The following is a 103,504-nucleotide window of genomic DNA, read 5'->3' on the forward strand; positions in this document are numbered from 1 at the left end:
CGGATTCAAATATTTGACCTTTATTTTATTTGACCTTTATTTAACCAGGTAAAATCAATTAAAAAACAATTCTCATTTACAATGATAACCTGGCTAAGAAGCAGTAGCACCGTCCACATAAGTGACACAAACATGGCTAAAAACAACATAGGTAAATAAATAAACTTTGTTCTTTGTAAAAATGGAAGAGAGAGAGAGAGAGAGAGAGAGAGAGAGAAGTGATGGCTAGTCAGCAAGTAAAGTCGTCAACTATGACTTGTTGCTACTTTTGTTTGAATGTGTTGAGAGAGGTGAGAGCTGTTAGTTTGTGTGTGTTTTGTAGTGAGTTCCAGTCATTTGCAGCTGCAAAATGAAAGGCGTTATGACCAACCACAGTACAGAGTTTTGGAATGATGAGCCTAACGAAGTCACTAGATCTCAAACGGCGATTGCTGTCAGAAATGTGCAGAAGATTTAAGCGGTATACCGAGGGGTCGTTCCCGAAATGTATTTGTAGCCAGTGTTGCAGTCATCTGGTATGAAGGGAGGGCCAATCCACCAATCTGTAAAGATCACAGTGGCAGGTGGTGAAGGGTGCACATGTGACAAACCGGATTGCTGAGTGGTGGAGTGTGTCCAGTTTTCTGAGGGTGGTCTTTGATGCCATTTTATAAATTATATTTAAACTACTACGAGATGGATTGACATTTTGTACAGACAGGCATGCTCTCCAGGCAAAGTATTCGAATGCCTTTGGTGATGCTCTGGCGTTTTCTCTGGCACCATTGTGAGGTTGTTAGCATGCTGAAATTAGCATTCAGCTCGACTGCCGCTGTGCCCAAAGACAGCCTCACACATCCGCTACCATGGCTGCATACTATTAGTCTTGTTTTAGACACTGTCTATTATTGATGAGAGTGAGCGGGGGTGGAAGCACTGGGGAGGGACTTATGTATTATTATTTTGGTGGGACCTACAACTTTAACCTGCATAAAGTCACATTGGCCGGAATAAGTGGATGGAGCCAATGTACCCAGTGAGCATGGTTACTGTACCAACCGGTATTATTTTGGCTGTTGCTTCCAATTTATTTGTGAAAACGGTCATTAATATGCATGCGTCGCTAATGTTGGCTGTGTGCGCACTGTGATGTGTGTAATGTGGGATGTGTTGTTGGTTTTGTGTGGTGGGAGGGGTGGCTGTCATGCACTCATATTCTCCTGAAGTGCACACACAGCTTATGCCATGATATGATAACTTCTAAGGAGAATGTGCATTTTGGTGATAACTCTATCTCCCTCCATGCGAATTGCTTGATGCATTGGCTGGAATAAGTTAGGGTCTCATTTTTTTTCATACGTAAATCGTTATAGGTAACTTTTGTAGTACTCTAGGACAGTTGGGCCAATTGTTTGCTTTTTCCCCAACGAGGAAAGTGGGGTCAGAGGAACAAGGCATGAAAGCCATGGTTCACTATTGAATGTTATGGTTGGAGAAGGTCAGTCTTTGCTTTGTATTTTCTCCAATCCGATCTAACTTTGGTGAGAACATGTGGTTATTTATGGTGGAGGATGGCTCGTGCTTTTCCCCCAGTCTCTCAGGCAGGCTCAAAGAAAAATACTTGTTGCTCCGGGAACGGTCAGAATAATTAATTTTCTTCTTTTTTCAAGTGTTTCTTGGTGAAAAAATAATCAGTCCCTTAATGCAAATTTTGCTAGAGATGTCAACTTTTCCTTTAACATTAACCTCATATCAGTGTCTGTTGAAAATATAATTCCACAGCTACATAAATTGGAATTACATGTGCTCTGGTCTGGATATTAACTTTCACTCACTGACTGTCCCTTTCACAGGAAAACTCATAAATTCTCTTTGAGCCACACAAATTAAATCCTTACATTAGGTACCAGACTGCAGCGAGCAGTGTGCAGGATTATCTGTGGTGAAAGGGCAGAGGTTATAATTAACTTCCTTTAAAATAAGTCTAAGATCTCCAGTGTCAGAACAAAGAAGAGCATTAGAGCAGTGATTGTGCCAACAGAGAAAAAAACAATGGTGGCTTCATTTTTTTTGGTCACAGTGAACAATAGGTCCAATTAATTGACTGATTATAAGTGTCCTGGTTTCCCCTATCCCAATTAGAGGCTTAGACAACTTGTCTGTGTGTGCAGCGAATCAGGGAGCAGCGGCCAGTTTTCAAGGCAGGTACCAAGAGCTGAAATTACCCATGAGTCTCAGGAGGGAGGCCCTCTCATTAAGCTTTAAGACTCAACTCTTCTATGCCAGTGACCTCAGAAAACTTGTTGAGAGTTTTTAAGGGGTATAGCAAATGCAAAGTCTCAGCCATAGTTAACTAAATCTGACAGGTTCAGATTAATTTTGTGTTAATTAACCTCGTAGGACAATACTGCCTGTTAGATAAAGACACAAAACTCAGATCAAAGTAAGTAAGATCAAATCAGATTTTTCTCTTATTTTACTCCCCAAATGGTTCTAGCTTCATTACCTTCCTTCGGGGTGGCGATCCTTATGATTTGATGAAAGCTATGTAGCAGCAAATGTTTTGGGGAATAAACATGATGGGAAAAAGCTGTGTGACCTGATTTAAATTTACCTCAATGAACTTGATGAATAAGCTTGTGTCTCTGCTGGCCTGCAGCCCACTCTGTGTGCTCCATGTGAACTTAAATTAGTGAGGGGAGTAAGGGCAAAATATTTAAATGTAATTGCATGTGTAATATATGGGGATACGTAAGGTCACTCACTCATTTATGTGTCCAGAAACATAACTGTGTTTGTTGTTTGGTCATTGTTTTATGTGCACCAGATGTTGTGATTATGTAAGTGTTGTGAGTGTTTTTGAATTTTTTAGCTCAGTAAGCTGATTTTACCCCTGAGCAGTGTTAGTCCCCTATGAGGTTAAATTAAAACCTGTAAATGTAAAAATCTTAAGAAACGTGTTCACTGTGTCATATTACTTTACTTGCTTCAGATTGACCCTCAAATAAAATAACAGGGATATACTTCACTTATATTTTTATTTCCCTGGCCCTACCAAGTCAGATGTTTTTCAACATGAGTAATTGAACAAGCCTCCCAAAATGAGAAACCAGACTGTAATCTGAGATGTCTGCAAGATATTCATCTATGTGTATTCCCAATGGCAATATATGGACAAACTACTTTATGAGTTTACTGTACAGGCACAACATATTAAATATTTGTTTTCACATAAAGGTTCTTCAAAAAATATCTTTTATTAAAGTATCTTCCTACTGAAATTATTTGTTTTCAAGGTATGTGAACGGGATAGACACGCACATTGCTAATACTAAAGCCCCATACTAGCTTAGGTCAACTAGTTTAGAGCCTGCAATAAAACATTGCTGTTTGTATCTTCTAATTCTTATTTTCACGTAGTTGTTTGTCACAAATGTTTGCTAATTAAAGCTTTCTCTTTGAAAAACTCTCTCTCAGTCACATTTGTGGGTACAAATGTATTTCATCTAAAACATATAGAACAACATATACATCACTGCAGTTATTGTATTCCATTGTGTTTACATTTACATATATATATGTATATATATATATATATATATATATATATATATATATATATATATATATATATAATAAAATATATATTATTTTATTTTTAGTTTATTCCATTTGGTGTCTGTAAAGTGTGTGGCGCTACTATGACAACACATTTCACATTGGGAAATAATAAAGTACATATCTATCTATCTATCTATCTATCTATCTATCTATCTATCTATCTATCTATCTATCTATCTATCTATCTATCTATCTAGCTATCTATCTAGCTATCTATGTTATTGTTTGTCCTTGTACAATGTTCAATATGAAAATATGGCATACATATTATTAAGATATGATGTCTTTGAAGATGATGTAGAGTAAATTAACAGGGAAAAATATATCAAAGTAAGGTTTGTGTAATTCATGTTCACAAGTTTCTGGTTTGTCGAGAGGTAACAGACTTGCACAAAAATAAAGTGTCCCATTAACGGGCCATGTTTTATTTAGTTGTTGTCAAGGACACAAACCTTTTCAGTGAATGTAGCTATTTGTGTGTATATGGGTTGTGACCTATTTGTCCTTTTGGCAAAGCACATTTGCCTCCATCTCTAAAATGGTTCCCGCAGCTCGGTAAGTGCAAGTTGAATGGTTTGGAAGTGTGTTGAATAATGTATACAGTTTGAAATCCAAGGCCATAAAGTAACATACAAGTTATCAATAAGAAAAGAGTAGAAGAGAAAGGAGGCTGCTCAAAGATATGGATGAAGACACAGAGGAATGGAAAGATTATGTTTATTTCCATGTTTTTCTATGTACTGTAGAGAGGACTTTGAGCTCCTTGCAGCCGCTGGTGCTTTATGAGGTTGTGCTGGTGATGAGAGTGCATGAGGTGCGTGAGGCCACTTGTTATGCTTGGGTCGACAGGTCACCAGTGTTCCTAGTGGCATTCTTCTACTATATGATCACCAGTCCAGCCTAACACATCCGGCCCACACACTTCGTCAGACACACTAGCCAATGGCATCCAGTTATGTTTTGCTCCAAGCATCTTATATTTGGAGATTTCCTAAAAGCTTGCAGGCTTTGCCTCCCCTCTGTAAACAGGAAATAGAAACACACTTTGCTCTCTCACTGCCGTCACTCCATCCAGAGCAAATATTTTATAGTTAAAGGGAACTTTCATCTAAATCCAACCAAAATAACAGACATCCAGGTATATATATATATATATATATATATATATATATATATATATATATATATATATATATATGTATATATATATATATCCACTCCCACCAGAAATATTGCTAAGTCTTTCTGCAGAAGCTACAATGTTTAACAGTGAGTGCAGTGCCCCGTTTCCAATTCAACATGGCACTACTCGCTGCTCACTTGAGTTTCTTGTTTTGACGCGTTTCAAATTAAACACAATGTTCCGTCATAAAGTCCATGTTTATTCTTTTGCAAACTGAAAATAATAATCTCCTCGGCATAACTAGGTGCCGGTATTCAAATCATAAACCAAAATTTTAACCAATGTTGCACCAATGTTCCAGTCTCATCAAACATATCAAGCGTGCTCCTCAAAACGGTCCAAAAACTGTTTGCCTTTCTAAACTGAGCAACACCTGAACCCAATCTTTGCCCTTATTATATCAGTGGTGGGAGGTCAACATAACAAGAAACATGCAAAATGGCCCTTACAGTGAGAACATTGTGAAGTTGTTCTGGAGACATTGTTCAATGTGACTGTTTCTGCCTGTGGCTTTTTTTGCTTCATCCACATTTCTCACTTTTTTTTTTGAAAGAATGAAACATGTCTCAGGGCTTTCTGGTGAAATTACTGCTTGATGTATCATTGGAAGCTTTTCTTGAGCAGAATGTAATGTGAAATTATTTTTAGTGCCTGACATTAAGTCTAGTCAAAGTAACTTAGACTAGCTGTCTTAAGGGGCTCTATGACACCTACATTTAGAGCAGTAAACGGCCCGTCTTTTGACCACTAGTAAGACTCACAAACTTACAAAACAAGGATTTAAACAGTGGCTTCATTTATGGCGGGTTTGAGAGCTGTGGATATGGTCTGGCAGAAAATCTAGTGTGGGCCCCGTAGACCGCTTTGAGAAAAGACAAAAACAGATCTAGAATGACACTCAAGATAATTTATTAGTGTTTATCTCAGTAATTAAATCTTAAAGATTTCATTAATACAACTGGTTGAACTGACCATTAACAGCTCCACTCAGGATCAATCATTTGCCAAAAAACCCAAAGTATGCTTGTGAAAAGGTGAAATTACCAGTTTAAAAAAACAAAAACACTTTAAATTTCTACTTTGGACTTTTTAAATATAATTCAGTTCAGCCTGAGAAGTTTCACAGCCAGCACCTAAAGCTTAGTATTTTAAGTGCTTTCACTTCACTCAATGACCTTTCAATGCATATACCTCACTTCTTTAGTGACCTTGGATTACATTACACCCTTTCCAATAAAAAAGTGTGATATCTGGCTTCCTCTATGTTTTATTAGTGCCATATCTCTAAAGAGCAAAGATGTGTACGAATGTCTGAAAACACACCCATGTATTTAAGTATTGACAGTTTTTTCTTCTTTCTTTCATGAGGCTGCTTTTCATCCAAGGGAGAGGACAGATTATTTCGGCGGTTGTTCAGGAGGTACAACCAGTTCATCCGACCAGTGGAGAATGTATCAGATCCAGTCACAGTGGAGTTTGAGGTGTCCATGTCTCAACTGGTCAAAGTGGTGAGAAAATAAACATCTGTAAACAAACAAATCATATGTTGTATAAAAGCATCCTTTTCTCTTAGTGACTACTTTGCTCTTTTTTTTAGGATGAGGTGAATCAGATCATGGAAACCAATCTGTGGCTGAGACATGTGAGTGAGTTTTATCTTTTATGTAATGCCATTAGCGATGACACATTATTTTTTATTTATGTTAACTTTTGGGTGTCTTCTAGGTCTGGAACGACTACAAACTGAAATGGGCCCCTGTTGAGTACGACGGGATTGAGTTCATACGTGTTCCTTCCAATAAAATTTGGAGGCCGGACATCGTTTTGTATAACAAGTAAGTTTTAGTGTACAAATGCAAAAGAAGAGTTCCATGTTTAGCATGTTTATGATGAGAAATACAACTGTGTAGAGTTAGCCCTCTAACTATTTCATTATTCCCTTCCTACATGCTAATGCTATTTATCAATGCTCTCCATTTTTTTGTGTGTGAAATAGCCTTTAACTGACCTGTTGTTTACATGTCTCAGTGCTGTCGGTGACTTCCTTGTGGAAGACAAGACCAAGGCTCTGCTGAAGTTCGATGGCACCATCACCTGGGTTCCTCCAGCTATTTTCAAATCCTCCTGCCCCATGGATATCACCTACTTTCCCTTTGACTACCAGAACTGCTCCATGAAGTTTGGCTCCTGGACGTATGACAAAGCCAAGATTGACCTTGTGCTGATTGGCTCGAAGGTGAGAGGGAGTCTCTGAGGCATAGGGGGAGAGAAAGGGGGGAGGGATCCTGGCCATGTACTCTTTGATTCTACACCGCAATATTGTATTTTTTTTGTGGAAACTCATTGAGATATTACCAGGAAGGTTTCAGTACCAAGGCACAAATACCCATGTATGTGCTCATATCATATATTTAGAAAACATCCATTAAATGCCTTCGTTTCAATGCCAAAAAAGAGTGAGGTGTCACAATTTACTAAAGACGACCTTTGAACATTTAAACTATTCACTGATTTTGTCTTTTTAAACAGACTTGCTTTCAATTTTCACACACAAAAACTTTTGTTATTTTCAAATGTATATTACCCTCAAATATTCACTTCACATTTGCATTTCTTCAGGTGAACTTGAAAGACTTCTGGGAGAGTGGAGAGTGGGAGATCATTGACGCACCAGGATACAAGCATGACATCAAGTACAACTGCTGCGAGGAGATCTACCCAGACATCACCTACTCCTTCTACATCCGCCGCCTGCCTCTCTTCTACACCATCAACCTGATAATCCCCTGCCTCCTTATCTCCTTCCTCACAGTGCTGGTCTTCTACCTCCCGTCTGACTGCGGCGAGAAGGTCACCCTCTGTATCTCCGTCCTCCTTTCCCTCACTGTGTTCCTGCTGGTCATCACTGAGACCATCCCTTCGACGTCACTTGTCATCCCTCTGATCGGCGAGTACCTCCTCTTCACCATGATTTTTGTCACGCTCAGCATCGTCATCACGGTGTTTGTGCTGAATGTCCACTACCGCACCCCAATGACTCACACCATGCCGGAGTGGGTGAGGTCTGTGTTCCTTGGGGTGCTGCCCAGGGTGATGCTGATGAGGCGGCCCATCGACCAGGGCTGCTCCTCCCCTGGCAGTATTACAAGAGGGACAGGAAGAGGAGGAAGGAGTGCAGGAAACAAAAAGAGAAAGAACAGCATAGGAGGAGGAAGTGGCACAGGAAGTGTAAGCATTGGAGGTATAACTGGGGGTGTCGCGATTCCACCGCTGGATGTCGGGGCAGGGGGGGGAGGAGGAGGGGCCGCCTCCGCCGGTGGCTCCATGAACTGTGTGGAGTACGGTGAGTTGAACCGGGACATGAACAGGAGGTGCCCCTACAGAGGCAAAGAGGTACCGACTCCTGTCCCTCCCTCGATGGTGCCACCGCCTCCACCTCCTCCTCCTCCGCCTCCTCCTCCACCTCCCCCTCCCCTCTCACAGGCACCCCCGACCCAGGGACCCCAGGAGTCAGAGGTGCCCAAGGCGCCCAGGGTGCTGCGGCCGTTGACGGCTCCTTCGGCTGTCAACGCTGTTGTTGCCTTCTCCGTGGTGTCGCCAGAGATCAAGCAAGCCATCGAGAGCGTCAGGTACATCGCAGAGAACATGAGGACTCGCAACAAAGCCAAAGAGGTACAAGAGCAAGTTTGAGCTGTCTTGATAATGAAATAGATGTTTTGATGTGTTCGGCATGATATTCGGTCAGAGTTTACAATGCCAGTGTTGTCAAATTACATCATATCAAGTAAAACAACATATTTAAGTTTATATTTTTACTGCACACAAACAACAAATTGCTTAACTTTGAACATTAGGTTTAGACATTTTTGCTATATCTTGAATATTAAGGAAAAAGTTATTCATTTCACCTTCACGGTGGAATTTGATCATTTTCTGCAACGAGAGCAGTCCTGAATTGAAACATTGACATTAACATATATACAACTGATAGAGACGTAGATTACTTTAAACTACTATACGAGGTGTCATAACTCAACTCTGAGGCAAAAAACAAATGATTACACACAACTGTAGTGGGGAAATCGTATTGAATGTATGTATTTAAAGGGTTAAGTATAGTGACTGACTGTTAAATGATCAGTAGAGCAGTGTGAAGGGACGTGTGTGAGATGATTTAAGTATAATCAAAACAGAACAAAACCTATTTGGAGTTTGCGAGGTAACTTAAGGGTTAACTCTCGGTGTTGAGTTCCACAACGGAGGTTCTTACGGTGTTTATGAAAATACTTTCGCGTTATTCTTTCAGCTCAAACCCCGGCAGTGTCACGTCAGCTTCTTGAGCTGTGTGTTGCAGTGAGACATGTCAGAGTCGTGTCTGACAGTCACTGACTGGATGCAGTGTTACTTTGCTCAGGTTACTTTAATACGCTGTGGGTGATAACAAGTTATGGAAGCAAATCGTCTTACTGCTTAGCATTATGTTGTTAAATATATAGTTTTGATTTGCTCCCAAGTCAGCTTCGCCAGGGTTGCAGCTGAAGGAATACGATTTAAATATTCTCATTCACGCCACTTAATTTAACAGGATTAAACACCTGTATTTATACTCAGCTCTGCTCTTCCAGTGAGCATTTTTTCGTTGACAAAATGTTTAAGCAGTGATATAATAGATCTGTTAATTTACGCATTCACACAGTAGGCAATTTATTGTTAGCTGTCCTTCATTTATTTGGCAGTTTAAACTGCCTTAATCCCAGCCTGAATTAGATGTTTAACTTCTGCTTATTTGTCTAATATTAAGGTTTTCGCTTTATTTGCAAAATGTGCCGCTCTCCTGACAGCAGACTCATCCATGTTTGGTCTCGGTCATGAGCTGAAAACACACTTATGTGAACATGCTCATAACCAGATCGAGAAACCATGGGTTGATTTACCGAGTTTATAACCAAATTCATGGAACTTTCAAGTGGGAACGCGGTCGTTAGGTTTAGTGAAGCCAGATTACAAAAAGATACCCTGGGTATGTTGAATAAATAAATGATTGATTTGGTGGGGACCAGAGTTTTGTCCCCAGACGTGTGTGCACAGAGTCCCCACAATGTACACAGCACACAAATAACATGCAACAACAAAGCAATACTGTACATCTGTATTCTCTGCAGCGTGTGAATAGTCTACCTAGCTTAGTAAAAGGTGGGGAAAGCCTGAGCTATAATGGGAGAGGAAAGCTGCTTGTTTGTTGCAGATGGAGGGCTTTGTGTGCGCCTCCTGCACCCTCTGGATGGCCCTGATATGTTTGTTGCTTCAGCTCCATCTTTTCATAACACAGCTAGGGTATTTTTTTGAAGCATGCAGAATAGCACACAATGGCATTATGGTCAATGCAGACATGATCCTATTGTCCACACCTGACTGATCAATGGATGCTCTATACTAAATGTATACAAACAAACACACACACACACACACACACACACACACACACACACACACACACACACACACACACACACACACACACACACACACACACAGACACCACATCCCTTATAGGTATTCAGCTGTAATGTTAACAAAGACTTCACATTTTGCAATAACCACTAAGCAGTTTAGTTTGCTGGGAGCATTTTTGGAAGAAACGTGCTATAGTAGGAATAGTAGGAATTCATGTGTTATGTATTTATGATACACATCACAATGTCCTTCCTTTTCTTAGGTGGAGGACGACTGGAAGTACGTAGCCATGGTCATCGACAGGATCTTCCTCTGGGTTTTTGTGACAGTGTGTGTGTTGGGAACATTGGGACTCTTCCTCCAGCCACTTATCAGCTTCTTTATGTGAGAAACTTGTCTTTGTCCAGTCTCCTTCCCTCTCTTTTTGTCTACTTCTGTCTGTCTCTGTACCCCATTTAAATTACTTTGGGAATTATCCCTCCTGCAGCTCTTTCACATTAAACACAGAACTGTCTCCTTTCTCTTTTTCTGGTAGTGCGTCTCTCATCTGTGTCTCATGCTTTTCTCTGGGACTCCATCATATAGCTCTCAGCTGTCTCGTCCCTCATTGGATTTCCCCTGATTTCCCCATCTCATCTTTGATTATCAAGTCTGCTTTCCTTTCCTTTCTCTTTCCCGTCTTTATCCTCTCCTGTGCCATGTTTTGACCTGCCACTGCCTACAGCTTATCTCTTAACAGCTGTCTCCTGTCTCCCATTATGTTTATTCTTTTTTGCATTTCCATTCTGTGTGTTTTATTGAAAATATCCATTCAGTCATTGTTATTGTACAGTGTGTTTAACAATGTGTTTAACAGTGTCAGGTAATTATTATAATACTTGCAATTTGAAGAACCTCTGAACATTCAAATGGCTAAGAAAGAATAAGCTGAATACCTTTATGAGTTTTGCAGTAGGACTTTGTCATTGTGCAATAAAGACAACAACCGTTTGAGAAAAGAGTGACAGTGTGTTTGACTATAACGTCTCAGTTAAAAACACACACTGACAGCTGGTAATAATATGTATGATGTTGTTCTGATAGCTGCCTTTAGCTTTTGCTATTGTCAGAATGTGTTTCTCTGTAGATATGTTTGTAAGATACAAAAGAGTTATGCATGGCTCCTGAGAAGGAACACTGGCTACGGCTGCACCCACATGTGCTCACGTTACATATATTTACGCATTGCACATGAATTCACAACTGCACTACAACGTACGACGCAGAAACTTTGAATTGCACAACATAGATTGAATTTGTAAAAATACTTTCAAAGCCAAACTGTCTCATGTTATTTAATAATAAAGAAGGTGCTGGACTCAAACTCTGTCTTAACTTTTCACTTTGTCTGTGACGGTTTCCTCTGGTGCGTCACTTTCTTGCGATACTGAAGTCATGTGTCACAGATGTAAACGGCCTCTTGCTGAAATTGGCCCTAAGAGGGTGGAGAACGTGATTGGATGAAAAGAAAAAAAGGTTTAATGTATAAAATACAAGAAGAAGAATCCCAGAAGGAACATTTTTCATGTCAAGTATGAAGTAAAACGGACCCTTTCAACATGCAATAGCGAAGCTATTATGCAAATGAACGGAACAATATTGCAATTGTTTTCTTAGTGTAATGTCTTGTAGTCTGTACGGCACTATAGCAAACAATTAATGGAAAAACATTCGCACTCTGATTCAATTTAATGCTTCCTGATGTTCAACAGAGAAGGTCTCATCAAATGCATAATGAATAGATGTGTATACTTTAACACTGAGGCAATTTAACCCTTGTATTAAAAAATTGGATTTTTAATGGGTTTACCTTCAGCAGTAGACAAACATATTTGTAATAACCTGTTATTTTGTTGAACTGTTGTTGTTGAGCTTCAATCACATTGAATACTATCTGCAAATACATCCCAAAAGAACATTAATTTTGCATGGCTGTTCAAATATGGATTCCTTTCACTTCTGTAAGTGTTGGTTCAAGCAAACAGCTTAAAATTTAAAGATCTGTCATTGATAGATGGATGATTCTGGTGCCGGTTTTCAAATTCTAAAACAGACTTGATGATTGTTGTTTAATATGTAAGATAAAAACCTGTGATCTTGAGTGGAAGTTTTAGCATGGACCGGGTCAACAGTGATACATTTTGTATTTTCACTTTGTGACTGGAATCTCCTCTGAGAAAATGTGTGGAAGGAGAGTCAGTCGAAAGGAACTGATGGAATATTGCTCAGTCACCCACAGAATATACCTTTGAGCAAGACATTTCCCTACCAGCTTCTGCAGCTGGGTCGCAGGAGTACACTTTGAGAAGGAAGGTGGTCAGGATTTTGAATTAGGTCTAGCTCATTGAGTTTTTAGCTGCTGGTCACTAACAGTCAAAAGCGTTAGATATTGAGGAGTGCACAAGATCAGAAGATCAGAGAAATGAATTCCTCAGTCTTCATTTCTTTATATAAGACAAAGAAAGAACACACTGCACCCATTTGTAAATAAATAATATATTCTAATTAAATGCATTTGTATTATTAATTACTATGCTACTTTTCGGATTGTTTGCTTTTCAGATCTGTTATTTTTTTGTAAAGGTATCTTAATTGTGAAACACTTTAAATGTGAGTTTATATTAGTTTGGGACTGTTTCTGTTGCCTCCAAACAGCTCTGAACAAGGCGACTATGAGCTCACATGCACAGAAGGAGGGAGAGAATGAATTCTCCGCTCAGGTCGACGTCACTCCACGATACCTTGATGCACTGAATATTCTATTTAGCCCCTTTAAACCTTTAAAGCAATGTTTTTCGAAACAAAAAAGGCAAAATTAAATAAATGTTTTTTGGGGTGGCCGGGTGGCATTTGCATTAAGATGCCGACCATGGACCACAATGTCCTGTCTCTGGTCAGCAGCATTTGTTACTTGTTGTTTCCCATCTGAAGAGATAACTTTAAAATCCACAAAAAGCACCAAGCGCTGACTCTGATCCATTTGCATCACTTTTTCTTTTGTCGTTTCTGAAACTAAATGCGCTCATTGAACCCGTACATCAAGCTCAATGTCACCAAAGGGCAAAAGAATGACATATCTGTCTACTGTCAGCTCTCCTCTTTATCTATAACAGACTTACTACTAGTATTGATAGTTTGGGATATTACAACCAATAACTATTGTTCTAGAACACTTTTTTTTTTAAAACTATTTTCCCAGGAGGTTCAGGGTGAGCTGTATAGTCTGCTGTGCTTCTTGAGGAAACAGTTTGACACAGTCCCACTGATGTGCGTTGCGTGAAGTGACCAGCACTGTGTCTCCGAAGCAAAAGCACAGCAAAAGCATTTTTCCTTTGAAGCTTCCTGCTTCCTCTGACTTTTCCCTCCTTCCTTCTCCACACACACACACACAAACACACACACACACACACACACACACACACACACACACACACACACACACATTGAAAGTTCAGGAAAACACAGTTTGTTCCTCATCCAGCCCAATTGGAGTATGACTGCTTTGAATTGATCCACCTTGTGGCTCCCAACATCCACTCACACTTAATCCTTACTTGCGAGTACTGAATTAGCGTGTGCACGTTTCTGTGTGTGTGTGTGTGTGTGTGTGTGTGTGTGTGTGTGTGTGTGTGTGTGTGTGTGTGTGTGTTCAAAAGCGGAAGAGGAAGATTACACTTGTCACCTGTGGAAGTGAGCGTGGGAAACAGAAAGAGAGAGAGAGAGAGAGAGAGAGAGAGAGAGAGAGAGAGAGAGAGAGAGAGAGAGAGAGTGACTTGAGTGTGCATATTATTCAAATCCATATTTGCCACTCAGCAGCATATATCTCACTACATGGGTATTATGGGATGGCTGAGTTAAAAATATCAAAATGCAGCAACAGCAGTGTTACAACAGCCGCACAAAGTATCCTATCAGTCCCAGTCTGCTGCTTGACAGGGTCAAGGCTCACATCCGTGACTGGCTGCCAGAAAATGAAGAGATCAGCCAAAGAACCAGCTACTCCAGCTATATATTGGACAGTATTTGTATGTGATCCGTGGAATTTTCTCCATCCAATTTATTGGGCTGCCCTTCCAACTTTTAACAGGAAATGAGACAACACTTGTTAAAAAATTTGATCGACACTAACGTTTAAAATCCTCCTAAAGTAAGACATTTTTGGAGGCCAGTTATACAAAAGTTTGAGATAGACACACCAATCAGCTGTGCTAGAGAGCTTCAGCCATTTTAATCTAAATATGTAATGGAGTGAGCTTGCTATTTGAAAGCTGTACATCTTTCTTGAATGATTGGACTCCAAGTACTGTGAGGCAGTCAGAGCACAGCAAAGCTCTGGGTGCTAAACTGAGGCATAATACATTATTAAGCCAGCCACATCAATGAATATTTTACATGAGTCTTCACTGAAGACGTTGACTGTTTGCATTCGGCTTCTGGATAACAGGACTCCAAGATGACGGACTTGTCACAGCCCATGTGCCTGTTGGATCTCATTTCATTAGCTTTTTGTGATCAAACTTTTTGAAAAAAGTGAATGATAGTTGTGTTACATGGCTTACTTGTTTTACTTATTTTTTGGGGTTTTGAAATAAAACAGCTTATTCCTGCTTGTCTCTCTTCATACTTGTCCTTTTTTCTCTGTCTCCTGCTGTCTTTCTTCAGTAGTTCTGTGAACCCTATCTACCAAAAAGCAAGGCTGCAATGAAGGTTAATTCTCCAGTGGGACACTGGAGCATGCTGGGAAAACTTTGGGTGGGGTTGAAAGGTGACATGGGGGCATACTGCAGGAGGGTGGATAGTGAATTAGGGTAGTCTCTTGTGCCGTCAAGAGCAGAACGGTATGTGCCGGCAGCCAGTCGACCGTGGATAAGTAAAAGAGACTCTCCTCTAAATAATTCATTCCAATCGGAGCCTTCTGAACACACACATAATGCAGGGTCCTCTCATACACATAACTGGTTGCTTCTTGAAGTAGAAGACTGCACCACACACTCACACACGCTCACAAAGAGCAAGCATCTAATTTTACTCTCAGATGAATATTCATAGATGAAGAAACATTGTCTTAGAATTTGGAAAGAGCATTTTGGTCGAACAACAGAAAATGCTTCTGGCACTTTTTGGGGGGTTTGAGAGCAAACATCACAAAAAATATATTAACTTTTAGATAAATATATGCTTGTAACTTAATTATAAGGCATATGAATTTATCTGGTGCAAGCTATTTTCTTCTTATTGTCATCTTTACATGACCTGTATTGCTTGAAAAGGAGAGGTTGACAGCAGAGCACATAAATATTATATATATTTTGACCTTTTGATAAAAACAATGTAAGGGAAACACTGCCCCTCTTCATCATCCTAAAATAGCTGCATGCGATATTCCTCCTGTGGGGGTTTCTGATGTATTGCTCACAGTGACATGTTGGCATTTAGCGGTGCATGGTTTTCATATGTGGGATACAGGTACATTTCAAATATAACGGTAGGAGGAAATGCAACTTAGATCTTTACTATCTAACCTGCTTTTTATGACAATGGCTCCATCAATAAAGTGTTCTAACTCAAGAATGGTTCTGTGAAAAGAACAGATTGTTGAGATTGATCAATAGAAAGCATCACAGACACATGCTGTTCACCCTGCTGCTGTCTGAAAAGAGACACAGAAGTATCAGCTGCCATACCACCAGACTTCGAAACAGCGTATTTCCTCTGGCTGTGGGACTCCTCAACTTATCCTTCACCTGCCTTACATAACATGTTTTTCAATATCAAAATGAGACTTCAATCTGTTTTTATTGAACAACCCTGTTGTACAATAACAAATACAACCTTCTTTTACTTTTACAGTACAGAGTCTTTGTCGGTTGTCCATCATCCTCACAGTGATTTATGCTATGCTAAGCTAACTGACTGCTGGTCTTAGAGAGAGATATTCTTCTCAACATAGCAAATAAGCATATTCTCCAAAATGTCAATGTGTTCCAAGATCCTGGTGCTGTATGGCAGAGGTTCTCACAATAATCAGGTTGATGTTTGCGACCCCCAGGTGTTGTCCAGTGTGCTCCAGGCAATATCCAGCTTGAAATCCCTTGTCAAAATCTTATGCGCACACACACTCAATGAAATCTATTCTGAGGCAAATTGTGTCACTGGTACAATCATGTAAAAAAAACAAAAACATTCCCCATTCTGAAATATGTTATTTTATTAATAATATGCTATTTTTTTCCACAACCTTTAGGAAATTACAGCTCTTTCAAGGATTACGACGCAGCTCTATAGGCAGAGGATCAGCAGCTTGGACAGCGACAGCAGAGATCAGCTCTGCAACTCAAACAGGAGCTGCAACAGAGCAGATCCCTTAAATCTCACATCCCCAGTGAGCGCTGTAACACAACTGCTGCCCATAACGGTATTAAAAAAGAAGCAGGGAGGCTGTTACACAACATCACTGGCCAGAACATATCTAACTCAGACCTTTTCTTGAATCACCAGAGAGACATATGTAACACCAAAAACCCTATCATAGATTTATAATATTACACTTTTACACATTTGCTTTAACACATTTCACAAAATGATTCAGCTTTGACTAAAGCTGATGGTCCAGGTCCTCCCAAAATTGCTGACATTTTACATGATGCTCATTCCAAAATATGGTTGAAGGGTGGTGAAGGTAGTTCATATACATACCAAAGTTATTTTTGTTATGAAAAAAATAGTAACAATGTCAGTAAAATGTCTAAAGACCATTCTCAAACCTCTCAATAAAATCAACTCCTCTTCTGTCCATCCATTTTCTCAGCTCAGTATGTAGCAACAGTTTTAGCAAAATATATCATAGCTAATTATATTACTTGTGGTGGTATTTTCACATTTAAACATAGGAAATAAAAACGACGATGTACCGGTACTAATTATACAATATTTTTTTTAGAGCGCTTGGATGCTGGTTGAACAGGTGGATATTTAAAGGCTTGTCCCAACCTGTTGGATCTTGGCATGATTTTGTGTAGGAAAAAGCAAGGATTCAAGGTTAATGTAAAGCTGCTGGAAAGAACACATTCAGCAATTTGGATGAGGAAACAAATCCAAGGTTGACATGAATCCAGTAATGTTACTCTTGCTTTTCTGAACCTCATGATTAGACTGAGCAGTTAGACTCATATTTGATTGTTTCTGCTGAGTTTGCTGTTACAATTTGGTGTCATTCAACTATGCATATGCGCTTCACATTGGATGTTAGGAACCGGTTGGGAATCAGGGTGTGGATGTAAATACAATGTGAAATCTTCTACAAGGAGCTCAGTGGAGTCAAGACTAGTCTGAAGGCATCGCCGAGGCTGTATGTGAATGTGACACACTGCATATGTAGATGCGTGACAGAAGGGGCCTTATTATCCGTCCGTCTTGTCCAGAGGCAATTGAAGGTTACACAACATTTCTGTTACTTGAGATGAGAAATGGAGACGGTTTTCTCCTCGGACAGCAAGCACTGTGAACTCCTCATGGGCACTGACACACGGAGACAGACACCGAGAGACGAAACGCATACCCAGTCGTCCTCTTTGTTGACACCCTGGGGTGCAAAGCCCTGAGCAGCAATCACATCACCGGATCACATGTACATGCACATACAGATACACTGAGCAGCTCACAAATACACATAATGCTGTACTGTACGCAGGCTGATGAACCAAACACAGACATGAATATGAAAATGCAGAGGTCTACAAATACATTGACAAACACAAGTGAACAGTCATGATTTTGTGTGCACTACGCAAGCACATGATCACACACATACATAGAGACACTCATGCATATGTGAACAAATACAGATGAGACATGCACACAAAGCACAGCTGACTCACATCTGATGGCAACATCTTTGGTGTGCCAGAGTTCAATTACTCTGTTTCAACTGGTTTTGAACTAAACTTTACTGACAGAGACACACACACACACACACACACACACACACACACACACACACACACACACACACACACACACACACACACACACACACACACACACAGTGAATATATACATTAGATGCCAAAGGCCACAATTACATATGTACATTAACATGGAGAGCTATCAGAAGTGACTGTTGAATGACAAATTGTCATGTTGATTGAAACAGATTATTAACAGATGTTTAGCTTCAGGTATTTGGTAATAAACCAAAGTATTGGACAGAGTGAAACTTTCGGTGGCAATTGTGCAGGAGAAAATGTTAGTTGCAGACATTTCTCAATATTGACTCTCGTGATGACGCTGAAAAGTCAGAAGATAAAAAGAGCAAGGAGTAGGATATTGAATCTTTGTATGGAATTTCATGAAAAACCTTTCATTATTTACAAAGGAAATTCATTCAAAATCCAAACTGTCCTCCTCATAGTGGCATCGCCAGAAAACGGTTATACCTAAAAACACTATATTGGTATATTTTATGCCCGAAAAAGAAAAAGAACTGCTTTAGCTTGATTTCATAATTTGTTAAGCCTCAAGTTAAATCAACGACACAGCATTATTATTTTAAATGGCTGTTGCACATCGCTATTGCCCCTCAGTCATTCCTACAGTCTATTATCTGAAGGAGGCAGTGTAACTCTGTCCGACAGGGATACGTTTCAAACAATCAGTGGCCTTTTCTTGTCATTGCGTCAGTCAGATGAAGACAAAAGGAAAATAAGAGTGAGACGTATCATGTTAGAAGTCAATAAATATTTTGTGTGTGAGTGTCTGCTGAATGAGACGGCTCAGTTTGCGGCTACCCGGCTGGAACTGACATTTAAACTCTCTTATGATTAACATTTGATTTGACACTGAAAGTCATCCATCCCAGAATGCACTGCTCTAATCCCTACTTTCCCTTTTTCCCCCATTTAATTCTCACTTTGGTGACTTTTGATAAAACTCCCAGCGACTTTCCTCCTCTCATCCAACCAAAATCTTTATTGCTCTGCAGTTCTTTGGTATTTTATTACGATTAAAATATTTAAAAAAAGGAACTCTTGCATCATCGATTTGAAGGATTTTAAGATCAGATCACTTAAAAGTTTGACTAATTTAGAAAAAGTAACTTCCATTAAAAGCTGCATTGGCTGCCATCGATGAACCAAAGCTTACAAGGTTATCAGGGTTCCACTCAAAGTGCTGCTGCTGGCTTCAGTTGGCTAATAGTATTAGCATGTTTGAGCCCACTGACTTTGTGTTTTTCTTTGAAGCTTGTGAGGTTTGATTCCCCTTGTGGAATGGCTTTTCTGCCTTTATCACCATTTTTCAATCCTCAAAAAACAAACTGATTAAGAATAAACCCACAAGCCATAAGAGACATTTATGTTGTGTTTCCTCTCATTTACTAATTATTTCTGCATCAAGTAAATTATGCAAACTTTAATTATGAGCTCAACAACCAGCTGAGAAAACAAAAACAACGCATGGCAAACACTCTCATTCACTCACTCACTCACTCACTCACTCACTCACTCACTCACTCACTCACTCACTCACACACACACACACACACACACACACACACACACACACACACCATGCAGCTGCCCACAGTCGTCTGTGAAGGCACCAGCAGGTTTCCAGCCCGCGAGAATTTATGTTTCCAAATGATTAGAGGCGGACGGGACGATCTCAGAGGCAGCAGCTGCCCGCCTCACAGCTCCAAGTGGAGCAGAAAATCAGGATAATTTCGTTGTGATAATCATCCTCCCGTCATCCCCGTCACTTCACTCCACAGAAGCGGAGGGAGAGAGACTGTGTGACATTCAGAGTGAGAGAGCGATGATAAAATACACACACAAAAAATGTGTGCTTCATGCCTGGTTAACTTTAAAATGTATGCATAATGTGTGCGAGTGTGTTGAAGTGTGTTCGTTTACAATTTGAGTGTTAAATGTTTATTTTTCTGTACTTGTGAGGAACAAGCCTGCATTCACTCATTCATCCTTCTCCCTTACTGTCATTTCAACCAAATCACAAAATCCAGCTATGCACAGGTTGTGCTTTTATTTGTTAGGTTTTAAGACAACAGTTACACAAGTTTCTGCTTGTATTTGAAACATATTGTGTTATTCACTTATAATCCACAGACTCACCTGACTGTTTTTGATGGAACTGGAAAAAGAAAGTCCAAAACAAACATTTACATGCTAAGTAGGCCTTATAAAATGCAAGTTATCAATATTTTATCGCCACTCATGGCTTCATGAGATGTGGTTAAACAAAAGGGTAGAAAAACATACTTTGCTTCAACTGACCCCAATGCACTGAGTAAAGACACATCAAATGGCAACACGTGGTGACTGCTGTTGACGTACTTTGTTACAGCAGAATATTCTTTTGTAGAACTAGAATGCTTGAGATGAGGCTGTTAAAGAAACATCTTCATTCTTAAAGACATGATCGTTTATGCAAATTCAAAGAGGAAGATTTTTAAGTCATGATCCTAAACCTGTGAAACGTCCATGCTGTTACCCATGTCTGCTGTGTCTCTTTGAACAGGTGTGTGTTTGCTTGCAGGTTCATCACTAAAAGCAATATTTCGAACAGTTATTTATTTTATAGACAAAGACACCTATAGTTTATCCACAGCTTATTTCTCACTTGTATTGCTGCTTTCTTTTCAGAAGTCAGTTGCACAATTCTTCATCAAATGTAGTCGCTCTCAGCTGTGATTTATATGATTTGTGTGGGGATGTAAATGAGTTTACGTTGCTGTCAGTGCTCTTTTCCTGTATTTTTCTTTTTCTTTGTGTGAATCAGACCTGTTTGAGTGCTATAACTACAGTGTCACTCATGTCATATTTTTTGTGTGTGTTTATTAAAGGGAAAAAGGACTAGAATGACAAGAAATTTAAAAAAAACAGGATCACAGTGTTATATAATTGTGATGCAGCATTTGGTCGCTCAACTTGCCACGCTGACAACAACACCTCACACATTGATCCATTCTGGTCTTTGGTGACGTTCCCATGAGTCGGTGCTCTGTGGTCTCAATACACTCTGACAATTTGCTCTGTCTATAGGTATGATTTAAACATACACAGACGAAGAAATGCACCTTGGGATGAACAATGCCCTTACGGCTGACTGAGTGTCTGCCACTGACAGAATGTGTGCTGCTGAGCTGCTTCGTTGACAGGACACGATAGGCCGCACAACAGGGAAACACGCACGTGTGTGTGTGTGTGTGTGTGTGTGTGTGTGTGTGTGTGTGTGTGTGTGTGTGTGTGTGTGTGTGTGTGTGTGTGTGTTTCTTCTCTATGGGCAAATATAAAGAGAATAGTGTTTTATGTTTAAGTTCTGCGAAATGTTTGAGTTATGTCAAGTGAGTAATTTTCTTTTGACTGAAGCATCTAAGTACTTGTGCTTTAGTGGATCTACTAAATATCAATAAAGCAACTTTAATAAAATAATAATGCCATGGAGAAAATTACGCTGGAAAAATTCTTTAACGCAATAACATTCTATGAATTTAAGGACAATGCAGTATCATATAGGCCACAATCAGTCACAACGAATATGAGTCTTACCCAAGTAGTCCTGTTGAATGAATATCATGATTGATGGCGTGGTAAATTAATATGCACGAACCATGAACCTGATACTGTACGAAGAAAAATGAGTTCCAATTGAAATATAATAGTCTTTTATCTTTCCATTTCATGGCTGCTCTGCAATTTCTAAATCACAGATTAAGTTGTAGCTAGAGGGAATCTTTAAATGGCAGAAAAGGCCTCCCCTCTTCATGTCGCCTGTATGATGTCCAGTGTTAGTGTTCCTGTTAGCGCTCTCCAGCGGAGGAGCCGGGACAGTGACATGAGATATACGCAGCTGATCTCACTTCATCTGCCGGTGAGGATGTGAGCTATTACTTTATTACGAGGGGACGGAATAAGGTAGTCGCCACAACAATTACACTATCCCAATTCTACTCCGAAAAAGGAAACGATGCAAACGTTACAACAGTCATGATATGTGGGCGAATTCCTCCAAGACTGTGAAGTCTTGTGAAGTGGGCACTTTTTAATAATCATAATATTGGTATAGACATTATACCACAAATAGCCATTCCTAAGCAGAACAGCAATAGCACAGAGATACAAGATAACACGTTTCAGATCGGCTTTTAAAACTCCACGCCTAAGCCCCACCCGAGTATCCCTCCTCCTCCTCTTCCTCTTCCTCCTCCCCCTCCTCCTCTTTCTCCTCCTCATCCGCTAACCGCCGCTCCTCGTGACTCCTCAACCAGAATCACACGCACACCGGCCACATGCACCCTCACACCGGATCCCGGCTCTATACGTGAAACTGTAGCAGAGGGAGGGCTTGTTTTGCCGCATGATGTTGATCACAACTAATGGAAACCTCGGTGCCTTAGTCACCGCGGTGTGTGCACTGTAGTCCTCCTCTCCAGCTGAGCAGCCGGTAGTAACGGGAGGCGGTGGGAGCGCTCGGTCGGACGGCATCATGAAGTTGACGGTGCTCCTCCTCCTCCTCTTCCTCCTCTGCCCGCTGTCCCTCGCCGACATCAACGGTAAGGAAACTCTGATGTGCTTTTCCAGATATGTTTAGTGGATTCAGATGCTTTAGGGGATTCAGAATCGTTATGTTTTGAGAGATAGGCCATGCCATGTCTGATAAACATGCAAAATTAGCTTCGCAACCCAAAAAGTAAGACCTCAGTCATCGCGTGTACCCAAAAGTAGGTTGCTGGTGCTTTGCCGCAGTTTGTTACAGAATCCGCGTTAATTTACTTACTTTGCCAGAATCTCATTCATGTTATTTGTTATTTATTCTTTAAGAAAACACGTCCTCCCTTTCTTTTTCTTCTTTAAAAAAATAAAAAATAAATCTAAATTCCACAAAATAAGCAAAAATATACTATTTGGAACTAAAAAAAAGAAATCACGTGTTATCAGAGTAATGTCCACTGACAGAACAAAGGCCGGTCTCGGCTCTGTTGTGCTGAAGCTGATCATCAGACAAACATACTGCAGGTGTCAGATGTCAGAGTCCAGCTCCCAGCACCTCTCTCACTGAGTCCTTGGAAGCAGACAGAGGTGATACAGCAAAACTAAAATACCCTCTGGTGTCACGTTTGCGGATACTTGTATTCACTCATTGGTCCAGATAAAGTCAGACAGATGTGAAGCCAGATGAGAAACCAGCCGCAGGTCAACACTCCTCCCCTCCACCTCAGCTCGTGCACTTGACGTCCCTCGTGTGTCTGACATTATAGTTGCCTCTTGTCAACATTACTGTCTCTGTCCCTCCAGAGACATTGCATTGCCTCAGGCTGACTGATGTGCTGAGTGCCTAACTTATATTGTCTCTAACCCCTCCTCCTCCATTTGTGACGACACACAGTTGGATCTTTCATTTCTCCCTTGTATTGTGATATATCTACCATACCTGACCATACACAACGAGACAGTTGTGATTACTGTGATTTGGCAGTGGAATTTTTACAGCAAATTGTCTTTTTTAAAAATCTTGTTCAATACACTTTTGTTTGCTAAGATTCACACAAAGAAACACATTTAAGGATTTACTGAGTTAAATGAACTGCAGACAGTTTCCAATCTCGATAGTGTATCCATATCAGTTTAAACAGGGTTACTGTCCATGGTGCTGAAATATACTTACAAAGTATATGTGGAAGTGAGGAAGAAGACATTCAAAGTATCAATGTCAATGTCAGCCAATAGTTTACTCTCGTACCTCTGACCCACTTTAAAGACAGAAGCATCACTCTTATGTTTTTCGGGTGTTTTAAAAAAAGAAACACGAAAAAAATAGTCGACAGCAGGGATTATAAAATGTTTGGTGCATGCTCAACACTCAAAATAAAAGGAGAGATTTTTGTTTTCTTTTGCTTTCCTTTGTCTGTTTGTTTTTTGTCAATGAGAGGACTCTTTTTTCTTCATTCACCAATTACCACAAAGCCTTAGTTAATTAATGAACAGCTTGAAATACACATTCCTCCTCTTTGTTTCAGCTCCAAGTCAGTTTGTGTCCTTGGCGGAGATGGAGGACGCCCTCCTGAGGAACCTTTTCCAAGGCTACCAGCGGTGGGTCAGGCCCATCCAGCACGTCAACGACACTGTGAGGGTACGCTTTGGACTCAAGATCTCCCAGCTGGTCGATGTGGTGAGAACACACCTGCAATCCTAAACACACATCCATGCCCTTCTGTTTTCATGATGATAAAGATTTGTAGTTTGGATCCCACTAGTGGATGTAAACTACAAGCACACATTGAGGTTTCCACGAAACCCTCTGAGTTTATTTTAACGTTCCAATGGCGCAGAAACTTTTTAGAGTAAATAGGTCAATCCCATAGAAATGTAATAATGTCACAAATGTCATAATTTGTAAAATATTTTGCTGAATTTAAGCATGTTACAACTTTAATGATTAGATGTTCAATATAAATGTGACATACATATATGCGATATATACATAGCATTGGATTCAAAAACCAAAAGTTTGGAATCTATTTGTGAGAAATGTTGTTAAGTTAAGGTCTTGAACTCAACACTCCAAAACAAATAGCTTAATTTAATTGTATATTTAAGAAGTCAAATGAAAAAAAACAAAACCCACAATTAATGTACACTAGATGTCAATTTTATATGTGTAGTCAAAGCCTGATAGCTTTTTCCTATATGTACCATAAACCTCATAGTCTCAAATCCATAAAAAAAAAAACACATACATTATTCACTGGGTGACATTGTCCTTTATTACCATGATCCATGTGCACTCTTGTTTATTTGGAGTCAATCCCAAATAAACTGTCCAGTTGTTAGATTCAACTTGCTAGTGCAATAAATCTGCAAATAGTCTCCAGCAATGAACAATTTACTCCTTTTTAGCGTGTGTTTGTGACAAAATATAATCATTCATTTCGCCTTTAATTTGAAGTATTTATTTATTTTTTAAGGAAAGAATATTTGTGTATTTCAATTTTTTTTTTAAATTCATGCCGTCCTTAGGAATCAGTGGGTGTGGGACTGAGAGCCAAAGACATAATGGTGAAGCCGAGAAGTACTTTGAGTTGACACCAACAAAAACGTTAAACATTTCCAGAATATCCGTCAAAAGAATAGAACGAGACATAAACATGTATCAAAAAGAACAAAGGTTGTTTTTTTCTCGCGTGCAGAGCTGCGTCTGTGGTGCTGAAACCAAACAGGCCACTGGCAGCTTGACAGTGTGGCGCTTTCTGTGGTCCTGAAATAGATCAGGAACACTCTTCATATCTACAACCACACAGTCTCAGTCTCTGGAGTGTTCCTTTAATATTTCAGCGGCTGGCTGTGATAGGCTGCGATGGTTTAGGTGTCCAAGAAGAGAAAATGGAGGACTCTAATGGAGGAGCCGCTCTTCTTGCCTTAAAATATTAATCTCAACCAGTTTAGATTTAACTCTTCACCCTTTCACACTAACACATGGGCTGGTCAAAGACAATCAGTGATGAATTAAACAAAGCCCCCCTATAGCACTGCCGCAGAAAGGAAAGACTTAGGTGAATTATTTGTTTTGGGAAAAAGAGCGCAAACCAGAGAGACAGCAGCATCGCTGCACTCTTCTATGTCCGCCCCGTTGTCTCTGGGCTGCTACTGGCTTTGTATTAGGTTATGGTTCACCTCTGCTGTATGCGATCATGAAACCATTCAACTCAGTCTGACAGCTGTGGCCTGGTCTGGATACAACTGAACAGCTACATCTTTGTGCATCTCGCTACTGTTTATTCCTCTCATGTCTTTTGCTCTCACTCTCCCCTTTGTTTTTCCAACTCACCTCCAGGGATGTGAAAATAAACCTGTGTTAACCACTATCACATATCTATTCCTGTCTTTATCTACTACGTCCTGCTGCATTTTTATTGCTTCAGCTTCAGGGTTCACTGCACCCACCTCCGGTTTTATGTTTATTTTTCTTGTTTACTAAGGAAGTGGCAGAGACAGGTAAATGAGATTGTGTCTGATTACATGGCAACGGAAAAAGATGATTTCGTTAACTTTCAAACAAGCTTTATATCTCGTTGGCTAATCAAATCTAATGTTGTGATGGAAGCACACAGATCACATTTCAGATGAAACCCCAAGAGATATTCTGACTTTTATCTTGAAAAAGAAGAAACATATTCATGTGAACATAAATGGTAGATTATCTCACACTACCACTGTCTGCATGTTTGTATTGTATGTTGATGGATACTGTATCTGAAAATTGTTTAACTCAAGTAGGAAATATCGGAACTTCATTCCCAGCCACCTTTACTTTTTGTACATTTTGGTCGGTTTAGCGAAGACTTGACAATAAGGTTGTGACAGAAGGTTTTAATCCCATGTTTTGAATTTTGGTGATGCGTAAACACTTTTGTTTGAATTTGGATCATGTGCCATAACCCACACTATAATATCTTTCTGCTGGGGTCTTTCTCACATTTTCCAACATTACTGTTGACTTTGTCTGTTTTAGGATGAGAAGAACCAGCTAATGACGACCAACGTTTGGCTGTGGCAGGTGAGCAAGTCATAGAAACCAAGTGAGGCAAAATTCTTCCCATCAATTCATAGCCACGGGTCAAGGAAAAGACACAAGCTAATAGTTACACAATAGTACAATAATTTTATAAGAAGGAACAGGATAGCATTGATATGGATTATCTAGTGTTAATTACAATCTACATTTTGTAAACTAAGTTAAAGCTGTTCATGACCAACACCAATTATTTCTGTTCTGTCTGATAACTTTGTTTTGTTCGTTTTGTATTCAAGCATCAATAGCATTAACTTGACAGAACTGAATTTGATTAAAATACATTGATTTGTCTTTGTAAAAACAAGCAATTTAAAAAGGAGTTGTTTGTTGTTTTGTGTATAACATAATTCCAGGGACAATATTCAAAGATCTTTCATAAACTTTGATGCCTATAAATGTAAATGCAAACCTAAACTCAGTATTGTTTAGTCCGATACTGCATCCTGTGTCCTGTGTTTTTGTTGACCAGGAGTGGACTGATTACAAGCTGCGATGGAATCCAGACAAATACGGAGGTATCACTTCCATCAAAGTCCCCTCTGAAAATATTTGGCTTCCAGACATCGTCCTGTATGAGAAGTAAGACAGCTTTAATGTGGCAACTGAATGAACATTACCTACATGTGAAACTTAAATAACTAAATGCTTCTTGTTCCACGTTCCTTCAGTGCTGATGGGCGGTTTGAAGGATCCCTGATGACCAAAGCTATTGTCAAGTTTAATGGCGTCATCACCTGGACGCCACCTGCTAGTTACAAATCCGCCTGCACTATGGACGTCACCTTCTTCCCTTTTGACCGGCAGAACTGCACCATGAAGTTTGGCTCCTGGACATATGATGGAAACATGGTGGACCTGGTCCTATTAGACAACCAGGTAGATAGGAAGGACTTCTTTGATAATGGGGAGTGGCAAATCCTAAATGCTACTGGAGCCAGAGGGAACAGGAAAGACGACATGTATTCGTACCCATTCCTCACATATTCCTTCATTCTGAAGAGGCTGCCATTGTTCTACACACTCTTCCTCATCTTTCCATGTTTGGGTTTGTCCTTTCTGACTGTCTTGGTGTTTTATCTTCCCTCGGACGAAGGGGAGAAGCTGTCACTCTCCACCTCTGTGCTTGTGTCGCTCACTGTGTTCCTACTGGTCATAGAGGAAATCATTCCCTCTTCCTCCAAGGTGATCCCGCTCATTGGAGAGTACTTGCTGTTCATCATGATCTTTGTCACACTCTCAATCATTGTCACTGTCTTTGTCATCAATGTGCACCATCGCTCCTCAGCCACCTACCACCCCATGTCGCCGTGGGTTCGTAATCTCTTCCTCCAGAAGCTACCGAGGTTGCTCTGCATGCGTGGACACACCGACCGCTACCACTACCCAGAGCTGGCTCCCGAAAGCCCAGAGCTGAAACCTCGCTCTGGAGGTCGGAAAGGAGGCCAGAGGGCAAACAGCGCAGCCCACGGACAGACAACTTCTGAAGGGAAAGAAGACGAGGCCTGGGCGACCATGTTGGATAAGGCTGTGTACTCAGTGCGCTACATCAGCAGACATATCCGCAAGGAGCACTTCATCCGCGAGGTTGGTTTAGCTCTATCAAGAAAGATTAAGCTAATCATTAGAATGGCTCTAAGGACTCAGTGTATACATTTGTTTCTGTCGTACTATCTGACATTTCCTCTATTTTATAGGTGGTGCAAGACTGGAAGTTTGTGGCTCAGGTGCTAGACAGGATCTTCCTGTGGGCGTTTCTCACCGTCGCAATACTGGGTACTGTCCTCATCTTCACTCCAGCTCTGTACATGTTCTTTAAAATCCCTCCTCCAATTGCAAGTGAGAATCCATCTTCAAACTAGACAATAAATTCCCTTTCACATGCAACTGAGTATCAACTTTTGGGAATCTATGAAACATGTGTCACCACTGAGCAAGAGGAAGTCACTTCAGGTGTTTTGTAAAGGAGAACTTTGACTCTTTGATGGTTTAGGTACCTTCTCTAGATCCATTGTGTGAAAATGTTCTCTATGTCATTAAGTCATTGTATGTGAACTTTGTCTTGACATTATACCACATTTCAAATTATTATTAAGAAGACAATCTTAGTGGAGATGAATGCAGCCTGTATTGCTTTTTAGCCAAAGTCATACAAATTGAAATTCAACACATTTGGATTTGGTGGATCATGGTGGATTTAAGTAACATTCAGCTATCATTAGATTACACATAGTGGTCATTTTAGACCGCTATCTGTATTAGGTATTCAAGCTAAAATGAAATTATGAAAAAAGAAAGATTCACAACAAATTTCATAATTGACTAAAATGATTTACATCAAAGACGACTTCCTCTCTATGGTCTTATGTTTCTAATCGACATTGCCTTTTATTAGATGTATGTAGGCCACCATCTGAATTTCTCAATGTCAAACTATCACTTCAACAGTATGTTCATTTTATACGCCACTAATGTGTTACTTACTTTAACTTATTTTTACTAGTATATTGTAAGAAAAATAAATGATTTATTCAACAACCTTTGAACTACCTTACACATTAATTAGAGATGCAACTACTTGTTATATGTTTGCAGAATCTTTGGAGACGTTGGGGGAATAAATACATTAAGAGCTCTGATTTGTGACTTTTTTCTGTTGTGTTTCTCATCCTTCTCTCCCGTTATGGTCACTACAGTAATTAAAACCATTTTGAGATTGTCCGGTCACACAGTTGTCATAGAAAAAGGAAAGTAATAAAAATATAAAGATGAAAAGGGTGAAGTGACTGCTACCAGGTGGTAATGTCAGGGAGCTGGAGAAAACATCCTCTTTGGAGAAAAGACACCTAAGGCAAAGTACAAACATAATTATTTTTCTCCCAGAACTGAAACCAATTATGTTTTCCTCCTCCCATTATATCCAATCTGATTTCCAGCACAACATGCAAGATTTGATAAATATGGATTTGTTTTTTCTTTTAATTCAATTCAATTAGCTTTATTGGCATGAACGTTGCAACATAATTATAATTCCAGAGTTTAAAACGTTGTCACTTTCATGCAAATATTTTATTATTGGACAATGACAACAATCCCAAGGGAATAACATTTGTTTTTCCATTATTAAAAAGCACCATTTTACTTTTTTTGATTCTGTCTTTTGAAGAAAATGTTTTATTCTACTAAGTCACCAAGTCAAGTCAGAAAGTGGCACGGCTCAATAGCAACAAGAGGTAACTCTGTCTAAATCAAAAAAATAAAAATGCTATTATTATAACTATTATGATTATGATATTCTTCTTCTTCTTCTTCTTCTTCTTCTTCTTCTTCTTCTTCTTCTTCTTCTTATTATTATCAAGTAATCAACTCAGTGGCACTGTGCTAAAGTGGGAAGAACATGGCTCTAAGACTCCTGACTTGACTGGCAAATGAAAACACTGTGCAGTAAGGCACGATGAGGCCTAACGACAGCTGCTCCTGCTCCTGCTCATGTCGGACCAAAGATACTTTGTGATAGAAATGCCTCTTTAATGGCGACAAGGGTTTTGACTTTTGCTTTAACTGACTATAAATCCAGGTCAAACAGGATTATTCTATGTATTCACATCACTCATCGCAGTGTTACCTGTTCCCGAGCGCTGTAACCCAGCTGGTTCTGGAAGTGTTGCAGATCCCAGTATCCTGACTGGCTCTTCAGCCTCATCACTTTGCCTCCGCCTCCTTCCTGAAGTACAAGTCACAGTTTACATTTAATAATATAAAATATAAAACATAACAATGAAAGTTTAAAGTCAACACATTTTTGAAGAAGCTGATGAGAAAAAATAGAAGAAATTTGTGAATATGTTTAATTGTCAATAATATTTGTAGATAATCCCAAACCCAAATCCCTAGTAAAATAATCAGATTACTAGCTCAGTCTTAACAGGGCCCTACATTTCCCATAGGGGATCAATAAAGTAATAATCTATCTATCTAAATATAAATCATAATGTTTCTGATAAGAAATACATTCTAAATAATAATGAACATTTCAGAACATATTCAATTTTTTTGAAAAGCAACAACTTCCTGTGTGTGTAAACATGTGTATGTAAAAGATGTGTAAACTTTCGCCAAGTAGTAAAATGTGAGATTCACCAGAAATGTGCCGAGATGTAACACCACGCCACACACACACACACACACACACACACACACACACACACACACACACACACACACACACACACACACACACACACACACACACACACACACACACAGAGAAACAGGTTAAGCTAAACCCACTTTTGATTTTAAAACCCAGTAAAATACATAACTTTGCAGTCAACATATGCGCTAAATGTGCTTTAAAAAATTGGAATAATAATAATACTCTATGCGTGTTTATGAATAGTTTAGTGTACATCAACATTTCTTCCACTGGGTGGTGTCATAACCACAGTTCACGTTTTCTACTCCAGGCGTTTACCCAATGTGTGAGACACATGGAGATTGTTTCGTTGCTTCTCAAAATCTTTTGAAAGTTGTATTTAAAAAAATAGAGAAAAGTTAACAGACTTAACACAAATTAAAGGTATTATTTAAAAGTTTAAAATGTATGTGATACAAATATCCATGAACAAAATATGCATGCATATGTAGGGTTACCTCAGGGAAGGGAATTTATAAAGCCTGGTATTTCAGTCAATAGAGGCTTGCAGGAATATCAAAGCAGATCCCTAGAGTATTAATTTGGGTTTCTTCTTTTGAAGGTGCTGCATTAAAAGTTCCCATCCTTTAAAATATAGCTGGAGGCTTTGTGTGATGTAGAATCTACCTTTGCTCAAACCAGACACAGCTACATATAAATGACCTAAAAGCAGAGGGGAGAAGAATTGATGCAGAGAGACAATAACCAAAGGTCCCACAGAATACATTTCATGAATGATTTAAACGCCTTATATTTATGAATATAAGTGTAAGTATGTGTATAAAAACCTGTGAGGAGACTTCATTGCATCGTTCTATGGGAATACAGACTTGTCTTTGATCACATGATGTTTACATGCACACCTCTTGTTTCCTCTGTGTGTTTTGTGTGTGTGTGTGTGTGTGTGTGTGTGTGTGTGTGTGTGTGTGTGTGATTCTCTGTGTCTTCCTCACCATTGTGTGTACTGCTGATCTTCTCCCCAGTAAACTCCTTAATGAGTGTGAGATGTCTGACCTTTCTTTGACATCCCATAATGAACGGAGTCGCCACCTCGGCAGTGTGATAAACGGCATGCTGGCAGCAGGACAAATGAGGAGCAACTGTTTTTTGGGAGGAGCAAGATGCACTTTATCACACTTTATTCACAGATAACTTTACAACTATATATATTAAAGAAGAGAAAGCTTCACATTCATTGAAGATCATTTTTCATTTGTCACTTGTGCAGTATGCACAGACACACACACACACACACACACACACACACACACACACACACACACACACACAGAAACCCAAACGTGCACACATACACAGACCTTAGATAGCTCTGGGACCCTTGTGCTTTCTGCCAGAGCATAAGCTTTGCATCTTACACACATCAAAGGTAGCGACTCAGACAAAACTAAAACTCATCTGACCCCATTCCATCACACACGCACGCACGCACACACACACACACACACACACACACACACACACACACACGCACACACACACACACACACACACATGCACACATGCACCCTGCTGGGAGAGAGGAATATTTCAAATATTTAATTTGGGAAAGGAGGAGAGAAAAGTGTTTATCAAGATAAAGGATTAAAAATTTCATACAAACGTTTATATTTTGCCATTTTTATTTATCTGTTCTAACTTTTGTTTGTGTGGTGTTCACACAGTATGTCAACATATAAGTAAAACCATGTAGCGCTGTCTCTGTTGTCGGCAATTATGTAATCACTAGGTTTGTTTTATAAGTAGTAGAAGAAGACAGGATGGACGTAGAGGGACAGCGAGAGACTGAAAAGAAGCAATGGTAGCGCCACAACATTTAAATCCATTAGCAGAACAGTTCTCATTTATAAAAGATAGAGAATTAACAGTTCCCTTTGGTCTTTCTTATCTGTTCTACTTTTTTCTTTCCTGCTCACTTCCAAGTGGTGAAATGTGTATTTAAAAAAGCCAAAATATGATGCAGATTCCCTCTGTCCTTAATTGGAGTTGTAGTCTACAGCTCAGTATCGAGAATTTAAGAATCTACATTGTGAATTTAGATTTACAACAGTTAGTGATTGGACTTTTTTTTTAGAACGAAATCGTCAAGTATTTTACTTTCTCTAAAATCTGATGTTAAAACAAATAGTTTGCTGGCACCTGCAGACGACCCTCTGAGGTGCGTCTGAGAAGTGCTCTGTCTTTGCTTTTTTTTTGTTGAGAGGTCTGATCTCAGTCGATCTCTTCTGTTTGAGTTTTGATTGAAAGAGATCAGAGGCTCTGCCATCTACATTGCTGTGTGTGTTTGTGTATTCTTTCTCTGTTGTGTGACAGCATGTGTTAGTCAGTGTTTTCAGCCCGTCCCTGCTAATAGAAAGGAGGGACGACACACAGGAGTCAATTTATATTTATGGTGAAACAGATTCACAAACTCACACACAACTTGTGTGCAAATTGTCTGCATCAAACATGTGATTCACAGTACAATGGGACATTTCTGTTCAGCCTATCCTTATTGTAAACGAAAAGTAAGCTTATCCCTCTCAATAACATGTCATGTTTGTTTTCAACGTCCGTTTCAAATTTATGTAAGCTACCTTTGAATGCAATGTGATGATTACATTATGTATTTTTCTGAAGTGGAATTTTTTTTGGGGCTATTTTTTCATTTTATTTTAATGTTTTTTTTCTATTGATACCCTTTACATCTTCAAGCATACTGCTGTCGACAGAGAACAGAGACGATGGTGATTTCAGCACTGTGGACAGCTCATAGATTTAGTAGAGTTATTGATTGTTTTTAACAAAGCCTTTAGCTTTTATTTCCAAGCTGATTTCCAAGCTGGCTTGATATGGTTTCCTTGCTAAAATGAGGACGAGTTTAATTGCTCTGGCTTCTGACTTCACACGACTATTGCCCAGTGAGAGCAAGTACAAGGATGAAGGTTGTGATCAGAGGTTTCACTGAGCCCATGTTGGCCCACCAACACATACATATATGGCATTCTACAAATAGCATCTAGCAGCATAAATCACCTTTGATGGAGCTTCATGAGATGCAGACATGCAGGGTATAAAAATTGCAAGAACTGGTCTAATACTACTGGCACAGGATTGCTTCGTAGATGATACGCCCCTGTTCCATTGAGAAGGAGAGAAAGGGACTCATGAGGGGTAACGCTGCACATTTGTGCAAATGTTCTCTGCGCCTGTCGGATCCTATTCCTGACTGAAATTATTTATGGACTGAAATAAATGGGTCATTTGATTATGAGCCACGCTGGCACAAAAGGTGACAAAATGCATTGGATGAATCTTTTCGTAAAACCGGGAAGTGGAAAATTGCATCATCACTTTCATAAATTGATAGTCTCCAACTGTTGGAGAGGGGGAATGGGGTGTTGATGTGCGCCTATCAAGGGCCGAACATATGGCCTGGTTGTGACCAATGCTGAGAAAAACTGAGTGAAGTTTGGTCTTTTTTGTGTGTATTGTGACTCGAAGCCTTATCTTTGATGAAACCAGCATTAATTGATTTTTGGCCCTCGGGGCAGCTCATCAAGCTGTAAACACAATGTTGAAATGTGGCTGCTTGTTCAAACATCCAGTAGAAACAGAGCAACATTATCATTTGACGTTGTTTCTTTGTTGTAATGAATGTAAAAGTCTGATGCTTTTTTGTTCTGTTTTCCTAATGCACTATATTCCCCACTTAATCACTAACACTTCACAATGGGTTTAACAGATCTTTAGAGCTGACAACATCTGCCTGCTGTTGCTGAACAATACTGATGGGAGCAGCAAAACTGAAATAAGATAGGGATGTATGGCTGTAACCAAAACAATGCTTTGAAAGACAATAAAAAATCCCTATTGAGCGGCAAGGTGATAAATATCTGTTCCTCACAAGCAACCCCTGTGTATCCTAATCTGATCTATTGTTATATGACTATTGATTCAAGCAGAAATACCTTCACAGTGATTTCAAATATTGTTTTAATCAACTTTAAATCACAGAAAGCAGAAAACCTCTCCATGGCCCTTCTCTATATTAAACAAACTTGCAAGCACATGCTGTCCTTCTGGCTCAGGCATAAATAAACAAAGCATCTAATACTAATAATAAGACGTTTTCGTTTTAAGTGATGCACTGACTCAATAAATAGTCACAGAGCAGGTTGACAACAGGACAAATTGAGAATTCAAGAGAGAATTCAAATGTGAGTAAAGCAACACACGCACGCACGCAGAAACACGCGCACACACACACACACACACACCCACACACACCCACACACACACCCACACACACACACACACACACACACACACACACACACACACACACACAACTGACTTTGTAAAGTTAGCCTCGAGAGTTTTTCTAACGTCTCTTGTCAATGGACATATTAACAGTTTAAGTAACTGATATGCAAATATCACACCGAAAAAAACATAAAAATAAGGATTCAGTTAGGAAGAAATTCAAAACAAGCAAGGGGGAGTCTTAATAAATCCGCAATTGAATATTCTTCTGTCACTCTTTAGACGTGACCGTTTCTAACAGATGTTAGGCTACACGACTTTACAGTACTTACAGTCACCGCTTGTTTTACCTGTGAAGTTGTAGCAGCCATATTTATGGCTACTCGCTCAGACGCGCGTCCCCGTGCAGCGCTGTGTGAGGGAATGTGCTTGTGACGCGGCGTGAACGCGCCAATCTCAACTCCATACTCCATCTGGTCCGTCAGTATTGTCTATCTCACACACTCCGTCTCCCTCCTCTTCGTCTTTTCACAGCCTCATGTTCCCACCACCGCCAAGCCGGAGCTGATTCCCTGTCTCGCCGACACTGAGAGCTCGCTGCCGGGGGCCGGCGGAGTCCACAGCGCGGTGCCAGGATGAAGTTTTGGGGACCATGTTCGGTTGGATTTTATATTTGCTTGGCCATGCTTTTCAAAGGTAGGTTTGAGGAAAAGTGTTTACGTTTTTTTTTTTAGTTTGTTTCTCTTTTAAGACAATTCCTTCAGTTAGGGCACGAGCCTCAGATTAAGATGACGAAGACATTCATTATTTGAACAAAAAACAAACAAAGTCGTCGGGTTTAGCATGTGTTTTACATAATCTCGAGGTGACTCTAAATTGATGGTCTCTATCCGTTGTTCCTTAATGGACTGATTGGCTTTGGTGTGGGCTTTGTTGGAAAAATGTTCTACAATTAAGGATTTTTTTTTGTTGCTTTAGAAACAACTCCAAAAGACTAAACACTGATTGAAACGTAAACCTGATGTAGATTGAAGGCAATCAATGAAATCTTCTTTTTTTCTCACATGAAACAAAACGAGTGCAGATTTCCTGTTGGGATAGCAATACAACTTTCTTATTTCATTTAAAGTTAACAAGCCCCAAAAAATACGATAATTAGTTGTTTTTTTTGACTGCAGACGTTTTTCTTTCACTGCTTTCTGAATTTTTGCATGACAAACGTGAATGGATCATACAAATTCCACCTCTTTCTGCATGCACCCTAAATCTATTTCAGCTTTGGTCTCTTTACAAAGGTACACTTAAACATTTGTCAAAGGGTGATTCATTATTTTTTTTTAAAACATTGCGCATGCCAGTGTTCACGTCTGATCGTTGTTGTGCAATTAGATGTGCATGCATGACTGTAATTCTCTCCTAAGCCCCATCACAGCAGCATCATCAGCTGTAACATCTGGGTTGTTTACTAGTTGGTCTGTGAAACAGCGGCTCTGCTGAAGATATGTCTTCAAACCCTCTTTGCATGTTAATGTGCAAAACGTATTTGTGTGTGCACAACATGTGTCAACATCAAAGCTGCAACCTTCCACTTTCTTCAGATCTTGGTAAGAATCCAGTCAGTGGTCAAGGTGTTGGGAAAGGGGGGGAGAAATGGCTTAAGGGAGAGATAAAAGGACATATTACATGCTCACCCATGACAGGAGGCCAACACTGCCTCTCATGGACAGTGTTGCTGTCTCATGGTGGGACAAGATGTTCAGTTTACTTTTAAAGTTGTGAAGGTGCTGCAAAATACATATAAAGCTGCTACGCAAGTCATATAATTTAGTACTGAGTCTACAAATCATAGTTTTTTTTAAAAAATTTATTCATCTCTAACCATTCACAAAGGGTGAGAAAGTTTCAGTCTTTTGTCAACATATATGATGGGGTGATGTATTTATGTATTGCATTTTGCTTTACAAAGTGAGGAACACAATGTTTAATCTTGATCTGTTATTGGATGTTAGTTACTCAATAGCCAAAACCTAGGTATCGGTATTGGTCAGGTTGGTGCGTATTGAGCAGCTTTAAATTCACTTTAATTGAAAGAATGTGCTGCACGAACTATGGAAATGATGGGTATATGGTGTGTTTTTGTTTTTTTAACAGTTAATGTCATGCCAAGTCACATGAGCCTTTGGGCATGGGGATTAAAGAACCAGTTAGCCGCTTGTAAGCAGAGCACGTTCACATTCACTGTACCATTGATAAGCAGCTTTAATCTGTCGAGGGAAACACAAGACAATATCCAAAAGAGGCAAGATATGGCAGTTTAGTTCTCTTGAAATAGAAACATGACTTTGCGATGTCCTGGTCTGCAAACAGCTGTGTGGAAAGAGGATGGAGTGAATTACACTCAGGTTTACTGATCTATATGTAAAAGACAAAACAGCCTCGTATTCAGGTGCAGAAAAAAATACACTAAATACTGTGCACCCTCAAATTAATTCATTTCTTGACCCTCACTTCTAAGCTTGAAGAGTCCCGGCACAGATGTTGTAATAATATCTGCTTGACTTTTCATCGCAACGCCTCATCTCCCTCGGCTTCCGCTGTCTCTTTCATTTATTCTCTTTTTCTGTTGCAGACACGGTCAGCAATACTTACTACTTCCCCAGACTCTTAAGATCTTTAATCACAAAGTTTATGTTAAATTATCTTTTTATGCCCTTGTTCAGCATTTCAGTCATGTGTTAAAGTATGATAAGTGCCACTGCTTATTCACTGACACTGCTAAAAGGGTTGTTTCGGCTCAAAAATGTAATTAAAACTGTGTAACAGGATACCCTACCTACAGTGCCAGTTCCGGATCAAGTTTGAGGCTTTCTTTTAGTTCTAGAAAGATATGCAAGGTGTAGAAGTATAGATGTAGCCACGCCCTCAGCGTTGCAACACAACGAAGGTTTTAGCTCCTGGATTAGGATTAAACGTCTAGTGGTTTGAAAGCTCTGAGCCTTCAACCATAGATTATAAATCTCATGTATGAATCCATCCAACCAAAACTCCATTAACACCCAACACAATACGCGCTGATCTTGGCTCTCCACTGTAGATTGTCACATGATGCGAGGAAATGTTGTGCTAATGGATTGACCCATGACTCGTCATTTGCTTTAAGCAACATACACCCACCCACACACACCCACACACACACACACACACACACACACACACACACACACACACACACACACACGCACACAAAGTGGTAATGAGCATGTGTATGTGCACATTGAGACCCATTTACTTATAGGGAAATCCACAAAGAGACACAGAGTCGCACAAAGACAAACACATTACTTGTCAAGTGCAGACAGGCTGGGTTGTAAACGCTGATGTCAAATTTTTAGGATTACTTTAATCCCGGTGGTCTTCTTTACTCTCGTCTGACTTTGTTCACTCTTCCCCTCGTGTCTCATTGACACCCCATTTGCTCTTCATTATTACTGATTTCGTACATTACTTCTTGACAATGACATGCTGCCCTTCTCTAGCCTTTTTGTCTATTAGCGGTTGCAGGTTTCAGATTTGAAACTTTTTATATTGCCAACTAGACTTGTATTAAAGATAAAGCAGCTTGGCATGAACAAAGCAAATGAACGCCCACAGTAAATTATACCCTAATCATATATGAAAGGGCAGAACATAATTGATTGACATGTTTGATATATTAAAACTGTCTTAAATTACTATATTATCATCATATATGTTCATACATGAACAATTTAATGTTAACACTTAATGACGATGCAAGTTTGAGCTCTTGTGTAATTCCAAATCTTGATCAAATCTTACAAGACAGAAAACTTGTCTGAAGTTTTCTGTCTGTTAGTTGATTCAAATCAAAGCATCTTTAGAAAGCTGTGTAACATGATTAAATGGACTTTCTTTATGGCTCTCCAGTGTTTCAGAGCATTTCAAGGACCAATGGATGCCCAGCTTTCCCCTTACCTCCATTTAGTTTTTTAGTTTCTCTCCCCTGCCCTTCCGTTACAATCTGTCTCCCTAATTTTTCTGCCTCCTCTTATCAACTCTCATCATCTCTCATCTGTCTGACTCTCTCTCCATCTCTTACCATCTCTCTGTCTGTGTTATTAAACAGGTTAGGCAATGAGCTAGCCACCTGGCTTAAGAGGCAGGTTTAAAGCTGCTGAACATCTGGATACTTCACTGCTGACCTCCCCTGACTCTTTCCCTTGCCAAATGATTGATAGTGAAATAACGAGGTCTTAGACCATTGCAAATGAAGAAGTGACCTTAATTTGAATTGATGTAGACATGGTTAGTTTGAGAGGCAGACCTGCGTGTAAGCGCCACACGTGTGAATGCATTCATTAAATCCATATATAGTAACAATGGAGCCAATGCAAGTATCCTCTTATTCACAATCATGTATATTAGACAATGCACACACACACACACACACACACACACACGCACGCACGCACGCACGCACGCACACACACACACACACACACACACACACACACACACACACACACACACACACACACACACACACACACACACACACACACACACCACTTTGTTGAGTCCATTTATTATTTTCCCCTTGAGATTCTTAGAGTTTATTGACAGTTATCAAGGTCTTAGCCATAATCTAAAGGATTCATACATACATGGTTTCTTTTAACCCGCCTTTTTTTAGGCCTCTGCTCTAAAACTGCATACCCAAACTAAAAAGGGTGTATCTCTGGAACCACTAATAATTTTGGTTGAGATGTGTAAATATCAGTTTATATCTTTCTGGTTAAGAGTAAATGAAGATGACAGGAAAAAATGAAAAGTTTTCCGCCTACAAAAATACCACTTTCAGGTTGACTTTGATAACGTGAAGCAGAACAGAGTTAGAGAGGGTTTTGTTCCAAAGATTGAGGCAAATTTGGGCCCATTTGGGCTATTTGAATGCTGTTTTAATTTTGTCATGTACCCAACAATATATTTCACTTGTACGTTACCTGTGGTGTTCAATACATCCAAATACAGCAACTTGGGACTTTTATTTTCTCAGTATCTGCTGCTATTTTTAATAAATAAATAAAAATACAAAATTAAATCAGGATCAAATTACGTCTGGTAATGGCCCACCTTTTGTCTTTTTCAACAAATTGTACAGAAACACATTTTTCTGTCAATCATGTTTTCAAACCCCAAGTTCATAACTTTTGTTCTACTGTGTGTATTGTTCAAGCTTCCAGGTGTACATTACATTTGGCAGATGTAACTGCTTCAGACAAACAAACTGTCCTGTGAGAGTTTAGCTCTAATGATCTGGCTCCTTCCACATCAATATTGTATTGTGAATGTGCAGTCTTATTCATTTTTCACTTTCTCTTTCTGTTTCTCCCATACATTCTCACACTAACACAAACACAATATATTTGCATGAGAATGGCTGTGGCTGTGTAGCATTTGGCGTGGTGTTGACTGTCCAGGCCCTCAGGGAGTGGTGGTCTGTCAGTGGTTTCTTTGTGCACTGCAATTCAACCTCCAGGTTCATAACGCTAGTCCCTCTGTCCCAGAGCATTCTGGGATCAGAGCCCTGTTATTTTCCCTACCGGATAGGAGACTTGGCTCTTTATATTAATTTTTAAGATTTTGCAAACATGTTTACCACGTTTACCAAACAAGATTACTCTAAAAAATATAGGGTTTGTTTCACAATGCATTCCTTCCATGTTAGTACTGAGGCAAGCCTCAAAAGAATGAACTTGCCGTCGGCATGTAAACTTATGTTGAACTGAACTCTTCTTTTAAGGTACACTGTGTAGGATTTGATGGTTTCTATCAGTGTAGTTGCATATTACAACCAAATGAAAAGCCCTCTTCTCACTCCTCCCTTTCCAAGACCGCGGTAACGTGAGCCCCCGAGTGCTAAATCGTGTTAAATTATGTTCTGCCTCGCTCAGAGGCCATCCTTAACCCTTACAGCACATTTTAGGTCATTTTAGGTCTGGCGGTACCATGGTTTGGCGGCACACGTCACCGAGCTTTAACAAGCGTGTTGGAAAACTTTGGTGGCCTTCAGGTAACACAAATGACTGATCCATTTATTTGTCCTTTCTGGGCTACTGTAGAAACACGGCAGTGCAATATGGCAGACTGCGTGAAATGGACCACTCCCTTTGTAGATAAGAAGGTCCTCTTCGCTAACCCAAACACAATCATTATTTAGTTTAAGGTGGTTATATATCAACAAAAACAAAGCTATGAATATAATAATTTATTTCTGCCAATTAAACCCCCAAAATGCTACAAACTTCCTTTAGTCGTACCATCCCGACCCTTTTGTCACCACAGCTGTGGTGTTCTCATTGTTTTCACATAATCACATAATTAGAAAATTCAAGTATCACGAGAGGTCCAATGTTAATAATCCAAAAAACATGAAAATTGCCATTAATTAATCAAACTAATAGTTTCAGAATTTTCCGATCAGTAATTTTACTAGGCCCTGTTTTATTTATTGGACGTTTGGTGACATAATGTTTTGGGGTTTCCCAAAAAGCATAATAGTGCTAAAATCACATCTGACTTGATAATAGATTATCTAATCTACATAAGTACAGTATTATGGCAGAAAGAGATGAGGGAGCAAAGGGACATACTTTCTTTCATCCTACCAGTTAAAAGTCTGTTTGTGTGTGTGTGTGTGTGTGTGTGTTGGACAGCGGCTCAACCTGGACGGGTTTAGCTGAGCTCATCAGGGGCACTAAAGCACCCTGATGTAAGAGAGGGTCATAGTGCTCGACCTAAAATAGCTTTCCCGATTATTTTTTTTGTGTGTGTGTGTGTGTGTGTTTGTGAGGTGTGTGTGTGTTTGTGAGGTGTGTATGTATGTTTGAAAGTAAAAGGGAGAGCCGGTCCCTCAGGCCGCCTGTGTTTGGATAGCCTGTGTCTGTTGAGTGTATTTGGAAGCCTCATCTGAACGCATTGACCCAGTAAAAATATTCAGATGGGACAGAATCGCCTAGCTGAATTTCCTTGGTGTGTGTGTGTGTGTGCGTGTGTGTGCGTGTGTGTGTGTGTGTGTGTGTGTGTGTGTGTGTGTGTGTGTGTGCGAGAGAGAGAGAGAGAGAGAGAGAGAGAGAGACAGATAGTGTGTGAGAGAGAATAATTGGATGCTTTTCAGATGCCGCCTCGAACAAACACCTATATTTGTGTGGCTTCACAGTTCTCACGGTCCTTCAGTTGTGGATCAAAGTTTACCTTCTTTCTCTTTGTGGGGCCTCACTTGCCCTCACCTTGAGTGACTTTCTCCCAAAATCCAACCATTTGTTTGCACGTGACGCTAACTACTGATTATGACCATGAATTCATTTCCAGCTCTTTGTTAGTTTCCTCAAAAACCTAATCGGCTCTGAAAGGCGCTCATTCATTGCAAACAAGAACAAAAGCTGAGAAAAAAGTAAATTCAGGACAAGACCGAGCAACTGAAAAGGAGGAATTGAGGTAACAAGAGAGGGACATATATAGAGAGGTGGATCAAAAGAGGGGATATTACAAGATTTGGAAAGGTTTGTAAAGGGATAAAGGTACTGATAGAGGGAGAGAGGTTCAATCAAAATAAAACATGACTATTGTGTGGTAGAATAGTGAGGATTGGGATATTGCAAAGATTGGAGTGTATTTTACATGAGAAGAAAAGAGAATGTAAAGAATTGGGATTAGAGGTGGAACAGGGAGGGAGAGCAAGGGAGGATTGTGCTTCTGATTTCCCACTTTAATAATTATTTGTATTCACACATTACATTAAAAATTGTTAAATTCACCTATCTCACTGCATTTTGTTTCTATGAATGCACACATATCCCTTTCCAACCATCCACATTTTTCAAAGCTAATGTTGAGAGATCTGACTGCACAATTGAACAAAGTAGACACAAGGTGAATAAACATAACTAATTTTACTTGCAACCATTAAGTTCAAAAATCCCAAACCAGTTGTATAAGCAGAAACTTAAGCTTTTAGGGGAGCTTTGAGTCTTGAGCCAGATCTTTTCAGGAACATTTAAATGTACGGTACGTTCAACAAACAGTGAGGTACATTATGTACCTCACTGTTTGTTGAGTTTGCTCTGTTGGAAATAGCAGTTGGATAAAAACTCTTTATTTAAGGTTCACTTACTTGTAGCATTTCTTCTGGAGCTTTCATCTTTTGATGAAGACTAAACAGCGTTTGAAAGCTCTGGGAAAAAATAGAAGTTTGACCTTGAGTTGATTGTGAATAGATGGAATTAACTTTCACGCTCAGTGGACTTTTTCAGCATGAAATATAATGCTGGCATACAACTGTCTTGGATACAATAGCAGTCTTAAGCAGTCGTCCACTCCTCTTCCCAGCTTTTACATTTTGACAGATCCACAATGTGACTGAAATTGTGTTTTCCTCTTACCTTGCTCACACTATGGAAATGCTTCTTTTTAGCTGATGCTCAGCAAGATTATCCTTTATTTTCTATTCATGGTGGCAGCCGTCCCTTCATGACTGAATAGAGGGCGTTGTTGTCTATACCAGCTTTTTAAACCATTTCTCTGTCTTGACGGTTGTCAATTCTTAATGTGTGCCTCATAATCCTATACAAAATAATGGGTGTCATTCCAAAAGCCACAACATAGTTTCTGTCCTTATATTTGAATCGCTCTAAAACTTCACATCAGGGGCTGGAGCCTCTCCCAGTCTGGACTGAGTGGAAGGGAGGGTGACACATTCCTGGACACTTTGTTTCACCCCCACACAGCACGAGTGCATAGAGATGTGCAGACCACATTTACATTTCTGTGAGTCCTACATTTTTCATTTCCTCTTGATTCTCTCTCACAAGAATGTGCGAGACAGCTTTCACATCCAATAATGTTCTAATAAATGTTGATTTCGAGAAAACATACTCCAAAAGGAAATTAACTTGGTCTCAAAGGAGACAGACCTTGTGAATGAGTGAAACGTATTAATATTTTGTGGGGTTCTACGGAGCTAACCTAAAATGTTCCCTTGGGTGCCGATGCCCTTGGGGTCCTTTATGTGTCCAGAAGCAGTCTGGCTCTGCTTGCTATGTTATAACAAATTGTATGTGCAGCCAGGCTGGAGCTCAACCACCACGAGTAAAATATGATTTGAGTGAAGACTAATCTTTATCTGTAAGTAAATGCTAGGTTCAAACAGAAGGAATACAAATGCATTTAAAATGAAAATGACCATATGTGTATGAAGCTTTGAAGCTTTTAACTATTTCTTCTAACCCTAAAATTGTCTTTTACTGATGCGCTTCGATTGTTTACTGATAAGGAGGGCAATGTGTTTATTATTTGTCGCTGTCCATTTACAGGGTGCTGAATTAATGGTGCCGTTACATTTTGTGTAGGAAAACAAGGGGCATGTATGGGATCCTTGGCCGTCGGACCATCTGCCTCCGTCGTCGACTTAACTAAAGAGAAGGAGCACTGCTGTGTGACCTGTGTGGAACAAGTAGAGAGTATGCATGGACCCGACTCTGTGGACGTCTCTTATTATCCAAATAATAGAATACTACTAAGCCTTTGACTTTAATTTAGAGATTTGTTGATCTAATGGCGCGACCCCTTTCTGCTGCCTCAAGATAGCCACATGCCAACAATGTGCCTGACCACACACCATTTTAAGACCAACAAGGGGTTGTATTCAAGATCAAATGTTTTTTTCTTTCTCAAGGGAAAACCAGACGATTTTAGTTTTCAATGACACCACTAAACTAGCCATTAATACTTTAAGAGTTTGCGTCCCTGATCTCCAAATGACCCAGGAGCTTCTCATGATAAGAGTTTGACTTAAGTGTATTGAGACATTTATAAATAATGATGGTTTTCATGACTTTGACCTGATGAAATATTCATTTTCTTCAGTTGATTATCAATAGCATCTTTATTTAACACACACACACACACACACACACACACACACACACACACACACAATTGATCAGGAAACGCTGAATTTATTGTCTTTATCAAGGAAGTAAGATTAATAGTAGTAATGTTTATGTATGCACATGACTGACACTAAAAAGTCAAACGGATTACATTACAGTGACATCGAATGAAAACTAGGGATTCAGTTTAATGTCAAAAAGGACCCTGGGTCATTAGAATGTGTTTTCCTTGGTCGTCCTATTTTAAATATAATATAATTTATATTTATCTTTTTTTTAATCTTATATACTGCTTCATTGGTAAAACAGTCATTCTTGTTCTCACTTACATTTTGTGCAACTTATGCACTTCATCATCATCATCATCAATCAGATCTGTTACACTGTGCTATGTAAGAGGCCTCAATCCATCTGAAACAAAACATATATTTTTTATTTTTTTAAAGATAAGATTAGGATAAATAAAGCTTTTATGAAAACTGTTTTCTTTCATCTGGTCTTAGAAACACTTATTTATTGTGCTCTTTAAATATAAGGCCAAGGATGCTGAAGAGAGAGATAAATAAAGGAAGTGCTGAACAAATGGTAAATCTTGAAGCTCCTCCTACTCTCCCCCACACTCTCTTTCCCTCCCTCTGCTGGAGTTTGTTTGATGAAGCCTCTCTCTGGCTTTTGGAAATGTCTTCTTGCCAGCTTCTCATATCAGCTTCATTAGTGTGATGAATACAAAAAAAGAGAAAACTGATACATGTAAGCCTTCATCCCCGGCGTATGCCGCACAAGTTTGTTTTGGATTTAAGTTGGCACAGTGGTTTATTGTATTTGATTATCTAATTCCGTCTGAATACGGTTTTATGAGACGAGCAGCAATGAAGCGTTTTCAATTCTTTTCCACTGACTTTATTAGTTTTGTTGTGTATGTTTGGACCTCAGTTCACAAGAGTAATAAAAAACAGGAGAGACACCGGCAGGATAGCAGCTGAAGATGAGCCAGTAGTTAAATTTGAGTACACGTGTGAATGCAAATTATATTAATAGACAGATTCATGACTTTGTGGTGCTGTGTTTGATTTATTGAGAGAGATTGTGTTTTCGCAGAAGCCATCAGCCGTTAGAAAAATTGTATGAGTGACCAAACAAACATGCTTACAGACAGAGACAGAACAACGATACACTGCAAAGATGTATCTGTATCCATGTCTGAGTGTGCAGTTTAAATGTGTCTTCAGGGAAGCCATGACACCGTCAATCCAACTTCCACATGAGGTATTGGAAGATGGATTGACGGATCAAGCGAGAGGATAGTACAGTCTGATGTATTAAGCAGTATGTGTGTCCTTCTGCGGCGCTGAGCAGCGTCTCGTAGCTTCTCTGTCTCTGACCTCAGGCTCAGTCCTGCCATAACTCTCCTCATTACAGCCATAATGGGCCAATCAACACGGTCCTCTTCACAGCTTTAAAGGGCTTTAAGAGCACGCTCCTCTACTTCTCTGTAACACTTTCTCTATATTTATCATCCACACTACATATTCTGTCTTTGTTCTTTCTTTTTTTCCGTTTAAGTCATTTTTCTGTGTGGAAAATTATCACTCTCTGTTCGTCAGTGTGACCTCTTAAGCACATTTTATATCAAGGACATGTTGTGTATACACTGAGAGGATGTTTATGTTAAAGTGTTTGGAACAATATAAGCCAGTATTGCAGAAATATGTTTTTAAGAGTTTGTTCACTAAAGTGTGTACTCATGGAAGAAAAGTATCCAGCTTGTTGGCCCTAAAACCCTTTAAATCCCATTTGATGGTGTCACAAAATACAGCATTCAGCTCAAAAGAAGGCTGTTCATCTCAAATATTGACTTTTTTCGCACTGATAAATGTAGTAGACCATACAATGACTATATTCACACTGCATGGCATTAGACAGTTTAGACATTGTGGTCACTATGCTACCAGTCTTAAATATTTATTCTGAATTGACCTCAATGTGCAGACATGCCATTACACAAATCCCCTCTCTCATTGTTGGACATTTTGAAAGGTCTTTGCTTCGACGCTGCAGCCCTCAATGATTAAAACAGATCTCTGTCACATATAAGGACAAATGATTATTCTTTTTTTACTTGCAGTGTGAACACATTAAAAGGAACACTGAACTGAAGAGTAGTCAGGACAGAATATGAGACTACTGCAAATGACTTGTTAGTATGAAGGATTTTTGTATCAGGATGTTTTTTGTCGCACTTCTGTCTTTTTTTTGTAAATTGCACTATAGTGAGATCACTGACTCCAAGGTCATTAACAGTGTGGTCTGATTGTGTTTGTGTATGTGCATGTAGGTGTTTGTGTGTCTCTGTCTCCGGTTGTTTTGGGACAAATGTGAAATGTTTCAAATGTGTGTGCAAGGTGAGGTACAGAGGATCAATGATGGTTATAAGAGTCAGCCAACAAACGCATCATTTTAATCACCCTGGACGTTAAAACCACATCCACTTCCTGCCTTGTCACTCTTGTGTGTGTCTGTGTGTGGTTGTGTGTGTGTTACATTACAGTCTGTAGATGCTAATGTTAGCGCATGTTTAAATCTACAGTATTCATTATTCATCAAATCTTTCAGCTCACCAGCAGACCTACCTCACAGTGTTCATACCAAGATTACAGTAATAACTGTAGTACTCAGCGACATATTAGCACAATGAATGAACTGAAGAGTACGAGTATGTGGCAGTGTGTTTGGAACTCAGATAAATTATAATCTGTCTGCAGGCCGGTGCCAGCAAAGGAAGGGTAAAAGGTTAGGAAGGCCATTAAAGCTACTTTCTGGATTAGAATTCAGCAACAGTACACAAGCATAATGTGCAGGAAAGGGATAACTCAAGCCAAAACACTAATAGCATTTTTTTTTTTTTATCCTGCGTACAAGATTTACAGTTTAAATTTAAATAAGAAGACTACACCCCCTGAGTCTGTAAATCAAGGCATGACCTTCAGAAACTGTAGTCAATGGAGGGGTGTACCTTCAAGTCTGAAATATGTGGTAACTGCTCGTGGTTAAGTGTGACACAATAATGTCAAAGAACCTTTCACACAAACTTTCACCTAAGGTCATGAATTAATTTTTATGCACAAATCTTGGTGCTTATTCTTTACAAACTTTCAATGCAGATGCTTTGTATTCAAACTAATCCTCAGACAAGTCATGTTTCTTTTGTTTCCTACAGGATCCCTGCAGGGAGAACATCAAAGGAAGTTGTACAAGGAGCTGCTGGCTAACTACAACCGACTGGAGAGACCTGTGGTCAATGACTCAGCCGCCATTCTCGTGGAGCTGGGGCTCACACTGCTGCAGATCATAGACGTGGTGAGGGAGACAGCATTCATTTTCTGGTGTGTGAGTGTGTGTGCGTGTGTGTGTGTGAGTGTGTGCGAGTGTGTGTGTGTGTGTGTGTGTGTGTGTGTGTGTGTGTGGCGTGGTGTTACATCTCGGCAGTAAAGAATGTAGGAAGTGTGACCACATATGAAGCTTGTGTTTTGTTGGGTGTACAGTGTGTAGTTTAATGGAAAGCTGAAGTGGAATTGTACCACTACGTTGTCATTTACATTTTAGTTAATTATCTGAGTGTCACACATAGAGAGACTTTACATGATAGCAACTGTAAAAAAAAAGAGAAAAAACTAGATTAAACCCCCACATCATAATCATTGCAGTCAAGAATCCTACAGAAAGTGAGAAAAAATGCTTGAAAAGAAAAAAACAGCATTTAAATATCATTTTAAACTGAGACGGTTTGATGCGTATATCAAGCAGTGGGTTCCCTCAGTAATGCACCCCGCGGCAAGCCTGTGCTTATGAAACGGTGTTATATGTTGGCAGTAATGTACTTCTGCTGTCTGATTTCTACTCCATAAAGGGACACATTAATTCAGACCACACACTGAATACGTTTTTTTTAATGTTCCTACGTGTTCCTGGGCAAACTTTGAACCTGGAAGTCTACAATCTGCAACTTTACAATTTACTGACACATGGCTTGACCAGATTTTATATCGATATTTACTTTTTCCTTTTGATGGCAAATTTTTAATTGATGAATACAAACTAGTTGGCTGCTTCTTTTTCTTGCATCTGACATTCACACATATATGTTCTGACAACTTGTAATTGTCTTAATTCCTCTTCTAACACAATCTTTCATTGTTTGTAATCTTAACTCATTGAGGCAAAGCTGGATGAGCATAGTTGTTTATTTGTTGTGCTGCTGTACTGAAGCAGTGTGCGGTTAGGGCATTGTTCAGGCTGGCAGTAACCCTGCATGAAATAGCGCATGGCGAGCAGTAGAGCCCATCGATGCGACGGGAGTGCCAACACATAGGACTCCTGCAAAGTCAACGAAAAGGATGTGCCGCCCAATCAAACCTGTGCATGCAGCGTTTCCAGGTAGATGATTTAGTAGCATGAATGCCACACAGGATGTGCTGTTTACCTCCCAATCATCGGGATTAAAGGTAAACTAGTTGTCACCATGCCAACTCTCTTGAGTTGTAGAACTATCTTGAGTATGCAGTGTGTTAAACACTCCCTAACACACACACACAAACACACACACACACACACACACACACACACACACACACACACACCAACACAGTGTTGTTTTAACACAGTTGTTTTCAGATGCACACTTTTCAGTCTGTGTTTTTAAACCTAAAGATTAGTTGCAGAGAGAGGCATTGGCGTTGCTTATTTACTCTCCCCTCCATATGTTCGCCTGTTGTCTCGACTGTAGATATGAAGTGTCAAACTCTTCCTCAGGGCTACTTCCCTGACAATGTTTTGTCTACCTGAGTTTGACAGCCCGACATATTCCCACATCCGCCCTCTCGCCTGTGAACCAGAAATCAATCGAGGTCTACCATCTTCATTGACTTCAAATTGTTGAACTTCCGCTCAGAGACGCAGGAGGTCTTCAAATGAATTCTCGACTCATTAACCACCGGAGAGAACCACAAACTTGCCAGACACTTTACAGACTGCATGTAGCCTGTCGACAGAGAGAAAACACTTTGAAGAAATGTTATCATCAAATGTAATTTGTGAGTGTCATCATGTTTTTATCAGATTCTCTAGAGCGTCTAATGGAGGCAACTCAAGTGGACAATTAACCTAATTTACAAGCTGTAGTTATGTAGCCATTATAGTATTAAGAGGAGGTTGGAGCACAAGCCATCGGCATGTCCCCAAGAGCGGAGGGGAGAATATGGGAGAGAGTAAAATGACAGATTTGTACTGTTTCACTGACAGTTTGAGCAAGGCAAAGGTTAACTATAGATGTCTGGAACATAGCAATGATGCTCATTAAACGTTGCCAGATGGACTGAATTTCTGTAAATTAAGACACATAAAACACCTTTCAGCCCATCTCTTGGATAATAGTGTGTTTTCTTCCCGGTCGCCTCCAGACAAGCTGCTAATTTGATGCTCAGAGTTTAGATGCAATTTGTATCAATCTGAAAGTAGCTTGTGTGGGGTTGACGTGCTGAGACCCATAGGTGTGCTTGTAAACTTCAACATTACTGTTCAGCTCTTATGGGAACACCAATGTTCCTTTAATTAATTTATTCATCGGCTATAAAGTAAACAATGTTGACTGACTGGTCCCTGTGAGTTTTTAGGTCAGTTTCGAGGTGGTCCTTCATACATTTGTCCATACAGAGACTCATACAACACATACTCACTCATACAGTCACGAAAAGGGTATTAATGAACAGACATCAGTAATAATGTTGAGACGTTATAGATTCAACACCTATCAGATCAACACACGCATCTATAGATACTTTGCTCAAGACGAGTAGATATGCAAGACTATTTGGTGGGAGAAATCATATTTTACTTGAAGGAGATTAAAACAAGTCTGTGTGTTGAATGTATAGCATTATTTACATATAATGCTGCAGGCATTCTGCAGCTCTGACCTTGAATAGGTGCGTGAAGGTAATACTATCAGCTTATACATTGTACACAACTCATTATATTCTCATTATGTCAACAAATTGCAAAGGAAATGTCTGAAGAGACACACATTTCCAATTATTACTTTCAGCTGTGACTTTTATTCGATCATCTGGGTCATCTGCTTTCAGAAGACTCGTCATAGAAGGGTTTGCCATATGTGCCCATACGTTTAACTGCAACTTTAGAAAAAGGAAAAAGAGAGAGAGAAATATAAATGGGAACCAGATGCTTTGTGTTGAAAAAAGGACAATTGTCTGATCCCTTTCAGACTTCCTTTCTACCAAGCAGGCGTTCCTGTTTTCCCACTCTGCACATCAAGCTGAAATTCTGAGGTTTGCAGAAATACTAATTTCGCCTTGCAGCTAGAATATTAGCAACATAACTTTTCCAAAGTACACTTTGAAAAAAAACTCAGATTTTTTCCACCTTATTTAGCTTGACAATCTTTATCTTCGCAGAAATGACTTATTGTCAATAGTAACATTTAATAATGATATTATTATTATTATTATTATTATTATTATTATTATTATTATTATTATTATTATTCATTAATTGTACGGTTATGTCTTGGCTAAACGATCGGCAGCATACAAAACATACAGACTTAAAATATAAAAAAAATAGTATAGTTGCTTTTACATTTTTGAATCCCTGGGGATTTCTTTGCCATTCTTCCCCTTTATGCATACTACTTTTTGATAATACATAACCAGACAATAACCACGTAATTCATAACATTTGAAGAGCGTTAATGTTTTCCCTGCACCTAAATAATTAAATAAACAGTGAGTCAAGAAAAGAAACACTGAGAACATTTCTTTCTGTGAACATGATTAGTATTTTTTTTGTATTTGACTGGTATTTTATAGTCCATCACTATGATTCAAATCCACTGGGACCTACTTTATTTTAGTTTTAAAATGGTTGAGTAATGTGTCAGATGAGTCCAGAGTAAAACTATTCAACGGACCTAAACTTGCTAACATAAGAACAACTTTTACACAGTTTTACAGAAACTGGTTTGTTCTTCTTTGAATATGCAAAGCAACTGTGCTAATGACAAAGCTTTTTTTCCACTATATTAAATATGGATTGGCCTAGTTTTCTTTTCTGAAACAAAAGAAACAACATATTCTCTCTTGCTCTTCTTCTCTTTTCTGTTTCTGTTTTCAGGATGAGAAGAACCAAGTGCTGATGACCAACTCCTGGCTGCAGCTGGTGAGTCAAAGTTTAAGAAGGGCACGTCATCATCAATTTAATGTGCTTTAATTAGATTTCTAGTTTTATTACGCTATTACTGTGTTTTTCAGATTACTAGTGCCACTACATTAAGTGCTTGTTGATGACATTGAATTTTAACCATGCATGTCCAGAGATACAATTAATTTACTGGATTGATTCTTTGAACACCGTCTAAAAGTGTGGTTCATAATCTATTAGTCACTTTACATCCAGTATTACTAGGCACTAGCTCATCTATCCAAGTATTTTCACGTGTGTGTGTGTATGTGTGTGTGTGTGTGTGTGTGTGTGTGTGTGTGTGTGTGTGTGTGTGTGTGTGTGTGTGTGTGTGTGTGTGTGTGTGCATGCGTTTGAGAGATGCAGTGCTTTGTGTGTGTCCATGTTCATTGTCATCCTCAAAATGAGGAAAGCAGAGGTGGAAGAAGAGGAAGACTGCAGCATATTTAAGTGGCAGTGAACTTGATCGTTAGTGGTCTGAGAGTCCACTGTCAGGGATGGTTGTCCTGTGGGCATTAGCCCACTGTTAAGTGCAGAAGAAATATTTGGGAAGACGGGCTGGCCTGAAATAAATAACAAGATTTTGAAAAGCTGAGAGAAGAACCATCCCTTATGTGTCATCCAACGTTGTTGCATTTTGTAGACTAATAATGTAGCAAGTTGGCTGTCAATGGTAATAGACTGCTACATTATTTAAGCCTTCCGGTGTGACTGCAGGAAAAAACCCTTTTCTTTCCATTTCTTGTGAACTTCAGAGTGGCTGTTAATTTCGGAAAACTAAGATTGCAAAAATCAATTGTATCCCTCAATTTTCATTTTGCTTCTTGGTGAGATACCGAAAATCTTATTTCTATTGAATGTGCAAGTATCTATCTTGTAAAAGTTCAATAAGATTAGTTTAACTAGCCATTTGGACGTAATGTTTTTTTTTGCAGAGCATGAGAGTTATTGCACCCATTTCAAAAAGGTTTTATGTCTAGTGACTAACTTCTTTAGTCTCTCTCTATCTCAGTACTGGACAGACATCTACCTGAGCTGGAATCCAGAAAACTACCCCGGTGTTCAGAACCTGCGATTCCCTTCAGACCAGATCTGGACCCCTGACATCCTCCTTTACAACAGGTCAGAGCTACTTTCTCCTGCTCATCGCCACCTTCCTTACAGCAGCAACATGTTTATAATAATAATGAATCAAATGCCAATGTGAAAACAATGTTACAATGAAAGAGGTAAATCTCAGTGATGAACCTGCAGAAACGGATATCCTGAATCAGCAGCTTCAATTGGCTTCATGCAGCTTTATTGTGAATTTCAGCTCATTATTTAATGATTGGTAGTAACTTTACTATTTTCCTTACTTCACATCACTCTTATATGTTTTCAGATGCATAGGGGAGCTGTTTATAGTGAAAAAGCTCTTATAACCCCCTCTTTACTGCGTGCTAAACAACAAACAGCAGTCAGACACAGTTATTGAATAGATGGTGAACATAGTGGACGTTTAGCAGCTAAAGAGGAAATATGTCCTGTAAGAGTCTTTAGAGGCCCAAAACAGAGGTAAACGCGAGTGAATATAGGTGTTGTGTTCACCAGGGGAATACAACATGACTCTGTTAAGGTCTGCAACTGTTTGTCAACAACTTTGTCATATCAACTTATAAGGTGATGAAATGTTTCCATGAAGCAAATTCATTTTCCACTGCTCCCAGGTGGCCAAAGAAATGAGGTATTGCAGGTTTTTTAAATGAAGAGTTGGAAAAGTTATCTTTTTTGAGTTTAACATAAATACATTTTTGTTTAGTTGTCAAATTTGATAAAATAAGCATTGTAATCCACCAGTCAGTGCAGCAGATGAACTCACGTGTCAGAGATGGCATGTTTTCTTTCCATGTTTATTTTTGGGTAAGTGTGTTGGAGTGATTGAAATATCAGTTTAATCCTTCTGATGTGCCGCTATTTTATTAAAATCTGTCTTTAATCTCCACAAACTAAAGCCGTATCAGGGTTACTTTAAGCCAATGTGATAAACAAACACACCCAATCAAACACAAAAACTCGGTGACACAAGCAACAGAGAAAAATAATAAATAATTAATACTTTCTCAAACACTGCAAAAGCACAAAATCCTATCGTGTACTTACACTTAATATGAGACTCAATCAACAAGTAACATTTCAGTGAGATAAAGATACTTATTTTTTGGAAAATACACAACACAACCCTTCCGAATAGTCGTAAAATATAGTTAATTTCCAAAATCTCTTTATCTTGAAAGGTCTAAATAATAGTGCAAATTTCTCGGCTATGGGGCTAATAAAGGAAGATCTTATTTCTCAGATTTCAAGAATTCTTATATATTTCAGTTGTTGCATTGGTTTTGATTAATTTTAGGAAAAAACACTTTGTATTTATTGTTGTCTTATTTTAGAAGTGGCATTGTTTTCCCTTTAAATAGCTTTTCTTTAAGAAAGACAAAAGGTGTATTACGAGATAAACCATTTTGAAAATGAATTTGTTTAATTGAAATATAACTTATACAAAGTCATGTTTTACTTCTTCCATTATAAAACATCAACAGAACATTTACTGTCGCTAAGTCTTGATGCTCCTCGATGATTTGATTTGGACTTCCTTAACGATCAAGAAACTACTGTCATGAAATTAATGCTAATAACAAGCTATTGATGTCTAAAATGCTGCATTACATTGAATCATATTTAACTGTTTTCAAGAATTACGGCAACATACAGGCTTAAAAACAACATTTTAATACATTAAATTGAAAGAGCTCATTGCATTGTTTGATTCAGTCCAAGCTGTATCCACAGTTCTTCACGCTTCTTTGTAAGGCTTCCCAAGTCAATTAGAAATGTAGGCCAGTTGTTTTTCTTCAAAACAACTAATTGCATTGCGTCTGCATGCTTGAGTGAGAGACGAATGAGTCTGAGACTGAGGGGGGAGTGATGCTAAGAGATGGATTCAATCGCACAGAATGATTTAATTACATAGACACAGTGTGTGAGGAAGCTTGATAGATTTGAACACGTGAAGTGAGGTTTAGAGAGAAAATCAGCATCACAGTGGGTCTTCATACATGTAACACTTTGTGGAGGGAGAGAAGAGCCTCAGATGTTCCTCCTCAGCATATTCCCCTCAATACACACTCTCAAACACATACACACACACACATGACAGAGAATACGAGGACAAAACAAAGGTTTGGCGGCATTAACCCAAATTTTAAAAGCTCAGCTTTCCGACCTGCCAGGATTACCCATCCTAAGCTCCCTGCTCCCTCTGCCTCTCCACTTCCCTCTCTACCTCCGTCATGCATCCCGTCTTACCATCTCTCTTCTCATCTCATTTTTTGTGTCTCCCTCTGTCTCTCTTTCATAACTCACTGTCTCACTATAATTCACTGGATTCAATCAACTCTTTCTCTACATTTTTCTTTTTTTTTTTTATTGTTGCCAGCCTTCAGCGACTGCTCTTTATAAATCATCCCAGCTTCCTGTCTCTGTCTGTCATGGTGTCAGCATGTTACACTGACACCTGCCTTCTCTTGCGCTGCTTGTCACTCTGCTTCCTGCTAAAAGCATGCATGAAAACAATAACCCTGTTTCCTGCAGTGGAGAAAAAATAAGTGAGGCCTGGTTTTGTGAACATAGCAGATGACTTTGACATTGCAGACTGGAGTTTATGTCCCGCCTCCCACATGTTGTCAGGTTTAGGCTTTGGAGGACTTTCAATCAGGATAGACTTGTTTTAGAGTTTAACAATATGTTTTTACAATTGCATATATTTGAATAGTGCAAAGTCTTTGGCAGTTAGACTCCATTCTGAATTAGGATAAGCCAGGGGTAGTGATGGTGATATATGCAAAGGCAGAATCCCCCCTTGAGTCCAGAAACGGGTGGCGTTGAAGAAGGGAGCTGCTGTGTAACCCGATGAATGATGAGCAGGACTGAAAGCTGACTGGAGGAGCCTGGGGTGGAGGAGGGTTGCATCGGTTTGAGCTGAAATGACAACTGACAGCACCAGGGAGGAGAAACTGTTTTAAAAGTTTGACAACAACGCTATGATTGCTTATGAAAACTGCACCGACCCTGATTGGGTCATATAATAAACACGCCCCCAATCAGCTGATAGCGTAATCACTGTGAGACTGAGTTTATGAATGAAGCGGAAAGTAAAGAGTGTCTTCCTTACTGAACTTGCGCTTGAGCTTCATTTAGTTAAACCTGAAAAGTTGATTATTTCGGTTAAACACTAAACAGGACTACAAGTCCACAGCTGTGCTACCGTATTGAATGTCATCATGCTAAAACATTAAATTGTGCTAAAACAATTTTTTTTTTAAATATTTCACTGGATAAACGAACACTTTGATCTGCTGCTGGCGCTAGAGGAAAGGTCAGGTAAAAGTTGTTAGGATTTACCCTCTGAAAATCATAAATATCTGAACTGAATTACATGGCAATCCTAGGAAGTCAGTATATTACACAGTTTACAGATTATATCCATGTCAGCCTTCTGCTTTCTGTTTTAATGCACATGTGTTGTTTATAAATGTAATTTTTAGAAGACAGGATTGAAAACAGAAGTGTATTCATTGTAACTTTGATGAAACCGGATTGAAAACAGCCATACATGTGTGAGCTTAGGCAATTAATGGGGTAAAAGCAGTGCTGGGTTTCGTTTAAGGACTGTTGCCTATCTGTGACGTTAAAAATGATGAACGTTGAAGCGAAGCTGAAGGAAAGGATTCAGTTTTCAGCCACGACAAAACCTTACGTGCCTCTTTCGGAGAAATTACAATGCACAGTTTTCAGCTATAATATGGATCGCTGCTGGAAACACACACAAACACACTTAACTAATTACACCACACACACTCTCATTTCACAGATACACAGTGAATAACTGTGCACACACATGCGCACAAGCTGCAAACAGATGTACACTCTTAACCAGCCCATCACATACATCCACTGTCACACAGATACAGAGCGTAATGGCACAACATGCGTCATTACACCGTGGGCCATCAGTGCGCAGCCAATAACACGCTCTTCTCACTGTGTTGAATAGCAGATGCATTTTGGTTTATTAGCATGCAGCCCAATCGAGACCTAGTCATAAATCCCTTCATTAATTTCTACTGTTTTAATAGAAAGTTAATGATGTTTATTAAGAGTGCTGAGGTCAGATGTCACAATGCGATCAAAGAAAAGAGGAGCGAGATGGAGAAAAATCTGATGTTGACTTTGATGAGTCATTCGGCTCATCTTACCCAAGTGTGAAACCGCTATAGCTCTCATATTGTGCTCACACTCACTCACGTTGTCTCACAATGAGGTTTTCACGCATGGGTAATATATGCTGTGAGTCATGAATTTGCAATATTCCAACCATATCTATGCATAGCGCCTGGGGACATTATTTTGTTACTCACCATAATGGGTGACAGTGTTTTTGTTTTTGTACTGGGTTCGACAGATGGCATCTTCCAATTTAGATCAAAGAATTTAAATTACTGTATGTCTGTTGTATTTTTTAAATTTTTTTCTGAGCTCATAAAAAAGGAACCTTTTGATAATCAATAGAAGATTTTGATAGATGTTTGATATTATAATATTCACAAGAAGGTTATGACGAAGGACAAATGCATGAGGCCTCTACTGAGAAAGAGATGCGTGTTTGCTGTAAAGCTCATCCACTTCACTGATGAGAACCTCCGGCTGACTCCAGCTCGTCTGCCGTTTGTGCGTGTCAAACGAGCAAGAATTGCCGTGTGTGCGTGATTGTGTTTGTATAAGAATATCCAGATCTAAAACAGCTATGTAAGACGTTGACCTCCTCTCTCATTAGAGGGGAAAGTCAATGGTCTCACTTGACTGGGGATCGATGAGACACATGAAGGACATCCAGCTCAGGTAAACTACGGACAGAATCCTGATTTTGCAAGAAGTGACAGTAGCTGCACAGCACAGACATTGCGACAGGCCAGAAAGATGAAATGGGAATTAATTGAACAAATGGATAGAGGGATTGTTTTTTATTTTTTAGATGCTCGGACAGTTGAATGAATGGACGGATGGACTGATTTGATGACTGTTCTGTGATCCCTTAAATGAATAAATGCTCTGGAAATAAAATACAATATACACATGCATGTTTTCAAAGTGCGTTTTCTTTTTTAATGACCCTGTGAAGATGTGACTTTGTGAATTTGTAAGTGAGGTCTAACCCAACGTTTTCCATTCTTCATAAAACATATTAGTGAGGTGATCATGATTAGCAAACGCCCGCACAATTTGCATGTCCAGTATGTGTGCAAGGTGAGCGTCCAGAAGACACAGAAACAATGGAGTGCCATCTTAAGTCTGATAAAGGAAAAGCCTCTGGGGCGAGGAGCAGAGCTTCTGGTGTAGACAGTGGATATCTAGGCCAATACTTCCTCTTCCTTGCTATGCTCATTGTTTACACTCTGATTAGCAACCTGAGATTCGAGACTGGAGTTGGAGTTGAGAGTCAACATGTACAATTGGATGATTTCACAGGTTTACAAGCACATTTTCTTTTCTCTTTGCCCAGATATTCTGCACGATTGCAGAATTGCATTGTAGAATGATTATCAATAATGAAGGGCTAAATAATACACAATGATGTGTTAGTTTTATGAACAATAATCAGTTTTTCTTTCCACACAAAAAGAAAAAAGTATTTACTTTCACAATAATTATGTCACATAATAATCCCAACATAATGATGCCAAGCCTTCTGTTTCCTCTTGAAGATACAAGTGGAGATGTTCAAAAGCAATCCATTTGTTATGTGTGATGTATTACTACCTTATGTGAACTCTGCTGCTATCAGAGTAAACATCCAAATGTAAATTTAAAACATTGTGTACTTCTTACATCTTTTTTGCCAAGCTAGTTAACCGCAGGGCCGTATGGCTGTCCAACAGGCTGAATGCTATGTTCCTAGGATATGACATAATGTACATGATGGATAGGCCTCTGCTTGCCTGAGTAGGTGCTGATCATGTGTTGCTCTCAACTGTGCTCGGCTAAAAGTTTCAGGGAAGGTGTTTGCTTTCTCTGATCTAACAGTCTTTAGCTCTTTTGTTCCTATCTTTCTGATTCGAAATGTTAAGGGAAAAATGTTTGCATAGAATTAATGTCAAAGTTAATATTGTTCTGTAGTACTCCCTGTTGCTCTTTTATGCCGTGCAATCAACACAAAACACGTAAGTCTAATCATGACTGGAAAAGGTACATACTAGTGTTATATTGCATATTTATTTTTAGTCTGGCAGCGAGATCTCGCCTTAAAGATCAGTGCGTGCATTCTCCATAATTTTAACAGTATGTGCTAATGTATTCCACCCTGCAAACACTCTTGACTTTGTGGCTTCCTTCTTTTTGTTGTGTGTGTGTGTGTGTGTGCTTGTGTGTGTGCTTGTGTGCTTGTGTGTGTGTGTGTGTGTGTGTGTGTGTGCGTGCGTGCGTGCGTGTGTGCTTGTGTGCTTGTGTGTGTGTGTGTGTGTGTGTGTGTGTGAGGATAGTAGCAGGTGCTGAGTGAGTGAGAAGGAAGCTTTGGTGACTCATGTCCCATGATGAAGGAAACTGTCACTGCCACTATTGTCAATGTCGGTCAGTCTTTGTTTCCACCTTGCCCCACTCTCACATGTCTACAGTACTCTTTCTCTTGTGTGTGTATGTGTTGCACAAGGACACTTCCGTTCTCCCAGGGCTATCACTTGCCCAGTCGTATGCATATTTAATGGTTAAAATGTTAACATTGTAAAAAGTATTTTCTTTTAAATATTTTCCAACAATTAAATATATTATTAATATGTTTGTATAAAAAAGAATGTTTCTGATTAAATGAGACAATTGTTTTCAGTAGGTTTCTATTTCTAAGGTAGAATTAAAGTAAATCCAGTGTATTCAAATTGATATTTTTTCAGATAACTATAAATATCTTGTATTGTTCAGTACACCCCCTTTTATGCACAAACATAACTTGCACAATATATGTCCTTTCAAATAAACACACAGTCCAGGACATGCTAAATATATGTAAGTACTGAAGGAAAAGCGCACACCTTCAGATGAAGTAAGGCCAAAGCTTAAATAATTCATCGCCTTGGCCGACCCACACATCCCCCCTAGCAGCAGGAGCCACGCCTGATAGCGACACACACAGAAGAGAAATAAATTACCACACTTAACCTTCTGGCAAACGGTAAATCACTCAATCTTGAGCAAAGGCAGTCACAAATAAAATGGGTCCATCTACAAATTCTGTTAAGATGCATGCCACGTTCTTTTGTCTGGGCTGAAAGAGTTTCCAGTTTGTTTCAGACACACTGGCGTTATCTCTCTCGCTGGGGATTGCATTGTGTGTGTGTGTGTGTGTGTGTGTTTAAGTGTATTGTGCGTGCCCTCATGTTGTGTATGTATATGGAGTTCAGTCTGTGGGTTTGAGTTCTGAATTGGTGTTGATTGTAAAAAGTAAGATGGATTTCGAAAAGCTTTTATGTGGCTTACTATGACAAACACTTACTGTGTATGTTCGGAACATTTCATGTAATGAATAAAAACTCTGCACTGCTTCACATTAACATTCGCTATTCTTTCTGACTACTGAAAACTGACAGCAGGCCTTACAGAAGGGAATTGTGCCCTTTTTTGTATCCATATCTTTTTTACAAAATAAGTTGTATCATTTTTTCCTAAAGCAATGTTTCTCTTCTGCTCTAGATTATTTTTACTAACATGTTCTACCACCTATGGCTGTTCATCAAATGTTGAAACATAAAATAATAATATGAAAGGGTGAATGGATTAAAGGATAATTCGTTGCATCTGCATTCAAACGTGAGGGCAAAACAAACCTGCAGTAACTTTAGAATTTTCTGAGTAACAAACTAATATCCGATGAGGATTTACAGTCCAGCAGGTACAACTTTTTTGAATATTGTGCAGTGTTACATTCTGCAATACGGACGGAACGAATGAGGAAATGAAACAGTGTGTCTGGCTCTCTAAGAGGGAGGAGGTGACGTCAGCTAAAATATTGGAGATTATATGTTAAAATGTCTAATCTAGCAGGATAGAGGTCTGGCTGTAGAATAAAAGTTATTATCTAAAAGGTTTGTGTATAATTACCGTGTTTTAACAAAATTTCAGCGTGTTTAACTTTATTGCATTTGTTGTATCGCAAAAAAAAATATTGCTAAAATAAAATCACCGAATGCTGTTAAGTAAAGATTCAAAACATACTGTACACCTCTATTTCTGGAACTATAATCACACAGTTTCCCTCATCTCAGGGTGAACTAACTTAGAGTCGATTCTTAACACACAAAAGTAGCAATGCACAGGAAAGGAAATACTTCCTTCCAGCTAGTTGCTACATGGAGAATCAATTTGTATGAAAATCATTGTGGCCGTATATACAAAGAAACAAAAACAGAAGATACTGCCCAAGTTCAGACTTTGCCTCTGGCACTTTATTATTCAATATATATATATATTCAAACTCTCACTGACACCAGAGGAGCAACATTTGAATTCTTAATTAGAGTTCAATAGGAGTGCCATAGCTAAAGTGGCTCGAAGTGTAAGTGTTTCGAAATCTTCTTTACTGTAAGTATCTGATCCCAAAGGTTTTGTTTGCTACATCTGAGACTTTTAGAGAATAGAGATATACCGCATTCAACTGTTCCATTGATTTTTGGTGCTGTTTAAAAGTTAGTGAAGCCAAAAACCAGTCCATGGCTGCCATTATATCATTTAAGTAGGGTGTGGGTTGCAGAGCCTTGAAGGAGGCATCTGTGGCGTTTTCTCATGTTTCTGATTTGGTTTCTGTTTTTGCATATTTGGCTTAGCAGTGGAAGTGAATATTGAATGTCACTGCAAACTGGATTTCACCACGGTTTTAACTGTGTTTATGAAGGGTGAAGGACTGCAGTAGGTTGGTTGCTCTACAGATGGCTGGTCTCACTTCACTGCTCCCTGCTGTGGCCGGTTAGGCTGAAACAGCCATGACCGTGACACACTTCAACAGGCATACAAAACAAACAAAAACTAATTACCGTAAAGTGGCCAAACAGACAAATTATTTGCCTCAAGGCTCAGTTACAGTTTTCAAATGAATGTTGTATCCCTCATAATCCGTTTCTTATTCCGTAATTTGTCTTAACCAAATTTGGAGAATTGATTATTTTATATAATTCCTCATCTCTACAATAAAACAATAAACAAAACCTATTTCAAAGTAATCGATGTCAAAATCAATAATTAAAGATTTCAGCAAGATAGAGCTGTAGCAAGGGAAATGTGTTGAAGGTGCACACACGTTACTCTCAACATTCTCTCCACAGTGCGGACGAGCGGTTTGATGCCACCTTCCACACCAACGTCCTGGTGAATGCGTCCGGTTACTGCCAGTACATCCCCCCTGGCATCTTGAAGAGCACTTGCTACATTGACGTGCGTTGGTTCCCTTTCGACGTGCAAAAGTGTGACTTGAAGTTTGGATCTTGGACGCACAATGGCTGGCTGCTGGACCTCCAGATGCTGGATGTGGACACATCCACCTACATACCCAATGGGGAGTGGGACCTTGTAGGTAAGAGAGATGCGCTGAGACGTGGTCAAATCTGTAAGTTTAATCTGCAGAGGTTTAGGCAATAACAATGATTTGGTCGATGAGCTAGAAAGGGGAGAATGTTTTGAGGTCCTTCCAAGCTGGGTGTTTCTCGTGCCTGTGCTCCTGGGGTGGTTGGTTCGCTTAAGACGGGTGTCAGACAGCACCAGATGGCGTGCAATAGGAATGTTTGACATGTTGGCAGGTGTGTAGCCAGGCCATATGTGAGAGCAGCACACCACATCCCCAGAGTTGGAGTCCAAGGTGAGATAGACCAACAATGAAAAATCTGATTGGACTTTTGTTTCTTCTTTTATTTGGCATGCTTTCAATTTCATTTAACAGACCAAAGAGAAGACAAAGCTCCAAGCCTGGTTTACACACATTATCGAAGCTATTAGGTCTTGAATTACTTTATCAATCTACCAAATCGACCTGACCTGTATGTGTTTTACATCTCTCTAAGGAGTGCCAGCCAAGCGCAATGAGCTGTACTATGACTGCTGTAAGGAACCCTACCCTGATGTGACATTCACGGTCACCATGCGCCGCAGGACGCTATATTACGGCCTCAATTTGCTCATTCCATGTGTGCTGATCTCTGGCTTGGCCCTGCTGGTCTTCCTGCTTCCGGCAGACTCTGGAGAAAAGATTTCTCTGGGTGAGGGGCGCTTAAACATACACCCTAATTATTGATAAAATATCGTTGCTTTGCAAAACATTTAAAAACTGTAATATACAAGAACGCTAGAAAAATTGTGAAGATGTTTGTAAAGTTTTTTCTTTTGGCAAGTAAAAGAAAAGAAAGTAATTTGGTTTTCAAACAGCAACATTCAACATTGTTATTTACTTTGCTCAATAGTTTAGAAATACAGTCACAACTAAACACTGATGGACACACATAATGCACACTCACAAACTTATGCATGCATATTTGTCTTCATGAATCATACAGCGAGCAGTGAATGCATGCATGTCAAATCCCCTCAGAATAATTGAATTTCAAAACAAGAGGCTTGCTACTAAATCTATTTTGCAAGTCTAACGCACCAGAGAGTTTTGATAATTAGCCAGCTAGCTACAAAGTCAAAGTGTGTGAGGGATTTCTGGAGCTGTAGCCTACCGTGCACAGGGGATCCCGCAGCCGATAAATGGTTGTAGTCATGAGAACGTAACTGATAACATACATATGTAATTACAGGAATGATTTCATACACCGGAGATCCCAGATCACATAAATATGTATGTGCTCATGTTCTCTGTCTCTCTCTCTTGATCTCTGTCTCAAGGCATCACGGTGCTGCTTTCGCTAACTGTCTTCATGCTTCTGGTCGCAGAGATCATGCCTGCCACGTCTGACTCTGTTCCTCTCATCGGTGGGTTATATTTATCTGTTTGTGTACATGCAACATGCTTAAGCAGGCATGAATGTAGAATCACCTCCTGGTGATTCCTTTCTCGTGGAAGTGACACAGGCATGCCTCCGAAGACATGTTTTCTGCAATATATCTCACCAGAGCTATTCCTGAACAGACTTTTCTGAAAATACATTCTGTATAAAGTTAATAAAAAGTGTGTATGTGTGTGTGTGTGTGTGTGTGTGTGTGTGTGTGTGTGTGTGTGTGTGTGTTTTGACATGCTTTGAATTATAACTGAAGTCCTGTAATGTTTCACATCAGTTTCACTTGATCAAAGTGAAATATATTGTATGTGTACATTATATGAGTGTATTACTGTGAGTATGGTTTGGTTGTGCTGCACATGTTCAACACTACGTCAATGCAATGATAACTGCCCTAACTCCAAAAGGCTTGACAAATGCTTCATCAATAGAGTGATTCATCTGTGTTTTTTATCTCCCTCGACCTCAACACAAGGCCAACTGGGACACTTTTAGCAGCCTTGTTAAAATGACTCATGCCTCTTTACAACACAGTGGCTGAAAGTGAATGTGAGTTATTGTAGCTGCTTGAGCTTGACCCTAATATATAAAGCCAGTGTTCAACAGGGCATCATCAGCCCGAATCACCAGATAAGCATAGCGTGTGCATTTCATTTTAGCTAATTTAGTTAGACTGGTTTTTTTTTGTATTTTCTATTTCAAGACCATTTGGCTTCATTTTAGTTCTGTTAAGCCTTAATTCATTTAGAATGTAGTTCTAATAGTAAGGATTTTTTGACCAAATGTCTCATGGTTATGTCTTGAATTGTACATCCTATCTGTAGGCAGTTTTTCTCTGACTCTTTTTCCATAAAGCAGTCAGGACAAGGCAAATTCCTTCCACTTTATTTTCCATGATCCTAACAAATAAGGTGAAAGTACATGGGCACAGTGTATGCCTATGCTGTCATCTGCTCAAGAGAGGGACAAATTGAAATACAACCAATTTAGGTCATATTCACATGAAGATTGACTCTGCAGCACTTTGTGTGTGTGTGTGTGTGTGTGTGTGTGTGTGTGTGTGTGTGTGTGTGTGTGTGTGTGTGTGTGTGTGTGGGTGTGGGTGTGTGTGCGCATGTTTGCTATGCTAGGAAAAAGCAGTGTTCAGTTAATTCTCCCCTCCCTGCTGTGGCTGAAGACCCTCCAGAACATCTCAGAATACTGAGAGAGATGTCCCTCCAGAACATCTCTCTCTCTCTCTCTCTCTCTCTCTCTCTCTCTCTCTCTCTCTCTCTCTCTCTCTCTCTCTCTCTCTCTCTCTCTCTCTCTCTTTATCTCTCTCTGTCTCTCTCTCTTATTCACCCCTAGTCTTTGTTTTGTCACAATTTTTGCACATTCCCTATTTCAGTGCAAGTGTGCATCTTCCCCAATGGCAATATAACTTCTTGCTTAAATTGATCAGACTTGCTTTCCTTTCATGTTACAGTGTGAAATCAACCTATTTTTTGGAATTAACTCAAGCTTAATGTTTCACTTGTTGGAACATGTGTATTAACTGTGACCATGGGTTAGTTCAAGGGAGGGAGCATGACCTTATTTGAATCTCTGAGCCAAACTAAAAAAAAATTTATGTTTTGTCTACGGCAGCCCAGTACTTTGCCAGCACCATGATGATAGTAGGGATGTCTGTGGTGGTGACAGTTATAGTCCTGCAGTTTCACCATCATGACCCTCATGGAGGCAAGATGCCCAAGTGGGTGAGTGACTGAAAGTTATTGAATCAGAAAATCATCACTATTGTCATTGATAACATGAATACTTATCTATGTATGAGTGTGATTGTGTGTGTGTGTGTGTGTGTGTGTGTGTGTGTGTGTGTGTGTGTGTGTGTGTGTGTGTGTGTGTGTGTGTGTGTGTGTGTGTGTGTGTGCGTGTGTGTGTGCACGCCACTGATGCTCCATCTCTTCACTCAGGTCCGGGTGGTCCTGCTGAACTGGTGTGCTTGGTTTCTCCGTATGAAACAACCTGGTGATGAGCGCAAGCGGCCTGGTTACAAGTACAGTCACGCCTCCCAGCACCACTCCAGCTCCGGCTCTATAGAGATGGGCACTGTTCCAAGCCTCACGATGCCTCTTTCGCAGACATCATGCCCACCGTGCCCCACAGGTACCTCCAACGGTTCCATGAGCCTCTACTTTGGCAATTACCAGCCCATGGAAGGCTCACACTGCCCGTCTTCTAGCGACTCTGGGGTGGCGCTAGGTGGGCGTGCCCACGGCTCCCCAAGTGATGAGGCTGAGCCATCTGGAGGAGTTGGCAGTGGTGTCGGAGGCATGGGGATGGGAGTTGGACCTGGGTTGGGAGTCCCCCCACCAGAGATCCAGCGCATCTTGGAGGAGGTGTCGTACATAGCCCAGCGGTTCCGGGACCAGGACAGGGCTGAGGTCATCTGCAGCGAGTGGAAGTTTGCAGCGGCGGTGGTAGACCGGCTGTGCCTGGTGGCCTTCTCTCTCTTCTCCATCATTTGCACCTTCACCATCCTCATGGCAGCACCCAACTTCATAGAGGCTGTTTCCAAGGACTTCACATAGCTAACTGCAGCAGCAGGATAGAGTGAAGGAAGATGGCAAGAGCTCAGGGTGAAATAAGAGATTGAGAAAGAAAGTGCATGGGGGTAAGGGAACAATGAAGGGTGCCAGATGTGGTCCCCTACCAATAGTCTGGGTACCCATGCTAGGCCACATAGTGTTTTATTTGAAAAGATTAACTCTCAAAACTTAAGAAAGTAAATGGAGCCTTGCCAAGTTGTCATGTAGTCAATTAAAGCCAAAAAGGAAACAAAATATGTATGATCGCTAAGTAAGTAATTACAATGACAAATCATTATGTTACATTAGCACATTCCAAATTAAGACTAGAAACGGATATTATTTGTTCCACTATTTGTTGATGTTGGAAACCAATTGTTGCTATCAAGAAGAGGAAAATAAGTTGGACATGCTGACTAAAAAACAACCCTGGGAGACGATCAGCAAAAGGTTGGGAATCAGGAGGGCGATGCATAGTTATACTTCTTTACATTGAGTAAGATATCAATAAGTGAACAATTAAGTGGCAGCTATTCATCTTTTCCCTGACAACAGTGTTAATATCATTGTTTTATCTGCAGTATTAATAAAAAAAACTGCTTAATTTACTGATAATGACTCACACAGCACCACAGCCCACCTCATTGCCTCACCTCAACTCTCTTTGTCCTAAGTGTACAAATCTACTCAGACACGTATGTAAAGATATCCCCTCTGTCTGAGTTCATAATGATGTTAAGGTTAGTTATTAATATGAAATGTTTCACTGTGAACTTTATTGTTTTTACGTTTGCGCAATTTGATCAACAGAGCATTGGATTCCGTTATTTTCTTTAACATAATTATAGAGGCATTTTCTTTCTTCATCACAGTAGGAATGCTTATTTAGTATCACTTATCACTTTGTCTTGCCTGTTTTTATTTTAGCCAATATAATCTGTTACATAATGAGAACAGTTTGTGACACTGTAATAATGACAGTTCCAATATGTTATTTTAATAAGCACTGTGTTGACCTGTGTGTACTGGTGTTGATAAATAAAACAAAATACACAACACACGTTTCTTTCTAAATGATAGTCAAATACTGTATGTACGATGCGCAGTACATCGTTTAACCATGTGGTCTGACACTGTACAAGTCATTAAGTTAACTGTAGTAAACAGGTCAAGCAAAAGTTGTCCAAATACTGTAAATCCATATCTATGTATCTTACTGGACTTCACTGTACATACGTGATCACTAAAGGTGAAGAGTGACTTTTGAATCCCTGGCACAGAGACAATGGCCATGAGGTCCGACTGCAGGAAGAAAACCTCACAACCCCATCGGACACCATATTGCTGCAGAATATACTGCAGATTTATAAAAGGCCCTTTGGTGGAAGTAAGTTTTGTCCATGTTTTGTAGAGGGAGCCAAATGACGGATTCACATAACAAAGTTGTTAACGTGTTTATTGCCAGCTCCACCTCCCAGCCTCCTCTTTGCATTAGCCACAGTCATTGATATCTTTATCTCTTTTTCTGTTATTCCAAGTGTGCATTTTTGTCTTTCTATGTGATTAAAGTCTATTTATTCTCTGTATAACAGGCTCTGGATATATCTGTGGGGACAGGGACATATAGTAGAGTAATATACGTTCACTGTGGTAAGTAAATTTTAATAGTAAAGTGTGTAATATGGCATTCATAACATTATCCACAACACAAAATGCTGAAGCTCTTAGATTGTTACAGCTTCAGAATCAAATAAATTCACAGACTTTTGTTTAACGTGCCAGAAGAAACACCAGCCAATGTCGTACAAGTCTGCAAACTCCATCCACAAGTGCATGCTGTTTTACTGCAAGCTGCCAAATTGCAAGAAAACAGATCGGCCTGATGTCTGAATTGCAAAATTAATCAGTATAATACAAAAGATAATGGGAATGATTCATATAACGGGCTGTGAAACAGTTGCATTAATGGAACTATAATGCCATATTTAAAGATGAGTACATCAACAAAGACAATGTCACCATCAGTGTCATCACTGATTATTAGGAAGACTAATGGTATTTGTGTCACAGAGTGCTCTAAGTCCCTCCAGCTTTTATGGCTGTGATACATTCATTATGTTGATAGGGTGGGATGTCAACCCTTTTGAAAAGGTCAAACCGATAAAGAACCTGGTCGGGACAAGACTAATATAATGTGAAGGTTTTCTTAGATAGTCGTAGAAAATAGGAAAGAGGGTCAATTATTGATTTAGAGATAGAATGAAATAACTATCTGAGCTGAAATATGTCCCCAAATAAGCATGCAAGATGAACAATGTGGGTCATGTTTTCTTTCTGTGGTCTAGGAAATATGCTCTGATTTCTTTTTTTTGTGGCCAACAAAAGCTGTCTCTCAACTTCCAGTTGTTTGATGTTCTGTGGATGAACTCCAATAAATAAAAGAAGAACCCATATTACAAGAAGATGCATTCATTCCTTCCAAGTAAAAGTAAACTTCATTGCATTTTCTGCCTTACGTATAGGATCATACTGCTGTTTCTTTTTAAACCACTGCTTTGATATTTAGGCTACATGCATTCTCACAAACAACAAGGTTTAGAAATACTAGGATGAAAGCCAAATACTAATAATTTAATGTATGGAACAAATATAATGCAAATGGTGATGAAAAAGGTGTGCAAGTAGCATGCCATCTACACGATGATTACTAGCAGTTTTTTTATACAGGAAATATATAGTTTTATTTTAGTTTGCAAAACAAGTCTGGAGAAATTACAAATGCTTTAACATTTTAGTTAAAAGGCTACAACTAAAAGATACTGTCATAGTACAGTCAAATCTCCTTTTTGTGAAATTCATAAGGACACTAAAGTGCAGAGTTATGCCTCCTGCACTGTGTCAGTATTCTAATCATTTATTAAAGGAGCATGGGAATAGAAATTAGTGAAACAGTCCATGAAGGACACAGATAAAAATGCAGGAGTTCATGGGCAGAGAGATACGCAGCACTTTGAACCAACTTTCTAAACTGAGATTCAGGAGAAAAGACCTGTATATGTTAAACTGTATGATCAGACATCAGTTAATAGTTACACTAGTTGTGATTTGCAATAATAGTCCTGTAAATAGATGAGCAGCTGCTTGCAACACTATCGTAACCCTATTGCACCATTAAACCAGTATGCCACTTTGAATGTCAATGATTTGCAATGTCTGGTCCTCTGACGTTTTAGAGGGTAGATACTGTCATGTCAATTGTGTGGAGGATGATAAGTCAAAGATGAGAACAAAAAACAAGGAAATCATTTTAGGTAGTCGACAACGGCTAATATAAAGGAAGTAGCTTCAAATGAAAATGGAGAGATTGGACTTAAGAGTACATAGCAACCGGTCAATAGGCCACAAATAAAGAATATTACATAGCTGAGGAAACACAGAGCTGCATGATGGCTCTAAAGGCATTTTGACTGTGAGACAAGCAGTGTCTTTGTACATTGTGTTAAAGGTTAATCCCCCTCTCTCTGTTTTCTTCTGCTTACAGTAGCTACACTCTTGAGGTTGGAGTGTGTATAATCATGTGTGTGTATGTGTGTGGAACAACAAACTGTAAAAGTCTTAATAAACTGAAGTTACTGGAGCCAAAAAGTGCATGCACCATGCTGAGGCCACAGAATCCTTTAATAGTCTAATTATACTCCCCGAAAATGTTTGATTATAGGGTTATGGAGCTACAGTGTGTCTGGGTCAAGATCTGCATGAAACTACAAACATTAATTTAGAATCATTAGGTGATGGCAGCCATCATTTTATGGAGAGTATGAAGCTCCTGTGCAGGAATGTTCATGCTTTGCACAAGGATGAACCATGCACCATTTAAAGGGAGAAACATTTAGAACTAGTAAGATATTATAAGATTTTGCAGGATCACTCAATATATAATTGTCAAGATTTAAATTTGGTTGCCTTTGCACAACGTGCTAATAAAATAGGGAAATATACAGAAAATCCAATAACCGAAATTAAGATTCCAATGATATTTCCACTACCGGAGAAAGTTATTTCGGTATGTGTGCACATCACTCTTGAAGCCAGACACCAGAGAAATAAGTGTCGAACTTAGACATCAAGTCGAGCTTCCCCAAAGACAATGAATGGGAGACTGATTTTTATTTTTTATACCCATATGAGCTGTATTCCATTGTAGTGTTCTCAGTTCTGAAATAGAAAATGTCCTCAGATACATTTCCCTTGGGGCTCTCAGTGTGTATACTTGATGACATCAGAATTCAACTTGTAACACTTGTTTTGGGGATTTTGAGCGTTGTTCATGCTAATATTCTTTCACTGTCTCAGACAATAGAAATGACATGTATTGACTTTGAAAGTGCACATTGTTCCCTTTTTCACTCGACCACGGTCACCTTCACTGATGGAACAAAACAAGGTGGAAGGACGTCAGAGTCGTCTTGGTACACATAAACAACAAACATCACTGGAGGCAGGAAGCGTCAAGGACACCCACAATGCTGCAGTCACAAACTGAAAGTAGGAGGAGACACACCCGCAGACAATCTCAACTCCCACTGACAAGAGCCCGAACTAGGACCGCTTCAACCTTTCTCTCACTCGCCAGTCTGACCAAATTTTAAGGGCAATTATAAATGCTAGGAGTTATGACATGTTAAATGTTGTTAATGCCTGAAATAATAATACATCAGTACAGACTTTGACAAAATAAGTTTACACCAGAGATGATTTTTTTTTACCACAAGTGAACCAAGCGAACATTGTAAGATGGAAAGTGTGAAAACGTGTTGCTGATCAAATAAATCTTATCGGTTGATTGTGGGACTAATAAAGACTTATCTTATATTACTTGTGCAATGTTTGTGTGTGTGTGTGTGTGTGTGTGTGTGTGTGTGTGTGTGTGTGTGTGTGTGTGTGTGTGCGTGCGTGCGTGCGTGCGTGCGTGCGTGCGTGCGTGTGTGTGTGTGTGTGTGTGTGTGTGTGTGTGATGTAAACACATGTACAACATTGTTTTTGTGGCTGCAGCAATTATGAGCACAATGGTGTTTGTCACGAGGGAGAAGACAAAAGATATTCCAAATCCGTTTTAACCTTATTATTCAGGAATTTGGGGAATACATATTAAAGCATTGTACACGGATTAATTAGAAATCTGTTTGTTCTTTTTATCCTCTGAGACGTGACAATTTTATCAGTGATCAGAGCATAACAGGGGGGAGAAGGTGTAGGCTCAGTTAGCACAGGAATAAAACACAATTTGCACATTCAGATAAACTTCTCATGAAGCAAACATCATCTTTATCCATTTATGAGTACTCTCAATTCTCCAATTCATCAATCTATAATTTATTTTATTTTAATATGAAGTCGGTAAAGTGTAAAGTGTGAAATGATGCAACAAAAACAGAGAAATCCTTAGGAAAATTGGTCTTTGTTAGCATTTCGTTTATGCTATTATGTACAGATGCAAATCATTTATTTTTTCCCAGACAGGATTTCCTCTGATCCTGATCTACACAACTTTTTACCTTTCCCCAACCTCTGCCCTGTTTTTCATGTCTTGTTATATTATGCCGTACATTGTGAAATCAGATAACAGTCTTGGGTAAAATAATTCATTGGAACAGATGTGTTTGCCTAAATCTCATCAACACTGCCTGGTATACATAGCAAACTCCCTGTGAGGAAGAACAGCTCAGCTGCCAGACTCAGGCTCCTGAGATGACAACATGTAAACAAGTATTACTGTTGTGTTTGTTTTGGGGGTTTTATTTCAGGCCAGCTTCAGGAAGCTTGATGATGAGCCGAGGTGGTAACGTGGCAAAGTGCATGACAAGGTGCCTGGATGCCTCACATACAAGCAAGTACAAAACCGAGCTGTCATTACCAGTTGCACACACCCACACATAAACACAAATATGCTCGCACACCAACATGAACACGTTCACACACGCTGTGCATGGTGGGGGCCTGAGCGAGACCAGATTGCATGTACGAGAGTGTGAAATGGTCAGACTGCTGAGCCCAGCGTGCAGCTGATGTATACTTCACAGGGAATCAAAAAGTTATGAACCAAAAGTTATTTTTATGGGAATACGGGTTCAATCTGTGATGGTAAATAATGCAACTGCAGTAGATGATAAACTGTAAGTAAATTATGTTGAAATCCAAACAATAGGTCAAGGGAGCAATGGGGCAATCTGGGGAAAGGGCAGGAAAATAATGAAATCCATTAAAAAGTTATGTGTTGAAGCTCAATGGCAAAGGAGTATTGCTGAATCCAATATGGCAACAGCGTCAGCCGGCTGAACCGCTGGCCCAGAATTATTATTTTAAATAAATATGAAGCTCTCATTGTGTGTATGTGTGGCAGGTGGGTTGTAGCCGAGTTGGTCCCAGCAGTTAAGTATTATTTCGCCCTGAACACATTCAGAGACCAGACCTGTGATAGAGGAGTAGAGGATGGACTCAATGATGGCAGTGTAGAAGTGCACATCATGGTCTTTGGCAGGTTGAACTTATTCTGTTGAATAGAATATCCTCTGCTGAGCCTTCTTGGTGATGGAGCTTATGTTCAGTTCCCACTTGAGGTTACGATCGAGTATAAGAAGCAGAAGGACTCCACAACGTCGACGAGGGAGTCACACAGTGTGATAGGTGCGGGTGGGGCTGCTTTCTTGTGGAAATTTGTCCAGTGCTTTTTGAGCGTTGAGCTATAGGTTGTTCAGGCCGCACCAGGTCACCAGATGTCGATCTCCCCTAGGTAGGCAGACTCATCCCCACCAGATAGGAGTCCAATGAGTGGTGGTGTCATCTGTGAACTTCAGGAGCCTAATGAACTGGAGGTGTAGCTGTTGGTGTACAGCGAGAAGAACAGATGGGTGGTTGAGAGGCACGGGTCCCTGCTGATCTGGGGGAGGGTGACCTGGTGAACTGGAGCTGATGGATGGGGTCATAGGTGATGGCGTCAGGACTGTCCTATTGTCCCTCAAAGCGACAGTAAAATTTGTCCAGTTGGTTTGCCCAGCGGAGGTCATTCGTGGAGTGGGGGGCTTTAGGCTTGTAGTTGGTGATCTGTCTGAGACCTTTCCAGACAGAAGTAGAGTCACTTGCTGGGGGCTGGTGTTGCAGTTTCTTAAAGTACTGTCATTTAGCATCTCTCGCCGCCTTGGTAAACCAGTTTCTTAAAGTACTGTCATTTAGCTTCTCTCACCGCCTTGCTAAACCTGTATAATCTCTAGACTCTAGACTAAAGCAACCATCAAGTTCACATTGATGGTTTTGAGTGATTTCTGTGAAATTTGGTACAGCCATTGATGTCCGAAAACAATGAAATGAGTGCCCAAAAGCCAAAGCAACTATTACTCAGCCAAGGAGGTTCTCATGTGATGTTTTCTTTAGTTATTCATTCTGGTTTAATTTAATTAAGCTGCGATTCATTTCAGTGGGGGACAGCCTGAATGCTAATGAGACACATCGCCAAATGAAAAAGCAGAAACAGGGTTGGCCGGAGAGGCAATGTTGTCATCCATCAGTCTCATCTCCTCTCACTTTCATTGGTTGTCCTGACAGAGCAGAGCCCCTCCTCTTTGTGGCCCAGAGGTCTGGATAAATGTTTACTCGGCTCCATCCGCAGGCTGGAACCAAAACATGAGTTTTATATGTGAGACGTGTAAATCCCCTCAGTAGCGATATGGCAGCAATTAAACAAGTCAAGCGGTATTCATATTCATGGGACACTCCAACAAATGAGCACTGCGTTTGCAAACGCGTCTGGCGAGCGATCATTTTGCCAAGTTTCAAGGACAACAGAAAAGGCAGACTTCTAAAATAGAAGCCATTTTACATTTATGGCGTGTACATCACACTTTTGATTGCTTCATTGACACGAACCGGACTGCTCTTTCACCATGAAATTACATTTTCCTAAAGAAAAAATAACACACAAATGCGCAAAGCAAACATACACTATACAACACAGACACTGACTACAAAACAAGCACAGACAGACAGACAGACAGACAAACAAACTAAAAACAGTACAAGCATGAATCTCTCTCTCTCTTTCAGCAGCAAATATGAGATGATGGCATGACCCATAATCCGCAGGCATGAAGTAATCTGAGCGAATGTGCATTTGGATTATGAGTCTGGAACAGTCTAATCTGAAACACTTCTCAAACTGGTTGATTGAGAGGTCAGGAAAGAGCTTCTGCCTTGTGGAGAGGCAGTGTATTCAGTATTTGCCCCAGTGTTAATGAGTAACACAGGATATATCACTGGGATTCAAGGCCGCAAACGTGTTCTACAAATTCAGATGGACAATATCTGCTGGAGCAGTTAAGTGAATGTGTGGATCTTGGATCCTATAGTGCTGTGTTTACCTCTCCTGTTGGCAGTTATTGAGCATAAAACTTGTAACTATACTAATACAAGCGTTCAATGTATTCAATGAAAACATCAGCCGTGATCTCTCTGATAACCTGCAGAGCAATACTGGTGTAGTAAGCTATTAACACACGTTCAGAAGAATATGTATAGCACTTCTGTATTAAAGCTAATTGTCTTATGCCGCTAAATGAGGTCTCTCCAGGTAATTTCACTCATCATGTGAGAGTCTGAAAGATTTTTTAGGATATGTTGGTCTATTGGTCCACCACTTTAATTTGGACTAAAATATCACAACAGCTATTGAACTACAGATACTTAGATACTAAAGATATAGATATATGGCCACAAGCCACTCTGAGCACGCTGAACATTTGTGAGCACAATGATCACTTTAATTCATGCACTGGTGCAATATTCACTTTAAGAATATTTTAGTACTTTGTATAAATTATTATTCCATGTGTACATTTTTTAATTCCATCTGTATATTTTATTCCATCTGTACATATAATATTCTTTTTTACTGCAATTTTTTTTCATTAATCTGTTTATTACCGTTCAACTGTTTATTTATATTACTTGTTTCTCATATCTTATTACTTATTACATGTGAGCAGTGCTACTGTAGTCCTGTAATGTCCCACTAAGGGACTAATAATGGATTTTCTTGTCCTATCTTATCTGTAGTGGGGGTGAATGACTTTTATTGATGAGTTTGATATTCTATTTTTTGAATAAGAGAGCACTTTTTCTCACATTTATTTGTTGCTGTCCATTGGCTGCATTACGCACTTGCTTGAAACTGTGCACTGCCGAAAAAACAACGCTGTTTAGAAGTAGTGGGACCACAAATTTTGAAGTAGGCAAATGAACACTCACACACACAGAGGGATGAGAGACGGTGAGTGCAGACAGAAGCATATGTGCATGTTTTACACAAGGCGTAAAAACAGCACTCGTGTACTCTTGTATGACACATTTAGTGAGAAAGAAAACATGTATGGGGGATGCTTCTGCGTGTGTAACAGAGGATTACAGGATAGACATACATTGCATACATTTACCATCTACCATAAATTGGTGCATAAGAATTAACCACAATGCAGGAAATAAAGAGTTTGATGGCTGTTGCTGCGTTTGTGCCACTTTGTCCCATTTATCCCTTATTGTTCTATAAAAAAGAAAGTGAGTGAGACTTGCGTTTCGGAATACATGTCATAACTACATTGCATTCTGTGTATCAGTGTAACACATTTTCAGCTCCAAGCAGAGGCTCTTATACCTCAATCTGACCTTTTTACTTTAGCCTATTTCTATAGATGTGTTGCCTTTTGCAATGTGTCACAGCTGTGTGACTGACTTCATGCTCTATCTCTGATGTAGTCCACAGGGATTAGACTAGTAAAGGGACAAGTAGATCAAATGAACACAGCTGCAAATGCACACACACACACACACACACACACACACACACACACACACACACACACACACACACACACACACACACACACACACACTCACTTTGCTAGAGTATGTAAATGACTGGCCACACACATTAACACGACACTGTGCATATGCATGTGCGCAGACTCTAAACTGGAACTGACACAAAAGATAAAGGGCTCATCCTAGTGTCTGACCATTTACTAATGTCCCATATGTGCTCGCTTGGTTAGAATTCAACCCTTATGTCTGTCTGCATTTTCTTCAATGAGTCACAAAGTGTGAGTGCATGCCTTGTGTGTAAATAGAGCATTAAGGTTCAAGGAAAAATCTGTCTAAAAATATAATTACTGATCATTTTTATTTATCTCAAGCTTTATCTAAAGCCGAGAAACACTGTCTGCTGTCAAACCAAATTACTACATAATTATAAATCTCATTATAAATAATGTGAATTCCATTGAAGTGAAACTTCTGAGTAGAAAAGTGATTCTTATCTATTCAGATTTTGAAGGAATTTTTGCTGTGAAAAAATCGGATTGCTGTGAAATATTGCAATTTGTATGCTAACTCTGCTCAGACATTTCTGTACGTTCCTGGATGATGAACATGTCTTTAACATGTTGCTACAGCTCCTTACTTTAAGTCCACCCACATGGAAGTTAAGCTTCATAAATGATGTCTATTTCCCTAGTGGTCTTTTTTTCCTTTGACCCACAACCACATTGATCCTGTTGGTGCTCTTTAGCTCTTCTCTCCAGCTCTCTCTTACGCAGCCATTATCGTGTGTGTATCACGACCTGTTTTAATCTATATCTTCAGACTTCCCTGACAGTTTGCAACAGAAATACAATCACATGATGAGTTTTTATGTGATCTATTTATTTTCTGTCCTCGACTTGAAGAGTTACAACATAAGGGACAACAAGGCAGTAACACACCATAAATGAACCTTGTCTGGAGCCTGTTGTCTCCTTTTACGAATAAGAGAGATTGGGGTCAGGAGGGTTGAGGCCTGATGAGGAGTTTGAACATGAGAAGTTATTCAGACATATGAAGCGTACTACGGGTGATAAGGACCGGACTGGAGAAGCCCTGAGAGGAAGAATCCGTCTGATTAACGTTGATAGATTAGCTTCAGACGATTTAACGATGTGTCTCAAGCTCAGATGAATTCAACGTGAGCCTGTGCATACCTATAGCGTCTCACTGAAGAAAAGCTTGAGTTTGGATGACTTTGAGGTTGTGAGTCAACATGTTAATCCCAATACATTATTATTTTGATTCTTTGGACTGAGCTGTCATTCATCAGAGCTTAGTTCACAACCAAACACATTTTCTCAACTGTTAATATCTGTAAATCAAGCATTTTTACAATCCACACACTAAAAAAAAGAGAATACGCATACGTGCTCTCATTGCAACAGTATTTTTAACTTCAGCATCACTCACACACACACACACCAAGGTAAAACCTTAGGTGACGCTTGGAGTCATGTTTGTCTTGTATCTCTGAGGATAACAGACAGCGCGGGGAACATCAGCACTAAAAGTAGGTTGCCAGAAAATAAACTTTGGGAGAAAATGTTGTTTAGCACACAGAAATGAGATCAGGAACAGTGATTCATCACATAATTGAAAAACAACTACAAAATGACAGCTAAGATTGCCACAATCATGTGTGAGCTTACTGTAAATAATAATAGAAAATACATATTTTGTTCCCTCTACTGTGTGCGGACTAATGTCCCTCATATGCAGCTCTTATGAGGTAAAACTTCACAATAATCTTTAAATCATAGTTTAACAGTGTACACATGCACACAATGTGTGCATGGGTGTGGTGCCATCTGGTAGTGATACACAGTACTTCACCAACATTTTGTGATTTTTTCAATTTTACTTGTCCCACCACTGACTGTCCTGCCAGAAGTGAGATGTGATACAGGTGATGTGGTCAAATAAACTATTTCCAAAGAAAAAAAAAGTTAAAGTCAAAAGTATAAATGCTAACTCTTTCATATTATCAAGAAAAATATTTATTTAATATATTTATTTATTTAAAAAGATAAGAGAAAAGGCTTTGAGAAGCAGTTTTATACTTAGGAACACAATCTAACTAACTAGCATTGCTGTGCACAATATCAGTAACGTATTAACACTCTTACTGGTTGTCACTGTAACAATGCATTGAGTAACACAGAGCACTCAACTTGTGAACCAGGAAATAAAGAGCTGGCTTGAGATTCGGGTTATTATGTTTCGTAAAACACAAACATGAAGTTCGAAGGCAGTTTTAGTCAATTATATGTAATAGAGAACCAGCAGCAAAACAAATATATTTTCCCCGATATATGGCCACCAAAGCCGCCAATAATTCTAAAGTCACACAATCAAAAAGGATTTAGATCAAAACACCAACAACACAAACACATTCACCGGAAGGTACAAATCAAAGTCAGATGGTCTCTTTCATGCTTCTTTGTCATGTAAATGATCAACATTTACATCTACAGCACATCTACTGAGGGGAGCTTGGCTAAATCTTCAATTCTCCATGCTATGTTCAAAGTGAAGTGGCAGCAGAAAATTCTGATTGATTTGAGGCATTTCTTAAAATGTAAATGATCTTGCCTGTATTGCTATTCCCCTTTCACTTTGCCTTTGTCCTTGCTCTTGTCCTTTGGTATGCGGCCCATATTATAAAATTCTACATTAGGCCTCATGTCGGTGAGGTGGGCGAGCCGGTTTGACATGGCGAAGAAAGCAGCGATGGCAGCGATGTCCCAAGCATCCTCGCGGTCAAAGCCCACTTCCTCCAAAGACTGGAAATGTTGCTCTGTAATGGTATCGCTGCGACACACAGACATCGCAAAGTCCAGCATGGCGCGCTCCCGGGGGGACAGCTCGGCATTCTCATAGTTAACAACGACCTTCGTGAAAATAGGGAGGTAAAACATTAGACACAGTGGGAAATGTAAGTGATTTAAATGAATACACTTTTTAAAATCACCAATTCAAATCTGATTATTAAACTGCCTGATATAACATAACTACACATTTGTGACAGCTACAGTGTATGAGAAAAAGCAAAGCAGTGGCAAGTAAAATCAATTAAAACGTTTTTACCTGATCAGAAAGAGTAGGTTTCTTAGAGTAGATGCGGTGCAATGCACTGTGGGATACCACACAGTAAAGACATTTGTTGTGGATACTCGTGGCTACTACAATCAGCTCGCGATCTGCCTTGGTCAATCGGCCTGGAAGACAGGAGACATCATATTGATGTTAAAACAATAACACTGAATTAAAATTATGTTCAGTAGAGCTGTTTCAGTTCACATCTATGAGAATGCCGAGGTATAAGTGTTTGATCATGTTGTTTGCAGTACATTTGTATTGTAGGTTGTGAGTGTGAATGCTTCGAGGCCAGTATACTTTCTTATATGTCATTACTTCCCAACTCGAGGTAAAACATATAAATGATGTGTGCAGAGAGCCAAAGTGGCCTGTAAGTAATAGATCCTGTGAAAGACAAGATGCAGTTTGCATTATATAATCTGCATGTCTGATCACCTTTCCACCCTTACACTGGTTGCGCACCAAACCCCACAGTGCAACTGGAAAGCCAAGTAGGGTGCAGCCCTCTAAAAGAAGTCTGCCTACTACCTACAAAATGAAGGCAAATGACATATTGGCTCACTTGAGTGGTGGATGATGTGAAGTCTGACCCTGAAGCCAGATAACGGTATGGTGCAAATGATGCATTGGGCTCAGAGTGGTATATGTATACGGGACCCAGAGTGTTGCACTGATCCCACAGAGAAACATGACAAACACACACACACACACACACACACCTGTCTCTTTGTTCATTAGTTCATTGTAGTAGGCAAAGAATGCCCTGAACTCTGCTGGTCTGTGAGAAAGGGCTTTGAAGACATTGGGCAAAAAGCCCCCCTGGAAAGAAGGAACCGTGAAGCTTAGCAGTTAAAACAGTGTATCTTAGGAGTTGAATGCCTAAATGATACTTTATTTTCTTTATTTTTGTTATACCTTTGACTCCACTTCCTCCATGAGCTCTACTATATCAAAAGGAAGGTCTTTCTTGTAAGGGACTGGATAGCGACTGACGTTCTCCGGGGGCGGATCGCTGGAGAACAACCGAATCCCCGATGTCTTCTGCCGACGCACGCAGACCGATCGGAGCGGCGCCTGGACGGGTGGGAGAGAGAGTCACGCGAGTCACGCGGAAACAGCATTAATAGAGCGCAGGAGAAAGGTAATTCATAACGTACCAGCTGTGTGAACATATGGTGACGAAATAACTTCGAGACAAGATTACTCGTCATTTTGGCCAACACTGCTGCTTTGCTCGAATAACGTTACTTAAAGACTTCTCAGGTTGTTGACGACGGAAGTTTACTTCGTTGATATGTTATGGTTGATAGTGTCGGTCCAGTTAAACAGCCAATCACAGAGTCGTATTGAGTCACACCCATAGACGCCCCCCCCCCTTCTTCTTCTTCATTTTAATTTGCGGCAGACTAGACTCAGCAGCGGCATATTGCTGCCCTCCACGGTACATTTGTAGACATCAATTGTGTGATTCATGTCTAAATCAGCTTTATTGGACATGTGTGTTTACACACACATACGTGGAATTGGAATCTAGTCTCACGTAGCTCTTGGTAGTTATATACATACACAATTTACAATAAACAAGATCAGTATAAAGACCTGTCCCTATACACGGTCTGTCGTCGCTTTCATACACTACCCCTCCTGGTCGCCAGGAGTCAGTATTGAGAGAACTGGTAGCAACAAAAGCCCAGTGATCGATCTACCCCCCGTGACCCGGAAGTGACTGTGCAGTGAACGGTCGCGAATAAGCGCCGTTTTCTGTCAAGACGCTTTGGTTCATTTTTCAAAACAAAAATAAAATTAATTAAGCACAAATCGAATATTACAGCAACATGTTTTACCATGTAAGTATGTGTAATACCCTGCGGGTAAAATCCGGCTATTAGCAGAGTATTTTGGGTTGTGTTTTAATCAATGTGTGCCTAGCTTAACTAATCGGTTAGCGTGACTGTTGGAGCTGAGTAAAACTTTGGAAAGTCCTCAACGCATTGAATTACGTTGTTGTTTTATACCCAGGCAATAATACCATCAGCTCTCTTTGATTAGCCAGATGCAGCGTGGTGGCATCCGTATGATCACATACCATACCTTAAAACAGCATATCATCTATAATATTTTGCGACCCGCATTATCAGTGTAAGCGGTGTCTTATAACGCACGTATTTTCTTTTGTGTTAACAGATTTCTTTGGAGCATGAAATCTTACTACATCCGAGGTATTTTGGCCCAAACCTCCTCAACACCGTGAAGCAAAAGCTTTTCACTGAAGTGGAGGGCACCTGTACTGGCAAGTAAGTGTTTACTGTGACTATTGTGCATCTACAAACAAGTTGAGGCCGTACTTTGACTAAGAAATTGAGTTAATCTGTTATTTTAGTGGAATGCGTAAGTATATTAGGTTGTATTGTAACAGATGTTACTTAAGTGTAGTGAACTTCAAGCATCTGTGTTTGTGTGTGTATACTTTCAGGAACCAGCAGACATACCACAATTTACATTTCTGTCTCCTTCATTTGCGAGAGACAATCTGACAACTTGTGTAATTTTTTTAAATACTTCAGTTTAGCTTAAGTCATTTTAAAATTTTGCCTCTGAAAGACTTTTCCTAAAACTTTAAGTTTTGACTTGACAGTTAAAAAAAACACACGTTCAAAGGCAACAGATTAGGGCCGATATACAGTATTCATGTGCATATGGAAGTTATTAACTTTGCATTTCTATTCCTACATGGACGTATGCATGTAATTGATTGATCTGTGACCCTCATTCAGGTATGGCTTTGTCATCGCAGTCACCACCATTGACAACATCGGGGCAGGTGTAATACAACCAGGGAGAGGGTTTGTCCTCTACCCGGTCAAGTACAAAGCCATTGTGTTCCGCCCATTTAAAGGGGAGGTGGTTGACGCTGTGGTCACTCAGGTCAACAAGGTATGGGACAATACAGTTTACTGTGAATTAAGATGTTTAAGCTTGAACATTTCATATGATGTTATGTGACATTTGACATATTAAGTCTGACATATTGATAGTAATAAATCATCTTGACAAGGCAATGCTTTTTATCTAATTTTCTAATGCCAAAATTTGTACTTTTACTTATGAAAAATAATTGTAAATACCCATATTGGCCGCGTTTCCCAGATTCGTTAAGACGCTCTTAAGCGCTAAGAGCGTCTTAGGAGCGCTCGAAGAGCGCTGTGAAAGACCGACGTGTTTCCCAGAGTCGTTTTTAGCTTAAGACGCTCTTTCACTAAGAACGAAACGTAAGATCGGTCTGGCCCACTCTTAACAGCCTTCTTAGCGACTAAACGCTCACTGCAGCCGCGTCAGGGAAAGTTATATCTGATATTCAAAGGAATAATAAAACCATGCGTAATGATGAATGTGCGCCCACAGCTGCAGAACACTGACGCAAATAGCATAGAAAAATAATAGCATAAAAAGAAAAAGAAAAATATAAAAATAAGAATTTCCCCTGTGTTCCTGTAGCTACATAAATAAAATGAATCATCATTAATATCACTCATTGCGTTTTCACACACATTCGGCATCTGCATATGAGTTTACGTTAGCTATAAAAACATCAACAACCCTGTGGTATTCCATAGATATCAGGGAAACTGACAGGTGCAACTGAACTCTGCTGAACCTCATCAAGAGAGGCTCCACGTCTAAAGGCGTTGCTGAAGTCCACGCGTGAGAGACACCACGGCTGCAATACAGCGTAATCTCGCTGCTAAACAACAGTGTCGCCGTGCGCAAAGCCAGATAGTTCACATAAATACATGTGCGTCAGCACTTCTCCCCACTTAATGTGCTGTCGGACCGGGCTGTCCAGTCCAAGTACCGGCTTCCCCGTGTGGAGATCCAACTCCTTGTCACGCTAGTGTCACAACACATTCATAGGCCAACGTACTGCAATGTTGCCCTCAGCCTGCATTTTTACACAGTGGGGAGCTTCCTGCAGGTGGTGAGGGACGGCACCGGCCTCAGCAAGGCATCGGTTTCACGGGGTGTGGCAGCCGTGACACCGATCCTCCTGCGTCATGCCCGGACACACATCACAATGCCCACCACACGGGACGAGGTCCGCCAGGTCCACCGTGGATTTCATGCCATGGCTGGCAACCCCCGGGTGACTGGTGTCGTGGATGGCACACACACACACACACATACACGCGTAGCGTAATTGCACCTGTGTGTGGGGACTACAGGGTGTTGTGCGTGATTCATGCGCTGATAAAGTGGTGGGTGATCGATTAACCTGGCATCGATTGATTTAGTTTCATCACCACAGCGGTGGACAGCTCCCACTCAGAGCGTCTTAGGAAGCTTCTTTGGCGAGATCTGAAGAAGACAGTTAAGAACGCATCTGGGAAACACTCGTATCTTAGTGCTCCTTTTTAGCGAACCCTTCTTTCGAGGCTTCTTAAGTCCTTAAGAACGATCGAATCTGGGAAACGCAGCCATTATATGTTGGGTCATGAAGTTCTCTACAGATATAGATCACATCTTTTAACTTTATTGTAGTAAATGCGCCTCCAGTGGAGAGTTTGTGCTTCTGCAGTGGTTGATGTTTTGAATAGGTATTAAGTGGGGAATTTCTAAAAATGGGTATTATTTGCTGTTGTGTCTTTATGTAAATTAGACCTACATTTTTCTCTGTTTCTTGCAGGTTGGATTGTTCACAGAAATCGGTCCCATGTCTTGCTTCATCTCTCGCCACGTGAGTCATCATAAAATAGTTGTGACCGAAATGGTTGGCTTTTATAGGATTTTCAAAGTATGTCCTATTTGTTAGAGGTTGACCGATTCATCGGACATGGCCGATAAAATAATTTAAAAAATAAATTGTCATCTATTTATATATGAAATGAATCATTCAACTGTTAGTTTAAATTATTTAACAATTAACTTTTTTCTTTTCAATCCAGCCATGTAACTATGAACTATGAAGCCTTTTTATTTAGGTATTTGTTACTTTATACTGCATTGAAGCGGGCAATTAATAAGGTATCGACTAATTGATTTCACTCTTTTCTCTGTTTTTGCAGTCCATTCCTTCAGAAATGGAGTTTGACCCCAACTCTAATCCTCCTTGTTATAAGACAGTTGATGAGGTAAGACAATTAATGTATTATTACATATTATTAGCTGAAGGTTAAAAGTGTTTCTAATGCAATAGTTGCTGACCAGATCTTGCTTTGTCTTTAACAACATTTTAAAATAAATGAACACGTACAAATCCAGATAATTATAACTGGTGTAAAACCAAGTATTTTTTTTAAAACAAAATATAGTAAAGAGAGTTAAATAAGAGTATAATGCCATACATTATGTATACAAAGTAGTCCTGCCATACTGCTCTTATTATTGTAATTATTATTATTATTATTTTAGTTCCTGAGTCAATGTTATCTTCTCCTCTTTTTTAAGGACATTGTAATCCAGCAAGATGATGAGATTAGGCTAAAGATTGTGGGAACAAGAGTGGACAAGAATGACATTGTAAGTCTTTTTCTTCTTCTTCGAAGTGATGCACTGTATCTTTTTATACGAGAAGTTAAAAACAAGCTTTTTTCTTTTTTCTTTCTTCTTTCAGTTTGCCATCGGTTCTCTCATGGATGATTATCTGGGTGAGTATTATACAGAACACAGTCATACAGATTCTGTATCTGTTTGTCAGATAAGCAGGAATTCATGAAATGCATATATTTATTCAATGTCAAATTCATTTTCACAATAACAAAATGTGATATACTTTCAAAGTGTTTTCAATGGAAAAGTTTTAGTTGACTTGTGTATTTAAAAATGTTTCATAACATGATTGTTGAACTTGCTTTTTTGTATTTCTAGGTCTTGTGAGCTGATTAACCCCAGAAGGAGCACATTTACTTGGGGACATTTTATGTTGTGACTTAGTTTTTTTGTTAAAATTTGTATTTTTATATACTGGTATGGTGACAGGTGGAGAAATCCCATAGAGACATTATTTTAGTATATATATATATAATGTTTTACATTATGTATTTGTTTCATTAGAATCAGTGTAAAAATCTAGGAGAATGCTTGCTTAATCTTAAGCAAGATGGCATACAAGCAGAACATGTATTGTTTATTTGTAGAATTCACAATTTCTATCAACTATGTTTTGTTTTTGTACACTGACTGTGTTTTCTTTTCTTTTTTTTCTCAATGCAATAAAATATTGTTTCTGTTGTATATTTCTATCGGTTTTCATGTTCATCTGCAAAGAGAATTGACGCACGACTGCGTTTGTGTGATGTGGCGAAACGTGAGCGCGGAAACATCAAGTACGCGCACGACACGTGGACGTAAATACGTCAGTGGAACGCTCGTTCTTTCTTTCTCTCGTCCTGAAGATGGCGGCCGGGGTGAGTAAAATGGGAAGATGGCAAATTTGGGGTTTCTCTTACGACTTTCCTGGCGCAATCCGCCAAATATCAGGCCCATCTTCACGGATACAGAGTACCTTTTCACTTAAACATGGCTTTCGGTCCATTAGGTAGCCGGTATCGAGTGTATTTACGAAGAATGTCATTCAGTGTTCATGTAAACTAAGGCTAGTCGTTGCTAACCTGACGTTACATTCAGAGTGAATGGCGCTCCTCTCCTGACCCAGTCTTGTGCCACGTTACCGTGTCAGTCTTCAAGCTGTACAATCTTACTGTTGCAGTTATAGGTGATTTCGCACAATGTCGGTGTTTTATGTTATGTGTTTGAAGGCATACGACAAACCAGTAGTGCCTTTGTGTAAAGCTACTTTATCTACAGCTGTACAAAGAATAGCGGGCTACATTACCGGTAATTGTGGCTAGCATTAGTTAGCATTTAGAGCGAGTAGAAAACCACGTGAAACGTTTGCTCATAGTTACCGTACATTTGGCCTCGGTAGCCCTCGGTTGCTCCCATTTCGACCATGTCTATTTGAAATGGTCGTTCATTCAGATTTAGATAGCATCATACATGTGTGTCGAACACCACCAGACCAAAACTAGCCCTCATACTGGTTTTATTCCTTTATTCAACGCACCACTTGTATCTTTTTAACTGTGTAGTTGTGTTTTTTTAAATGGAACCAGACCTTTCGTTTCATTTTAAAGTAATAGCACTAGAACACAGCCAGAATACATGTTTTTTTGGTATCAACCCCTTGTGAGATTGGCATGAAAACCTCTAAGTTGCCTCAACTTCTGTTCAATATGCTACACGTGATACATGTATGTTCAAATAATTACGTGTGTTTTTTTAAGTTAAAGTATTGCCGTTTTCTCACCCTCTCCAGACTCTGTACACGTACCCAGAGAACTGGCGGGCCTTCAAGGCCCAGATTGCAGCCCAGTACAGCGGGGCTCGCCTCAAAGTCGCCAGCAACTCCCCTGCCTTCACCTTCGGGCAGACGAACCGCACTCCTGCCTTCCTCAACAACTTCCCACTGGGCAAGGTCGGTGTGCTTATTATGTTGGGCTTGTCGGACCCTTGTTTGAAGAAAAGCAAATTGTTAAAAAAACAATGTTTCAACATCCACAATGGAAATTGCAAATTGGTTACTGCAATAATAAAAAGCTAGTGAAACAGTTTTAACCATCATGTATGTTATGCATTAAGCTGCTTGATTCTCAGGATTAGAATGTGTTAAATTATTCTTACATTTTGCCATTTGTATTTGTAGGTACCTGCATACCAGGGAGATGACGGTTTCTGTCTGTTTGAGAGTAATGCCATTGCTCACTTCCGTAAGTTTTTTTTTTTTTATTTAACATAATTTAATGCTGTCATTAGAAGTGCATTGGCTCAGCTCCAAAGTGGGGAAAAAAGAAGCCAATATAACCTGAGATCAGATAGCCAAGATCAGGCAATATTTCACAGTTCATCTCCAAAGACCTAGATAGAAACAAAACTCAACTCTTTGGTACACGGGTGGTCCCCAGTCTGGGCAAGGCAGTGTCCATTCATGATACTAAGTCCTAATCTGACAGGGGAAGAGAAATTTGAGACCATATTCATCCCAGTCATCTCCTTTTCCATGAGTTATAGGCTGGTTCATGCTATGGGTACAGTAAAAAAGGAGACTCAAACTATGCAGTTTAAGAAAGAGACACGCCCTAAGAACGAGAAGGGAAGAGAAGAGGCTGATGGATTGCAGCATACAGTGCTACAGATATTGACTCTGTTGCACTGGACACTGCATTCCATCAGACTTTATAACTAGTCTGCACTTGAAGCTGCATACGTTATTTTTTTCCTACTTTTTTTTAACCAGGAGAGTCCAATTTGAGATTTAAAATCTCTTTTTCCGAGGGAGACTTGGCAATACTGACTAATACATGGTTAATTCCATGAACAAATGATCTGTGCACTTGCGTGTACACCATATTGACTGGTGTGACATTATGATTGAAGATATTCACCTTTCACCCACAGTGAGCAATGATGCCCTGCGCGGTGAAACTCCCCAAGCCGCAGCCCAGGTGCTGCAGTGGGTGAGCTTTGCTGACTCAGAGATCATCCCTCCGGCCAGCGCATGGGTCTTCCCCACTCTGGGAATCATGCAGTTCAACAAGCAGGTTTGCACCTTAGCATTTTCTGGTTAAGCTGTAGGCTTAAATTATTTCTTAGCTGTGGTGAAGGCTGGTAACTATTTCAGTCGTGTCTTGCACTGTAGTTGAGACTTCACCATGTAGTAGTTTAGATGTTGTGATATTATGCATAGTCATTTTTCTGTCTGGGTCTGTCCAGGCCACAGAGCAGGCCAAGGAGGACGTGAAGAGGGCCCTTGCAGTGCTGAACCAGCACCTGAACACCCGTACCTTCCTCGTGGGAGAGAGGGTCAGTCTGTCTGACATCACTGTGGCGTGCTCCATGATCTGGCTCTACAAACAGGTTTGACATGCACACAGCGCACTGGCAAAATATACTTACTTGGAGCAACACTTGTAATGCATAATGACATTTCCAGGAAGACCTAACACCACTCTGTCCCTTTTAGGTCCTGGAGCCTTCTTTCCGTCAGCCTTACCCCAATGTGACTCGCTGGTTTGTCACCTGTGTCAACCAGCCCCAATTCAAGACTATCCTTGGAGAGGTCAAGCTGTGTGAAAAGATGGCTCAGTTTGATTGTGAGTAGTCGGCATTGAGATTAAAAGACTCATATTGAGCATGTTGTTGAAGCCCACGATGTAATTTACAGGATCAAATTTGACACACACTAGCCTTTTAAATGTGAACAAAGATGTGCAACTACTTTTATTAGAAGAAATTGAAAGCTGTAATCAATTTCGATGTCTTCTAAAAATAAAGTTAAATTTGCATCAAAGATAAATGGTTGTGGCTAAAGGATTGCAGGGAAGAAAGGAAAGAACTGAATGGCATTTGACAAACAAAGCCATTTACTTTTTAAAGTGTTACAATAATGTAAATGACATACTGGTTTGCTTTCAGTGGCTGAAAATTGTGTGTGTGTTTTTTAAATCAGATGGCCAAGATCAGGCAATATTTCACAGTTCATCTCCAAAGACCTAGATAGAAACAAAACTCAACTCTTAGGTATACTGGTGGTCCCCAGTCTGGGCAAGGCAGTGTCCATTCATGACACTAAATCCTAATCTGACAGGGGAAGAGAAATTTGAGACCATATTCATCCCAGTCATCTCCTTTTCCATGAGTTATAGGCTGGTTCATGCTATGGGCACAGTAAAAAGGTGACTCGTTATGGGTTATTGAAATAAGACATGAATACTTACGCTGTATTATTTTTGAGTCCAAAATCAAAGCGAAATACTTGCAACATCGAACCTAAAACATGTTTCAATGTTTTGTTTCTCCAGCCAAGAAGTTTGCTGAAATGCAGCCCAAGAAAGAGGCACAACCCAAGAAAGAGAAGGGAGGAAAAGAGGCTGCCAAGCCCCAGGAAAAAAAGGAAAAGAAAAAGGAAGAGAAGAAGCCTGCTCCTGAAGAGGAGATCGATGAATGTGATGCTGTTCTGGCTGCTGAACCCAAAACCAAGGACCCCTTTGCACATCTGGCAAAGAGGTAGAATAATCTTCATGAGTTTCTTGTCGAAATCATTGGTTCGCATTTTCTTTTGAGTTGTCTTTTTGTGTAGATCAGCAGTGGCCAACCATGTACCATGGATACCAATCAGAAAACTCTCCTCCTTGAGGAATACTGTTCATCCCCAGTCTGGGCAAGGCAGTGTCCATTCATGGCACCAAGTCCTAATCTGACAGGGGAAGACAAACTAGAGACCATGTTCATCCCAGTCATCTCTGTTTAGTGAGTAATAGACTGGTTCATGCTATGGGCACAAACCAGATTCAACCTCAGGATTTACAGTTGTTGGGAAAGTGAAACATTTCTCTGTAAGACGTGTTGTGAGTAGTCTACTAGCCTTTTAATGTACTCTAATATAAAGTATTAGACAGGAAATATCTCCGTTTTATTTTTGTCTAAATTGCAAAACAAGGAATAGGTGAATTAGTGTGCAGTGGTAAGTAAGCAAGAGTTAACCCAAACGTGGATGTGTCTAGTCATATTCTTTGACTAGGGCTGCCACGATAAGTCGACGTAATCAATGACGTCGATGCTGAAAATCCTTGGACGTGCTCAATAAACCAAGAGCCATGAAGTCGTCTGCCTGCTACTTCAGAACTTTTATTAAAGGAATATTAGAAGGGAAAACTGCAGATCTCCATACTGCATCTCATGGAGCTCTCCCTAATCCCCGATCAGAACATACGGGCAAAGTTTGGCTTTTGCTGGTGTGTTCTGAAGGGGTGACGGGGAAATCGCTGGAGGAATGCCTGTGATGCAGAGCCGGTGTGTTGATTAATGAAGGCCTATGTCCATATGGTGTATTTTATTTTACATATGGGGAGCATAATTAGTGTTTAGTATTATACAGACTTGTCAAAATACAAAGGCTAAATAGGACTTAATCTTATTTGCCCTTTTTTCTTTTCTAGTGCGTTTGTCATGGACGAGTTCAAGAGAAAGTATTCCAACGAGGACACCCTCAAAGTAGCCATTCCCCACTTGTGGGAGAACTTTGACCATGAGGGTTATTCAATCTGGTACTGCCAGTACAAATACCCTGAGGAGCTTACACTTACCTTCAAGAGCTGCAACCTGATATCAGGTAAGATTTAACCAAATGCTATGACTTAAAGTAAATAACTTATTTTATTACATTGGAATTATTTTATTTTTTCAGCGCTACTTAATGGAGCAGAAATTGTGAATTGTCTTTGATGACTGGTTCATGTGTTGTGAGTTTACGGCATTTGTTCACTTTGGCTCCAACAGTCCAAAAACTGAGTTTTTATATTCATTGTGGAGTGCATTATGTGTTTCTTTAATGTTAAAACAATGTGAACCGATCCTAATTTGCAGGTTGTTTCTAAATTATTAATGAGCATATAGTTCCCTGTCTGGGCAAGGCAGTGTCCATTCATGGCACGAGTCTTAATCTGACGGGGAAAGAGAAACTAAAGACCATGTTCATCCCAGTCGTCTCCGTTTAGTGAGTAATAGGCTGGTTCATGCTATGGGCACAATATAAAGACTGACATTAAAAAATAAAGAGAACTACAGGTGTTACTATTTTTTATCGCATCTGAATAGTTGGGCCTGAAGTTGCTGTAGATCATCCAGATGAGCTTGGAGTCAAATGTTTAATCAAGTATATTTTTATTTTCAAATATGACTGCACTGGGCTTGTTATTCTGTTTTATGTTTGACTTATTTAAATTGTATTAATAAAGTCTGAAACCCCTCAATGCTCTTCACAGGTATGTTCCAGCGCCTAGACAAGCTCAGAAAGAATGCCTTTGCTAGCGTCCTCTTGTTTGGCACCAACAACGACAGCAGCATCTCTGGCATCTGGATCTTCAGAGGCCAGGAACTGGTTTTCCCTGTAAGTTTGGACAGGGTTGGACACATTTTTCTGTAGACAAACAGTTTTGGGCTGTAACCCCCCCCACCCCCCCTTCCCCAAACCTTCCCACCCCTCCCCGTCTGGGCAAGGCAGTGTCTATTCATGTCACCAGTTCTTAATCTGACGGGGAAAGAGAAACTAGAGCCCATGTTCATCCCAGTCATCTCTGTTTAGTGAGTAATGGGCTGGTTCATGCTATGTGCACATTGTTTCCATGATCTAAAGATTAGATGTTTAAGGTAGATGGAAGTCTTCAATGCTTTTGTTTTGGGCAAAATTGAGCTGCATAACTAAATTGGACTTCAGCTCACAATTGAACAGATTGCATGAGACTATGTTCAAGTTTCTTTAAATGTTTTATACCTTTCAGATTATTAAATTAGTTAAAGCATGCACTGAGGCTCATGGGGTGCATTTTAATGCACACCATGTGACTGTCCAATTTTTCTTTACTGGAAATTCATCAGACTATAATCTGATCTGTACATTATGTCATAATTTCATCAGACTCATTCAAAAACATGTTTATTCCCCTCCTAGCTATCTCCAGACTGGCAGATCGACTACGAATCGTATGACTGGCGCAAGCTGGATTCAAAAAGCGAGGAGTGCAAGACCATGGTAAAGGAGTACTTGGCCTGGGAGGGGGACTTCAAGCACGTGGGTAAAGCCTTCAATCAGGGCAAGATCTACAAGTGAGAGGACACTGGGAATGCCTGAACAGAAGCACTCTTTGCTCTGCTTTCCAGCACTTCAACTCGATTGACTTTCCGCCACTACGCTCTTACTTTACTGCAAGAATGACTTTGAATTACAGTGTTTAAGGTGGGAGTGAATTGTCTCAGTGGCCCCAAACTGTTGGGTTTTTTTGGGTTTTGACCTGCGAAATAAAGCATTTTCCACAATGCCATCTATGGGATATGTCTTTGGTCTTACTCAAGTCCTATATTTTTTTTAATTTATTTCTTGTGTTTTTTTTTAATGTTCTGTTTGTGTGTTAACTAATTTAATTCATTTAATATATTAAATCTTTTCCTAGTTGGTGCCACAAAATCAAAAAATTATTTGTCAACAGAGTATAACTCAGAGTGCACAATGATTAAACAAAGTAAAACGAGTAGCTCTGCAACCAGTTTTACCATTTGCCTCGAGTCAAAAGTAGAAGTGAAAAACTTGCAAGTTGTAACTTGTAGTTTTAGTCTCAACTCATGACTTCACTGTTGCGTGTTATAACAGTGGGCCTTTTTGACCACAGACTGGCAATGCTGTGTGTAGATGGCAATACACGCAGCATGCGCCTCGACTGGGAAACCGTTCTGTTGATAATAACTCGCTGATGAGCAGTTTTTCAGTATTGAACTGAAACAAGTGTTCAGCTGCTTTTTACACTTATTCCAGTAGGGGGCAGGCAACAACTTGAAATTGGAAAGATCCTGACTGTCGAACGGGGAGCAGCCAATGGTGAGAGAGAATTACTGGGCTGAGCTCTGTGGTTTGCTCAAAGACAAGAATGTTGCCTGCTTTAAACTATGGGTGTTTTTCATTCTGGTGCTTGACCAAGAAAACACATTTTATGACTAACATCCCTTTTAATGTCTTCCATGTCCTTTAATATATAACTTCTACTTTTGCTTACTTTTCAATGAGTAAGAAAGCATTTAAAAAGGCCTGCATAACGTCTACGATATAATTTTAGTAGAAACTGCCTCGATTCCGTTTTATCAATAAGTTGCTTTGTACATTGTATGTTTATTCGGTTTGAGGATGCCTTATTTACAGGCAGATGTCAATATCAGTTTTAGTTTGACTCCACCCCACTCAAATGCAGAAATGTCACGTTTTAATGCCTAATTCTGCAAGTTGGTAGTGTTAATATTTACAGGAATAGACTCTTTGTAGTCTGCTTTCTCTGCATACATATAGATATAGCCATTATTTTCACATGCGACTGAATAAGGAAAACTAAACTTCTTTTGAGGAAAATATTTCTAAAGCTTGAGGTTATTTTGCCTTGAGTAAATATTGGTATGAATCATTTGGTTTATTCAGACACACCCAATCATATTGTAGTTTTGTATTTCACTTTGGATCGATTGTGTTCCTTCCCACACTTAGAATATCTGGTACATCCTTTCACTTCAGCTGTAACTAAATTCTTTGTTTGGTGATTCATTGTATTGTCTAGAGCTGCAGGTAAAATAGGACACCTGGGCCAAGCCCATATGATTTTTTTCATTCATAATACAAATGTACCCAATTTAATGTCCTTTTTGAGATGTTATGTAATATACAATATTAAATATGTGTATATATATATAGATATAGATATGGATATATCTATATAGATCTCTCTCTCTCTATAGATATAGATATATAAATAGTTACAATCAATCTTAGTGTTATCTCTAAATGTTAAATTCTAAAGCTAAGAAGCTCTTGAATAAATCTTTTTTTCTCTCCAACACTCACATGTTAGATGCACAAGAAAGGAATCACATCCCAGAGTGACTAAGATCTGTAAGTTTTTCCATCCTACGCAGCGTGATTCAGATCGTTTTGGTGCACCCATCTTCCACCATAGTGTTGAATCAGGGAGGCCATTTTAGTTTGTTCTGTGGTCTCATGGAAATCAGAAAATGGAAATGTTCCCACAACAGCGAAGCGCCCAAGTCCTTGAACACATGACTCACCCATCCTGTGGATCGTGGTGGAAGAGGGCTGTAACTTGAGCAAATAACTTCAACTTCATCCACAGCAGTTACAACACTGCTGATGGCTAACCCTTTGATTGCTGAAGGAGTGGCGTTACAAAAGCCTTGTAATCAGGCAATGAAATACAAAGTTAATATGAGGAAAGCACATTTGGTTTTAAACTCTTAGGCAAGTTTCCTATGCAATGGCTGCGATCTTATGAACAGTTTTCTCGTCCTTATTTGTGGTTAGTAACTTCAGAGTTAAAAAGCAAAAAACTAAAGCCAACCACAAGAACAATACGCAGTTTTATGCCAGCAGCATAAAAAGGTTTTTTCAGCCCTGCCAACGGTCCTCGTCCTGGTCTTTATTTCTCCCTTGGTCACACCTACTACTACTTTTTCCTTTCTCTCTTCCTCTCTCCTTGCGCTCTGGACATATTTCTATGTCTATACATGTGCTGGTGGGTGGGGGTGGAGGGTGGGAGGGTCTTTAAAGCTGTTGCAGCAGCTAGGAGTGGTGCGAGAGAGGAACATGGAGAGAGGCTGTATTGTTTCACCACATAAGGTCCCTGTGTGGCTGTCAGCCCCCTGTAGGAGCTTTATGCATCGCATGCATGTGCTGAACATCTGGTGGTGGAAGATACATCTGGAAAAGAGTGAGGCGAGCGGTGGGGGGCTTGGAACAGCGAGGTGAAGGGCACTAACACTGAGGAGTCTGAAGCTGAAAAACATTTTCTTTATTGAAGCTCAAAACATTGCAGATGCTGTTGCTAAACAACTCCTCTATGGGTTTAGCATTTTTGTTTTGACTCTAGAAGTTAAAAATTAGACAATTTCTTCCTTGTGGTAGCCGCAAAGTCCTTAAAGAGATATCTCTTCCCATTTTCAAACGTGCGCAGCTCTGCAACAGTGTCTGGGCGTGATGGTCGAAACAAGAGTGTGTAAGTATTGTCAGACTGTCGTAGGGGCGTTTCAAAGCGAACAGAACGACACTCAGCTGCCACACATACAGTCCCACCCTCTGAGTTTTATGGAGTTTCCCGGAGACCCTAGTCTGGGTTTGCAACATCCCACACACACACACACACACACACACACACACACACACACACACACACCTACACACACACACACACACACACACACACACTAAACTTCAACAAAAGCAACAGGGGCAGGAAAATGGGTCCTTAGTCAGCACTAGAGGGCTGCTTTCCTTAAGCGTCCCCTCTGCGTTTGAGGTACAGCGAAAGCGAAGGGAAATGTGAGCACTAGACTGGAATTCTAGGAAAGTCAAGTAAGGACACTGACAAACACTTGTAAAGCAAGGGACCTATAAAAAAACATGCCAACACGTGACGATGGTAGAAATGCATTTCTACATGCAACCTGATGTATCTGTTTTTATTAGGCAAGAAAAGTGACCTTTGTATCTTAACCTAGGTTCAGGAGTGAGGGATGTTTCTTCCCATTGGTGCACTTAAAGGGGTGTGAGCTTTCGCTATCCACTAAAACTCTGCATAGTAATTTAGTACTGGAATGTTAAAAGGGAGGTCAAAGGTGAATTTGCTGAAGGGGGAATAGCTAAAAAAGGCATGGAGAGACAAGATATGTTTCTAGCATCCAAGGAGGCTTTGCTCCACAACAATGCTTGCAAGTAACATCCTTGAGTTGAAGTGGGAAATTATTGTTTCAGGGATTATTTATTATTTATTTCTTGGTTGGTTTGCGTTGCCCTGCAACAGAGATTGCCAGTGTGAGAATGGAGAGGAAAGTGCGTGACAAGAAGGAAGAGCGAGAGAGGTACGGCGGAGGGAAAACAGACAGCCCCTGCTCTTTTGGATATGAAACCCCAGAGTTGCCTCTGGCTCATATTACCAGAATCTGGAGGTGGGGCCCTGAGTTATGTTGTCAAACTAAAGCAAAACTGTAATACGCAGTATGACTACCGAGTGTAGAAATATTGATATGTGTCATGGCAAATCATAATAATACTAATTAATTCCCTTTCGCCGTCCTTACAGTGGATAAAATACCTTCCAATGGTTTTCAGATTTGTGGTTTAAAACTACTACATTTAAAAGTTAGTCATAACAGCTTCGCAAGCACTTTGTGGTCTGGGTGTGTACTGAACCTTCAATTTTCCCACTGGCCCCAACCTATCCATTATCTTCCCATGAAAACAACTGCAATTGTACCTTGTTGAAAATAGGTACGTTGCAAGTATAAGAACAGAAATCAGCACGGTTTAGAGTAACTAACATTGTTTTTAGACATTTAATAGACTTCCTCCTGCATTGTTTGGTTACGAAAGAGGCAGTTTATGTCTGGATGAGCTTTCTCAGCGAACAGGTATCCCAGCCCTGCATGTGAACGTATAGGTTACTGTTTCATGTATTGACTTGTTGGTGGTTTTCGCTTAACATCCCACCCAAAGAAATTGTTGAAGTGTTGGAGCATTTACACCTATGACTGGAATTTGCAGCCAAGGAAGGTATTTGCTTCTGTTGAAGCACAACAGATGGGCAGTGAGCCAAAGGGAGGAACAACTCTTGCGAAACCGTTCATTTCCTTGAATCAATGATCCAAAACACTGAGAGACATGTTTAGACACAGTTCACTGATATATTGAAACAATTGTTCATCAGTAACACACCTAAAGGTAAGTTTGCAGTAACGCAATTGCTCTGACTGCACATCGTGACGGTGGCAGGTCAAGACTGAACCTGTGAAAGGTGTTCCCAGCTTTAGTTTGTTTAGATGAGTCTAGTGTGCAGACAGGGAAATACCAGTGGGTTATCATCTCATCGAAAAAAAATTACAAAGTCGACCAAAGTTACTCACTACATTACAAACGGCTTTGTGGCATGTGATATTTATCCATACACACACACACACACACACAGAGCATTGCTATGGAAACACCCCTGGAAGTACCTGCCCCCTTGCTTATTATGTTGCTATAGCAGCCATCCCAGAATAGTCTCTTTTTTTTCTCTCTGTGTCTCTACCTCCCTCGTGTTTGTGACTCACAACTTGCAGTGGAAACCACATTTCATCTGTCTCTCATTCCCCTTTTTTTTCCTTTACATTCTTCTCTGCACCAAAGGAACAGCTCGCCTTTCTGAATCATCAGTGTGCGTGCGTGTGTGTGTGTGTGTGTGTGTGTGTGTGTGTGTGTGTGTGTGTGTGTGTGTGTGTGTGTGCGTGTGACCGTGTGTGCGTGTGAGGGAGCGCACGCTGCGGGGAATTCCAAAATGATTACCAATGATGAGTTACTATGGCGATGGCAAAAATCAGGCGGGGTGACCTGCGTGTTGCCAGATAGTGTATGTTATCTCGAGTACTGCTCACTGTCATGAGCTGACTGTGATTTCTTTGTAGTTGTAATCTCTGCATGGATACTGCTCTCAGTTGTTACTTTAGATTCACTTCATTTTGAGAGGTTGCTGTTTGTGGTGTGCTTACCCGCGGCTCCAGGCACAGGACAGCACAGCATCACATGGGCAATAATGCCTTGCATATGATGCAACAAATGATGCATTTGGAAATTAAGTTAAGTTAACGTTTTGTGCATCATCTCTGTTTTGCTGTAGTTCCATGGGCCCTAACTAATTTGCCAAGAAGATGAAGAAAATCCAATTATATGTGCTAATTAAGTTAAGTTAAAGTAAATTGCATTTCTAAAACAAGACGAGGTCAATACTTAACTCGCACTGCAAATTTACAAATCAGGAATTTTCCAATTATATTTGAAGCTTCACTGGTCTCAGTAGAAACAAATAGAGCAATTTGATTAAATAACATGAAAGTAAGCAGCATACTGTCCTTTTTTTGCCATACCTATTATTATGATTATTTTGATTAGTAGTAGTATTATTATATTTTTGTGGGATTATTAAATTTAAGCAAATGTTCAGTACTTATTATGCTGTTTGGTGATGTAATCATATTGCATTAACTAAATGCTACTGAATTATTTTACTTCATTCCACCACTGATTATAAAGAACAGATTTCCCTTTTCGAGATAGTTATGACCTTATGTAAAGATGACTGTGCAGTGTAGCATTTTAGTTGTTAAGGAACCAGATCAAGGACATTCTATTTATTTGCATAACAAGTTAAACTATTTACTTACCCTATACCGTTTGTTAAACACACTGTAACAAAAGAAAGTTGAAAATCAGGTTATCCAAAAGTAATCATTATATAACTTTTTTTTCTTAACCCTATATTGTTTGATTCCATGACATAATATGATATTACATAAGATTACATTACATTAAACTTCTGATTCTAATGGCGTGTAAATTTGTGGATAAGTTTAAGGTTGAGTTTAAAAATGGGTGGAGGCTGAACGAGGACGCTAAAACTATAGAGGGTTAGCCAGTGGAGATGGTGGTGGTCTACTTAGATTTGAGCAAAATTATTGTTTCAACCATTTAACTGATGTGAAATCCAGAGTTGTTTTTATAATTCATTCAAAAATAAGACATACAAGATAACACTGAGACAATTATTTGTCTTGTTGCATCTGTTGAGAGAAGGACGGAGCAAAGGAAGCCATCACTGGCTGGTCGTCACACACAACTTACATTCATCACCATCTTTAAATTAAACAAGAGGAACTGGATTCCTGTACAAGTGAAAAAGACTTTATATTTTAATTAATCTATCTGCTTAAATATAGGACACATGGCCAAGTGCAATGGAAATAAACAGCAATATGACCAAAAGTAAACAGCAGTAGGAAGATATTGCTCAAAATGTATGTAGTTTAACTTTGCAGCTTTTTCGACTCATCTTCAGCAATAGCACATTTGTTCAGTTGTGTAGAGCACAAGATTAATCTGTAGTGGCTTTGACATTCTTCAACACTGACAATGCCTCTTTGACACTGTATCTATTTTACTGTCTTCAGCAGTCACAGTTTTGGCAATGTTGCATTGTGTGAAAAATATAATAAAATTGGAATGCAATGAAAGAACCATATGATATGCTTAGTGAGTCCCTGCTTTTCTTACTAATCTTGACAAACACTTTTTAATTAATGGCATTCTTATGTGACCACAAATTGAAACAAGATCAGTTTCAGTGAATCTAGGCCATTTGAATGGTTTGGGTGTTTATCTAAATCAGTATTGTGTTTGTTATACTCAGTCTTTATATGGCTTACATTTGAGAACAGAGGTGATAAATTAATCCCGGACACAATCATTTTGAAAATATTACACATTCAATTAGAGAATTATTGAAGTAATTAGTTTCGTCTTACAGTACTCTCGGAATAAATATTGTTTAGAAAAGAGCAGCAAACATTGAGTTACATTCTCAAATGTATTTTGGAGTAAAACCCATCTATTGTATCTCATGTTCTCACAAATTATCTTGATGACTCAAACAAGCGAGGCCATGTGCCATGAACACTGTGTGCATTGTCTGAATGTTGGAAAGAATTCCAGCTGATAATTGTGACACTTAGTCAGGGTAATACATGAGTTTTCTCTCTTTTTATCGCATGCTAGCCTTTTTCAGCTATTTTCAAAACTATTGTTCATTTGTTTGGGTTGAAAACTCTATTGAGATGTGTTCAGATAGTCCCTTGTGTCTGATTAAGCCTGCATTACGCAATCAAATGGGCAACTTCCACCCACCTGGCTCTTATGGCAATAATGGGCAGTTGCTAAAGGATCTCTAAACAGACTAATAATCATCATATCGAAGTGTGGTGTAATTTTTGCTTAATCATATCACAAGTTACACTTCTGCTCAGGCCAGCGCCATGTGACTTCCCTCATCCTGTGGAAGACATTAATCATACACACACAATAACGAATACACACACACACACACACACACACACACACACACACACACACACACACACACATTCAACCGTCCATCCCCATCTAATCCTTTGATTTTCCTCTCCTCGACAGTCTAAGCTGCCCTGTTTTCATTGTAGTCATGGGCTGTGAGTCATCGAGCGTCTGAGCCAAGCTATTTGTGCGGGTTCACATTGGCTGACACACCTAGGACCAGGAAACACACCCATTCTCCACATTATCCTTGTATTCATTTAGAGTGACTTGCGACAAAAGGGTGATAGTCCGAGGGGGTTCAGTTTGCTAAAACATGCCTTGCATGTGACAATTATTAAGGACATCTCCTTTTAAGTTGTTTAGCTTGTTTGGCCCTGTTGCACAATCCACATTTTGGTTGCGCCAAAGCTCATTCTTCAACTCTTCTACTCATTCTTATCCTTTTATATTGATCTCCAACTCCTGTTTTGAATTGATTTGGAAGTAATGCATAACAGGTTATTCAATAAGTAATCGAGCGGCTTATCAGTGGTCACTTGGTCAGTTGCAGTGAAACATGGTAACAAACATGGTCATTCTGAGTGGAACAAGAACATGCAGCAGTGCCAGTGTTTTAATGTGGGGTTGTTGTTTGACCTTAAAGACTCAGAACCTGAAAGTTGTGAAGTATCATACAGTTCACGGGCCTGTTTACATGTGCACACACCCAGAGTTGCCTGTCTGGAAGCGGTGTTTTACCTTGAGCTGAAAGTGTTCTTCACAGGCAACAACAGCCACACCTCACTGGAAAAGAGTCAAACATGTGTGGAGCTGAGCAAACAGGTGCAGTTGCAGGACACTTTGTGTGACTATTATAATTATCTTTTTCACGATCAAGCAGCACGGTTAAAAAGTACCAGTTCTCTAAAAACAAAGGGTGGACATTATAAGTGATCTCGGCAGCCAATGAAATGAAATGCAATGTAATGCATAATGTTCAGCTACTCATTTGCAGAGTATGATTCAAGAACTTTCCCAGCCTTACAGTAATGTTAAAAGCGTTGTTTATATAAAACACAGTTGCAGTCCAAAGAGTAAAGCAACGCCCCTCTTCATATGAAGTACTTTAAAATCTTTTTTTTTTCTCACATAGATGGGATTACTTCTTCTCCTAATTACTTCACTTTTATCTCAGCATTTTCACAATTAAAGACAAAAACACACATGCACACATACAATCCGTGGGGATTCTTCTTTTGGAGAAGGAACTGCCACTTTTTTAAATGAAAAAACTAAATCAGAGCTGTCTTGGCTCTTGGTGTGGTAATATTTTAGTAATGTGTGTGTGTGTGCGTGCATGTATGCTCATTTGTGTCTGTGTGCCACTCCCTGTTCGTTCTTTGCAAAGCCACGCAGTAACTTCCTCTGTGTTTGCTATTTCACCTAACTAAGCATGGGTGTGACCTGTAAAGGGTGTTTTAAGGACACTGAACATTGGTGAAATGAAGGACACACATCCTATTTACAAAACTAGATGAACAAACGTATCCTAAATTAATGATTTCCAAAAAGAGCGACTAAAGGAACTAAACTAAGACATTCTGATCTGCTGCTCAATCGCCAGTGACACTTAATTACCACAGTGATGTACTGACCATCTGGTATGCCAGGACAGATCCCTGTGGGACGCTGAATCATTGGGTCGATGGACTGTCAAAGAATCCAGTAGGTTTGCTTGTCTGTGTGCGTATGAGGGCACGTTGCTCCACAGTAGCCTGCTCAGTCACTACTGTTGTGTTGGATAAATAGTTTTAGGGATAACAACATCCTGAAATGACATGTTTTACAATCAGAATTAATAACATTCTAAAAGTCAAAGAGCTTTACAATTGAATTATTTTAGCATCATTCACGTTAGCACAAGGCTAAACCAGAGATTAGACCTGTGGCAACAGCATTGTGAGAGAAGATGAGTGCATCTTCATTCAGTATGTCAAAGCTGTCAGAGTAATTTTATACCATGACTACGATGTTTTACTCTAAATACATCTGTTATATGACTACATGGCTATTACAAATATATGCATGGGAGAGAGTGTGACAATGACTGAGATTACTATTACAATGTGTTCAAAATCTTGGATATGTGTTTAAATCCAAAACCGAGATAAAGTTATATAACATAAAACATGCAGCTTTTGCTTCAGTAAGACTTGGTTCAGGGTGGGCATTGTTAAAACAAAAAACTTTTAAAATCCTGTCTTGTAAATACACACTTTGCCTTTTTTTATGTAAGTAAAGGACTCACTACTTAGTCATTTTTGTTAATGATAAGTTTGAGTCAGTTTTGTGTGCAGTAGTTTAAACTCTGTAATAACATGTTTATGCGTTTGTCCAGCATATCATGTGGTGTGTAAATCTCTTTACTTTATTCTTCCTCTAAAATGTGAAACAAAAACTGATTTCTAAACTTTGAAAACTATTTAATTTACTTGAATAGATGATAGAATGGCATGACGTTAAGAAACACAGGTACAACTGTGTTTATGCAAGCAGTTTAAGTTCCCTGTTGGCTGTCAGTTGGATACTAGGTGTGTCACATGCTTTGAATTAGCTTAAACAGTCAACATATATCTTCACGTTTTTTGTTGTTGTTATTGGCAGCAAAGATGAAGCACAAAATATCCAAAGCTGCCCTGCTTGAATAATTTATTATACGGCTCAAACAATATCTTTTCAGCCACTGCTAGTTGCTCACTTTTTATACTTTGACACTTTTGATAAAAGCTGTTTTTAAGTTGTTGATTGAAAGTAAAAGTTTGGTGATAAATGTAGGTACTTATTGCCATTTAAATTAGTTTTTTTTTTA

The 103,504-nt window shown here is 39.6% G+C and overlaps 6 protein-coding genes across 6 annotated transcripts in view; 5 read left to right on the top strand and 1 right to left on the bottom strand.

The window, feature by feature from the left end:
• LOC137788507 (neuronal acetylcholine receptor subunit alpha-3-like) overlaps positions 1 to 11,584 on the top strand; it is an 18,420-nt gene extending 6,836 nt beyond the window's left edge. The window contains exons 2-7 of the mRNA XM_068581347.1: positions 6,152 to 6,291; positions 6,381 to 6,425; positions 6,509 to 6,618; positions 6,812 to 7,019; positions 7,403 to 8,455; positions 10,500 to 11,584. Of these exons, the coding sequence (XP_068437448.1) occupies positions 6,152 to 6,291; positions 6,381 to 6,425; positions 6,509 to 6,618; positions 6,812 to 7,019; positions 7,403 to 8,455; positions 10,500 to 10,625 (1,682 nt within the window). The 3' untranslated portion in view covers positions 10,626 to 11,584. The remainder of the gene's footprint in view (positions 1 to 6,151; positions 6,292 to 6,380; positions 6,426 to 6,508; positions 6,619 to 6,811; positions 7,020 to 7,402; positions 8,456 to 10,499) is intronic.
• A 10,965-nt stretch (positions 11,585 to 22,549) lies between these two features.
• Positions 22,550 to 29,483, top strand: LOC137792520 (neuronal acetylcholine receptor subunit non-alpha-2-like). The gene is made up of 6 exons (XM_068588256.1): positions 22,550 to 22,841; positions 24,306 to 24,457; positions 26,798 to 26,842; positions 27,330 to 27,439; positions 27,529 to 28,444; positions 28,555 to 29,483. The coding sequence occupies exons 1-6, from the start codon at positions 22,775 to 22,777 to the stop codon at positions 28,717 to 28,719; spliced, it is 1,455 nt and encodes a 484-aa protein (XP_068444357.1). The 5' UTR covers positions 22,550 to 22,774; the 3' UTR covers positions 28,720 to 29,483.
• Positions 29,484 to 35,884: 6,401 nt separating this feature from the next.
• LOC137792512 (neuronal acetylcholine receptor subunit alpha-7-like) lies at positions 35,885 to 68,708 on the top strand. Its single transcript, XM_068588246.1, has 9 exons — positions 35,885 to 36,011; positions 48,501 to 48,640; positions 52,472 to 52,516; positions 53,550 to 53,659; positions 62,938 to 63,185; positions 63,670 to 63,864; positions 64,493 to 64,579; positions 66,232 to 66,341; positions 66,558 to 68,708. Exons 1-9 carry the CDS (start codon positions 35,951 to 35,953, stop codon positions 67,173 to 67,175), a joined length of 1,614 nt encoding a protein of 537 aa, XP_068444347.1. The 5' UTR covers positions 35,885 to 35,950; the 3' UTR covers positions 67,176 to 68,708.
• A 9,213-nt stretch (positions 68,709 to 77,921) lies between these two features.
• si:ch211-175m2.5 (uncharacterized protein LOC568697 homolog) lies at positions 77,922 to 81,469 on the bottom strand. The gene is made up of 5 exons (XM_068588286.1): positions 81,335 to 81,469; positions 81,093 to 81,251; positions 80,897 to 80,996; positions 80,166 to 80,296; positions 77,922 to 79,969 (listed from the first exon to the last, which is right to left on the bottom strand). Exons 1-5 carry the CDS (start codon positions 81,386 to 81,388, stop codon positions 79,679 to 79,681), a joined length of 735 nt encoding a protein of 244 aa, XP_068444387.1. The 5' UTR covers positions 81,389 to 81,469; the 3' UTR covers positions 77,922 to 79,678.
• A 416-nt stretch (positions 81,470 to 81,885) lies between these two features.
• polr2g (RNA polymerase II subunit G) lies at positions 81,886 to 86,405 on the top strand. The gene is made up of 8 exons (XM_068588298.1): positions 81,886 to 82,024; positions 82,362 to 82,471; positions 82,952 to 83,111; positions 84,859 to 84,909; positions 85,238 to 85,303; positions 85,620 to 85,691; positions 85,786 to 85,819; positions 86,040 to 86,405. The coding sequence occupies exons 1-8, from the start codon at positions 82,013 to 82,015 to the stop codon at positions 86,051 to 86,053; spliced, it is 519 nt and encodes a 172-aa protein (XP_068444399.1). The 5' UTR covers positions 81,886 to 82,012; the 3' UTR covers positions 86,054 to 86,405.
• A 33-nt stretch (positions 86,406 to 86,438) lies between these two features.
• On the top strand, positions 86,439 to 93,049 carry eef1g (eukaryotic translation elongation factor 1 gamma). Its single transcript, XM_068588275.1, has 10 exons — positions 86,439 to 86,578; positions 87,490 to 87,648; positions 87,877 to 87,940; positions 88,629 to 88,771; positions 88,944 to 89,087; positions 89,194 to 89,323; positions 90,032 to 90,236; positions 91,169 to 91,341; positions 91,994 to 92,118; positions 92,680 to 93,049. Exons 1-10 carry the CDS (start codon positions 86,567 to 86,569, stop codon positions 92,836 to 92,838), a joined length of 1,314 nt encoding a protein of 437 aa, XP_068444376.1. The 5' UTR covers positions 86,439 to 86,566; the 3' UTR covers positions 92,839 to 93,049.
• Positions 93,050 to 103,504: the final 10,455 nt, after the last annotated feature.

This window comes from Clinocottus analis, unplaced genomic scaffold (genome assembly GCF_023055335.1).
Source record: "Clinocottus analis isolate CAN_PGR_092001 unplaced genomic scaffold, fCliAna1.0.p SCAF_10, whole genome shotgun sequence".
Taxonomy (NCBI): Eukaryota; Metazoa; Chordata; class Actinopteri; order Perciformes; family Cottidae; genus Clinocottus; species Clinocottus analis.

Excerpts from the sequence above, each read along its gene's own strand:
- LOC137792520 (XM_068588256.1), top strand. The coding sequence starts at position 22,775 with ATGAAGTTGACGGTGCTCCTCCTCCTCCTCTTCCTCCTCTGCCCGCTG. Across the intron at positions 26,843-27,329 it reads CCAACGTTTGGCTGTGGCAG|GAGTGGACTGATTACAAGCT; the intron begins GTGAGCAAGTCA and ends TTTGTTGACCAG. Across the intron at positions 27,440-27,528 it reads GACATCGTCCTGTATGAGAA|TGCTGATGGGCGGTTTGAAG; the intron begins GTAAGACAGCTT and ends ACGTTCCTTCAG.
- LOC137792512 (XM_068588246.1), top strand. The coding sequence starts at position 35,951 with ATGAAGTTTTGGGGACCATGTTCGGTTGGATTTTATATTTGCTTGGCC. Across the intron at positions 48,641-52,471 it reads TGCTGCAGATCATAGACGTG|GATGAGAAGAACCAAGTGCT; the intron begins GTGAGGGAGACA and ends TTCTGTTTTCAG. Across the intron at positions 53,660-62,937 it reads GACATCCTCCTTTACAACAG|TGCGGACGAGCGGTTTGATG; the intron begins GTCAGAGCTACT and ends TTCTCTCCACAG.
- si:ch211-175m2.5 (XM_068588286.1), bottom strand. The coding sequence starts at position 81,388 with ATGACGAGTAATCTTGTCTCGAAGTTATTTCGTCACCATATGTTCACA. Across the intron at positions 80,297-80,896 it reads ACTAATGAACAAAGAGACAG|GCCGATTGACCAAGGCAGAT; the intron begins GTGTGTGTGTGT and ends CCTGTCTTCCAG. Across the intron at positions 79,970-80,165 it reads AACCTACTCTTTCTGATCAG|GTCGTTGTTAACTATGAGAA; the intron begins GTAAAAACGTTT and ends ATTTTCACGAAG.
- polr2g (XM_068588298.1), top strand. Across the intron at positions 83,112-84,858 it reads TGGTCACTCAGGTCAACAAG|GTTGGATTGTTCACAGAAAT; the intron begins GTATGGGACAAT and ends TGTTTCTTGCAG. Across the intron at positions 85,304-85,619 it reads GTTATAAGACAGTTGATGAG|GACATTGTAATCCAGCAAGA; the intron begins GTAAGACAATTA and ends CTCTTTTTTAAG.
- eef1g (XM_068588275.1), top strand. Across the intron at positions 87,941-88,628 it reads TAATGCCATTGCTCACTTCC|TGAGCAATGATGCCCTGCGC; the intron begins GTAAGTTTTTTT and ends TTTCACCCACAG. Across the intron at positions 89,324-90,031 it reads AAAGATGGCTCAGTTTGATT|CCAAGAAGTTTGCTGAAATG; the intron begins GTGAGTAGTCGG and ends TTGTTTCTCCAG.